The following is a 144,179-nucleotide window of genomic DNA, read 5'->3' on the forward strand; positions in this document are numbered from 1 at the left end:
CTCACTGATGACTAGATGCTCCTCGCTGGGTGCCTTTAGCTGGGTTGTCCCACAGCCTAGCCATAATGTTTGGGTGACCTTAGCAAAAACACTAAACCAGGATAACTTGTGCCTGTCCATGGGCAGCTTAGACAACCTACTCTCCACGTGTCTGGTAGGGATTCCCTTAGTAGCAGATGGCTGGCCCATCACTAACTCAGATCTCCTCCGCACCACAGGTATGAGGCCTAATCCAGTAGACACTTGAGATGAGTGGACAAAGATGCTGCCAAATCCTCCAGAGGAGCCCCAAGAATTGGACCTGCTGGGGTCCTCCAAAGAAACGTACTGTGTCAAATTTTACTTTAGATGACCTAGTCAACATTGGCCAGAAATTGACCAGGCAAAAAACATACAGAAAAGACACATCACCAATTAACAAAGTATATAATAATCTAAATTGGTGTAATTACACCAGCCCTGTGCTCTCTGTGTCCCCTCTCCACCCCAAAGTGTTGCCCCAGGGAATGTTTCTTATCTGTGGTGACCGAGTATGGGCTGGGATCCCCTCACGCCTCCAAGAGGGTCCCTGTAGCCGTAGCCTGGGCAAGGTTACTACCCTCACCCCAAACATAAATCTGCTTCAAAATTGGAAACAAAAAGGGGAATTGGCACGCCAAAAGAGATCATATACTGAATTTGATACAAATTGCAATAGCCAAGTTACTAATTGGAATAAAGGAAAGAGAGTCGCAGTCTCATTGTTTTTACCTTGGGTGGCTGCAGCTAAAGCCCTTGGTGAGCTAAGTCACCTGGAGTGTTGGCTTAGCAAGCAGGCCAACAGGACATCTGCTGCCCTGAGTGATCTTTTAAGGGATGTCTGACTACCAGACATACATCCCTACAAAATCAAGTGGTGGTAAACTTCCTACTGCTTGCCCACAGACATGGCTGCCAGGACTTTGAGGGGATGTGCCGTTTCAACCTTTCTTTGCACTCAAAATTCATCCACATAAACATCCAGAAACTGAAGGAACAAGTAAAGGACATAAAAGTGAAAAACAACCCAGACTGGGTCAACGGACTTTTCAGATGATGGGGATTAACAGGATGGGTTTCATCTTTAGTTAAGGGTATTTTGTGGATTTTTGTTATGATTCTTATTGTGTTACTTATGTTCTCATGCCTTTTGTGCTGCTTTAAAAGAGCTGTTGGGGATGCCTTTTTACTAAATACAGAAGGGGGAGTTCTGGACGCAGATAAGCTTGCCAAGCCTCTCCCATGGAAGGATGTCCCTTGAATGGGATGTGATAAGCTCATCTCAACCCTCCCCGGGAGAGATATTCCTTAGATGAGTCTGTCCTCCCTGGTCATGGTGAGATCCCATCATGCTCTGGATACCCATGTAGATACTTTCTAACCCATTGGTCTTTCCCCTTTGGCACCACCCTCACTTTCCCCCATAAAAACCCCAGCTTCTTTCCAGTCCAGGAGAGAGCTGACGTTCCTGGCCCCATTCACAGGGTGCTGGATAATAAAGGCTACTCCTGTGGAATTGCCATACGGCACTCCTGTCTCTTTGTCTCTGAGTCAGCCTGGGATACCCTCACAAGGCAGAGCTGAAATCACTACTAAGAGCTGATCACTAGCAGCCACAGGCTGCGCCCACCTTGCTGAGGTTACCCAGCAGCCAGAGGACTGTCCAAGACCCTTAGAAGGTTGTCTCTTGCGTGATCTCTCTCTCTGGGAAGGTTGCAGCATCCTGGGTCAGACCAACAGACCCCCAGCAGGCCGCCAACACATTAGGCTCAGTCCATACTAGTGGGTGGCGGGACTGCTGTTTGCACCAATTTATCAAGGGCCAGTGCACGCATAGTTTAGCACCATGCTCTGGTGTCCTCTGTGCTTTTTATGATCTCTGAGCTTGGATCTTCTCTCTCCCAAAACAGGGAGCTCAAGTATGTCTGTAAGAGTGCCTCCAAGTCTCTCCAAACACCTACATTATATCTACACAAAAATTTTAATTCTCAGACATGGGATAAACAATAGTAGGCATAATATATGGGGTTTCCTACACTGACATAATCCAGGCCTTGGCATTCCCAGCTGCCAGGTCACTTGAGTGAATCTACCATCCTCCTTACTATTCTTCTGCTTTTAACCCTTTTCTCCCAAAGGTGAACCTGAAGATTGACTTTGCTTCACTCTTATGAGAATATATATAAAAATAAATATATGCAATTGGAACGAACTCAGCTTTTTCTCTGGTACAGCTTTTACTACAATGCATCCCATGCCTTCCTTTCAGCAAAATACATAAGGTTGGTCAGTCAAGGGCAATTTTTTAAGCCATCTTGAGCAGGCCATAAATACAGACAAGCAGATTAATTGTTAAAATCTCCTAGCTTGCTAGGCTGAATAGCACAGCATTGAAATATTGGCTGGATAGACAGGGAAACAACCCTACAGATGATTTGAGTCTGAGCTGGTGCTAAGCCACTTTTAAGGAAAGCAGTTAAAAACACCTGAATCAACAGTGAGATGATTAAGTTATGCTTGAGCTCTGTGGGAAATTAGGGATAGGCGACCGGAAGATAACGAGCTGTAAGGATAAATAAAAGTTCCTCCCCCCTACCTAGTGATGTAAGCGGACGGAAATGACATCCTAAACCAAAGATATTTAACCCCATACAATCTGCCAATAAACGCCATTTGCCGTCCACCACAATGGTGTTTGCGAGCCGATGGCCCGAGCGGCCTGGGGGTGGCCGCTGTGCTGTTCCTGAGCCAGGTCGTCACGCCTCAGAGAAGGCAGCAGAGCTCCCTAGAGTGAGGTTCCGGGGAACATAATACATTTTTAACACATGCTAAAGGATTGTCCCTTCACTGGCTTTTTTCAGGAAAGAATTTTACTTTTCTCCGAAAAGACTGGCATTTTACATATGAAGACATTTTTGTAGAAAACCCTGTTTGTTTTTTTCCTTCAATCTTCTTGTGCCTTGCCATCAAATAAATAATGATGGAGACTAAATGGTTGATTTATCCTGTCAGAGAACCGTGAGTGCAACCAGACAGGCATGTGTGTGAGCTCTGTTGCAAATTCAGACTTCCCAGGTCTGCCATGACAAGCATGCATATGCTCAGGAACAGTCTTAGGCTGAGCCCTGCAGGAAGACCTGTGTGTATTCATTGCCATAGCACAAAGGCGAACTCTGGTTTGTATGAGTTCAGACAGTCTGGTCAAGGAAGGATTGAAGCCATGCTCACTTCCTTAAAATGTTGAATTTGGTTGACAAGCAGCAGTTTGGCATGTTTAAGCCTTCTTTTAAGATGTCTCCCTAACAGTGGAGACGTAGCCAAGTTTCTGGAGTAGGACTGGGTTTTAGCTTTGGAGAGTCCTTTAAAAGAACACTAATGTTAAAAAAATACTATTTTGGGTTGTACTTGTTTTCCAGTTAACTGTTTATAGAGCCTTTTTGCAGAAAGCCGGGGCCTTTCCCTATCCACTCTGTCCAGTAAAGGCATTAGTTACCTCAATGTTCTTGTAAACAGTGCAATGACACTTGAAACAAAGGACACTTCTCTTGCCAGGTAATTCTTCACACTGTGAATCAGGGGTGATGGTCTGTGCTGTTTCTCTCTGATTTTTAAATTCAGCAGTTTCAAACGTGATGTTTAGATCAGGAATCTTACTTGTCCAGGTTATTTTACACCCCTTGGGCAGCTTTGGAGGATACAAGAACTGAGCACAAAACTAACTCTAGATTATCTCAGCAAAGAAAGTCTGAAGCCAAGAAGTGTCTTGTGCAGGGTTAAATCCTTTATTTTTTGACCATGCTTTTGTGGTCAGTGCATGCAGGATGCTGTCATTTAGGCTGTTTGAAGTAGCACAAGCTAGAGCAGCATTCATACTGCTTAGGCAAGGACTGGGGAACTATAACTGGTCTTTGAGTCTCAGCTGCTCAGTCTTTGTCTAATCTGGCCTCAGTTAATTTTCTTAAAGGTTTCCTTTGCAACTTTAAACCATTTGGGAAATTGTTGCAGCCATGAGGCCAAGTAGGCCTCTCTGGCGGTTAGTCGCCTAAAGGCAAAGAAATGCCTAGTCGTGGTGACTAGGCCAAATAACCCCTCTCCCATGCTCGGACCCTCTCTTATCTCCCTGTAAGACAATAGGTCACTTTCTACCTCAACTCACACCATTGGACCATTTCTCAAAACCTTGGTACCCTATAAAAACCCCACTTTTCCCCAGCTCAGAAGAGCTGTCCCTGAAACCCTTCATGGAGGATGCCAATAAAGATTCATCTGTGGAACTTCATACAGCGCTTCTCCTCTCTCCCTGCGTCTGCCAAGGTACTTAGCAAGCTTATGAGCTGAAAATCACTGCGAAGAGCTGTCACTGCAAAGACCTGAAATCACTGTTAACTAAGCTTGCTAAGTATTGCCTGTGCCTGGGAGCTTTGCCTGGGTTGCTTTGGGCAGGAGGTACTTAACAGTACTCCCTATCCAGGAACACCTAAGGTAGCCGGGATCGGACTGAAGCTACCAGGAGAAAACAAAAGGAAATGAAGAGACTCAGATACTGCTGAGTATGTTTTGGGGACATGCATTTTCAGGGACTGAATACAGTTTCTCTCAAAGGCAATTTGACAAGTCAGGAGTGAAGCATCTGATGATTTCAAACTCAGTGGTTATATTCACTAGAATTTCAGGTCTTGTTCAGTTATTCCTTCTCAGATTGCTGGACCCTTTTCCCTTCCAGATGAAATCTTTGTTAGCTGAGGAAAGAAAATACCCTTAATGACTTATTTTATTTTCATCCTATCATAATATCAGAACAAAACCAAGTTATTTGTGTATAGTGTGGAGAAAATAATAATAATTCTGAGTTTCAGAAGAGCTGACTCCTGAGCATTCCCATGGAATCACTCTTCACCAGCTGCTTCTGTGTCATTGATGATATAACTTCGGAGCTGTATGTAACATAGTCAAAAACCAGAGACATGGAACTGAAAATTAGCAATATCTGGAAAGGACTAGCTGTGGTGTTGATGCTGGAAAAGCAGTTTGAGGAGTGAGTAATGGATGAGAAAAGGGAAAGATGTAAGTAATACTGCTGATCTCCGCAATGTGGAACGTTGGTTGTGATAACTAAGAGATAACTGAATTTTCAGGGTTTTGACATCTCTAATTCAAAATATTTTGAAGTATCTATGAAAAAAACATGTTAGGGACACATTAAGTAATCAAAAGAGATTTGGAGTACCATCAAACCCATTATTTTAAACAAACCCATTATTTTAAACAAACAAACAAAAAAAGGTCTACAAGTAGTTTTCAGAAATCATAGAATGGTTTGGGTTGGAAGAGACCTTAAAGACCATCTAGTTCCTACCCCTCTGCCATAGGGAGGGATACCTTCCACTAGACCACGTTACTCAGAGCCCCATCCAGACCAGCGTTGAACACCTCCAAGGATGGGGCATCCATCTTCTCTGGGAAACCTGTGCCAGTGCCTCAGCACCTTCACAGTCATGAATTTCTTCCTACTATCTAATCTAAACCTACTCTCTTTCAGCTTAAGGCCATTCCCTCATGTCCTACCACTATATGCCCTTGTGAAAAGTCCCTCTCCAGCTTTCTTGTAAGTCCCCTTTAGGTACTGGAAGGTGTTCTAAGGTCTCTCTGGATCCTTCTCTTCTCCAGGATGAACAACCCCAACTACTTCAACCTGTCTCCATACAAGAGGTGCTCCAGCCCTGTGATCAACTTGGTAGCCACTTCTGGATTCATTACAACAGGTTGTCTTTCTTGTGTTGGGGACCTCAGAGCTGGATGCAGCACCTCAGGTGGGGTTTCACAAGAGCAGAGTAGAAGGGGCTGAATCACCTCCCTTGACCTGCTGGTCAAGCTACTTTTGACACATCCCAGGATGCAGTTGGTTTTCTGGGCTGCAAGCACACACTGCGAGGTCATGTTGAGCTTCTTGTCCATGAACACCCTCAAGTCTTTCTCCCCAGGACTGCTCTCAATATATTCTCTGCCAAGCCTGTACTTGAGCTTGGAATTGCCCCAATCTAGGTGCAGAACCTTGTGCTTGGCTTTGTTGAATTTCATGAGGTTCACTCCATATGTACTGGCATCTTCCACCAGTTGCCTTGAGGCTGAAGGCAAACCTGATTTTCTTAACACATTTAGCATGGGGTCTGTAGTCAGAGTGAAAGAGCCAGGCAAAACAAAAACCATTCCCAGGTAAGAATTTCCTTTAACCAATGTGTGGGAGACTTACTACTACTAGTAGTACTACTACTACTAACATTGATATCAAGTTCATTCACTAGAGGATGTAATTCAGTGCTTTGCCAAATATAGCAGGATCAACCCCTGCACTCAATGAGGATTGGCCCACATGATCTCCACAGCTCCTTTCCAGTCTAATTATTTTCTGTTTTCTTTTTGTCTTTTAAAGTAGTAATTGCTGCACTACTTGTGGCAAAGATACTGGACCTGTGTGCTTTATGCAGGTTTGCCACAGCCCCTCTCTGCGATCTGAAGTTTAACTTGCATAAGAGGTCTCTAACTGAATTAGAGAATTATGCAGATGATTATTACTCTTTACTTTTATGCAGAAGCCTTTATCCTTAGCCTTTATTTCCCCCTAGCCTTTATTTCTCCTTAGCCTTTATTTTCTCTGACCTTTGGGACTCTAGATATAACAGCCCTAGATGTTTCCACTGGGAAATCTCACAGGGAAATGTAAGTTTTTCTCCATTTGTCTCTTCTTGTGTTGGTTGTATTACAGGGTTTGGCTAGAGCATAGATAATTAAGCAGTATTTTTATACTGTTATCTCTTTGAATGTAAACGTTTGAGGTTTTTTGTATTATTTTTAAGGGGTCTTAAAAAAACAGGGAAACTTCTGGAAGTAGAAAAGACCAAAGATGACAGCCAATCCCAAAACCTGAAGTTTCTGAAAGATTAATCTGAGGATTAAAAAAGTGGAATCAAGGCTGCTGAGGTAGGCAGAAGGAATTTTCTAATAGGATGTTACGACGGGATTTAAGTTTTGTTATTCCCTTCATGTTCTTAGCAAGAGTCATGCCTTTTTTCATCAGAATGCCTGTGCACTTACTCGAATGTTTCGTATTTCCAAAGATCAAGCAAAAGCAATCATAAATGCTTGCCCTGATTGTCAGCTTGTGCAATCTCCTGTGTCCACAGGAGCTGTCAATCCATGAGGATTGCAGAGTCTGCAGTTATGGCAAACAGGTTAAAAAAGAAAAGGGGGGGAGGCAGAGGCAACACCTCAAATGTGTTTTAACAAAGCCTTATATGTTTTAATTTTTTAAATAGCTCTTTTGCAGAACCAAATCCACCAATTATTAGACATTTTTCCAATAGCACACAGGCAAAATAAAAAGAGAATACTTTCATTTTGATCAGAAACCCAGAAACAGGAAAAACTGAAGGTCCATTTTCGCTAATAATCTGGGGCAAAGGGTATGCTTGTGTTTCCCCAGGTTCAGGACCAAAGTGGATTCCAGCAAATAATGTGAAGCCATATCAAGCACAGGAACATGCTGACAACTCCAAAAGCAGAGAAGCAAGCATGCAGACGTGTACTGCACAGAGACTACAGTTGATGATAGACGTCTTTTATCTCGCTGCAAGAACTGAGAACTTTGGGTTTTATGTCGGGAAATGTAAAAAGGAATTAGATTTGTAGAGTTGAATGCAAACAAAATAACTTAGTGCCTTATGTTGAGTTTGTTCTAGACCAAATTTGGGATAGAGGAAAAAAGTGCCTTAAATCAAAAAAGAAATAGCCAAAGAAAAAGCATGGAGTTAAATCAGAGATCATGTTTATATCTTCTTATTTTGTTTGCCTTCAGAAGCGCAACTTTGCCCGTTAATCAACCAAAGACCAATGTTTGGGTGACTTTAGCTAATGCATCAGGCTTAGATACCATATGCTTATTCACTGCAACTCCAGAAAATCCATTTTTCACCTTTAGTAGGATTGCCCACAGACACATGGCCAGTAAAGGAGAAAACCATTCTTACTGGGAGCATGAGCATTGGCCGCACATATGATTTGGATTATTGGAATTCTTGGGCATTCCACCTTCCTCAAGTATCTTTAGAGCCTCAGGAGATCGATCTCCTTGGTTCAGTAAGAATGAATGCTTGTGTTAAATTCACATATGCAGGAAAAGAACCATTACCGTCCACAGATGTTTCTCCCCATAACTAAGTGTATAAGAATCAGACATCTTGGTGCAATTATACTTCCCCAGTGCCTGCATGGTCCCTTGACACACCTTTACAGTTACCACAAGGGATATTTTTAATTTGTGGAGATAGAGCTTGATTCACTATTCCATCACATATCAAAGGTGGTCCATGTAGGAATTGAAGGCTTAGTTTGCTAACACCAAGTACAAAAATGATTAAAGACCATAGATGCAGAGGAAAAAGGTTTATCCATCAGTGCAATCAGACTGTAAAGATGATTTTGAAGCTTGGGGTTTTGGGAAAAGATTTGCAGCATCTTTACTTCTTCTCCCACTTGCCTCTGCAGTAGCCTTAAAGCAATTGGATAGATTAGGATGCTGGTTAAGTAAATAGACCAATGCTATTTCTCTCGCACTGAGTGGCTAGTTAGCAGATGTCAGACGTAAGACATGCATCTCTGCAAAACAGAGCAGCAATAGATTTTCTTTTGCTAGTGCATGGACATGGGTGTGAAGATTTTTATGGAATGTGTTGTATGAATCTGTCTGATCATTCAGAATCCATTCATAAGAGCATACAGCAATTGAGGGAAAGTGCATCTAAGATCAAGGTTGATGATGGGACACGGTTAGATAACATATCTGATAAATGGAGTTTTACATTGTGGTGGAAAGAACTTCTAAAAATAGGCATGTATATATTGATTTTCATCATAATTATACTGATAATAGTGCCTTGCCTGCTCCAATGTGTACAACAGATGATTGACAAAGCTATCAAGGGAGTATTCTTGGTTCAAAAGAAGGGGGAATTGTGGGAAATCCAGGCACAGAAAATTGTTAAAACCTTGTGCATGCAGGCCCAAACATAGAAATGAATACAGGGTTCGACCTGAGGCCTTGGAAAAGGCTTCCGGATTTAGAGACCATAAGCAAGAATGTGGATTTGTAGTTTAAGCAGAAACATGTTAAGCTAAGTAGTGGAAAGTTTTAAAGCTTTAAAGTGTAGATATAGAACTAATTACAGAAATAGTAAAAAAGTTTTAAGGTGTAGCAAGTAGGTTTGTGTGTCATTATATGATTGATTAAGAAGGTCCACATTGCAGCAAAAACATGTAAGACTAATTAGCTATTGGTGTGAAAGTAGAAACAATCTTTGTGGCAGTAGTTTATTGGCTAATAAACCTTTAAAAGACCTTGTAACCTGTGGTCTTGTGACCACTGACCATGGACTACTGACCTCTATCTCATGCTGTGAAGACCTTCTCACTCCTTCATGAGACTGTAGCAATAAATCATGCTTTGAAACATATCTCAGTGGTCCCGTCTCTCTTGCATAAGCTTGACAGTTTCTTAGCGATAGATGGGAAAAAATTCCATGAGAGAAAGAAGCAAAGGGAAAAATCCTGAACCACAACACAATGTTACTAGCCATAGATTTATAGGGGCCCCTCTGGAGCAGCAGAGGAGAGCTACAGGTCTATATAATTGATTAGAAAGGGAGGAAGAAGAAAAAGAAGCAGAAGAATCAGGTCAGAATCAGAGAATCAGAGGAGGGGTAATTTTTTTAAAAATGCCTCCAGCCTGCTAATTCCTTCAGTTGTCATTCTTTGCAAAAAAAGTGATAAATGGAAAAGAGCTCAAATCTGAGATGGATGCTCTCACCCTGACCTGTGTCACTATGCTTTTCTGTATGCCATCTAAAACTGCATTGCCTGTTCCTGACTGCTGTCTCCTAACACCTGTGCAACAGCATGCCATCCTCCAGGTGTCTTTCAGGAGTTGTGCCTCCAAAGCACATCCTCCCCTGTAAATGCAGATTCTGGATTTTTTTTTTCCCCCAGAAATAGCCAGCTGGGTTGTGGAGGTTGATGTTATTTGTTTGCAGTGCATAACTAAAGCTACCTAAGAAATCAGAGCAGCAGGGTTACAGCCACCAGCAGCCTTGTGCAGGGCAGGTTTTATCTTTTCTTAAGTGGAGATTTCATTAGCACCTTGAGTGTTCCTGCTTATGCTGATACTGCCAATATTGCTTGCACCACTGATGCTGATGCTCTTGCAATAGAAGTTTTTTACATGTTTGGTGAGAAGTATCTTGCAAAGTAGTTTTTAAAAAGAATCATGAATTCCTCACTATGTAGCTCTACTTCTACCTTAATCTCTTTTTTCTCCTAATATGATAAATTCTTCTGAGGTAGTATGTGATGTCTGTTTTCTATATGATTTGGATGGTGATGCAGGTAGGTGCATGCACATGTTTCTATACTACCAACCCTATGACTGCTTCTGTGCCAGAAGCAGTGGCTGTGGAGGATCAGGATCCTCCAAGGGTGCCTCTGTTGTATGATGCATGTTTAACACTTGAATTTTCCAGGCATTTGTATGTCCAGATCAAGAATTAGGAATTATACTGAACTGATTGCTGCCACATGTTTTCAAACTGCAGAGCACTACCTGCAATGTATCGTGCAGTTGTGCAGCATATATACCCCAGGGATGCAAAGCTAAATACCCTGATTAAGAAACATCAGAAGGATGTTGAATGTACGCATTATAATGTCGCCCTAATGGCACATCACCTTCCCCCACCCAGTCCCCAGGTCTCTGTTGTGGCAGGATCACCAGGATCAGTGTTGTAGGAAGAAGGAGCGTTGGACAAGAGACCAGGAAGAGCGTTTGCGGTGCCGGGATCCTGACGCCTTCACCTGCGTCTCCCCCGAGCTCAGCCCTCTTCGTCCCCCGGCCCCTGCGCCAGGGAAAGACGTTTTGTTCTTCTTGTTTCCTTCAGCTTCCTCCTCAGCTCTTTTCCTTTGGTGAGTCGCTCCGACCACTGTGCTTGCTTTACACACTCCACCACTGGCAAAACCCCACCCTCCGCTCCCCTTAGGACTTGAGGGTAGGGGAGGGAGGGGACGGGGCCTCGGCCGCTCTGCGCTGTGGGGTGGTGCTGACGGGCTCGGCAGCCGCTCTGCGCGGCGCTCAGTTGTTCCGGTTGTGGAGGAAAAAGGAAGTGACGCCGCATGCAGAGCCCTGTGGCCTCCTGTGACATTCTCTCTAGCGCTGGGGGTGCAGAGAGGCTTCCGCGCGGCTGAGACCCAGCTCCTTCCGGCCGCCCGTGCCCTAGTTGTTACTCCCCGGGTCGAGGCTAGGAGGGGCCTTGCGGTGTCCAGGTGAGTGGGGCTGGCGCGGCCGGGGCTCGCCCACTCCACGCTTCTGTAGGGCTGGGCCGCCTTGCCTCAGCCGCGAGGGCGCCGGAGCCGTTGCCGTTAGCTCGGTTGCGCGTGGGCGGGAGACAGCGAGGCGTTACGGGAAAGGCGGATACTGGCCTCGCATTCCCCCCACCCTCCCCCGGGGCTGGCGGGGGCGAGAGGGCACACTTCAGCGGCCTAGTTCTGTCGGGAAGGCCTGTGCCGTGTATCATCCGCGCCGGCCGAGGGCTTTTCAGGGAAACGTGGGAGCCTGTTGGGAGCTTTCAGTACTGACCACCTCGGTAATAGTGATCTCCATCATGGCCCGGCCCAGTACTGGGACCGCGGGATCCAGCCTAGCCGCCGCTTTTCAGCTCTAACCTTGCCTGGAGTCAGCGGATGAAAGCCTCACCACAGCTCCTGGAAGCAACTTGGGCCACTTAGTCTTTCCTTGGGCATCTGTAAAGTGCCGTGAGATCGTGTTAGCTGTTTGGAGAGAAACCCTTTGAAAAACAAGGGATGTAAACTGCTTCAGTTTTATGTTTCTCTAGTTTTTTTGCTTCTGTGTTTACCTTGTGGGAAGCTATATTTTATGTGGAAAAAAGTTCCAAATTGTTCGTTCCTTATCTAGCCTTAGTTCTCCTTGAGCTCCTAATATCTAGGTTGCAGTAGTGGCTTTGAGCAACACAGTCATCCGTGGACAATGTAAAATTTAACTGTGCTACTTTTTTCTTTTTAGAAGGAAAAAGGCAGTCTGAGGAGACTTGGAATAATTTAACTATTACCCCAATTCAAATATTGAAACTTTCTTTGCCTTTCTTTTTTATTGTATTTTTGTATTAGTTTGTTAATAGCAAAACAAGGCAAATTGTCTTAAAGTTTGTAGGTACCTTTGTGAAACCATAACTAATAATTTAGTTAAACAAGGTCTTGGTTGTAACTAGTTACACACTTTAAACCAGCACAAAGTACCTAACTGTTTCAAAGGCTGGAAAAAAATCTTGTCTATAGAGATTCTATGGCATAAATCAGTCCTGTTTGGTATTGTGGTTTGGTTTTTTTTTCACTGTCAGGTAATTCCAGTTTTTAAAAATGAATGAGTAGTAAATATTTGAAACTTTGAGCATCTCTTTAAAAATGTAAAATTTCTCTTAATTCCCACTCCCAAAGATTTTATTTGGTTTTAAGTCTCCTCTGGTACTTGTCAAGACCATAAGACCAAATTATAGTTTCACTTATAGGCAAGGGCTAGCCTATTGTCAGTTTTCAAGCTAAAGTTTTAAGTCCAAACAGTAATAGCTCTCCCCTTAGAACAGCAAACAAACATTGAATTTAAAATGTTTCTCTTAAAGTATCCTACGTTGCTAAAGTCTATTAAAAATGTAATGTTTGACCTTGAGATGGAAACTGAGTGTAGTACTGTTTTGAGGTCTTCATCTTGTGGTTGTTCTGCCTTAGTTAACACCTGTAATGACCATTTCTATGATATAAGAGCTGAAATTCATGCAGTCACAACAGCACAGCTTCTCCCGTTACCCTGGAAGAGGGTAACATCACTTTTGCAAAGCAAATAGGTTTGTAACAATCTCTAAGGAGTCATTAAGTTACTTGTTATGTGTTTTCTAAGCCCAAATATCTTGCCCCCCCACCCCTCACGTGTGATACCAAAACAGTGAGATGCAGTGTGGAGAGCTCAGCTGTCTGACAGCAATCATTTTTAAGCATAATTTTCTGAATATTTCTTACCTCTAGTCATCTAGCATAGTTTGATGCTGGCAAAAGAAGCTTCAAAGGTAGTGATTATGTGGCTGCTAAAGGCTAAGAAAATAGTGCTTTTTGTGGTTCATAAATACCAGTAACACTGGTATTCTGTGCAGGGAATTAGGAGGAGGGACTGTGGGGGTAATGGAAGATAGTATGTGAGTTTGGGCAGCTGGTATTTATGCCCAAGTATGAGGATAACAGTTCTGACTAATTTTTAAGCACTTCATTTTTTAATATAATGTGTCAACTATTTCTCTTTGCTCTTTAGCCTAGTTGTTGGTTGACATGAAGAGGTGCAATGAGATTCCTGAGAATATAGGAAGAGGAAAGTGACTGTAGTCTTACACATTCAAGCGTATTATGTGTATTGCAGTACAGCCTGGGCATTTATGCTTTTGCTCAATAAGCGCATGCAGTCTGCCTGCCTGGTAGAAATTTAAATGCACAAACAACCTGGGAAATGAGTGGATACATTAAACTGAGTACTGTGAAGGGAGGGAAAAAGGTAAGGAACCTGATGCCAACGACAAGGCAGTTAAGAAAGGTCGAAAGAGTGATCATAACACACAGAAACTAAGCCCTGCTCTAACTGATAAAAGAGAAATAGGAAGGATTTTGTGTGCATTTCACAAATTAGCAGATCACACTGACAGTGTGGAGGAGGTGAGGATTAATCAGGTAAAATAAGATTGAATTACCAAGAGTAAATAATGGAGAATCATGATGGGCTTTGAACAGTAAATGTTAGGGAGATAAGTGGATCCAACTTGATCTTATAACAAGACCAAGTTATATACTGAGATCTCATTGATATAACTTGGTCTTGTGAGTGAACTGGTGATTGGTGGCCATCTTGACCACAGTGACCACAAAGCAATCGAGTTTAAAATCTCTGTTGCCAGGAGGAAAAGTGCCAGCAAAACCTCAACCCTGGATGTGAGGAGAGCAGATTTCAGGCTGCTCAGGGAACTAGTGAGTAAGGTCCCCTGGGAAAACACTTTGGCAAGTGCTGGGGTCCATCAGTGCTGGTCACATTTTAAACATTACCTCCTAAGGGTACAGGAGAAGGCAAATCCTAAATTACAGAAGTTCAGCAGGCAAGGCAGAAAGCTAGCTTGGCTGAACAGGGACCTTCTGGAGCTAAGGCAAAAGAATAAATACTTGTATTTGAAGACTCAGGCTAGCATTTTTGTTTTGATGTATGTGGATTGTGGATTTGATGTTACAGTGAGACTTATGTAGCGTCCTGCACAATGCTCTTCTCCTTTAGTGCTTAAAATTTTCCTGGAAATGAGCAGAAAAAACCAGACCTAGAATGAATAAGTGGTTTTTCTGGCTATGTTTCTGCTCTAATGTCTTGTTTCATGGTGCTTGGTCATTAGCATTTCAAGACTTATTTAAGAGAAGGCAGATTTCACTTCTATTCATCCAAAATGGGTAGAGGCCAAGAGACTCTCAGTAGCAGAGCTGGAAATAACTGCCAGACTTTATAATATGAGCTGTCTGCATGATGAAGCAATTACCATTTCAGTAATTTGTTTTTCATTGGAAATAATTGCATTTCCATAATACCAGTTTGAGGTTGATGCTCTATGTATTGTACTGTATTACTGTGTAATAGTACTGTCAAACTTTCTGAAGTAAAAAGAAGCAACTTGTCATGATAGCCAGGTAAGGTTAAGACAGTGCTGTTCTTTTGTGTTGTGGCTTTCTTATCAGCTGGTAATTCTCCTGACTCTTCAGCACTCTCCTGATTCTTGCTCTCTTGGAATGCTAGCTCTGGCCAGAGGCAGTTTTAAGTAATCTGGCAAAAGAAAAATTTTAGGGGAAAAATGTTGGTAAAGAGTAGATCAGGGAGCTGTTTATGAATTCCATGTACTTGTGGCTGGAAATAAATGTAAGATAAGGGGAGTTTAGAGGCTGTCTCCTAATGAAGTTGAATAAAATGCTGGTAGCCTGAGGCCTCCTCATGTTTAATAAGATGTCTTTTGGAAATGAAGTTGTCATTGTGGGAAAGAATGGGCTTATGGGTAGCAGTGCCCATGAGCTGAATTACTGATAAATACAATTAGAGTTGTCAATAGATGCGGTTCCTCCAGAGCTGGTAACACCTTTTAATCAGCACTATGCAGAATCTGTGAGGAGTTATAAAAAATATTTATTTGAGTATTGTTTTTAGAAAGCCATAAAGGTGAAGTTTTATTTTCCATGTTTCCACTTACTGTTATTAATAAGTCATCTTAAAGGCAATTCACAGGCTTTGAATCCATTCACTGTAATAAAGAAAATCCAATAATTGTTGAATAGCATAAAACTCAAGTAGGGAAATATATTGAGTATCTTGCCAGAGTTAATTTCATAAGCCCTCAATTATTAGCTATAGACCTCACCTCAGTTTAAAGTTGGATTGATAACATACACTTGATTTCCTTTTTTTTTTTTTTTCAAGATTTAAATGTTTTTTCTGCTTTTTTAACACCTGTAGTGGATTACACTGTTTGTATGGAACTCATCAAGCTACAATATATAATACAATAATACAATAATAACTGTTGAATGAATGGAATGGGATTTAATCAATACTCCAGACTTGATGCTCTTTTTTCTTTTATCTCCCCTTTTGCTGAGGAAGTTGTATATATTGTTTATGTCTCCTGTTGCTAGTTATTACTTTTATTCTTAAGAAAGCTCTGCCAGCTGAGCCACTTTTCCCTAAATGAAGACAAATAATGCAAAAAGTAATTTTGGGGTAATTGGTGTGTTTATTTAAGGATAAGTAAGGGTTTTTTTGGTAGATCTTTTTGTCTTTGTTTGGGTTTTTTTCCTCCTATCAGTACTTGCATGGTACTGCTGAAAACTACCTTTTCATTTTGTTTTGCTCTTCTTGTAGCTAGTAGCTTGGTATCCTATTACATACTGTGATCTAATTTCTATAGTCAAATATATGCAAAATATATGTATGTCATGGGAAAGAAATGTCTGTTTCCTTGTCTGTTATCTTCTTGAAGCAGAAGTTGAATTTTTTCACCTCTGCCAACTGGGAGTAAATACTGTAGAAAGTATCTGATAGTAAAACCCATGTTAGAGGCATTATTCATAACACACATGCAACTGGCTTTTGGCCTAGTCAGTTCTGGTTTTTTTTTAAATACAAAAACTAGCTTTTGATCATTTGTTGAACCAACTTGTGTTTGCTTCATACTATTTTTTCACCTGTTTGTCAAAAGCTTATTCTAAATTAACCCTCTTCTGCACTGTCCTTTTTCTCTACCAGGCTTCCTTCTTCTTCCATGACAGACTGTGCCACAGTCCCTATTATTCTTCCAGTGCTCACAGACATTTGTCTATGGCTGTGGCATCCTACAAGAATTTTATCTTTTTTGTTTGTGCTGGTTTCAGCTGGGGTAGAGATAAATTTCTTCACAGTGGCTGGTATGGGGCTGTGTTTTGTGTTTGTGGTGAACACAGGGTTCATCATATAGAGATGTTTTATTATTGCTGAGCAGGGCTTACACAGAGCCAAAGCCTTTTCTACTTATTGTGCTGGCAAGGGGGCTGGGGGTGCATGGGAGACTGGGAGGAGACATCTGGGGCAGGTGACCCCAACTGACCAAAGGGATATTCCAGACCATATGACATCATGCTCAGTATATAAAGTGGGGGCAAGAAGGAGGAAGGGGGGGACATTTGGAGTGATGGTGTTTGTCTTCCCAAGTGACTTATGCGTGATGGGGCCCTGTTCTCCTGGAGATGGCTGAACACCTGCCTGCTCATGGGAAGCAGTGAATTAATTGCTTGTTTTGCTTTGCTTGTGTGCATGGCTTTTGGTTTCCCTGTTAAACTGTCTTTATCTCAACCCAGGAGTTGTCTAGCTTTTACCTTTCTGATCCTCTCCCCAGTCCCATGAGTGAGAGAGCAACTGTGTGGGACTTGGTTGATGGCTGAGGTGAAACCATGACATTGTTGCATTAGTTTCTTAGGAAAGCTCCACTAAGGAGAAGAATGTTAGGATTTGTAAAGATATAGACTGAAAGGTTAGGTATCTTGAGCTAGCTGTGCTCTTGAGTATGGTTCAGGGGTACCGGTGAGCTTTCTTGGTTAGCAGGTAGCATGTTGCTTCCAGTGAAGCTATACTTGCTTACTGAGTCCTGAAACCACTGTCACAAGTGCTTTCTTCTTTAGGAGCACTTTGGACATGTAAAGATTGTGGTATTGATTGTTAGTATTCTGGTGGATGCTGAAATCAATTGGTACCTCATTATTGGTCAGAAAAGATCAAGGGTTTAGTGGCAAGAGCAGCCCAACAGCACTTGGTATCTTGCTGTCAAATTTTCATAATTTGAATGTAACATGACTTTACCTTTAGTGTATTGATACCATTTATTTTTCAGTAGTATGCTACTGCAAATCCATGTTGCAATATTTAGATTTTATTCTATGAGCTTAATAATTAAAGAAACAAATAAATAATGTTAGTGGCTTGTGGATGAGAAAATGACTTGAGGTGAGGGTTTGGTTGGCTTACAGCTCCTTTCCAGCCTTTCTGTAGAATTTGGGCATGTCACCTGTTCTCTCAGTTGGCTAGACCATATGTTCTGGTTTCAGCAATGATAAAGGTAATTTCTTCTCAGTAGCTGTTACAGTGCTATGTTTTGGATTCAGTATGAGAATAATGTTGATAACACAATGATGTTTTGGTTGTTGCTGAGTAGTGCTTACCCAGGTCAAGGACTTTTCAGCATCTCATGCTCTGCCAGTGAGGAGGTGCACAAAAAGCTGGGAGGGAGCATAGCTGGGACAGGTGACCCGAACTGGCCAAAGAGAGATTCCACACCATAGAATGTTATGTCCAGTATATAAACTGGGGCAGTTACCTGGAAGGGGGGCTAATTGCAGTTTGGGGATGGGGTTTGGCATCAGTCAGTGGGTGGTAACTGTATTGTGCATCACTTGTTTTTCTTGGGTTTTCTCTTTTTTATTTACTATTATTATTCTTATATTTAACTTTGTTTCAATTATTAAACTCTTCTTATCTCAACCCTCAAGTTTTACTTTGGATTCTCCTTCCCATTCTACTGGAGTTGGGGGGGTGGTGAGCAAGTGGCTGCATGGTGCTTAGGTGCCAGCTGGACTTAAACTTGCCTTTTTCCCAACTTGGAAATGAAACTCAAGATAATTTTAGTAAGGAGGTGATATAAAAGTGGATCTTTATTTGAAGGCCTTCAGGGGCAGTTATAGAAAGATGTCCACAAAAGCCCACCCACACGGGGTGAATACAGTTTTTGTAAGTTCACCAAATCAGCATTACTGACAAAAAAGCACCAATTAGGGGGACAAGTGGTAATGCAATTCCCCCGTCACGTAAAGCCCCTTCTCTGGAGCCCCCCCTTCGGCACTAGCTGTACTTTGTCCACAAAAATCTATCTTGAAGAGTTGTTCTCAACTTTGGTAGCCAGGAAGAACTAAGATAGCATAGGAGTCTTGTGCCCCCCCAGGGCTTGAAGCTCTGGAATTTGTCTTTCTGCTTAAGGAAAGGCCATGGAAAAGTACTGGGAAAAGTAGTCACTAATACAATAGGCTACAGAGCTACAAATATATGTTCAAAGAATACTGAGAACATAGAAAAAAAAAAGGCAAACACCAAAATGGCATCAAAACCACACACTATAAAATGAGCAAGTTACTGCTACATGCCAGGAAGATACCGGCTTAAAGCTAAGACATTAATTGGAATTGAATGAAAGTATTTTAAGCTTTAAAATACCCGAGAGTTGGCTTTGTTTATTTCCTGTGTTTATATGCATAAAAAGGTCTGATCATAAAAAATTTACAAACTGTAGTGGCTTAATATCTTGTAACTCCTCTTCACCAAATGGCTGTCATAAGTCCATATCACTTCTAGTTCAGTGCCTTGAGCTCTTAGCTGTAAGAGGTGGAGAGATGCTGGTGAGTTGCTGTGTGAGCTACAGAAGTGCCCATAAGACAGCCGAGGTGGTTGTAGTGTCAGTTAAATAGGCAGCACTGTTACTGGAAAGGAACATTGCAGAGAACCTGACAAAACAGCTCTCTTATCTGCTGAGTGTCAGATATCAAGGGTTGTGCAATTTCAGTGCGCTGTTTTGCAAGATCAGGTGAATCTCCAATGCTCTCCCTTGCTGCAGGCCTTTGTCTGCTGTCTGTTGGGAAAAATGCTCACCTTGCTGTCCTTCTGGACCCTGACTGATCTCATGCTAAACAAGTAAAGCTAAGAAAACAACATGCTAAATCACACAGTATTATATAGCTCTATGTAAGTCATTCTTAAAACCTACTCATTTAAGCTAGACAATTAATATCTCTCAACAGCCTGAAATACTTAATAACAACCAAGGCAATTGTACATTGTCATTTTAAGTGTTACTGAACTGATTAATAATAAAGAATACCTAGCTTATATGATGCAAACCAGCTCTTTTTCTCAGAAGCTTATTACCAACATATTTCCTCATAACCAGAGTCCAACAGACCACTTCTTTTCCCTGCTTACAACTGTATCACCTTCTTAAGCCTGTTCTAGCAACTGTGCAAATGAAAAAGCACACTATCTGGGTAATGAAGAATTGATTGTAACACAGAAGTCCACTTCATAGAATCTTCTCGAATTGTCTTCCTTTCCATTAAAAGCCAACACAATTCAGTGAATTCACCAGTGACATTCTTGTACAAATAACCCATACGGATATTGTAGAATCACAGAATGGGTTGGGTTAGAAAGGACCTTAAAGTTCATCTTATTCCAACCCCTTTGCTATGTGCAGGGACACCTTCCACTACACCAGGTTACTCCAAGCCCCATCCAACCTTGCCCGGAACGCTTCCAGGGATGGGACCGCCATAACTTTACTGGGAAACCTGTTCCAGTGCTTCACCACCATTACAGTAAGGAATTTCTTCCTAATAACTTATCTAAAACTCTCCTCTTTCAGTTTAAAGCCATCATCCTATGCCAAACAGCAAAATGTCTAAATAACTAAAAACTAATTGATCCAAATAATTAGACCTTTATCAGAAAAAACTAATCGGCATCCAAACAAATGTAGAAATATAAACACTCTCTGGACCTCTCAAATGCTGTCTTTTGGACTTGTTCATACCCTCCCCAAGATTGCATACATTCTATTTTATTTTCTCATAAGTGTCACACATATCCATGCACTTAAAAAAACAGAAGTGTGACCAGCACTCATTTAAGTGAACTCAAGACAGCTGACTCAGCTCTGTGTGAATGTGTGAACACAATGCTCTAGAGCACTTTTTCATAACACTAATGAAACCAGGGTCCCTACATGGAAGCTGGAACAGAGCAACGCATGATATGACCAATATGGTTACAACATATGTTCTTCCCTTTATTCTCGAAATGGCTGCTTTTATACAGTGCAAAATAGTTTACAGTTCTAGGTGCTTTCTAATTGGCATTCAGCATGAGAAAGAATGCAAACAATCTTAGCTTAAGGCAGCTACTGTGAGTCTACACTAACTGTCCTATCTAAAGCATGCACACACCTTAACTTAAATTCTAACTGCGCCACAGGCTTATCTACTTTCACACAGGCGTAAGACTGAGGCCCAGCAGGTCCAAACCCTAGGCCCAGTTTGGGATAGCTCAAACTTCATTCCACGACACATCCTGCTCCTGCTACAAATTCCCTCTTCTTCTTTTTGAGCTATCCAAACTGGCTCTGTGGCATGGCTGGCTACTTTTTGCATACTCTGTTACAAGCAAAGCATAATTTGATTCACCCAGAGAAACCCCATTACCCCAGCCATTAAAAGCAAAAAGACAAAAGCACAGGACTTGGTTCCTGCCATTCACCTGTTCGCAGGTTCAAAATATCAACTGCCAAAATCGTCTGTGGTCTCTTCTTCTTCACTGCATGGTGATGTATCATGACTGCAGGCTTCTCTGTTGCTGCTGGGATGGTTGACGTTGCCTCCTGTCAACGCAGCTGCAATGATGTGTCCCTGTTTCTCTATCGCGTCTTGCATGGCTGTTGTGAATGCTGCTGTTTGGTCGTCTTGTTCAGCTCTGGCAGCTTTTACTAACATCTCATCGACCCGACAGCCTTGAGGAAGAAAAGTTAAAACAGTTCTGGTATGTGAGTTGGCATTCTCAAAGGCAAGGGAATGAAATAGATGTTCTTGCACTTCTGCAGGTAAATCCTGGGCATCTTTTAAAGCTGCAGACAAGCAATCGATGAAGTGACTGTACGGCTCTGTAGCTCCCTGCTTAATATTAGCATATGGTGCAGGCCTTTTCTTGTCTGGCACCAGTAGTAAAGCCTTGTTGGCCAATGCCTGAGACAGCTAGTGGATTTCAATTGGAAATGTCAGTTGTACATTAGTAGTTGCGTTAGGACCCTGTCCTATCAACATATCTGGCTGGATTCCATAAAATGGGTCTCCTACTATCTGATGTTTATTAGCCTATTTGGTGGCTAAGCATCTCCATTCCCTCTCAAAAACAAGAAATTGCGAGGGTGTCAATAGCAAAGATGCAATGCTGGAACAATCTGCTGGACAAAGGAGATCAGCAGTAAAAATATATTGTATGATATTTTTGGCTGCTTCAGACCTAATACCATGATTTGTGACAGTATTTGGCCGATTGTAAGACCTTCCATTTGTGTGGTTCCCATTTAGCGTGGTTTTGTTCTATTATGACTGGGCAGACAATGGAATTAGCAGCTTTAAAATCACCATCTAAAATAGCTTCTTTTAAAACACCAGCCCAGTGTTTTTGAATTGGGTCTGTTTGGGTGGCAGGCAGAGCCATCTGCTGGGCAGCAGGCGGCAATGCCTGCTTAGATTGCAGAGAAGGGAAAGCCGGTAAATTGTGCATTTTTTGTGGAGAAAATCTGGATGCTGCAATTGTTTGCTGCTCAAGTTGGCTCTGGCGATTAGAAAGCTCGGCGAGTCTAGTTATTATTTGTTGTAATTCATCTGAACGCCGTGCTTTTTCTTGTGGCTGGGGTGTGCAACGAACATCGGGCTCAGAACCCTCTCCTTCTGAGTCAGATTCTGGCAGGGGGCAATGGGTTGGCTGTGGGTGGGTGTCGGGCTGCGCTGGTGCTGGGTGCGGTGGCATGGGAAGGTCGGACCGGACCGGGTCCGAGTTTCCAGAAGTAGCAATGGGGGCCACCATGTTTGTTTTGGTCACATGTGCTGGTGACATCAGCTTGTCTTCCGGTGAAGGGAGAGCCGGCTCCGCCCCGCTCTCGGCACCGCCCCGAACTCTGCCTCCCTGCTGCGTCACTTGTGCCCGCCCTGCTCCACCTTTGGCCCCGCCTGCCTCCTCATCTTTCACCACACCCCCTGAGCCTGGCAACTGGGGCTTTTCCTGTTTGCTTTCATTCTCTCCAGGAGCCGATGAGAGCACTTCTGGTGATTGGCTCACATGGCTCATGGCTGTATCCATTACTTCACGCAAAGAGGAGCACACAGGAGGTGCATTCCCTTTCATGGGATGTGTGGAATTTATACCAAAAAACCTCGCAACTCTAGATGGTTTTTTAAGCTCTTTTGCCTCGGAAGGAGGCACTCCCTGATTGGATGGGGGGGGAACTGCTCCCTCTAGAGCTTGGATGGTGGCTTGGGCTGCTCGCCGTTCAGCGGCGAAAACTTGCAAGGCATTTATCAACTTTTTCCAAATCACGCCTAACTGTTGCCACCTTACTTTCTTTTCCTTGCAAAATAGCACAGTCCCATAATAATTCACCTATTTCCTTCCGTTCTGCTTCACTAAAAAGAAGCAATGGCTGGTTTAGCTTTCCTTTTTTCTTGGCCCATAGGGTTAATTGCTCTATATCAGTTTCTTTTATTTTCTCACCCCTTTTAGAGACAATGGTTGCGAGAAGCTGCATTGCCACGTGAAGTTCCTTCTCCATTTTTTACTTTCAGTTCCTTTCTTTCACGCACGGCCGCTTACCTCTCCTTTCCACTGCGTGCCGCTGTTCCCCTTCAGGTGAAGCAGACAGACGACGCTTCCAGCCCCAGCTCTGTGAGCTCGGCACCCCTCCGTGGCCAGTTCGGATATTCGGTACAAATTTTGCACACTGAGCAAACCCAAGCGCAGAGTTTTTCACCGCATTAAAGCGAAATTCATATTTAAATGAAAAATTAAAAATTCAAAATAAAATCAAAATAAAATCCACATTAAAACGTAATAAAATCAAATCTGCATTGAAGCAAAAATAAAAAATGGTCCCTGGTCCAGGCACCAGAATGAAACCAGGGTCCCTATATGGAAGCTGGAACAGAGCAATGCACGATACGACCAATATGGTTACAACATATGTTCTTCCCTTTATTCTCGAAATGGCTGCTTTTATACAGTGCAAAATAGTTTACAGTTCTAGGTGCTTTCTAATTGGCATTCAGCATGAGAAAGAATGCAAACAATCTTAGCTTAAGGCAGCTACCGTGATTCTATTCTAACTGTCCTATCTAAAGCATGCACACACCTTAACTTAAATTCTAACTGCGCCACAGGTTTATCTACTTCTACACGGGCCCAAATCTGAGGCCCAGTTTGGGATAGCTCAAACTTCATTCCATAACACATCATGCTCCTGCTACAGATGTTGACCAGATATAGTGTTTGAAATTTCTAGTCCCTGTCCTGCCATCTCACTGAAAATATAATTCACTGATCACTATGAGGGGCCAAACCAGCATGGTTTGAGTAAAGTTCCTACTTAATAATGAAAAAAAATCTTATAAAAACATTGTAATTAGACCGTTAGCAAGGTGACAACATGTAGATGAAACATTTTTTTTTCTGGCTGATAGACCAGAGAGATGGAAAAGCGAGTACAGGTGTTCTTATAGTCCCTTTGGAAGCTGCTATGTACATGATATTTCCAAGTAGGATATTTGTGAAAAGTCTCTAGTTCACTTTGACTGCCCTTTAGCTTCTTGTCAAGCTCTTTTTTTTGTTCTCTGGGCTAAAAGGCTGAATAGTGGAGAAGCTGTTCTGCAGTTATTAGTATGAATATTTAAATATATTTCTTTTGGCCAAACTAATACTCTTTTGATATGTGTTTGAACAACCAAATTTTTCCTTGCGTGTACATTTTAAAATTCTTAAAAAAGCTGGGAGTTGCTCTAGCAGGTACAATACAAATCTCACTGTATAACTCTTGGTTAGTCATTCAGTCATCAAATCTGTCTTTTACTTACCCATGTAATAGAAGAATTATTTGGTAATGAAGATTTTTTGGGTGAAATACATAGAAATAGTGATTTTATTACAGTATAAGGATGTATTTGTCTTAGAACATGTGTACTCATTTGGGTTTGTTGATGCTGTGCTGTGGCCTTGGAAATAAATTGGTTCCTACATTAAATTACTATATCTGAAAATTCTTCTTTTAGGTTGCTTTCAAGAGAGTTTTACTCAGTATTCAGAAACATTTTTTCTTGATATGTGTGTTCCTTTATTTTACAGTATGTATTTTATTCCTCTTTTTGTTTTTTTGGAAATAAAATGCTTTGCTGTGTGTTAGGGGGTTTTTTCCTTATTTAGCAGACCTGAACTTATCTTTCTTGTCTTGTCTGAGATTAACTAACCTTTCCTTCCTTAACACTAGTGTTTCTCTCCCATAAGTATTTTCATCATTCCCTTGCACCATACAGCATTTCATTCATTAGCCCAAAGGAAGCATGAACTCTATTTTAATATTCTTTAAAAATGAAGTTTCAAGGTGGGTTAGGGTGGGCAGGACAACACTGAGCTTTTCACAGCACCTTTTAGAATCAGGGAAGTAGCCTCATATTGTGCTGCAGATGGAGAAAAGGAAACAGCATTCAATTACATACGTACAGTTACAGGAAGCTTGGGATGGATTAGGAAACTGATGAAGGATTGTTAGGGTACTGAAAAATCTTTCTGAGCCATCTGTGCTTTCTCGGGCTTTTCAAGTACTAATTGCCCTTGTCTGCAGAAATGCATTTTTTAAAAGCAGTAGATTAAATATTACTACTGCTTTTTCTCATCTACACTTTTTTAAAGTGCTGTAAATTTATCATTTCTATACTTCTAAACCCATAAATGGTTTGTTCCATACCATTTGTCTGTTAGCAAATGTGTGGAATGAAAGACCTTTATTATATGTTGAATTACAAGTGAAAATTTAGGTGGAAGGCTGTCCAGTTTCTCTACCCCTGAGGTCCAACCTGGGCTAGCTGTAGACCTCAGAGAGGATAGCTGGACAAAGGATCGAAGGTAAAAGACAGAGGCGCACTTTCTCTTCTCGGGATACGTCCCACAGTTTATTATATGGAACCTTCTTATCCAAGTCTGGAGAAGGGAAAGAGGAAGTTCTTCTTGGGCAGGGTAACTTTATGCCCTTGGGAGAGAGGGAAGGGGGCGGGGGATAGGACCCTTAACCAGTGGGAATTTGACCCAGGGGGAGGGGGCACAGGGAAGATCAGGTTAAAGGGAACGCACAGATCCATGGGAAGGTACAATACATATTTAAATCACCCAGTGCAATATATATCAAAAATGAGCTAACCTACTTAGTGCAATACAACAGAAGGCAAAGTGTAACTAATGAAGGTAAGATGATAACTGGATAACTGTTGATCTCTATAAATTTTCCTGAAGATGCTTCAGGTACTCTTGGGTTGATAGCATACACGTTATCAATCAGATAAACAGCTTGTTTTTTATATTTGCACTGAAGCAATTACATTTATTAAATTATAACTTGATGTAAAATGTAGGATACTGGTGTGGGTGGATACTGTTTCTTGCTTGCAACTCATACTATTTGATGCTGTTTCCTGGCAGATTTGAGAAAAACGAGGTAGCCTGTAGGTTCTCATATAACCAGGACTTGTATGGGAGACACTCAAGGACCATTTGAATGGTGTATTGGATACTCCTAAAAAGTCTTTACATGACTCACTAGGATCCCTGGTTGTTCTCTGCTGAGAGCAAATCTGTGTTATACCTAGCTAATGCTTCTAAAGGCAATGACTATAGCTATTGTAAACTCTGTCTCTGACAATTTATTAGCACTTCATGGCATTTTTTATAAATATTTGGTACATAAAGTCTACTGGCAGACTGGTTCTACTGGGAAAGAAAGCTGTTTGTAGTCATGGTCTGTAATGTTCAGCAACTGCTCAGTTTCTTTGCAAAGTGACAGGATTTCTCCTATGTCTCGTTGGTACTGTAAGTTTTCAAATTGCCATTTAAACTTTGTAATATAATTTATAAGGTTGAGGTCCTGTTCATCTAAAAGTAGATTTCTCATAGATATGGAAACAACTATATTCTGGTCTTGATGGGTGGATGACTACCAAGTCTAGGAATTTCAGGCTGACATTGTTCATAAGGACTAAAATTCTGCATTAAAGTATATTTCCAGTTCTAGGTAAAAAAATTTAGCATATGTTGCTTAGGATATGTTAAATTTTATAAAGTAAGACTTCGGAAATATTTTTATTTTCTGATCTGTAGTGATTCACCTCACTAGAATAATCAAATTTAATGTGACTCCAGTACCATCTTTCATAGGTCTGTAAAAGGAAGAATAGTTTGGTGTAACACAATGAGTTCACTAGGAAAAAGTAAATGAAAAAAACAATGATACTTTCCTATAAAGACAGGCTGAGAGAGTTAGGGTTGTTCAGCCTGGAGAAGAGAAGGCTCTGGGGAGACCTTAGAGCACCTTCCAGTAGCTAAAGGGGCTACAAGAAAGCTGGAGAGGGACTTCGGCAAGGGGGAATGGCTTCAAACTGACAGAGGGCAGGTTTAGATTAGATATTGGGAAGAAAGTTTTGACTAAGGATGGTGAGGCACTTGGAACAGGTTGCCCAAGGAAGTAATGGATGTCCCATCTCTGGAAGTATTAAAGGCCAGGATGGGACTTTGAGCAACTTGGTCTAGTGGAAGGTGTCCTTGTCCATGGCAGGGGGTTTGGAATGAGATGACCTTGAAGGTCCCTTCCAACCCAAACCATTCTAGGATTCTATGAACATACTGTCTATAACTGAAAGCAATGTGTTGTTTAGGTAATACTGTGAAGAGCAGAACTGAGTTATTTGGGTAAATTATTCTTCCTCTTCTGTTCTTGTTAGGCTGCTGTATTGCTGAAGACCTTACCTAGTTCACCCTGTCTTTCAGACCATGTGCTCCACACTTTGAGACCAGGAGGACCTTGGTGTTCTGAAATGAAGATGGAGACAGTGGGAAAAGCAGAACTTGTTCATTCAGAAGTTCCACCAAAGACTTCTGAAAAGCAAGAAACTGCTCCTGATGAAGATGGACCTATAGAACTCGAGACACAAACTCAGAAAGACAACATGCACGCTGCAGCAGACTCAGCGGTGCTTTCTTCAATGCCTTGCTTACTGATGGAACTGAGGCGAGATTCTTCAGAGTCTCAATTGGCATCTACAGAGAGTGATAGGCCAATGGGTGGTCGAGTTTACGAGAGTGACTCTTCTAATCACTGCATGCTTTCCCCTTCCTCCAGCGGGCATTTGGCTGACTCAGACACATTGTCTTCTGCAGAAGAGAATGAGCCCTGTCAAGCTGAAGCTGCTGTAGAGGGAGACCCTTCTGCCATGTCTGGGGCTACAGTTAGGAGGAAATCCAGGAGATCCAGGTCTGAAAGTGAAACTTCAACAATGGCTGCCAAGAAAAACCGACAGTCTAGTGATAAGCAGAATGGTCGAGCTACCAAGGTAAAAGGTCATCGAAGTCAAAAGCACAAAGAAAGAATCCGGCTCTTGAGACAGAAGCGGGAGGCAGCTGCTCGCAAGAAGTACAACCTGCTGCAGGACAGCAGTACCAGTGACAGTGACCTGACGTGTGACTCAAGCACGAGCTCATCAGATGATGATGAAGAGGTTTCAGGGAGCAGCAAGACAATCACTGCAGAGATACCAGGTAGAGGATGTTTTTTAAACTGAACTGTAACACATCTGACATCGTTTTTCATCTGTCGTGCTAAATTAGATGAGTGACACTTGAGAAAAACCAGGAGAACTGCAGCTCTGTGTAAATTTGAAGACTGCAGTGTAATAAGACATGGGCAAGTTTTATAATCTGTGCTGAGGTTTCAGATCACTTTTGCACACCAACAAAGCATAGAAATGGTAAATTGGAGGAAGGACTATCTTTGAATTCTGGAATTTTCAGATCTTTTCATTTGTAAGCCTAGATAAGCTCTTATCAGTGCTGTCAAATCCCATTAGATGGTGAAAATCTAATAAATACATTCTGAAGATAAATAGCCAGCTTTGCTTTAATATCTTAAGACCACAGATTGGCAGCTGTGTTTGAAATACAGTATACCTCTTGCCTGTGTTACAGTAAGGCCCTGTTCATTATTGCACTGTGCTTTCAGCTCTATGTTTCAGTGCATGACAAACCTGCTTAGCCTTATTGTAAGTTCTTGCAGATTGCAGCTGGTCACCTATTTTAGGATATAAATATGAATTTATTTATGTGGGTGCCCAAGCTATATCCACACCTAAATTTTCAACATCCCTAGACAAAGCTGTTACCATTTTCCTATGTCATAAGGATCTATAATTTCTATATTTTTAATTTTCTGACACATCTGTGTTAAGATTATAGGCAGCAAATTATAGGGGCCTTCTCATCATTTTATTAGCAAAAGAAACATTAATTCTTCACGTTTTTTTGTCTAGTGAGTCTTTGGTATTTTATTAGCTCAAGTGCTGTGGACAGGATTTTGTGTGAAAAATTATTTCAGCATATTATACCACAGAACCATCATCATATGGCAATCAAAAATAAAATCACATAAAAATAAACTTTTTGGTTTGCCAGTTTTTACTAGATTACATGCCTTCTTGTATTAAAAGTTGTAGTGTTGGGTTTTTTTTGAGATAAATATCAGCTTACATAGGGCAAGAAGATTTAAAGGAAAACCGCAATAATTAATCTTAAGTTGCTGAACTAATGTTTGCTAGATAAATTAAAATATTTGCAGCAGATTTTAGAAATAACTGTTTTAACTGACTTGGTTATGGTGAATGATTCTGTCATCATGAGAACTGGGATTTTTCCCACATTGCTAGGAAGCAGGTTGCACAAAGTAAGTGTTTATTAGAAAGTCTGCGAATGGCATAGTCTATAATTATTCTGTAGTTAACTTTTAATAGGGATCTAAAAATATTTACTAATTTAATGGTTACTCAGACTTCTAGCTTTTATAGTTTTATGCCTTTTTCTTTGCTTTATTTATACTTTGCTGGGCAATTAAAGCCTCATTTAAAACCTGTTGAAGAAGACTATTTCATTGAGTTTTGAGACAGGTTTCTCCCCACCAAACTTACACAATAACTCCTCCAGTTCATATTCTTTTTTTTTAAGTCATAAAAGGATCTTGTGACCCAGGAAGGCACCACAGGGTATTTTCACATATGCTTAGATTTCTGACTTCCATTGCAGAGACCTGAAACCACTCTAGGGTACTTTGTGTCACTAGGCTCTTCTGTATTTGACTTCTTGGTCTTAACCACGAGATGCTTGCAGTGAAGAGGTCCCACTGTAGTACACAGAAGAACTTGATTATTTAGTGATGATTATACTAAGGCCCAGTGATGCCTGTGATGCAAGATATGGGAGTGCACAAACCATCCTGAGAAACAATGATGCTTATTCATAGCACATATCATTTGCTTTATGCTGCACTCCACTTATGACATTCAAATGTTTGAGCTGTCCTTTTGCTGCAATTAGGTGCAATGTGTATGTGGCACATTGTGGTTTTCCTTTAAATAGAAATGACTGGTTTGTGGGAAATGTTTTCCAAGTGCAAGAGAAAAACATTCTCTTTAGACATAAGGACAAGGTTGGCCAAAAATGCATCCTATGCAACTTGTGGTTAATAAAATATTGTGGTCTTAACAGATGCAGTGGAGCTGTGAGTGTGAGTAGGACTCCTAGCTCTCCATCACAGTGGTAGGTTCACATGCTATTTGCGATCCCTCTTGTTGGAACTGGCAAAGTACTTAAATTCTTTTTCTAAACTAGAAAGCTGCTTTAGTGCACTTGGCATTACACTCTAAATATCTTCAATATTTAGGGAACGAACATAGTTAGAAATTATTACAAGGTATCAAAAAACATTACTGGAAATTCAGTGCATGAATGTCCTCTGCACACAGTCAAAAGAAGTTTAACTCGATGCTTGAACTTGAGTATCAGGACATAAGCATGAAAAAGCTTTTGCAGTTACTTTTGAAAGTCTGTATGCATTGATGCAGAAGAGTCTTACAGGTAATCTGTGTTCCCCTCAGTCTTAATGTATTTGGACACTTCAGTTGTAGTGCTGGTTACTGTCTCAACATCGGTTATTATTGCGACTGATTTTCAGTCAGTCTGAAAAATAGCTTTGGCAACAGAGATGCTCTAAAATTTTTAGTGACAGTTAATGTGGTTTTCATGTAGGAAGGTTATGCATACTCTAGCTCTTAACCTCTCAGTGCATGTATTGTAACAGCCAACAGTTTGCTTGTGTGTGGTCTGAAAAGTGAAGTGCCACATTTGAGAATACAGTAGTCTTTCATGTTGTGTAACTAAACTTCGTCCATTTAAATAGCATGGGTTTGGCTAAACTAGCAAGGTAAGGAAAATGTTTAGTGAATACACAATGTCATGAAGTTACAAACAGAGCAGTTATGCTGTAGAGTCAGTTCTCTGCTGAACTCAAATGTCATGTGCATTAAAATACTGTCAGGCTTGGTTTTCTTCTCAAGAAAGATTGAAGAGTAAAGAGGTGAGATCTTACTGATGATACTTCAATACAAGTATTGCAAGCTCCATAGGACCTAAGCACAATATAAGTTATGTTATTCTGAATGCTTTCTGTGGTGTTAATTTACACCTGAAAATGTTCAATCAACTTCAAGGGTGCTACTGAGAATCTTCTCACTGACCTGAGCAGTCATGATCTCAGACTCTTTAATTCAAGGGAATGCCAGGATTTTTGAGTTGCTGCAGACAAAGAGCAATTTCTTATCTTTTAATGACTGAGCCTCTCTGTTGGCATTTAAGATTTTGCCATTCTTAAACACTGGATAGCATTCACAGCCCAAGAGGATAATCTTTGAATCCCTGAATACATTCTGCTCGATCTGCTGCTGTTTAAAGTTTTTCCTTTAAACAATTTCAAATTTGACCATGCAAATTAACTCTGAATGAAACTGGCATGAGACCAAGTCGGAGAATCAATATTCATTTCTATGTAAACACTCTTTTTGAAAGAAGAAAAGGGTTTTTAAAAATTCAAATATAATTAGAAAAATATTGGCATTTCACCATTATTGTGCTTTTTACAACTCAGAAAACTGAATTGAAATAAGGGTGACTCATGTTTTAGGCTTTCAGAAGAATCTGTTGAAAAATTTGAGTGTTGATGTTGAAAATGTGTTGCAGCTCACTTTATTAAAAAAAAAAGAAAAAAAAAGATTTTTTTTTCTAATATGAAGAAATCCAAAGGGGGAGGCACAGTGTGTATGTATGAGGGACTCTCAACCAGGTTACTTCCTCTCAAGAACTGTATATAGACCTTGGAAAAAGCATCTTGCAAGGGATAAATTTGGTTCAAGTAACTCAGGATGATGCTTATATAAGAACAGGGGAAAAAATAATCTGTTAAAAAGGATTTGCTGTAAGATACTCATTTTGAAATGTCAGTAAGTATAACATGGAGGAATACACCATTGCTAGTTAGAATGAAGATGCAACATATCTCCTTAAATTATCTTGTCAGACTTCCTAAACTAAATAACTGTAGATTTGGTTATTATGTAGATGATACTTAATAGATCACATAAAAAGACAGTGTTGAGGCATTTTTTAAGTGCTGTTTTGCAGGAGATAGTTTTGAAAATAAGATACGAATCTCAGCTTCAGACCCCTTTTGTAACTGCAAATTTCTTCTTGTTTGAACTTGACATAACTTCAAAAGAACTATAGAGTTGTAAGTTTACAGATAGGAAAGAGACCAGTTAGATACATGCTAATATTTTTAATATAAAAATACATTTTTATTAGACTTGATTTTTTTTAACCCTGAAAGCCACAAATAAAGAAAAGATTAAGGCATCTTATAAGAACTGCAAGGGAAGCATTTGAAACACTGATTTGCTGCTACTGTAAATTGTAGATGTACTATGAATGATGCCTTTTTAAAATAGTATTGCAGGGTACTATATATTTCAATACCTAGTTTCTTCAGTTTGCAAAACAATTTTATCAACTTTGACCATGCTTGTTCATTCTTAACTTTAAAAACCTGGCTGTTGTCTCACATACCATCATCAATAGTTTTTTTATTTAAATTGCAATTAAAACTTACTCAATGTTACTTAGAGGTGTCTGTTCATAACCCCGTGGAAATCAAAAAGACTGTCATTTAGTTACTTGATTTTAGGATAAGAACCCTGACTAAAGATGAACAGTATCATATTGGATGTTCAATATTCAGAGTATATGAATAGAAAGAATACTTCTTTCAGGGAGGAAAAAGACACTGAATATATAAAAGGAACCACATTTTAGGGAAAAGGTACCATTTTATGTAATTATTTTAGTTAAAATGCAGAAGGATGTTAATTAGTTACTATAAAGTATATATTTATTTTTGAGTCGAAAACATGAATGCTGAATTCCCAGCCTGTCTGATAGGTAAACAGATGGGGGTTTAATAGAATATTTTTGACCCCTGATGGGTAGTATTGCTGCTGCTCGGAAAAAAGATGATAACCCTGGGCTTTGTTTAGTGGTTACTGAAGGCCTTATATATACCTCATTTATATAGCTCCAAAAAAAGAATGTGTCGTTTAAGCAATACTGTAATTTAATCTACACAGTGAAATCCCCAAAAAGATTTAGTGCCTTATATTTTATTAGTAAATATTTGGTTAGGTTGTGCAATGATTTCTCTCATTCTTAGGATATTTTCTATTACTCTTAACCTAGTGGATCCCACAAGTTTCATATTTACGTATTAAATTATCAGGTTCTGTAGCTGCTTTGTGTAGTTTAATGTGATGCTTGTCTTGTTTCAGAATTACCTTAGGTAATGTTTGTGTGTTTGGATGGCCTGCACATATTGTTTATTATTCCTCAAACAGGTACAAAGCCTGGGTTTTTTTGGTTTTATTGCTTCCTAGATGATTCCTGAGTGAACTCTAAACATAAAAATATACTGCTGCCTTTTGTTATTGATATGCAGAGTAAGGTAATGAGGATGGCCTTTTCTTCTTGCTGCTAAAGTTCTTTCTTATAATCCCAAAGCCAGTCATCTTAACCATCATTTTGATGGATAGAAGGAAGGAGAACAATTTCCTTTCAACTATGCCCTGTTTTCTGCCTTGCCTGGGATTAATGCTAAAAATGCTGCACAGCTAATGGCTTGTGTGAGGAAGGGCACATTTCTAGTTGGTGTGAGGTTGATCACTCCTACATGTCATGTGTATTAACCCTGTGAGGGAGCTGTGTCCATCAGACCTAACAGAGGTTGCTTTTACCTCATATATTAGCATAGCATTCACATATCTTTTCATGCTTCTGTGTTTTTGTTGGTTTTCCTCATTGGCGTTTTTTGTGTTTTCCAAAATTAGACCAAGAGCTTTGGGCTTAGCTACTTTGGATGCTGCAGTCACTATATCAGCCTTTATCTCATGTAGAATTTTGTCCGTGTTTAACAGTCTGTTATAAAAGGGTTCAAGTATGTAAGTAAAATATGCATAATTATTCAGATTTACAGTTAATAGTATTTTGGATCGCAGCTTAACAGAACTAAACATGTTATTGTATGATGTTTTTTGACACCTTCAGTTGAATTAAAAACAGAAATTGCAAGGGAATTAGACTAATTTAGTTTATTTATAAAATAAAACCTTTGACAGAATTGTCTGAGAATTCTAGAATAAAAATAATTCTGAAGCCAAAATGTCTATTATAACCTCAGTGAGCGTAATTTTTTTTTACAGTAGTACTGTTGGCTGATATTTGCTAATTCCTCCCCAGTTGTCATATCTAAGGGACAGCATTAGAAAAGTTGTTTTCTTGAGTTAGCATGCCTTAATAAGCAGTAATATGTTTTTACTTAATGATATCTTATCAACTGGCCTCAATGTCTTTAAAGCTGGCTTCAGTCGTGCTGGGGGATCTGGAGGAGCGACCAGGGAAATTCCAGGATTGCTTGACAGGGGCACCATGTGGGATAGGAACTGCATAGGCAATGTCCTGGAAGAGGCCATGAACTGCTTTGCTGAGATGCAGAGGCAGACAGAGGAGAAATTCCGCATGTGGATAGAAAAGCTAACTCGTCTTGACATGGACGAAGAAAGCAAGCAACAACTGGAGCCCAGGGAACCTAAAATTCAACTAGTTGGCCAAAGAACCCCCCCTACCACACAGTCAGGGGCTTTCATACAGATGCCTGATAGCCAAGTACTTCCACAGCAGTTGTTCAATTTTTGCATGGGCTATCAAAATGTCAATGCTACGTTAGAGTTTCCAGCAACTTTTAATTACAGTTTTCTACCTATCTTTCCAGAAAATGGGAATATTGCAGAGCCTGATCTGAATCAATTATAAACTTTAAAAAAAGAAAAAAAATCTCATCTTTGCAATCTTGATGTTACATTGAATTATGCTAAAAGCAAGGTTTCCTTTTCTCTTCATATGTTTGTTATGTTTTCTCTTTTGGGTTTTAATACCATGGTGGGGTTTTTTTGGTTTTTCATTTTATAGAGAACATGTATGTTGTTTAAGAAAACCCTCAGTTTACTCGCATGTGTCAGCACACACATATAAACACCTTTAAAGATGTGTAGGGGGAACCACCCTAAGCTTTCATCACCAAACTTGAGAAAATATAACTTAAAATCCTTGTTTAGATATCGCAAAATCAGTAGAGCTATGTTTGCTACAGTAGAAGCATTCATCCAGATGCTCTTTTTGCATGTTAAAACATTTATATAAGTACCAGACTAGATACAAACTCATAACATTTCCTTAACTATGTTTACTTCTGAGTTTTTCAGCTTGAACATGTCATACATTAGTGGTTTTTTTCTTCATTTTAGGCAGAAATAATAAATAAGCTTACCTTTAAGATTTAGCTATATATAACAAATGTGCACACCTGATTTTTTTTTGTCTCCCATTTAGTGGTTCATTTTCTGTCCAGAGTTTTTATTAATGTCTCTGCTGTATTGCACATGGCATATTTATGGAAGCAGCTGTCTTGTATTGTATGCACAAATAGGCACATGTACACATATATATGTGTTTGGTTTGGGTGGAAGTAATCTCTTGTTTTAGGTGTTAAGTTTGCTGCTCCCTGAATCTCCTCCTGAGTCAATGGAAAGAGAGAAGCACCTACAGAGGATACCTTCTGGCAGTCGTTCTCTTGCATTAGTTGTCTAAGCCTTCCTTATCAACAGTTTAGAATAGATAACTTCTGGCTGAAATGAGGTGAGATGAATCACACCCAACTGCATGTGCATGCATGACCTATGCACACAAAGTACTTCTGCTTTCTTTCTGTTTGTACAATCAAACTGCATCCTTCATGCTAGAATAAAAATAGTCTTGTCAGTCCTAAAATAAGAAGCTGTCAGTGGATGGATTGAGCCTTGGCATAGGATGTTAGAGGAAGGCCTGACAGATAAATAAACTGCAGTGGTCTGGAGATTGCTGGTCTGGGTCACACAGCAAGAACTTCTGAACCACGTTTGAATGCCACTGAAATAATTATTTATTTGTGATGGGGAATGCCAGAACATTAGTTTCATGTAATTAATGCAAAAACTTGCTATTGTATCGTTCTTTTTATACCAATAGTTATCCTGAATAGACAGGCTTGAAACTGTGATGTTTAAAGTAGGATTAATTTAAATTCTGTATTAGAAATCTCTATTTAATTCTTACTATTATCACTATACACTGGGATTTTATTGGTTCTCTTTCCATCGAGACCTATCTTCATGTCAAATAACTTCTCTGTAGCTGCCAAAAATGTATATTTCTCATCAGTTAAACTTGCTAAAAGTTTCTAATGCAAATTAAATCAGAATTTTAGTAATGGAAATTGAAAGTCTTTAAAGGCATAGTTTAAGTAAAGAGAATGCTATGTGTCTCCATGAGCTCTGTTATTTTGCTTTTTAAAGCAGACACTTTTTTCCTAATTGTTTTAGTGTAATTCCTTTTCTTCCTGTTGGAAATATCCACTGTATCTTCTGTAGGTCTGATTTTTAATTTTTTTTTAAATCTCTCTGAAGTCAGTGGGAGTTTTTTCATCAATTTATATGGGGGTTTGTATCAAATATGTAACAGAAGCTCAAAAGATGCTTTTTTTTTAATCAGTATATTAACACTGATGTTTTTACATTATTCTTGGCCTAGACTTACTTTTATTTTAAGTATGTGATGCCTTCATTAAAAAATGATGTTAGAGAGCTATATTATTTTCGGAGTAACTGTTTGAAAGACTATGCAGGAGATAATTTTTAAGTACTGGAATTATTTCTTGACAGATTACCTTCATGTATAATTTTGATACAAAGATTTTGATATGAGCTTGTTAGAAAAATCTCTTGTCTAAAATTGTGTGCATTTCACGTAAAAGTTAAACAAGTTATTCTTTGATTACAATTTAATAAACTTGTCCTCATGTTTAAAATTTAAGATCCTTCAAGGTAGATTATTTGCTGATATATATGAAAAAAATAAATCCTTCTGGTCTTCAAAGATTTTATATATATATAAATACCTTTATGATGATGATAAGAGCAGCATATTTTAAAGCATGACAACTTTACAAGTGTTCCCATGCATGTAGAACCACCTTTTTGCTGTGACTGCTTTCTTTCAATGTGTAAGAGTCCCTGTCCTGGCTTAGGAATGGTATTCTCCAGTTTAGTGTTCATACTGAAACCACTCCAAACCACTTGCTGCCTGCTCACAGAGAACTGGAGGCACAAAAGGTACAGATCATGGATTGAGATAAGAACAATTTCCTGGAAACAGCAATGAGATAATAAAAGGAACAGTAACAGCTAAAATATTAATAGCAAAATGTTCAAGAGAGGTGAGTGATTCACATGCAGATGCTCACCACTGTACCACCAACAGAGCCTGAAAATACCACCTTTGCCCCTTCCCTTGGTCCTTGAAAATGACCCTGAGGTGGTATAGAGTTACCTATACATGTCCTAGCCACACCCTGTTTCGACTACTGCAAAAAATTGTTCTGGCTGGAACTAGGACAGCCACTTAACTCAGTTTGTGTATAAGCATGCCTTTAACCTTTTTTATAAAATAGTATATATGGAGCAATTAGGTATTTGTAAAAAAATTATGTAAGGAGATCAGTTTAACTTATTTATGTCTCAGACTGAAACACCTTTATATACAGATCTCATAAATGGATAAGAGCTTTGTTCGGAATTTAGTCAGTGAAATTTCTGCCAAGCTTGAATGACTCAATCAGGTAGTCTTAAAAAAAAAAAAAGAAAAATATTGTAATCATTCCATGTATTAATAGATAAAATTTGGATTTGGTTAGTAAGAGTCAAAATTTAAAACCTTTTAATTTCATCAAATTCTGTTAATTGTTTATTTCAGTGCGAGCAACTGTGAATGTGAAAGAACAAGCAGAGGATGACAGCAGTTGAGCATAGATTTTAAAGTTGTGCTCTTTCTAGGATAAAATTATCCCAAGGTACCCAGAAGACTGAGGGAATAGTTCATATTAGATATAATTTTAACTTAATTTCCCCATAAAACCTAGCTAGTGTTAAGAACACCTGTGCAAGATCAATGATTTTAAATAGTAAATATTAATTTCTTTGGTCACTCTTTTCACTTGCGTCAAAACTGGAGCCAGGTCTTCAGCTGTCATAAATCAGCTCATCTGAAATGAAAAGTTTGTGTTGATTTACACAGTTGAATATCTGGTCCATGAGCTTGTTTTCCATGTGAAGCAGTATGTTTCTCCCTCTGCGAACTGAGAGGGGAACCCCACCTTTCTGTTGTTCAGGTGTAGTATAATCTACCTGATGAAGGATTTGGCAAGCTGTGCCATTAAACAGGAACATCTCTTTTCTTGCTTTGTATTGTGAATTTGAGAGATCCAGAGCCCTAAAGAAACGAACCTTCAGATACCAATAGTAGCGATGAGTGTATTTTCAATAAGTGTGCGGCAGACTTTAGCATCTCTTCGAGAAAACAGATTCTCAATACATATTTTCAGATTGTAGTGTTTTTTCTTCTGGGAATTCTTTTGCTATATAAATGCAGCCATATGTTTGTCATGATTTCCATTATAAGGTCTTATTTTTAAAGGACTTTGACTATGAATTTTTGGGAAGTTAAAATTGCTTCAGCTGAAATTTTAATATAAATTTAACCTCATTCATTCTGTATTTCATTAAATCAGTCTGACTTATTTGAAGATTATCAGAAGGGAACTCTCCTACTTTCCAACTCAGTTACATTTGGAATGTATGTTTATGCTCACATCTCAAGAAATTACTTAAAAGACACCAAATGTAACAAGTAGAGGAGAAATCAGTAGTTTTTCACAGATGGGGAGAATCACAGACGATAATTTAAAGTTTCTCTAATTTCCCTAGGTTTTATTCTTCAGAATGCAGTAAAGAAACACTCTATTTTCTGTAAAGAATTTTACTTATGGTTTCAAAGATTAAATACATTCAGTTAGATCACCTGGTGTAAACTGGTGTAATTCCGGGAAGATGGTGCCAGTTTAAACCCAACTGGCCTATTCAGAGAGGTCAGAGAATCATAAAATGGTTTGGGTTGGAAGGGACCTTAAAGACCATCTAGTTCCAACTCCCTGCCATAGACAGGGACACTTTCCACTGGACCAGGTGACTCCAAGCCCCATCCAACCTGGTCTTGAACGCTTCCTGGGATGGGGATTCACAACTTCTCTGGGCAACATGTTCCTATATTGTAATTTTTAATATTGAATTACATGCTTTCTAATGTGGCAGCTGTTTCAGCATAGGAGTAACAGAACACCCATACCACTGTGGAGTTAGGATTTAGCAGCAGGTGAAACACAGCTTCCCGTGCAAAAGAAAAAAGCCTTTATAGAAAGGCTTCATTTAAATGTCTTTAAATGTCAAACTGACAGCTCAGTAAATGAAAAATTAAAATATTTTCTCCTAGAATTTGACTCTTTTTAGAAATTCTTGAAAGTCCGGGGGCTTTAATGTGCAGTGTTTTTGCAGGCTTGGCTGCATGTTCTTTCCCAGGCATTTGTGCTGCTTCCCTCTCTCAAGTGGGGTTTAGCAAGCAAAGTCTTTAGGAAGTTCCACCCTTCACCCTTGTTTTTAATCTGAATATTTGGGATTTTACTTCAAACATCTGAATTCTCAGGTTTTATTTAGAAAAAACATTGAAATAAAGGCAGTGACACTTTTTTCAGTTTTTCCATTGCAAAAAATAACTGAGCAAGAAAAAAAAAGAAAAAAATCTTAAACCTTTCATATATACTACACTTCAGTATCATTTTAACAGTATTATGATAAAATAATTCAGGCAGAAATATACATCTCTGTTTTTTTAAGTTCACAGTGTCTTTTGGTGTTTTTGCAGGATAGGTTATTTTATCTGAGCTGCCAGAGTTAAGACTGGAGGACCAATTTTAACTTCAATGAAACAGGATTATATTTGGTAGTTATTTTACAAATTGAAATATGTTTACTTTCACTGATTTCTCTTGTTAATATATTTTGTCTCTTCCTGTATCCACATACTGTAAATCTCTTTTTTTTAAAGTAATATTTCAAGTGTGTTAAGAAATAAAATTCTAGCCCTATTGATATTAGTAGGTTTTCTATTGGTTTTAATGAGACTAGCATTTCATCTCGTTAGATATTAAACTTATTCTGTAGTTTTTGGTCAGATCCTTCAGATGAATTTCAGTGGAGTCTTTGCCTGATGAGGATGTGTAAATCAGACCAGTTGAGTAGATGTTTCTAAAATAATTGGAGTCTGCACTGTGACCACTGCAGTACATTTGGAAGCACTGTGTAATTAGTACTGTAAAAGCTAAAATATTTGGGCTGATTGATAGAGATGGACAGTACCTTGAAAACATGAAGCTAGAAACCAGTCTTTCTCACAAATTTTGTTAGTCTCATAGTGTTAGATCATCAAAATGAAGGCACGTGGAAAATAGGTTTATTAAGTTAGAAGCAATTTCAAGCACTCTGTTAAATCTCACAGACTCATGGGAGCAATGGATTAGTCTGGAACATCAAAAGCTTTGCATCAAGGCTGTATCAGTCCTTCCATGGGAAAGTGCAGTTTGTATTTGCAAAAATGCAATGTTTTCTGGAGGGGTGTGTATGTGGTGTGTGCTTGCTGCCTTTTCCTAATGTAAGTTGTATTTACACAGGGAATTTTTTTAAACTGTCATTTCTGTGTAAGAGTGTAGGGTGTGATGGTTTCCAAAAGCCTCCTGATAGACTTTTGCAAGTAAAACTGGGGAAGAGATCTGTCTAATATATCTGTTTCCATAATTAATGAATCGTTAGATGGCATCAGGGTAAATAAATCCTGTAATGAGGAATAGAGGCCACTTCCCGATAATTTCAATGCACAGCCATATTCCATGTGCCTTTGCTTAACACACAATGAAAAAGACTATTATATCTTTATATATAATTTGATAAAACAAATCCAAGGTATTTTCCATCTAGTCATCAAAAAGCCTGAAAGAATGAATGTTGATCAGCAAGACTTGAATTTTTGAGATCTCTTTCAATGTGATATATTAAAAATTATCCAGTCTGAGAACAGATGCTCATTTGATAATGTTGTTTTGATTTTATTATTTTAATATGGTTAAAAAAAAACCAAACACAAAACCTTTGCTGTGTGAAATTAAGGAAAATGGGATGAAAGTGGGTTTACCAATAATGTTCACTTTATGATTTTGGAGGGAATGCTGTTACACTATTTTTTTAATGTATTTACAATGTATTCTTTGCCTAACTCTGTAAATTTTGAAATGTAACTACTGTAACTTCAAATAAATAAATAAATAAACATAGAAATGAAGTGTTTCATGTTGCTAAACAACATTTAAAAAAGCACAGCTCCTTCCCCCCATCCCTTCATGGGAGTTGTTTTAGGTTTCAGCTAGTTTATGCCATTTGAACTGCGCATACTTTATGAAACAGCAGCTTTAAGACACATTTTAAATAATAACAGGGTTGTATTGCTTATCTAAACAAAAAGGCTGTTAGCCTGTAGTCTTGTATATGAAGCCTTTCTGTTTGGATCAAAGTTACTGATGTGTCTACTCTAAAAATATTTTGGCAATTCATTTAAGATGAATCTTCTAGGTTTTGACACACAAAATAGTTCAGTTACTGTAATGATCATCTGATCTTAAAATTTATATAGGTCTTAGACTCCATTACATATTTTGTGTAATCTTGAAGTAAATGGAATTATCTCTTAAATTTAAATGTCAAGTGTAATTGAGGGCATTCTTAACTCCTATTTTAAAATGTTTCAGTACTTCCTTTTGTTATATAAAACTACATCCAATTTAGTTAAAGAGATTGAGACAAAGCAGTACGTATATTCACAGTAAAGATGAAGAGGTGAGGCTGGAAGAAGCTGTCTCTCCTTGGGCTTTCAATTACTTAGGTGCCTCTGTGTGTCTGTCACCTTTTTAGCTTTTGCACATTTCATGAAAGCATTCCTAAACACTGTTTTTAAACTCCTCAGTTGTTTGAGGGGAGTCTTGTTTTCACCAAAGCTGAGCTCTTCTACTTGTTAGCCTTGAGCAAGCTGCAAATCTCTGCTTGCCTCAGTTTCCCCCATAGGCAAAAGGAGGTTAATAAGCACCTCAGAGCTCTTTGAGATCCTCTAATGGAAAGCTTTCTGTGGGAGTCAAGTGTTGTAACTATTATTGATAATATTATTGTACCTGTTATGTGTGTTTTAAAGCTTAGTGTGATATTTACACCTAAATAAGGTGTCTTATTTAGGCCATGAATGTCTCCATTGTAAACACACTGATGACTCCAGAGGGCAATTCAGACCACCAAAATTAGACTTTTAATTTTGAAATTATTTTTGTTTGAATAGTCTTCTGGAGATATCAGTCTTTTTCCTCTACTTGTAGATAAAACATAGAGAAGTTTAAATCCCATCCTTAAAGCTGGAATTAATCTTGCTGAACTTCAGAGATGTAAAAGTTAGGTGCCTTGGCTAAGATGGCTGCCTAAGGTCTTTGTGTTTACTGGGGAAGGAGGGGAGATGGTGATGCTCCAGGCTGCAATTTCCAGACTGGGATTACCTTACTCTGAACAACTTGTCTCTGGCTACAGTGGGAGGGAGTTGAGGTGATGATGAGCTTGGCAGAACATGCTTAAATTTAAGAAAGCTAAGGTAATGAATTAATGTCAGTCTCATGGAATGGTTTGGGTTGGAAGGGACCTTAAAGACCATCTAGTTCCAACCCCTCTCTCATGGGCAGGGACACCTTCCACTAGAACAGGTTGTTCGAAGCCCCATCCAACCTGGCCTTGAACACTGCCAGGGATGGGGAACCCACAGCTTCCCTGGACAACCTCTGACAGTGCCTCACCACCCTCAAAGTCAATTCCTGTCCAATATCTAATCTAACCCTGCCCTGTGTCGTTTTTAAGCCATTCCTCCTTTTCGTATCTCTCCATGCCCCTGTCCAAAGTCCCTCTCCAGCTCTCTTGTAGTCCCTTTAGGTACTGGAAGGTGCTCCAAGGTCTCCCTGGAGCCTTCTCCAGGCTGAACAACCCCAACTCTCTCAGCCTGTCTACCTAGATTTAAAGGTCTAAATTCCCCATTCAGGTTCTGCTAGCTAATATCTTTTTGTTTCCTGTGCATTGATACACAGCTGTTGCAGTGCAAAAGTATGGTGCTTATAGAATCACTGCTTTGAACCTATAGCTGAGATTTTACTGTTGATTCTCCCTTTTTGCTTGTGCTGCCATTATAATGAAATAAGGGATAATAGGACCATGAATCTTACAGCACAGTTTAGATCATTGAATGTTGGGATGTGGCTCTATGAAAAACATGGGAGCAGATAGCAGATAAGAATTTATTGACTTTTCTATGTTGCAAGCTTAAAATGAAGGTTGATATGTGTAGACATGGATTTTTGTGCATGTGACTTCTGATTTAGTTGTCCTGAGTGGAGTTAGTTTTGATGTGTAAAGGGAGAATTGGACACTAGGGAGCATTGACCCCATGCTGACCTCTGCCTCTGAAATCTTTAATAATAAAAAATGCAGTCTTTCCCTCCCCCTATTAACATTAAATGTGAACAGCTGTATTTTGCTGCTGGTATTAACTAACTTTCATCTTTGCCTTTTTCAAGCATTTATTGCTTTAGAAGTGAATTATAGCTTATTACCAGGGATATGTACATCTTCCAGCTACCTTTGTTGCCTATTTCCCAACCTGGAAATGAAACTCAAGATAATTTTAGTAAGGAGGTAATATAAGAGCAGATCTTTATTTGAAGGCCTTCAGGGGCAGTTATAGAAAGATGTCCATGAAAGCCCACCGCCTCCAGGGATGAGTACATATTTATAGGTTTTAGGAAATTAGCATAATTGATAAAAAGCACCAATTAGGAGGACAAGTGGTGATGCAATTCTCCCCCAGGTCAGGCCCCTTCTCTGGAGTCCCCCCCTCAGCACTGGCTGTACTTTGTCCATGAAAATGTATCTCAAAGAGTTGTTCTCGGCCTTGGTTCCCAGGAAGAACCAAGATAGTATAGGGGCCTTGTACCCCTCAGGGCTTGGAACTCTGGATTTTGTTTTGTCTTTCTTCCTAGGCAAAGGGCATGGGAAAACTAATCACTAATACAATAGACTACAGAGCTACAAATATATGTGCGAAGAATATAGAAAACAAAAGAAAAAAATGCAAAACCCAAACCAGCATCACCTTGGCTTCTCAAAAGATACGATTTTTCTTAAATAGATAGTTTAAATTACTGATCAGGGAACCTCCTAATTGTGCTACATTAAGTTTTGATTCTGGCATGGGTTTTTTTGGTGTTTTTCGATCTGTTGAATTCCCGTTACAGTAAGTAATTGCAAGGAGTGGCTCTGTTGCAAAGAAAAGATTATAAAGTTCCCTTTTGCTTGTAGTTAATCCTTTTACCTTTTCAACCTGAAAGCATTTTTTCACTTTATTTCCTAGCTGAAGCCAATTGTCCTTATTTCTTGGTACCACACATAAACTTTGCATCACATCACCAGGTGATCACATAGTTGGCTAGGGAAGTATTATTTATTTCCAAATTTAACTGCTCCTGTCCCATCTTTATAGCACTGAAAAGGAAACAGGCTTTTGGGAACAGAGGATTTTTCTTAATATGCCTTTGCTGCAATTTTTATCTAGTTGTAGTTCTTTACAACTTATTGTTTGGGCATTTTTAAACACACATAGGCATTTATTACTTATTTCTTCTTTTATAAATGCTGAGAATCCAGGGATTTCTTGCAGCATCATGGCTATTATTTTGTCTTTGTTGGTTGTTTACTGGTGATAGATATGGTTAAAACTGGTGTCAGGTCCTTTTGCTTTCAAATCTGATTCTGTAAGGCAAGGTTGAGAAAAAAAATAGATCTCTGCTGTGATTGCTTTGTAAATAAGCAGCTTGGTTTTTTCCAGGTTGTAAATTAGTGACTCTTTCACTGATAAATGTAATTATGGTATGTAAATTATATTGAAAATATTTTTGTCTGTTTGATGTATACTAAATTGAAGCAAAGTTATACGGTGTTCTGTTTGGAAGTGTGGAAGATACAAGAGTGGAGCTACAGATAACAAGTTTATGCTTGTATTTCCTACTGATGAAGACTTTCACACAAGTTAATTATATGGGTAGGTGATGAGAATATCACTCTGCATGTATATACATTTAGTATACATTTTTGCATGATAATACATGTAGGAGTGGTACAATTTTGACTTCAGACTTTTGGTGCCTTTTGTCCCAATGCAATTTTATTTGTGTAGACATGTCTATCTAAAAATCAAATTTCACTTCTGCTTTTGGAGATCTGAATAAGAAGCGAGAGAAACAAAGACCTGAAGGAACAGTACATAGCTCCTGAAATTTTAGATAACCTACTAAAAAATGGGCAAATAGTCAATATTGTACTTGGCCCTCATATCTTCTCCACTTGACTGTTTATGTTTATAGCTCACGTTATATATGTTCGTGTTGAACTCTAATGATAATACTGAAAGACAACATGCCTCTCTATGATTCAGTAATTTAATCGACTGTCACAAATAATTAACTGAACATGAGCCAGCTTAATTTTGAACTTGGTCTTCTTTTATTTTGTAATTGTCTTTTTAAAAGGCAAAGATTGCCTTTCAGTTAATTATCATGACTTCTTTTCCAGTTATAATCATCAGCTTTTCATGTTGCAAACAGTTTGATCTTTAATATATTGGCATTTAACTACCCTTTTTTTTTTGTCAGGCCTGTTTTAAGTTTCTAATATAACAATATAACATCATTTTATGAAATTGTTGTTTTGGAGGCAGGTCTGATTGGAAATATTTTGTGAATTTCTTCATACCTTGTTGGAATACTGATCTTTAGTATGACTTAAGCAATATGGTCACTCTTCAACAAAGTGTGTTGCTGATCACAAAATAGGCACTTCTGAAAATAGTTGAATTATGTTTCAGGCACCAAGTTACAAAAAACCCCCCCCCCCAAAAAAAAAACAAACCCCACGCTAAAAACCTCAGGAGAAACAGCTTTCAAGAGAATTAAATTTGAAAATTTTTTCTATTTCATCCTTGATTTTGTTGATGAATTCTTGTCCCAAAGAGAGTTTTGATTCTCTTGTTTGGGGAGTGGGAACTCCAACCACTTTCATCCACTATGAGTCAATAAGCTGTAGCTGGGATGAACCATTTGAGTTAAACTGCACATCCTTTCAGAATTATTTTTTCATTCCCTCTGCTTCCATATTAATCTTTGTCTTGAATTTGACTTTTTTTCTGAGCCTCTTCTGTTTCTAGCATGCTTTTAATTATAAGTGATTTTCATTCATCACAAAAAATATAGTTGGTCCGAACAAAATAGAACAAAAATAGCTTTTTGTTATTCCTCAAGAACAGATTTCAGAATCACATAAGCTATTTTCTCTCCCCATTTCCTTCTTCACTTTGGTGGCCAAAAATGCATATGGTAATCATATTGAATTAAAAGCATATTTATCACTGCACATGATAGTTTTGTTTCTTGTTATCCTTGATTTTAAAAGAACAACACCAAAAAACATTGCCACTTTGAAAAATTTCCCTGCCCTTGACAGGTAAATGTTATGAAACGAAAGTTGCTTAATGTTAAATTTATTGTCACTGGATCAGTTATATCAGAAAGTTAGTTTTATTCAATCAACCATAATGTAATGTAAGCTCTCACTTGACTTTTGTAAAATTCTCTAGATAAATATTTTGTCTTGCCAAATTTAATGTCCTGTATCTTAATTTTTTTTATTATTTTAAACTGAAGGTTATCCTTTTAAGATTGTAAATATAATGTCGTCAGATATGGAGATGTTGATGTGTTAATGTAAAAGATAATACACAAATAAGTGATAATTTCATAAATGTGTTTTTCTTACATTTGTGTTTTCTGTGTATGCAAAGGTTAAAGTGTCTAAAGTGTCTCTATAATCTCAGACTATGTTGATTAACTGAAGTTTAATAATTCATATAATGTATCACTATAAACTATAACTATAAGCTTAATGTAGGAGATTGTATTAACCCTTAAATTATTGTACTTTGTACTTTTAGAGAGGGTTTTCACAGTATGCAGACTTCTAATCTGTGTTGCTTTTCTCTCCTGCAGATGGACCTCCAGTTATAGCTCACTGTAATATATCAGACACAAACTCAGACCCAGAAGTGGTAAATGTGGACAATCTGTTGGCAGCTGCAGTAGTTCAAGAGCACAATAATTCTTTAGTAAATCAAGACTCAGGATCTACCTGGAGAACCAGAGGGCTGCTAGATGAACTGAGTGCTGACACAGGTTTGGTTAAATTCTCTTCCTCTGACATTTGTTCCAGCATCTCTGTAGGTGTCTCTCCCTTTCTTGCTTTCAGTATTTTTATAGTTTATACAGCTTTAAAAGCTCCCTAAGTGAATTTTGCAAAAAAAAAACCCCAGTACCGGTGCTTATTAAAAAGGTCTGAAATTTATTCCAAAATATAACTGATAAAAATTGACAAAGATTCCTGCAGTGTATTTTTGACACTAGTTTTCTTATTTATTTTTTCTCCTTTGTTTCCTTCTAATTACTACTTGGAACTTAGGTCTGGGGTTTTGTTTTTGTTGTTGTTTTTTTTTAATGAAAATGAGCTAAGCTTGTTACTGAATGATTGATTATGACAACCCATGGCACCAGCTAGTAAGCTGGTCTGCTAAAGAAGAGGTTGGCACCTGGATTCTAAGGCAGAGTTAGTTTATTTCAGCTCGAGCTGGGTGCCTCCAGAGACAGACCCTGAACAAAGAAATTCCTGGACCTTTATACCCTTACAGTCTGTGCACCAGATCTTCACGCACCCTGCACGTATCTCTTGGTCCAATGGGGATTTATGGTCTGGGGTCTTCTAACACATCACTGGATTCTTTCCCCGTGTCCACATGGGCAGGCCATTAACTGCTCTAATCTTCCAGTTTGGGCCAGCCTTGGGGGCCTCCAGGGTCTCAACCCTTATGCAAATGTATTCAACCTTTCTCTGTTTCCTCCCCTGCTTAGCCATCCATGCTAACAGAGTTCACTTAAAGTTCACTGATCCTAAGCTTTGATCAGGGCGCACTCATGCCAAGCTGTAAGCAAGATACAATTAAACGTAAACCTATACAATTATTTTCTGATATTTCATATTTAAATGTAAACTTAATTTGATCCTCAACAGGTCATAATCTAAGTATTGGAATTGTCTGTATCTTTTTTCTTTCTCTATTTCTTTAAAATACAAACAGTAATTCTTCCCATATGCCATGTGCACCTTAGAAAATTGGACAGATCAGCATCAGATAAACAGGAAGGGTAAAAAGGTGCTTGTAAGTGAGCTTAGCATTTTATTGGGTTTGCATGGCCTGGTTTTGGTAGCTGGGGGGCTACAGGGGTGGCTTCTGTGAGGAGCTGCTAGAAGCTTTCTCCATGTCTGGCAGAGCCAATCCCTGGCAGCTCCAAAGACAGATGTGCCTCTGGTCAAGGCTGGGCCAATTAGCAATGGTGGTAATGCCTCTGTGATAACATATTTAAGAAGAAAGAAAAAAAAAGTTATTGTGCAGTTGTAATTGTGGCCAGAGAAGAGAAGAGTGAGAATACCTGAGAGGAGCAACTATGTAGACACCAGAGTCAGCGGAAAAGGAGAGGGAGGGGGTGCTACAGGCACCGGAGCTGAGATTGCCCTGCAGCCCATGGTGAAGACCATGGTGAAGTAGCTGTCCCCCTGCAGCCCATGGAGACCCATGCTGGAGCAGGTGGATGCCTGAGAGGAGGCTGTGACCCCATGGGAGGCCCATGGAGAGAGGAGACCCCTCTGGAGCAGTCTGTTCTTGATGGACTACACCCTGTGGAAGAGTGATCCATGCTGCACCAGTTTGAGGGGTACTGTTGCCTGTGAGATGGACTCATATTGCAGCAGTTCGCAAAGAACTGTTGTTTGTGAGATGGAGCCATGTCGCAGAAGTTCGCAAAGAGCTGTCTCCTGTGGGACGGACCCCACAGTGGAGCAGGGGAATGACTCCTCTCCCTGAGCAGCAGGAGAAGCCACGAGTGATGAACTTACCATAACCCCCATTCCCTGTCTTCCTGCACCACTGGGGTAGGAGGTAGAGCTGGGAAGGAGGAAGGGGTCAGAGGAAGGTGTTTTTAAGGTTTTATTTTACTTCTCGTTATCCTGCTCTGATTTTGTTAGTAATAAATTCAATTAATATCTTCAATTCTACCCTGCTTTGCCTGTTACATTATTTGGTAAATGATGTGTCCTGGTCCTTATCTCAACATATGAACCCTTTGTTCTCTTTTCTCCCCCCTGTCCAGCTGCAGCAGGGGAGTGATAGAGAGAAGCTTTGGTGGGTACCTGGAATCCAGCCAGCATCAACCCACTCTTCCACAGGGTGCAGTCCTTCAAGGACAGACTGCTCCAACGGGGGCTCCTCTCTCCACGGGCCTCCCATGGGGTCACAGCCTCCTCTCAGGCATCCACCTGCTCCAGCATGGGTCTCCTCCATGGGCTGCAGGTGGATCTCTGCATCCCCGTGGACCTCCATGGGCTGCAGGAGGACAGCTGCTTCACTGTGGTCTTCACCACAGGCTGCAAGGCAATCTCAGCTCTGGTGTCTGGAGCACCTCCACTCCCTCCTTCTTCACTGACCTTGGTGTCTGCATAGTTGTTCCTCTCATATATTCCACGTATTCTCACTGCTCTTCTCTGGCCACAATTACAACTGCACAATAACTTTTTTTCTTTCTTCTTAAATATGTTATCACAGAGGCATTACCACCATTGCTAATTGGCCCAGCCTTGACCAGAGGCACATCTGTCTTTGGAGCTGCCAGGGATTGGCTCTGCCAGACATGGAGGAAGCTTCTAGCAGCTTCTCACAGAAGCCACCCCTGTAGCCCCCCAGCTACCAAAGCTTGGCCATGCAAACCCAATAAATTCCACCCTTTGCCTCTGTGAATCACATATTTAAGAACTATCATTAAAATTTGGCCAGCTAGCTCAGTCAGTAGATCATAAGACTCTTAGAGTCATGGATTTGGGCTCCACACTGAGTGCTAAAAAGGACTGTATGGGATTGACCTTGACTGGACACCAGATGCCCACCAAGCCAATCTATCAGTCCCCTTCTCAGTGAGACAGAGGATAGAAAATAAGATGGAAAACAGCTAGTAGACTGAGGTAAGACAGTTTACTAAAGATAAAAAAATGCCCACGTATAAGCAATGGGGAAAAAATTATTCTCCACTTTTTATTGATTTATTAAAATATGAATATCGATCTAATATCAATATCCAATCGTGACGGACAAAAGACTAACAGTTAAAGTTAGAAAGTGTATGTTTATTGCGACACCGGGCAGCGTGTGGGATAGCTCCCTAATGTGCACTGCAAAGATCACAGGTAATTGCAAAGCCTTTTATTTACAAAAATGTTGAATACACAAAATACAAATGCATATTCATACCCCTGTCACTTCCTCTTCTCCGCTTCGTATGCTAATTGACACAAAGGCTATTAAGCATGCATAGTTTGTTCCCTGAAATGGGTCAGTGGTCCTTTTGTGAGGAGTGGTCACCAAAAGGAGGAAGTAAAACGAGTCTTCCTCGTTCTAAACTTTCAACCTTTTCAATGCAGATGTGATTGATGGATGGTAGAATTCTCTGTTTCCTGTTTTCCAGGACTATTTCAGTGGGTTTCTGGAAACAGGAGGTCTGGTGTTGTATTGATTAGTTTCTCTGTTTGACAAGCAATGAGTTATTAAATCCGGGGTAGCTTATCTTAAATCCGGTTTCTTCTAACCATCCTCTAACTTTTAACTGATTTCAGCAAAGCTTATCTATTCATTTCAGCTAAATCAGCGACATCTATTGTTAACTGTAACCTTAGCTTTTCTCAAAGCTTCAAAATTAGTGTCTCACTATTGGCAAGCATTGTTCAGCCACTTCCCAGGAAGCAGGATTTCAGCATGCACAGCAGTGGCTCTGGAAGGCAGACATTGTAAATAACAAATGCTCCCCCGTCCTTCCTCCCTCCCTTAGCTTTTCTATCTGAGCTGATATCATATGGTATGGAAAACCTCTGTTCAATTTAGGTCAGCTGGCCTAGTCATGTCCCCTCCCAGGATCCTGCCCATTCCTGACCCCTTGATGGAGGGCAAGGGGAGGTAATGTCGAGAGACAGCACTGATGCTGTGACAGCGCTGCTAAGCAGTAGCCAAAACACTGGTGTGTTATCAGCACCTTTCCAGCTGCCAATAGAAAGCACAGCACTGTGAGGGCTGCTATGGGAAAATGAACTCCATCTCAACCAGACCCAATACATCTTGGTATACTTCTGAGTGCACATTTGCCAGTACTGGCCTTTTCTTACAGTCTCTAGGAATGCACATTTGGAAAGCAAAATTTTCAAATCTTTCATCTTGTTCACAAATTTCATATCCAGCCAGTATCCAGTTTAACAGACATTAAAGGATGTGTACCCATGGGAGAATAACAACATAAACTTCATATAAGTGAAAAATCTTATTATGCTATCACATCTTCTTGCATAGGTTTCCTAGGGTAACTGTATGATCTGGTATCCCCATCGTCTGTCTTTTTGGTCCAGATATAAGTCTTGTGCCTTTAAGAGTGAAACGGGAGGGGGGGGGGAAGAAGCCGTGAAATGCTTTTTCGGCACACAGTTTTGTGTGCAGAAGCTTCACTTCCTCCTTCGGATTCCTTTTTCTCGGCATGTGTTTCTCGTGGGCTCGAGAAAGTGGGCCCGGCTAGCTCAGTTGGTAAAGCATGAGACTAAATCTCAGGGTTGTGGGCTCAAGAAAGTGGAAAGGAGCAGGTCAAAGCTCCCGTGGCGGTTAGCAGGGAGATCATGCCTTTTAGCCCTTTTTTTAATTCATAAAGCAGTTTAGGGAGGGGCTGCTGGAATCTGCCTTTTCAGAGGAGACACCTTTCGGACATTTCCTCCCAAATTTATCTCAAACTAGGACAATAGGCAAATATTTTAGACTGTTTTGCAAGCCCTGATGTTGTAGGGCAGACAAAACACATTTGGCATCATCCTAATGTTCATGCAAAGAAACTAACAGCATAGGCATGTTACTAGGCATGAAATTAATATGGCCAGAGGCTGTAAATCTATCTGTATGTTATAATCTTGATTGACACTTGTAATAAATAAGCAGATGGGACTCAGTTTTCTCATGCAGAAAAGCCCCTTCTTTATTCACAAAGTTCATATTTATAGGAAATATCAGAAAGCACTGTGTTAAACCTAATTGGTCAGCAATACAGTGAAACTCAATTCATTGGTTGGTAAGGGCTACTGTATATGTCTATCAAATTTTCTCTCTCTAGATATGTTTACATATTTTCTTCACTAATTCTCATGGGACAGATTCATTGTTTATGCAGGTGCAAACTCATTTTTCTCTCTAAGAACAGGTTGTTGTGTTCATTGTTATAATTTTTCTTTATGGGAACTTACAAGCTACTTCTAGCTTAGCTAGAGTAGCAGGGCCTAAACTATATTTTATAAGGCCTTTCTTTCATAATATCTCTACCTGTCTGCAACAGACACTCAGCTATGCTTACAGTTATTACTCTGCTAATCATGGTTTCTCTATTGCTATTTATATTTAATGTCTGAACGTAAAGCTATGGTAATATATGTCAGCTCTTTTGGAGTTCCCCTTTATACATTTGAGGATTAATTTGGGGGCTATTTAAGAGCCAGCTTGCTTTGCTCCTCTGCCAGGCATTGCCCTGTCAAGCAAAGGGTGCAGAATGGTGATGTGCCATCAATACATTGATATAACATAATAAAGTCAGTTTATATCCACACCAGTTTGTGTGAATCAATGGCCAAGGATTATGTTGCTCTTCTGCTGCCTGTATTACTAAAAATTCAGGAAAAAATCCCCAAGTCCTTAACACCAATGTAGCATTAAGAAGCAGGCATTCTTTATTTGGCCGAATGTACAAGGGGATATCTCCTCCAAAAATTGTGCATGCTGAATACAGGAAAGTTTCTGTATTTTACATACATATTCATTGATTGTTCCAGAATAAACATACATATGATAATCATTTCCCCAAAATTGGTAACATATTTTCTCTCCCCTTTACACATGCATTCTTAGTGGTCAGGGACCCCAATGTTATAGCTGACCTGGTAAAGTTGGCAGAACACTGGGGCTGGGAACTTCCAGTTCTTCTTACACAATGGGCACTGTGCAGTTCCATAGGCCAGTGGTTTTTGAAGAATGAGCATTGTGTTATCTCACCAGGTGTAGACAATTTATCATCTGGTAACATCCCTCCCCTTTGAGACTTGTGAAGCTTGTCTTCCCTTCAAGCCTTCATAAGCTTCACTTTGCTTTTTTATTAACATCATATAAGTTCCTCGCATTGCATTAGCAATCATGCTTTTTATGCAGCTTAAAGCAAGTAACATAATCACATTTATTACTATGATCACAATTATACTTTGCAAATTTTTTATATAAAAAACCTACACAGTGTTAGTCAGTCTTGTTTCTGCTGTGTTCGATGTGTGGTTGCTGGTTTTACCTGCGTGTGATGAACCCAGTGCTTGATTCCTTCTACCTTGAGTGCAATGTAGGTTACCAGGAAGACTTGTATGGTCCCTTCCACTTCTCCTGGACTGATCCAAAGTTCCAGGTTCTGATGCACACTATATCTTCTGTTTGGAAAGGATGTACATGCAAGTGTAACCCCAGTTATCTGTTGATAATGATGTACCTTGTAAGACTTGAAAGAGTTAGTCCCAATGCTATTAAATATTAATTTTAGCAAAATTTTTGACACTTCCCTTGCCTTGTTGGTGTGACATGGAAAAATTGTCCATACCAACATGGTTACAGCATTCTCTACCTCCTCTGGGATTTCTTCCAACTCTTTTGATTCCTGTGACATAAAATCTTTGCCTCAACAACTTTTTATTTGGGTATTTGAATTTATATTTCCCCATCCCAGAAAGTTATTTGAATAACCAATTTTACCAATAAATCTCTCCCCAACAAGGGGATGGGGCATTCAGGCATATACAAATTGATGTGTCCCCCTGCTCTTTTCTTAATTTAAATATTAATAGTTATAAAAAAAGGCCTGTACTCTTTCCTCCCTGTCACACCCACAGTGCTTACAGGTTCCAAGCTAAGTTCTCTGCACATATTCAGTACTGAATAAGTTGCTCCTGTATCAATTTTAAAAATTTCCTTTTCATTCCCCAGCAATAATGTAACCAAGGGCTCAGCTAAAGGTGATTCCCCTGGTTCCCTTTCAGGGTAATTCTTCATCTTCACTTAAGGTCTTGAGCTTGATGGCTTGAAGAGTCAGGTTTAGTTTTTATGTCTGAATTCCCCTGCCTTGGGGATGCTCCTTTTTCCAATGTCCCCTTTCTTTACAATTTGCCAAAATATACTTCAGCCACCAATCATTACAATACAAATTGCCAAATATACTTCAGCCACTAATTATCACAATAACCAAAGTATATTTCAGCCACCAATTATTACAATGCAAATTGCCAAAGTATACGTCACCCACCAACTATTAAAATATTCAACCAATTGTTTTCAAGTGAAGGGGTCCTGAGTCCTGATTAGGGTTTCAAATACTTTAGCAACTCTAACTGGATGTTCCTTATAAACTCCTGCCACTTTTCCCCATGACATTAAATCCACTATTAAAAATAGGTTTTTTTACTGTTACTGGACCATGATTCCTGACCATCTGCTGGAAGGGAGCCATCGGAACTTCCCCAGCATCTCCCCCAACATCTCCTTTCTGCCTTCTAGTGCATCCCACAATCTGACTAAAATCCTCCAATCCCCTAAAACGTTCTCTCCATTCCAGTCCGCTTTCCCACAACCTCCTCATATGTCTAAACGTATTCCTGGGTAATTGCTCATTCCCCCTCCCCATTCTTTGCCGAGGAGCAACCATCAGCTCTAAATCCTCCTCCTCTTCTCACTCACACTTTAAACACCTCTGTCCTATTCTGCACGCAGAACAATATCTCTTCAACCTTTTGCCTTTCTTTTAGTTTCAAGGGCTAAAATGAATGGATCTTATGGAGTTGTGCTTCATTCCTTTTGCTGTTCTGGATGATTTTTTAGGGTGAAAAAATAAGTCAACATAAAGAACTTCATCCCACTTATTCTCCCTTCTACAAAACAGCACTGATTACAAAATGATATACTGTAAGGTTCTATCCTTAGGCCACTTCCCTTGATCTTCCAGTATGTAAAGTGGCCACCACTGATTTTAAAATTTTATACATTTTTCTCATGTAAGGGGATCACCCCCAACTTGTTTTCAGTGTTTCAAGATACATTGCATTGGTGACACCTGTGAAACCCATTTTTGAGGTTTTGTTTCCCATTGCAACCAATTGCTATTTAGGAGCTCTTAGAAGGTACTCTAACCATTCCCTGTTCCCACCTTAGGTACCTTTAAACCCAACCCTGCAAAGGTTTTGCTGGGCCTAACAGGTAGGTTAACAGTTAACACCTTTAAAGTAAAGTAAAGAATGCCTTTATCTTACCAGGGATCTTGCTCCGATTTTCTTTGGACTGGGGCTTGAAGGTTCTCTCAAGAATCCCTTGATGCTGGCTGGAGGTCCTGCTATCCCTTGGATCTGTTGAAAATCAGGAGTATGTTCCACCTGGTTTGCCAAAACTGTTACCAAAAATTCAGTAAAATAAAAAAAACCTCCTTAACACCAATGTAGCATTAAAAAGCAGATATTCTTTACTTGGCTGAATGCACAAGGGGATATCTCCTCCAAAAATCATGCTGTAGCAGCTGTGACATTCAGAAGAGAGGTGATGAGAAACTCTGAGATGGTGATCACAAACTCATCAAATGGTTTAGGTTGAAAGGGATGTAAAAAACGTAAAGCCAAATCCAAATTAATAAATGATTTTATTAATTTTTTAAAAAATCAACAGAATTTCGGGTAAGCCAACAATCAAAGAATCAGTGTCAAGTCCCGGGATCGACACTGGGTGAACCTTAGCTGCTGCCTCTATTGCACCGTAGCTCCCCCTGTTCACACCTTCGGTTCTGTGAGTCCAGTTTTTATACAGTTTCTTTAGTGGGATGGGGTATTAATTCAGACTTTCTTTGTCCCTTCAGTTTTTCTTCATATTCATGGAGATTCATCCTCGCCGTCTGGTCAGTTGAATAGTTCTTCGGCGGGGAGATGAATATTAAATATAACTTCTGGGAACCGCATATTGAGATGCATGTCCCCGATGGCGGAGCAAGGCCCATTTCGGTGGTAATGGTTGGGTCGTTCACAATCCCATCTCTGGAGAGGACCCATCTTCCTCAGACCTTCTCTCCTTTCTCTTGTAAATTTGGTCGTTCGCCATTTCCCGGCAAAGTCATTTTTCGATTCCCAAATCTGTCTACCCCAGTCCCAAATGATTTTTACCATTTATTTTAAAGGGCACAACTTGATTTATATTATACATACATTATAAACATGAATTATCCCACATCATTTATCACAGGGACATTAAAGATCATCTCATTCCAACCCTCCTGCCATGGACAAGGGCCCCTTCCACTAGGCCAGGATGCCCAAATCCCCATCCAACCTGGCCTTGAACACTCCCAGGAACGTGGCAGCCACAGCTTCTTTGGGCAACCTGTTCCAGTGCCTCACCACCTTCACAAGAAAGAATTTCTTCCTAATATCCAATCTAAACCTGCCCTGTCAGTTTGAAGCCACCAGCACATGAATCAAAGCCTCTGAGCAATTCCATTTCATATTTCTCTATGTGCCCAGCCACTTCTATTAAATAAAGAAATATCTGTGACCCGTTTGAGGGCTTTCTGGCAGTCAGTGATATTTGCCAAGAAATGTTCAACTGAACTGAAATGTTAGGGAAAGTCTGCCTGGGCTATTAAATTAAGTTCGACTGACAAATCTTACTTTGCCTTGTGAGGTGGAAACTCTTCCTTTGGGTACCTAGCAGCACATGGGTTTCCTTCCCTTGCAAACCCTGATCAGGTGTTGCACCAAGGGTCTTGGCTTTTACAAAAACTGAACATATGGTCTCTGCCCCTCTATTTGCTTGCATCTTTTCCAAGTAGTGTAAGCAGCCAGTAGAAGATTTTCTGGGACTTATTTTAATTTCCTCTCTCTGTGGTCTTTTCATCTACCTGGGGATATAATCAGTTCTGTATGTTTGCACACCTTTGAAATTGGGTGTTATGTTACTGCTTCCTCCTCCTCTGTCCTGCGTACTTGGAGAAGGGGATGGAGCTTTCAGCACTGTTTATTCAATACCATTTTACGTCATAGTCATAGACATGCTTTTGGCAGGGAAAATGCCATGGCCAGAAATCAAAGGGGGGCCATTTTTGTTTGTCTTACTCCATCTAAAGGACCTGCAGACCCCAGCACCCCATGCCCTACCATTTTCCCCCATTTCCCATCCCTCCAGGATGTTTTTGCTGGACAAGGGGCTGAGGAGAGACATCAGTGCAGCTCCCGGAGGATGGTGCTGAAGTGACAGCACTGTAATGCAGCTGACACCAGCGGAGCCAGGGCTGCACAGCTTTCGGTTCAACATGGGACTGGTTCTTCTCCCCCCTTCAGGGTGGCAAAGTGACCTGGAGCAACAGCATTGATTTCAACTGAGTCCAGCCAAGCCAAGAGGGACTCCAGCTGAGCTGGAAAAGAGCCCAGTGAGGTGGTAGGAAGAGGCAGCTGAGGTGGCAGAACCAACCACCACACACCCCCAGAATGGCGGACCAGTGGTAGCAGCAGTGCAGGAACCTGGTATCGAACTGAACTCAGCAGAGAAAGACACTCACTGCCACCACCACCACCACTGTCGCAGAGACAGAGCAGGAAAACCTCTACCGCAGATCCAGAGCTGCTCCAGGCAGCACCAGCACCCCCCATCCCCCATTGGAATTGCTCTATAAGCCCCCGCCATCTTTTCTTTGTTCCAGGGAGGCCTCATGTCTTGGTTTGAAAGACAGGTGTCTGCTAGGGAGGGGGCAGGACCTCCCTGGAGATGGAGAATTCAAATCCCCTCCCTCCAAATTATTCTAATTTAGAAAATTAAAGGGGCTCTCAGGCAGAGGTATGGGGATAGGAATAACAGTTCTCTACTAGTATATATGACAAAACAAACAAACAACAACAACTATAGCATTAATAATAAACAGAACCAGGAACCTCAAGGGCTTTCTTTCACAAAAGCCCGAGGGCAGCTTGATCTCAGTGCCCCTGCGGGACTCCGAGAGACCAAGCTGGAAACGGTGGAAAGTCCCAGGCTGTTGGATGAGATCAGATGCTCTGTGCTGGTAGATGGAACGGCAGGGTTGTCCGGGCAGGGCAGGGCAGTGTAGGGCTACAGAGTAGCAGAAAAGCCTCAAAGCGTGGAGGAAGCAGCAGCCGGACCAGCAGGGCAGGAGGAGAGCTCAGGATTCCTGGCTACAGGAGCAGATGATGGTAGATTTCCCAGGATGAGACGGAGTGATGACCATGAACTCTTCCCGCAGCAAAACAGCCACCTGACCGTTCTCCCCGATGCCAAGAGCAAGAGAGCGAAACTGCCCCCAACCCCTCTTTTATTTCCCCCAAAACTCGCGTTATCACCCCTCTCTGAGGGAAACTCCCGGAGACCCAAAAAAAATAGGTGTAGCCTTGTGCTGCCATTTCCTTTGGCCACTTCTTTGTTTTAGTTAAGCACTCAGTCATTAAGTTTCCTAGCAACTTATGGGAAAAAATTCTGTAAGTGAAGAAGAAACAAATCTAACCCCCAACACCTCATGATACTGTTGCCTTTTTCCCAACCTGGAAATGAAACTTGAGATAATTTTAGTAAGGAGGTAATATAAGAGCAGATCTTTATTTGAAGGCTTTCAGGGGCAGTTATAGAAAGATGTCCATGAAAGCCCACCGCCTCCAGGGATGAGTACATATTTATAGGTTTTAGGAAATTAGCATAATTGATAAAAAGCACCAATTAGGAGGACAAGTGGTGATGCAATTCTCCCCCAGGTCAGGCCCCTTCTCTGGAGTCCCCCCCTCAGCACTGGCTGTACTTTGTCCATGAAAATGTATCTCAAAGAGTTGTTCTCGGCCTTGGTTCCCAGGAAGAACCAAGATAGTATAGGGGCCTTGTACCCCTCAGGGCTTGGAACTCTGGATTTTGTTTTGTCTTTCTTCCTAGGCAAAGGGCATGGAAAAGTACTGGGAAAACTAATCACTAATACAGTAGGCTACAAAGCTACAAATATATGTGTGAAGAATACAGAGAACATATAAAAGAAAAAAAGGCAAATCTCAAAATGGCATCAACACCTTGCTTTTGTTGGTTTAACCACATCCTCTTTTGTACAATTTTATTTTTTATTGTTGTGTTTATTGCTATTTTATTTTAGTAAAATTGTGCCTCTAACCTTTTTGAACCTCTTGTAGTTTCATTTTTGGTTTTTTTTCTTCCCTCCACTGTCATGAGGGAGGGATGGGGGAAGGGGCTCATTCAGTCTTAAACTTTTCCTCACTGTAAAACCCTTACATCCTCTCATCTTTGAAGAGATGTCTACTCAAACTAGATATATTACTTTAGGGGTTGTTGGCTGGGGACAGAAATGACACAAACTCACCAAGGTTCATCAACAAACAGCCAAGAGTTTATTACGGCAGCTCTTTTTACAGGGGGTTTGAATTTCCCGGGTTTAGACAGCTGATTGGTCTGAGTCTTAACACCACCCAGCTCCTTGACCAGTGATACATTAGCAATTAGGATCAATTGGTGTTGGCTGAGGTCCCTGCTTGGGTTTGAATCTAACCTATCGCCGCCTTATCTGGGGACTTGTTTTAACTTCTAGGCTGGTTGGGTTTGGGGGTCTGATATGACTATATTTATCTGGCAGCTGCATGCCAGCTACGACCATGACAAGATATACATAATATATTCACCTCCTCTCAAATTTCCTGTTTGACTACTGATTCTTCCCTTGTGTAATACAGATGAGTGAGTGGTTTCCAGGGAGTACATAGTGTCATCTGCTTCAGGGTTGCCCAGCATCCCCCAGATTACTGCTAAAGAGACAGTAGAAGTAATTGTCTTTTTTTATTCCTTAAAAAAAAATAGACGTTATGTTTTTCAATTGAAATTGTTATAAATGCCAATCAGATATTCCAATTTTTAATAATAATTTGGTTTATTAATAACAAATCAAATCACAGAATTTCGATAACCCACCAACAGCGGAAAAACTTGACAGAGCTTTCCCGGGAAATGCCAAGGGTGAACCGTGAGATACAGGGTCTGGCAGCCTGTTATCTCCCCCAACGGTTCACAAATCAGCCCGGTTCGGGGGCTTGGTTCTTATACACTTTATTCCGCCCCCGGCAATATTTCCCTACATTTCCCATTGTTTCCCCACCAACTATACAAATCCGGGAGTTGCCTCGACCAAGTAAAAAGAGTTCTTTTTCCCAGTTCAAATGTTAATGTCCAATTTCAATAGGTCCTTATAGTTGATGAGTGGTCGGGATATCGGAGATGTGGCTTGATGGTCCACGAAGCTGGCACCCAAGGTGTGAGTTGCTGGTGCCAGCTTATCTCCGGGGTCCCCTCCCTGGTGCTTGGGCAGCTGCAAGCTTTCCCGGAAAATCCCTTTGTTCTTTTATGAATGGAGGCGCCGGCTGTCTCAGGGCTGTCAGTTTCGCCGTCTGCTGCAAAATCTCTTAAAACATAAACTTCTACCTGACATCACTTTATATAACTTTATAAATTTCTAATTTATCATAAGAACATGAATTACCCATTCTTCATTTATAACAAAATCTTATTTTTAATTAATTTTTAACATGATTTATTTACTGTAAAAGTAACAATTTGGTCTGGTTTGTGTTTTCCATGCAAGTATTATTTAATATGTCCCAACACAGCTTCACTAATTGGGGTTAAGAACCTTCTTAGTATTTAGACAGAACAGACAGGAACTGGATATCATTGAGGAACTGTAATTCAAAAAACACTGCTGGATATGGGACTTGAGAAAAACAGGGTTTTTTTTACAAGTCTTTGTAATAATGTCAGAGCAGATGTGTGAGGCAGCACAGCCAGAAACTGATGAGATTATTGTTTTTTATTTCATTGCCTGCCTTCCCTTATAAAAAAATTTAAAATTTTCCTCGATTATTGGCGATTGATGAGAGACAGGAAGACTGATTCGGTGATCAGAATTCGATTTTACTCAGGTTTCCTAAAAGCTTATATACTATTTCAAACAGGTTAATAATTTCTACTACAATAATCAGGTTAAAAATCACAGAAAACTCATGCATTTTACAACAATTCTTTGCTTGCAGAAGTTGATTGAATCTTCTCTCTTCCCAGTAAGCAGGTGTAATCCCATCTCCTGTAATTTTCACAGTTCTGTTTGTTCCTGCCATGGCATCTTGGTTATCAAACAAGCTATGATAATCAAGTCTGTTTGACTCTCTGTCTTCGGTATTCCCAGATCTCCCCCTTCTGTATTAACCAAGAATACCCCCTTGATGGCTTTTTTAATTAATCTCTGTACACGTTGAAGCAAGCAAGGTATCATAACTAATACAATTATTATTAAAATCATTACATGCATTCCTAAGGATAAAGATAAAGGCTAAAAGAAAATCTTTTAGCTAAGGTGTCAAACCCCAGCCACTAAACAGGTTATCTAGCCAAGATCCAGATTCTACCTTTAGTTTAAACACACTGTAAAATATAAGGAATAATCATAACAATACATAAAATAATCTCTAATACATTTAAGCTTATTTTGACTAAATTTCTAATTTATTTATGGAGTCTTTAGCTTCTTAGGAATTTATTCAGCTATTCAAATCTATCATCTGTTAGCAGGTTTTTACACTTTTTTTTTTTTTTCAGGGCTGAGGCTTCAGCTCTCATCAGGATTCTTACAGCATAAACTGGATCTGTTACTAGATTAAAAGGAAGAGCAAATTTTGAAAAGCTCTGACAACAGTAGCAAGTTCAATAATTTGAGGGGATTTAAGTCTGTCATTGAACAATTCAAGAAATTAAAAACATACAGGGCTTTGCAAAATTTTTCAGCAGTTGTGTCCCCGGCTCCCCCCTTTTGTTGTAACAGAAGACATTTGAGAGAGCCATGGGAGCGTTCTATAATTGATTGTCCTGTGGGTGAGTAGGGTATGCCTCTTTTGTGGGTGATACCCCATAAGGAGAAGTTTGCAACTCTATGCGAAATGTATGTGGGTCCATTATCTGTCTTAATCTGTTGCAGAATTCCTAAGGTGGCAAAGGCAGCAGCAAAATGACAGCAGGAGTCTTTCCCTGTCTCTCCAGTGTGAGCTGAGGCAAACAGAGCACCTGAAAAGGCATCAATAGAAGCATACACAAACTTCAAGCGGCCGAATTCAGGAATGTGTGTCACATCTGTCTGCCAAATTTGCAGGTTCTGTAGACCTCTTGGGTTGACCCCTGTGTTCACATTAGGAAGGGAGCAACGCTGACAGTCAGGGCATATAGAAATGATATTAGAGGCTTGTGCTGGAGTTAATCCGAAAAGTCTTACCAAAGCCCCAGCATTTTGATGGAAAAAGGAGTGACTCAGTCTAGCTTGTTCTATTTTGTTAGGCAAAACATGCTGCACTGATAAGGTTAACAAGTCTGCCTGGGCATTACCTTCAGTGAGAAAGCCGGGTAGATTGGAATGTGACCTGATATGCATCACAAAGTAAGGAGCCGTCCTTTGGTCTAACAGGGAGACCAGCTGTTTTAACCAGGAAAAAAGAATGTCATTTTTAACATTTTTCAAAACAGAATTCTCTGCTCTCTGTACAATACCTGAAACATATGCGAAGTCAGTAATCAGATTAAAAGGTATGCTGAATTTCTGAAACACTCTGACCACGGCAGCTAATTCCACTATTTGTGGAGACCCTTCAACAACAGCAATATCAGATTGCCAAGTTCCAGCTTCAGGGTCCCTCCATACAATCACTGATTTATGGGTTTTCCCAGACCCATCTGTGAATATTGTCATAGCTTGCAAAGGAGTCTCACTTCTCTTTGGCTTGGGGATTAAATTAAAAGACGATGTTATAAATGCCAGGACAATTTATTTCCAAATTCAATAATTTGGTTTATTAAAAATTCAAATCACAAAATTTGGAATCAAATCGCAGAATTTTAAGCAACAAAAAAACCCCCCACAAACAGCGATACCTACTTGGCAGAGTTTCTCCCGGGAAAAGTAGCCAAGGGTGACCCTTAGACACAGAGCCTGGCAGTCTGGTCTCTAGCTGGGTACACGAATTCGCCCGCTTAGGGGCTCAGCTTAAATACGCTTTATTTCCCCTTCGGCAGCACTCTTCTCATTGTTTCTGTTAAGCACCGGCAATTAAGAGTGTTTACACTAAGCCCTGAAAAAGTCCCTCGATCCGTATTCAAATGCTAATGTCCAGAGTAAGTCCTTGCTTTGAGGTAATCTAACCGCAGCAGCGTGTGATGACTTGTCCAAGGTAGGCTAATGACCAGAGTAAGTCCTTGCTGCACGTAGTCAGGGTGTAGGTTGGCGATGTTAATTGTCTTCTTCTGACAGCGTTTGTGCCTTGTCTTTTTCACCTTCTATTTCTGGACCGGGAAGATCAGGAGAGGTGCTCCACGGGAATCTGTGAGGCACGCGGGTGGAGCACGTACAAATCTATCATACATTTATACAATATATTACAGTTTCCAGTTTATAATTATGTATAGAACATGAATTAAATAACCATATTTTTCACAGACGAACTTAATAATTTGTGTTTAGGCAGATAGATAGATATCTGCCCTGGGTAATTTGTTAAAGCAATTTGCAATTTTTCAGACATCTGTAGCAACCAATTCAAATAAAACATTGTGAGAGGTAGATATATACGATCAAAATCTTTCCCAGCCAAAGAGGTCAGTCTTTGACGAGCCTTGACAATCAACATGGCCATAAGTTCATCTTGCGTGGAAATAGTCTTGGACATTATTCTTAGGCAAAAAGACCTATTTGATAATTAGCAGAGGGTTTGGTTTTTCTGAGTCCCACTGAAATATTAAAGCACAAGGCTGTTTGTTAGGATTCAGAACGATTAGTGGCAGTTCTGGAGCCCACCTAGCTGATTGCCTCTGAGCGATAGCCTCAGCTACCTTTTGAAGCGCAATTTGTGCTTCTTTGTTTAAGCGTCTGGGTGATAAGAGGTTGGGCTCTCCTCCCAGAAGGGCAAACAATGGCTCTAAATCTGCATTTGAAATCCCAAGCAAGGGACGGACCAAATTTATTGTTCCCAGCAATTTTTGAGCATCATGTAAAGTTTTGATTTCAGTTGAAATTTGCAAGGGCTGTGCAGAAATAGAATGCATGCCTATTCACCAGCCCAAATATTTCCAGGGAGATATCTTTTGAACTAAAAATAAACTGGTTATCACAATCTTTGTCAAAAGGATGTAAGTTGTCAAAAGCATGTAAGTTTAACAGGCTATATCTGAGCACTAGAAACAATTCTCAGTAAATAAGATATTCAGGAAATCATCATATATCCTTATTCTCAGTGGCAGTAAGCCACTGTGCTCTAATTGTTCAGGTGGATCAAATTTACATACACACATTAATTGTTGAATTTGTGCATTATTTCTGATGCATCTTGATGGATCGCATTGACAGCAAATACCTCGTCCTTTAAGAGATGCACAGTACTACAGTATCTCACATATAACACATTTGCATTCAACCTAGGTTTGATGACAAACTGAACAAGAGGAGAGAAGCAGTTCTGCATTAAGTTCTCACTCAAAAGCTGTAACTATTTGTTTAGAGTTCATCAAGAACAAAAAGGACTGAAAACATAAAAGAGCTTTCTGCAGTCTTCTCAGCAGGGGTGCCATCCTTGGCTCCCCCTTTCCTGTTAAGAACTTAAGAGACAATAATTTACCAAACTTTTTTTTTTTTTTTTTAGGTTAGTTTTAAAGTCGCGCGCTTTAATGACCTTTATACAAAATTTGACTGCATAAAAATTCCCTATTGAGACAGAACATCTCTCCCCCACAAAACTAGCAGCACAGACAGCACAAAAGGACTGACAGTAGCTACTTTCCCCTCAGGCCCTGTGAGCTGTATCAAGTGTTGGCTTTGATAGCTTTGACTGTTTCCACCCACCCCTGAGAGGACCTGGGAAGAGTCCATAAATTTCCTGTAGGGAGACAAAAACTGAGCAATTAGACAATGTTATTTCACTTCTTGGGGTGGCTGCACGTAGGTTGGAGACGGTCCAGTGAATGGGGGCTGAGCTGGCTGGAAGCTGAAGGCTGCTCCTGGTTACTATGTCAGCTGCTGGGTTGGCTGTGGGACTTGTGTCTGCACTCGTTGCTGTCCTGTGCTGTGAGATGATTTTCTGTAAAAGCTGGCCATTTGGTGAAACTTGAAGAGGCACTGATTAGTGAAATAAAGGCAAAGTCTGTCTTTAAGGGCTTTCTTTTTTATCCATAACCAGTTGTTATGTATATTTGAAGCGAGTAAGTCCAGATCTTTTTCGGGGCTGGGGTCGAAAGACTCCCTGTCACTGCTAGAGTCAAAGTCCCCATAAGTGATTAGCGTTCGGCTGCTCTGGGGTCGCTGGTGGGATCCCGGTGGGGGTGCGTCTGGCGGCTGGGCTCTATCCCTGGCGTTCGTCGGGGAGGGGGTGTGGACAGGGGACGGGGAGCGGGACCTGGGCAGGTTTCTGTCTAGCACAGCCTCCGGGGCCGTCTCCACGATGGTATAGCAGGCTGCCTCGCTCCCCTCCTCTTTTTTAATCGCTTCCATGACCGCCCTCCATGCAGGAAGCAGGCGTAGCTCTGGCTCATGGCCAGGCAGCGTAGCCAGGTCGTAGAGCTTTATGCCGACCTTGTCCCAGTAGCGGAGAGTAAAAATAGAGGAAGGGGTGGTATCGGGGAACATGCGTGACACACATCGTAGGAACGACTTAAGGTCCTGCTTAAGGATGGGGGATCCATGCTTGCTCAGCAAGCATTGCATGGTCTTGTTAGCATCTCTCTCGTAGGACACGTCCTGTCCCATACCTTGAGTTCCCCTAACTCACCTGTCACGTCCGGCGTACAGATGATTGTGCGTCCAAACACGGTTCTTTCACCGTCACGATCAGTTCCAGGAGCGTTGCCAATTGCCAGAAGATACCCGGTTCTTCTCCTCACACGGGGCACCAATTATTGGCGATTGATGAGAGATGGGAAGACTGATTCGGTGATCAGTATTCCATTTTACTCAGGTTTCCCAAAAGCTTATATACTATTTCAAACAGGTTAATAATTTCTACTACAATAATCAGGTTAAAAATCACACAGAAAACTCATGCATTTTACAACAATTCTTTGCTTGCAGAAGTTGATTGAATCTTCTCTCTTCCCGTAAGCAGGTGTAATCCCATCTCCTGTAATTTTCACAGTTCTGTTTGTTCCTGCCATGGCATCTTGGTTATCAAACGAGCTAGGCTAATCAAGTCTGACTCTCTGTCTTCGGTATTCCCAGACTCGATGTGTGATATTTATGTCCAGCCTATAGGCTTTATTTGTCACAGTATCACTGAGTTTGATTTATTTGCATTAGATGGTCTTGTTTCTTTATTTCAAAGGGGATTAGGCACAGTCTAACTCAGCATTGTAATAAAATAATAGCTGGAAATCCTAATTACATTGGATGTTGTCGATGCAACAATCGGACTTGGTTTACATTTGTGTGATAACACCATCACTGGAGCTACTGAGACTGGATAAATCCAGTGGTCATCCTGTATCAGGTGATAAACAGAAAGTTGGATAACAATCTAAAAAGATTTTCCATTTGCAGTGTTTCAGTCTTTTTTTTTTTGTTGTTGTTCACTTGGGAAATTCCTTTTTCAGCTGATTTCTGAGTTATGTAAGTTGTTAAACATTGGCTGTATTTGCATTTTCCCCTCTATAGGTCATTTGGATCCAGGCTTCCTTGCAGGTGACAAAATATCTTTAAGTAATGCCCAGATCAATGAAGAAATTAATATCACCTCTTCTGATAGTGAAGTAGAGGTTGTTGGAGTTCAGGACCATGTCAGGTATGAATTCCTTTTTCTTGTTCTAGTATTTATTTCATTTTATCAGAATATCTATATTGCCAAAATTGATAAAGAAAAAAATGCTGACTTTCACTGCTGTAGTTATCTATCCATGACTGATGCCCAAAAGGTAGCAAATGTTGCAGTCGTTTTTTCTATTCCACTGGTCACAGTGATATCAGAATGTATTTTTCTTTAGAACTTTACCAACTTGATAAGTATTCTTATTAAGCTTGTGGTTCAATATCAAACATTACCAGGCTAGAGAAATGTAGTAATAAAGTACCAAATATTGAGATACCAAATGTATAGACATCAGGAATTCAGATTTTAAAGGCAGAGTGTGAATATGCAAATAATGAAGCTAAAATATTTATATAGGTTCTTGTTTCCTTTCAAAATATTAGCTTTAATATTAGCTTTAAGAATTTAATCAGCTTCCACTTTAATTAATCAGTAGTTGTAAAAATGCTATTAACTTTTCAATAGCTTATATCTTAAGATAACCCCTTTAGAATGAAAATCACATCTTTATGAATCTTGGTTTTATTTCAAGACACAAGAGAGTTCAAATCCCCAAAGTAGAGGAGGGTAAGGAAATCAGAGGTTTCTCTCAAGCTCAGATAGAAAGCTGTCTAGCTGTGCTTCAGGTGTTATTCTTACTAGGCATTTTTTTGAGGTTACTCTTAATCTTTAGTCTATGATCTTTCCTCGGCTTAAGATATTACGAAGCAGTTGAACAAGACTGGCATTTGCATATAGTATGGAGTGTTAATTTGATGGAATAAAAGCAAGTTAAAACAGTATACAAACAAGCTCCCTCTAAAACTAGTCTGCTGCCTGGTGTATGTGGTCGATGCTTGGAGTCAGAAAAGGCATGTGAGAGACAAAGCAGAGCTGTTCCTTGTTGTCCCTTCACCACAACTTTTTTGGTGAAAGGAAGAAGGAAGGTGTGTAGGACCCAGTTTCTCAGGCAGGAAACTGTACAGATAGTGTAGGCACAGTCTAGTGCTGTTGAATATGAAAAAAAGGAACTTTTAAGGTCTCGAAGGAAAAGATTTAATCTTTCCTTTTCGAATAATGAAAGTCCTTGCATGGCTAACTCTCTTGGAAGATACTAATTCCTTAGGAAGTAGCTCTCCTGGCTGTTTGTCCAGCAGACCCAGGACTTGGAGGATCTTTGTGCCAATAATAAGCAGTGTGGACTTGTCCTCCAATACTAGTTTGTGTATATCTATCTAGCACTATGTATGCACAACCTTTCTGTTTGAGGTTCCCTATTCAAAAACTTTCCATGCCACTTGCCTCAATAATATTTACTGTGTAAAAGAATGGAAATGTGAAGTAAATGCAGAATTGACATTTAAAATCAGTTTTAGTAGATATGGACTGAAATAATTTCAACAAAGACAGGCTTAAAGCACTCTTTTGTGCTTTCCTTTGTTCATGTAACCATCTATCATCTCCCATGGACTAGTTTTTACTGTCTCTGTTGACTACTCACATGTTTCAGTTGTTTAAATCCTATTTAGAATTGTATTTCTCTTGCAGGTCTAGGCTTGGAGTTATGAAGTATTGATGGGCTTCTTTCAGGGTTCTTTTTTGGAAAAGGTTTAGGTTTTGATCAGTATTTTTACATGCTTAGTTAGTATGGTGTTTGGATTCTGCTCTCTTGCTCACACTGTTTTTTATCATGCTCCATATTCCATGCCATTATTGGACTGGTGTGAGTTGTGATATCCTGGAGTTTGTCCATCATTTTTAGTTTTTCAGATTATTAATGTATTGATGCAGTTTTTCATCATTAGAATATTACTTGGCATCTACTTAAGACCCCAAGACATTTTTTTTAGTTTGTTTAATTTTTCCAGTTATGCTTAAAAATATTTCTTCTTAAAATAAAGAAATCAGATACATTTGTTAGAGTTCCAGTCTCTTATTGCTAATTCTTTGTAGATACGTATTTTAAGCATGTATTTTTAAGACAGAAAAAGTAATGAAAAAGTCATTCTAAACATCAAAACATCACATCCAAAATGAAATAGTGTTGGAAATAGGCAGAGACATTTATATTCAGAGAAGTTACAGCTTAGAGAATGAGATTTTTCATTCTATTTCATGAAACTCTAATGAGAACCAAGAGAGATGAGCATAACCTAAGTAGTTCTGGAGAAAATAAATTGCATGACCTCAAATTAAAATAAATTTTAAAATAAATAAAATGTAAATGTCAGGGATATTTGAACAATGCATAAAATTTGGGTTCCTGAAATACAGTACATGCACATTTACAAAGAAATGGGAAAAGTTTACCCCAGCCGCCAAAGCATCTACTTATGTGTGCAGCCACCATCAGTGCTTATAAGAGGCAAAGCAATTTTTGGAGGTATCAAGTTTTCCTAGTGTTTAAGACTTACAGGTGGAAATGATCATCTTAAAGACTCCAGTAAATTCTTGTCATCACTTCATCATATAACAAAATTGGTCTTTCATTGTGTTGAGGTTTTTTACTAATTATTATCAGCTTGTACTTCAATCATAACATATCTACTATGAATGTAATAGGTAAAAATACTGTGCAAATAAGTAGATATGTGCCTCACTTCAGTAAGGCACGAGTCTGTGTTAATGAGACTAAATAATGTAAAGATAGACTATAATCACTGAAAGAGTCATTGTTTTGCGGAAGTCGGGCTGTACTATTATCAGTGAGGATTTCTCAGCAGTATTGTAATTTTAGTTAAGAAGACCAAAAGAAATATCAAATATAATGGCTGTAATAATGTAATTAACAAGCTTTTTTAAAAAAAAATTATTGTAATGAAAGTATCATTACCTCCTTATTTTAACATGGGTTTGATTTCATATAGAAAGGTAGCTTCTCTTTGTCTGATCCAGCCTCACTTAAAATTTTTCTCTTTTTAAGTCCAGCGGGTAAAAGTGCTAGCAGGAAACTATACTTCTCAATAATGCATGGTATTACACATGATGGGGTAGACTTCTTCAAGATCCTTGGAATCCGTGCACATATTTTGTAAGGAATATCACTTTATACCTACTGGCAGAATTCAGTTCTTAAAAATAGTTTCATCACCACCACCAAGTTTAAATTTAGTCTCAGCTTTGTTTACTGGGTATTTAAGATGTCATGGACTCTACAAATGGAAGATCCATGAGGACATTTTAGAGACGGGCATGTTAATAAGATGCCTAAGTGATAAAACACTGCAGCTAAGAATCTTGCTCCTAAATTCAATAGTAGCTTTAATCCTTTGTGGTTTTTGCCTTGCTACAGGTATGTGCATCCCAGGGAAGGTGTGATTCAGAGTGTGTCTTCTTGGAAGCATGGCTCAGGCTCACAATACATTAACACTCAGCAAACACAATCATGGACAGCAGTGACTCCCCAGCAGAACTGGTCTTCACCCCCAGAAGTAGTAGACCTCACTTTGGATGAGGATACAAGACACAAATATCTACTGTAATGCAGTCTCCCTTTGTTTCTGTCTCCACCCCTTCTCCCATTTGTGGCATAGAAGTTCATTGTTAAAGCTTCAGCTTCAGAAGATCCCTTTTTGGCACTACGAAATTCAAACTCATGATCTTTTTCATTTCCATAAGAATGTAGTATGATTTCAATATAATTTAAAATGGTTTTGCCTTCTCAAAGAAGGATTCCTCCCAGAATTAAAACCTAATAGCACCAAATTTAAAACACATCTACAATTACTAAAAAATAACTGTGTGCAGGCTTATGTCCACCCATCCTTTCCCACCTCCAACTTCAGAACATTTTTAATTTATCAGTATATTGAGTTTGTTAGTAGAAGTTAGTGTTTTGGTATGTGAACATCAGTGATTTTGAGAAATGCTGTGTCTTCACTGATTTCAGTGGAACTGGAGGTATTCAATACTTCTGAAAATTGGGCCAAAAGTATTTTTACCCAAGCTGATTTGGTTTTTTTACCAGCAGGAGGGACTGTCTTTAATGCAAATGGCCCATAACATATGCACTGAACAGCTTTTATTTTAAGCATTTTTATTTTCAATATTGTTTATAGCTTACACTTCAGTTCAGAGTATTCTATTTGACTACTGTGTTTCACTGATCATTTCCCATGGCTTGTTATGGTTTAAAATAGTAATAGTAGTCACTTAGTAGCAGATGATTATGACAAAAGCACAGGAAAAAGAAAAGTAATAAAAAGGCCCAACATCCCTCTCTTTTTTAAATAGAGTTGAATTTTTTTTGCCTAAATCTTAGTCTTGCCTGGAGTAGGAGGAGAGAAACAGTCCTCATTTCTACTGTTGCCTATTTGTTTCATTCACCATCTCAAAAAAACCTCAACCCCAAACAAATTCCAAAACCCCAGTCTGGCAAAGCACTTTAGTAGCTGTGTAGCATTCAGCAGGGACAGTTTGCTGAAACTAGATGGATCATTCAAGTGCTTAAAACTCTGTCCTAAAAAGGTGTTGCAGGATCAGAACTTAAGGTTGTGATTTTTAAAATTATTATTATTTTTTTAAATAGATCTGTACTATTTTCCTGGCTTTAGGTCATGTCTCTCATACTAGTTTTGGAATTGTTTTTTCAGGTATGATTCAGGAAACACTTTCTACCAGAATATTTACTGAAATCAGTGGAACTACTTACTTTAGTAGTCTGTAGTTTCTGCAGTGTGTATGGAAATTCCAGCCACTCACCTGTCATTTTGAGCCTTTCTCAAGGCAAAAACCAAAGATTAGACTTTACAAGATTATATTCACTTTAAATGTTTATTGAGCAATTAAAACATTCCTTTTGTATTCCAGATGTTTCTAATAAATTGAACAATACCAAATGACAAAACTTCTTGCCACTCTGAAGAGATGACAAATTCAGAAAAGGTCTCTCCTGTAGGTGGTCGCTCTGTTCTCAGTCCTTCCGGTGCTGGGAAAAGCTGCTGGGCAGGATAGGCCCCAGTGGGTCCCAGGTGCAAGCCTCTGGTGCTCCCCCAGGTCCCCAGTCCAGAGCAGGTTCAAACAGTTCCAAGGAAAGGCAAAGAAAAACAGTCCAGCAAAGCTTTTCTACCTCAGCTAGCTAAACTAACTACCGAAAAGTCTCTCCGTCCCACCGTCTGTACATGTTGCAGACAACAACACTCCAGGCCAGAATGAGGAGTGAGTATAGTTTCTGAAAACAAACTGCGTGCTTCTCCCCCCCCCCCCCTTTGCTCTCAGACTTAATCTTAAAGGTACAGGATGTAATGTCCAGCATAAACCCAGCAGACAATTGGGGATACAAACATCATAACGTCACCCTAAGACACTATCATCAGATTTTCTGTCATTTGAGGCTGAACAAGCAGTAATGAGGACATGGGAAGTTCTGTTTTCTTTTTGTGTTGACTGGTTTTTAAATTTTATTTGGCTTCAAATAATTTTATCTGCAGGCAAAAAACAAAAAAAGCAAAACAGTTCAGATTGCACTTTAAAGAACAATTAAATAAGTGATTGATATTCCAATTTCAAGGTTTCTAAAACACTGAATATAAGTATATTGCATGGCCAGAAAAATGCATGTGGTGCTTCTAGTGACCGATTTCTTTCTCTGGGGGAGGGAAAGAGGGAGGAAAGGGAGTGTGGATGGAGTCCATTCACACTGCAGTAGGGAAAAGCCCCGTGCTATTTGGGCACTATAATCAGTAGTGGCTGTCAATCTTTTCTCTTTGTATTTTAATCATGCAACTTGGCCATTGTTTTAGTGGGCTAGCACACATTTTGTTACAGTAACTTTGAAACAGTGACATACTGTGGCTGCTTATTCCTGTTTCACAAAGTCTTTTGAACATCAGTTGTGAAGAAAGTTGCAGAGACTCATTTGTAGTCCTATGAAAAATGCAAACTAACTCTCTTGTTTTTCAGTTTGTATATGATGTGACTTCCATGTATATATAAAAGCAACTACGTCCTAACCAAGTTTACTCCAATTGTGCAGTGTGTTTGTTTAAACAATTCATATATTCTAGTCTGATGCAGGTTTTCTTTCATTTAAAACACTACATATTTTTTCTTATTCTTAACAAATTTGACAGGGTGATGACTAATCTGAAAACTGCAATCACTGGATAGCTAGGAAGAGGTTTAGTTTTAATTTTTTAATTTTTATTTTTTAATAAGAGCAAACAGTGCCCGTGTGATTTTGCTCTTCTCGGCAGGAAAGAGAAATGATAGCCATTGTATGGCTAAGAACCAATGCTCTTGGGCCTGATCCAGAACCCATTGGAGTTGATGTGGGGCTTTCCATGAAGTTTAGTATGCATTGGCTCAAGCCCTTCAGTGTTTAGCAGTTCCTGAATTACTGGAGTGTGAACTTGGAATCTTCTATAGTGAAAACAAATAATTGCTTAGAATATAAATGTTTAAAACCTGCAACTCTAGTTAAAAATTCTAGATTGATCTCAACAGTCATTATTTAGTTCTCATTTTCCATCTAGTATTTAATGGTCTTTGAAGAAAAAATAATAATAAACCAGAGTGGTTTTATATATATATAAATATATATATATTCTTGGTGCAAGATAAGACCTGTTTTTTGAAACAAGTCTGTAGCATAAAGTTTAAACTATTTTAAGACAAAATAAAATAGTGTATTATTTAAATAATATAAATTTGTGTGGGATTTCTTTCCACTTTCATCAATCTGCTTTGTCACATCTCCAAACTAAAGCCCTATGGTCTGGGTTACAGCTGTCCAAATTCAGAACTGTTCTCCACTGTAATGTGTTAAATTTTGTGCATTCAGAATGTAACAGTGATTTCTTGACCACAAAAGCTTGCTTTTATCTGTCAGACCCGGGCAGGACCATCACTTCTCCCTGTAACACTGGTGGAGGATGCCAGGGGATGTGCAGGTACTTGTAACAAGCAGCTGCTGCCCATTGTAGAACCATACAATGGTTTGGGTTGAAAGAGGCCTTAAAGACAGTTGGCAGGGACACTTTCCACTAGACCAAGTGGCTTCAAGCCCCATCCAATCTGGCCTTGAACACTGCCAGGGATGAGGCAGCCACAGCTTCACTGGGCAACCTGTGCCAGTGCCTCACCACACCACCCTCACAGTAAAGAATTTCTGTCTAATATATCTAATGTAAACCTGCTCTCTGTCAATTTGAAGCCATTTCCCCTTGTCCTATTCCTCCATGCTCTTGTCCAAAGTCTCTCTCCAGCTCTCTTGTAGCCCCTTTAGGTACTGGAAAGTGCTCTAAGGTCTTCCCAAATCCACCTTCTCCAGGCTGAACAACCACAACTCTCACAGCCTGTCTCCAAAGCAGAGGTGCTCCAGCCCTCTGAGAATCTTTGTGACCTCCTCTGGACTTGCACCAACAGGTCCACATCCTCCTTGTTAGGAGCCCATTGTGCTCTGCAGGATCTCTTCTAGGCATGTGGTTTCTGCACAGCCTCCATCTCCCCACACATGGCAGTCCTTCAGGTGTCTGAGCAACCTTCACACCAGTATTTCTCTGACTGTATTCCCATGTCCCATTCTCCCAGCTTTCAGTGAGCTCCCAGCTGGTCAATGAGACCAATGTCACACTCAGATTTTCTCACACAGCCAGATAGTGCTGACAAGCTCAGACCTACTGCCATTTGAAATGGATGTGTAGATTAGCTATGAACCTATGGGCAGGTCCTTGCAGACCACAAGACGTGGTGCCAGGCTGAACAGCATTTGGTAACCACTAAATTATACCAAGGAATTTACAGCCACAAGTAAAGAGAAGGATGGTAAGTATAACCGATGTGCTAAACTTAGGGTCCCACTGCCTTCCAGTGTTCTCATATGCAGTATGGAAATAGCAATAATAATAATAATAATAATAATAACTCATTACATTTCCAGCTACATAGGGAGTTTTTGTCCTGTGAAAAGGCTCTCAATGGTGAGAGGAGAGACATTTATCCAGGTATTTTAAATATCAACATGGGTAATGAGAGTGAATTGAGTTGGTTTTAAGCCCCACTGAGTTCTTGGCTTTTGTGAAGCTTGAAAATACAAATTCTGGGTCTGGTGGTGATTGTGGAGGTGGACACCAGACTCAGATATTATTTCATGTATATCACCAGCTGAGGGAAAACATTGCTGTGGAGTTTGATACAGAGGTGGGAAGAGGAGAGCTGACACATCTAATTTTTTTTTCCACCACCAAGACATACTCAGTGTCTTTCGACTTAAGGATAAATTGAATGGAAAGCTGTCTTGGTTTGAAAGACAGATATCTGCTAGGAAGGGGCAGGACCTCCCTAGAGATGGAGAATTCAAATCCCCTCCCTCCAAATTATTCCAATTAAAAGGAAAATTAAAGGAGCTTTCAGGCAGAGGTATGGGGGTAGGAATAACAGTTCTTTACTAGTATATATGACAAAACGACAAACAAACAACTACAGCATCAATAATAAACAGAACCAAGAACCTTGAGGGCTTTCTTTTACAAAAGCCCAGAGCAGTTTGATCTGGGTGCCCCTGCAGGACTCCGAGAGGCCGAACTGGAAGGAAGGAAAAGTCCCGGGCTGGTGGATGAGATGAGGTCTGCGCTGGCAGCTGGAACAGCAGGGGTGTCCCGGCAGGGCTGGGCAGTGCAGGGCTACAGAGTAGCAGGAGAGCCTCAAAGGTCCGAAGAAGCAGCGGCGGTGGGGGGAGAGGCTGGAGAAAGCGAGTTCAGGATTCCCGGGTACACAGCAGATGACGATAGATTTTCCCAGGACGAGGCAGAGGCAGAGGGCAGCCTGACCGTCCTCCTCGGTGCTGAGAGCAAGAGTGCTTCCCCCTCCCCCAGATCTGTCTTTTTGCCTTTCCCCAAAGCTAATCATCTCTCCCGTCTGAGGAACACTCCCAGGGACTCAAAAACAATAGGTGTAGCTTCGTGCTGCTATATCCCTCAAGCACTCTTTTTGTCCTGACTAAGTAGTCATTAAGGCTTCTTGGAAACTTATGGGAAAAAATTCTGTGAGAAGAGGAAAAAAAAAAAAACAAAACCAAATCTAACCCCCAACATCATCCACCCCGAATTTTTTTCCATACCAACCTATTACATTGAATTTAAACCTTCAAAATATATATATATATATACATGCATGTCCTAAATTATATACATCTATACATACAGATATGGGTACAGACACATGATGTGGGTAGTTCATCCTAAAACAAGGTCTCCTTGAGGTATGCATCGGGTCTCTCCATCCCTTTGCATCACCCACCAGGTGCATCCTGGTCCCTGAGCGAAGACAACCCCACAGGTGGGATTGTCTTTGCTGGAGGCAGAATTAATCCAAACAGTTTTTCCCAGCATACCTCTCATGTGTACTACTGGAACCTTATCTCCATCTGTTGTTCTCAGGGGCTCAGATTGGGCAGGGCCTGCTCGGTTGGTGGAACCTCGAGTGTTCACTAACCATGTGGCCTTTGCTAAATTAATCTCCCAGTTTTTGAAAGTCCCCCCACCCAATGCCTTCAAGGTGGTTTTAAGCAGGCCATTGCACCGTTCAACTTTCCCGGCTGCTGGTGCGTGATAAGGAATATGGTACACCCACTCAACGCCATGTTCCCTAGCCCAGGCTGCTATAAGGCTGTTCTTGAAATGGGTCCCATTGTCTGACTCGATTCTCTCAGGGGTGCCATGTCTCCACAGGACTTGCTTTTCCAGGCCCAGGATGGTGTTCCTGGCAGTAGCGTGAGGCACAGGGTAGGTTTCCAGCCATCCAGTGGTGGCTTCCACCATGGTCAGCACGTAGCGCTTGCCTTGGCGGGTTTGGGGAAGGGTGATGTAGTCAATCTGCCAGGCTTCCCCATACCTGTATTTGGACCACCGCCCGCCATACCATAGGGGCTTCACTCGCTTAGCCTGCTTGATTGCAGCACATGTCTCACAGTCATGGATAACCTGAGAAATGCTGTCCATGGTTAGATCCACCCCTCGGTCTCGTGCCCACTTATAGGTGGCATCTCTGCCCTGATGACCTGAGGCGTCGTGGGCCCATCGAGCTAGGAACAACTCTCCCTTGTGTTGCCAATCTAGGTCTATCTTTGACACTTCTATCTTGGCGGCTTGATCTACTTGCTCGTTGTTTCGGTGCTCCTCATTAGCCCGACTCTTGGGGACGTGGGCATCTACATGGCGGACTTTTACAGGTAGCTTGACTACCTGAGCAGCAATGTCTTTCCACTCATCAGCAGCCCAGATTGGTTTTCCCCCACGCTGCCAGTTGGCCTTTTTCCACCTTTCCAGCCAACCCCACAGAGCATTGGCTACCATCCATGAATCAGTGTAGAGGTAGAGCTTTGGCCACTTCTCTCTTTCAGCAATGTCCAGGGCCAACTGAACAGCCTTGAGTTCTGCAAGTTGACTTGATCCACCTTCTCCTTCAGTGGCTTGTGCAACTTGTCGTGTGGGGCTCCATACGGCTGCTTTCCACTTGCGGTTCATCCCTACGATGCGACAGGAACCGTCAGTGAAAAGAGCGTAGCACGTTTCTTCTGCTGGCAGCTGATTATACGGTGGAGCTTCTTCGGCACGTGTCACTTGCTCTTGTTCCTCTCCATCTGTGAGATCAAAGTTTTCACTTTCTGGCCAGTTTGTGATTATCTCCAAAATCCCAGGGCGATTTGGGTTTCCGATACGGGCGCGCTGAGTGATGAGGGCAGTCCATTTGCTCCATGTGGCATCGGTGGCATGGTGGGTAGAGGGAACCTTTCCTTTGAACATCCACCCCAGCACAGGTAGTCGGGGTGCCAGGAGGAGTTGGGCTTCTGTGCCAATCACTTCTGAGGCAGCCTGGACTCCTTCATAGGCAGCCAAGATTTCTTTCTCTGTTGGGGTGTAGTTGGCTTCAGACCCTCTGTAGCTCCGACTCCAGAATCCCAGTGGTCGACCCCGAGTCTCACCAGGCACCTTCTGCCAAAGGCTCCAGGACAGGCCATGGTTCCTGGCTGCAGAGTAGAGCACGTTCTTCACTTCTGGTCCTGTCCTGACTGGGCCAAGGGCCACTGCATGAGCGATCTCCTGCTTGATCTGGGCAAAGGCTTGTTGCTGTTCAGGGCCCCAATGGAAATCGTTCTTCTTGCGGGTTACCCGGTAGAGAGGGCTCACAATCTGGCTGTACTCAGGAATGTGCATTCTCCAAAAGCCTATGGCGCCTAGGAAAGCTTGCGTTTCCTTCTTGCTGGTCGGTGGAGACATCGCAGTGATCTTATTGATGACCTCAATGGGAATCTGACGCCGCCCATCTTCCCACTTTACTCCCAGGAACTGGATCTCCTTGGCAGGTCCCTTGACTTTGCTCTTTTACAAATACCTGATTCACACCTGAGTCTTGGGTCAAGGGTCCCATATTCCTTGCCTCACCACCATCCAGTTGCACACCTCTACCCATAAGGTCCCAGACCCTAAGTAACCAGGCTGTATAAGGCTCACGTCCCCGTCGTGCAACATCTTTTTGCAGAGTACGGAGATTTTCATATGACAGGGACTCGGTGATGATCTCAACTTCTGGCTCCCCTGTGGGTTGTGAGGGCCTTCCTTTTTTATCCTTATCACTTGGGTGCTCTGATTTCACCTTATATTTCTTCCTTTCCACAGGGGCAACTGCTGCTGGCTGTGACTGCCCCTGTGGTTCAGCTGGAACCTGGACAGTTGTAACGTCTGTGGGTTCCACTGCTGCACCTTCAGACTCTTCCTCTTCAGGGCAGGGGGAGGGTTTGCCAGCAGCTGGGGCTAATGAGGCCACCACTAGGGAAGTGTGCTCCTTCAGCATCTTGCCCATCTCCTTCACCAGAACTCCCACCCAATCTGGGTGGTTCATTCCTGAGGTGGGCTTTATGTCAGGGTCAGGTGGTGGGGCAGCATCCCCAGTCTCTAGGGCAGTGTCAGGCTCCATGGCAGCACTCTCAGTCTCTAGGGTAGTATCTTTATTCTCTGGGGTAGGTATCAGGGTGGTTATCCAGGCCAATCTCCCCTTATCTCGGAATATTAAATAGAATAGGCCTGTGAGCAATACTAGCCATTGTATGATATCATTAGCATTCAGAGAGGATTTAAACCCTTCAAAAACTGGTGGAATAGACCCAAAGAGCTGAGTAAAGGGTTGGGAAAAAATTTCCCCTGGTGTCATTTCCTCACAATAGGTACCATTTTTAAAGTAACCCCACAAACAAACACTTAGAGTGTGATAGCCATGTATCCATGTGCCTGCCTTCCAGAGGAAGTTAAAAATCCATGAATTCCTCGCCTTATTAACCCATAGTGCAAACTGGATAACAGCCACAGTAGCCTTAGTTATAGGGCCCATGTTTAAATAAGGGCCTGCAAATGGGAGAAACACAGCCACAACCACATGCCACCCAAACCAAGGTAAGCTAGACCACATGATGCTATTTAGGGAGGTTTCTATACCCAGTGCACAAGGTCACTTAAGAACTGTTATTCCTTTTCCTCTCAATGCCCTCAAGCCCCACAGTGGGCGCCAATAGTCTGTCTTGGTTTGAAAGACAGATATCTGCTAGGAAGGGGCAGGACCTCCCTAGAGATGGAGAATTCAAATCCCCTCCCTCCAAATTATTCCAATTAAAAGGAAAATTAAAGGAGCTTTCAGGCAGAGGTATGGGGGTAGGAATAACAGTTCTTTACTAGTATATATGACAAAACGACAAACAAACAACAACTACAGCATCAATAATAAACAGAACCAAGAACCTTGAGGGCTTTCTTTTACAAAAGCCCAGAGCAGTTTGATCTGGGTGCCCCTGCAGGACTCCGAGAGGCCGAACTGGAAGGAAGGAAAAAGTCCCGGGCTGGTGGATGAGATGAGGTCTGCGCTGGCAGCTGGAACAGCAGGGGTGTCCCGGCCGGGCTGGGCAGTGCAGGGCTACAGAGTAGCAGGAGAGCCTCAAAGGTCCGAAGAAGCAGCGGCGGTGGGGGGAGAGGCTGGAGAAAGCGAGTTCAGGATTCCCGGGTACACAGCAGATGACGATAGATTTTCCCAGGACGAGGCAGAGGCAGAGGGCAGCCTGACCGTCCTCCTCGGTGCTGAGAGCAAGAGTGCTTCCCCCTCCCCCAGATCTGTCTTTTTGCCTTTCCCCAAAGCTAATCATCTCTCCCGTCTGAGGAACACTCCCAGGGACTCAAAAACAATAGGTGTAGCTTCGTGCTGCTATATCCCTCAAGCACTCTTTTTGTCCTGACTAAGTAGTCATTAAGGCTTCTTGGAAACTTATGGGAAAAAGTTCTGTGAGAAGAGGAAAAAAAAAAAACAAAACCAAATCTAACCCCCAACAAAAGCTTAAAATTTCTCATGCGGTACATGGCACCTTGTGGCTTGGACCACTTTGCTTTTATGTGGGAACTCACATGGCTTTGCGGGAATGGTCATTTCAGGGGCAAAATAAGAACTGGTAAAAACTACCCAAAGAGGTTAGATTTTGTATTGTTTTCCCCAGTGAATTTGTTGCAATGCAGATTAATTTTGTGGCTGAAAATTTAGTTTGTCTGCCTTGAAATGGGGACTGAAAGCATTTTATTAAGTGGATTAGTTCCCCAGTTCCCTGAAGAATCTGTAAATGGTGTCCTTTGCTGAGTGCATCACCTCCATTTGCTGAAATACTTGGTTGTGCCTCTCCTTTTTCGGGTCTTAATCTATGAACGTCAGCTGCTGTGGCTTTCTCTCCAGAGCCATCCCAGGGATGCAGTTTCCCTTCTGTCTGTAAAGGAAAGGAGCAGCATGCCTGCAAAATGCAAACTTGTGACGGATAAACACTGCATTACTTTTTTCTTTGGTGCAAAGAAGGTGAATGACTTCCTTTTACTAAAGCTGAACAACAGATGAAGATCCAGCCCTCCTCAGTCTATATTTTGATACCAAGAACTTTATGAAAAGTAAATGAGTCCTTACGACTACTGATTCATAAATGCCCCTTGGAAGTTTTTTCTTGGAGCTGGTTAGTCTTCTGGATTTGTAATTCAGTTTAAAATTGAAACTGATTGACAGCTACTGGTAAGGAAGCATTTTTCAGACAGTAAGTCTCAGGGCAAAGCTGGAGTGGACAGGGGAAAACTGCAAGTTTAATTTCAAATAATTTTCTACATTTATTAGCTGCATTGGCAGCTTTGGGTGAATCCAGAGCAACCACATCAGAGCTGGGAAAAGAAACAAGTAAGAGTCTCCTATCAAATTAATTTTTCAGTGCTGCAGGCCATGCAAATTGAATGTAGAACTCATGGATCCTGACTGGTGACTGACTGCCTTTTCCAGGGAGTTTTCTACCCGAGTCTCTGACAAAATGCCATCTTGTACATCTGAGGATCGCATTTGCTTTATCCATGGCTTAATAGACTTGACAGCTTCTGGCTGTCCCACGATCAAGGATACCCAAATCTCCCATTTCCATTCTGCCAGGTCTTTGTGTCTACCTCAGACTTGGCATCGCTGAACTTGTGTTATGCCCATCACTCCAGTTCATGCAACCTCATCCACATCTTCCAGTATTGACAGTACTGCTACACTGCTCGGTGTGATCAGCAGTTTTTAGAAGAAATCTCCAACTCTATATGCCTAAATCACAGATCATAGAATATTCTGAGTTGAAAGGGACCCACAAGGATCATCAAGTCACTCATAAAAATAGTGACTTGCCATTGCTTCCTCGGAAATGCATCTTTTTGAATGTTACCACTGGCAAATTTAACTATTTGCATCCTAAAATACTCTTTATTCCCCTTCATCCTTACAACTATAGCCCTCTGGATGCACCACTGTTTGGCCACATGGACCTCCAAGAGAGGCTGCCACTTCAAAGCAGGGTACATTCAAATCCTCCCTCTGAGATTGTAGATACATAGGAAATATTTATCCATGATGTTATGAGCTGGCAGTGGTCCTATAAATCCCAAGAGGAGCTTTCATGTTCGAGGTGGTTGGGCTGGAGTGATGTTTTTAAGATCCTAATGGGAAATGTGTCACTTGTGTTATGTATTTTCACTCAAAGCTCATCTTACCTGGCACAGGATATGATAGATTCATGGCAGGGCAATTTTTTTGCATTTCCACATGATTACACTTCCCATTTAAGTCCATTTATTTACACTATCCCTGAACTGCATGTGACAAAACCACTGAGTAAAAATATCCCTTGCAGAAGCTCTGCCAGGTTGAAATCACTGGCTGAGTGCCTCAGATCTATATTCTGACATTTCACTAACACCTCCTTTCTGCTAAAATTTTACAGCTCTAATGGGATCTGTCATCTGTACAAAGAACCAAGGTGAAGATCTCCATGATGCACTGGAAACCACCTCCTTGGCTGGGCTTTCCTTCTTCTCTTGGTCAGCAGTATGTCTCCAGGAGGAGGATACCTCCTTCTCACCTCTGTATTGCTCAGAGCAGCAAGGGGGAAGGACACCTTCAGAAAGTTGTTTTGCATTTAAATAAAGCAGTGATATGGGTTAATGAATATATTTGGACAAAACAGTGGTTCTTCTGAGCATTCGAGGTTGGGTCTTGAACGTGGACTACACTTGCTCAGCTTCTTATCTTGGTTGCATGGTAGTAGGGAATAATGAAGGCATCCTCACAATGTGGGGTACCAACAAGGATGAGACTCACCAGAGTGGGATGTCATCAAGGGCTGCTGATGAGTGACTCCTTAACGGCTCCTCCAGTTTCGCCTCTTTCTTCTGGAGAAAATTCCCAATCCCTGGACAGAAAGATCATCTCCAGCACAATGGAAAGATTTGACCAAAACTTCAGCTTCTGAACACATCTCTGGTGGAGATGGTGTCTGAATTTCTCAGTGAATGTGGGAGACAGGCCCTACCTGTGTATGAGATGAATCCCGAGGAAAAAATGCAGGTTGGGGTAGTTTGTCAAATAATTTTTGTTTCTTATGGTTGTCACGGTCTAGGAATGGTATTTGCCAGTTTAGTGTTCCCACTGAAACCACTCCAAAACATGTGCCACTCGGTCACTCCCTCTTCCCACTCCCTCTCCCCGGCTGTTGGCTGAAGAGGAGAATTGGAGGCTGTACTAGTTTGAGCAAACCAGTGGGAGATTCCAAGTCAGAACTACAATTTAATAGGAAAATTAAAATAAAGGCAATAGTACAGAAACACTGGCTTAAACTGACAGAGTCAGAATACAACCTGACATCCTGCTGGTCAGGGTGCTGGAAGCAGTCCAGTTAAATTTTGGCTACAGTCCTGTTGTAGTAATGCATGTGGTTTTGTCTAAGCGGTGATCCTATAGAAAGATCTGGTCTTTCTCTGGTGGTCCAGTGGAGGGTATCAAGCTCTTGTTCTCTGAGAATCCAGTGGGTAGTGCCCCAGTTGTGTTCCAAACCTCATATTATATACATGTAGGAATGCTTGGTTCCTCCCCCTGGGTGGGGGATCTCACAATGGGGTGATGTAATTTTATGAGTCATGCTGTGAGACCTTGATGGCCCATTAGTGGAGATAGCCCCTGGAGGGAGTTATCAAGGCTAAGTCATGGAGAAGATAAAGAACACTGCCCCACAATTCTTAACAGCTTACATAGATGGTAGTAGAATACATACTTTTGATTACAACTTACATTGTAATCTAAGACAGAGGCATAAAAGGTAAAGATCACAGGTTGAGATAAAAAATATTTACTGGAAACAGCAATGAAATAAGAAAATGAACAGTAACAGCAACAATATTAATAACAGAAGTCTACAAGAAGAGAAACACTATTGCTCACCCCGCTGAGGAAACCCCTGACAATAGCCAACCGCTCACTTTACCATGCTATCCCAACCTGGAAGTGAGCCATTCTCCCCTTCCTGGAAAATGACATGAGGTGGTTTAGAATAACCTATGGGTCCTAGCCTTGCTCCCTCCTGGCTGCTGCAAAAAATCCTGTTCTGGATGAAACCAGGATATTATCCTCCTCTTATCCTATACCATCTACATCATGCCCAAATCCTACACCTTCCAACTATATATATGTGTATATATATATATATATACACAAGCACAGGTATCATTTCCATAGTCAGTGACCATCCCTCCAAGATGTCTGATGAGTTTATTTAGTCCATCACTGTGGATGCTATCCATCCTAGATGTCTTCCAGATCAGGAGGGCTGGTGTGCTGTTGGCTTTCAATGAGCTTTTTAACAGTTCATTGTACCATTCAATTTTCCCAGAGGCTGCTGCATAATAGGGAATATGATATACCCACTCAATACCATGCTCTCTGGCCCAGGTGTCTATGAGGCTATTTCTGACATAAGTCCTGTTGTCCAACTCTAATCTTTCTGGGGTGCCATGACACCACAGGAATTTTTCAAAGTTTGCAGGAGTGTGATGTAATCAATCTGACAGGCCTCCCCCTACTTATATTTGGACCATCATCCCCCATACCACAGAGGCTTTACCCACTTGGCCTGCTTGATTGCAGCACATTTCACAGTTATGGATAACCTGGGAGATAGTCTCCATGTTTAAGTCCACTCCTTGGTAACGAGCCCATCTGTATGTTACATCTCTTCCCTGATGACCTGAGGTGTCATGGGCCCACTGAGCCAGAAATAACTCACCTTTATGTTGCCGGTCCAGATCTACCTCAGACACTAATCTTGGAAGCTTGATCTATCTGTCTGTTGTGATGCTCCTTTTTAGCCCAACTCTTAGGTACATGTGCATCTACATGATATACTTTCACAGTCAACTTCTTTACCCAGGCAGCGATCTCTTGCTAAGGTTCAGAAGCCAAGATGGGTTTTCCTCTGTGCTGCCAATTGGCCTTCTTCCACTGGTCCACCCATCCCCATAAGGTGCTTGCTATTATCCAGGAGTCAGTGTAGAGGTAGACTGTTGGCCATCTCTCTCTTTCAGCCACATATAAACCCAACTGGATGTCTTCCAGCTCTGCAACCTGACTTGATAGACTTTGTTCCTCAATAGCTTCTGCTAATCATTATGTGGGACTGTGTAGGGCAGCTTTCCATTTTTGATGTATCCCTACAATACGTCAGGAACCATCAGTGAAGAGTGCCGGGTGATTGAAGAGGGGAGGTCTCCATGGTTTGCATCATGAAGCCAATTTTATTGAACATGCTGCTGGTTTATATACCTTTCAAGCACGAGCTAAAAATAACTACTTGCTTGAACAATAACAACCATAACAGCAATATCTGTTTCTTAGTAACATTGCTTAACTGTGCTTAACTACAGGCTAGCACAGACTTGTACAGGCCTGTACTGTCTTGCATACATACATTCACCTTTATCTCTTCCTCCTTCAGGATCCTGCCTCAACTTGCCAGGGCTTGTGGCCCTCTAGCACATCTACTTCTGTAATGAGTTCAGCAATACTTTGAGTCCTGCTTTTTAGCTGTTTTCCCACAGAAGAGAGCATATTGCTTTTCCTTTTCGGTAGACAGTTAAATGGTGGGGCCTCCTGTCACGAGCCAAAGGATGGTTGTGATGGTTCGTTTTGATTTCAGAGTGCAAAAAGAGGCAATGAGAACTTAGTTCAAGTAAAATCAATTGTATCTTTATTGATACACACAATTATGTGATAGTAGAGAAGGGAAAGAGAGAGAGAGAAAAGAGGAAAAGGGGGGTAATAGCTACCGACTGAACAGATGTGAGTCCTCGTGAAGCTGGAGCCCTAAGACCACCTTCGCAGTCCTCGTGGGGCAGGCCAATAGATTGTCATTCGCCGGGGAGATCTCAGAAGCCTGCACTTTGGGGGTGATTTTTATAGTTCTTTTCAAGGGGAAGGACAAGATGCCAGGAAGGGGGGGAGGTCTTGTGGGCACTGCAGGTGTTTTCTCACAATAGAGGGAGCGGTGCAGCCTGAACCTCACAGCAGGTACGGTCGGTACAGAAACACCCCTCTACAAACACGGCCCAGAATTGTTCATGCATGGATCCCTGAGGAGGGTGTCTTGGTCCAGTAACAGCAGCTGCAGGGAGAAACTTGGCCCAGGGTCCGTGGGGGTCTCGGCTTCTGGCAGTCATGAGGCAGATGAGGGACCTTTTTTGACCAACTCTTACACCTCCTTACCACATCTCACCTTCTCCTCCTGCTCTTGTAATGACAATTTGAAATTATCATCTTCGGGCCAGTTTGTGATGACTTCCAAAACTCCTCGGTGATTGGTGTTTCCTACTCAAACTTGCTGTGTGATCAGAGCTATCCACCAGTGGCATGATGTGTGGAAGGGACTTACCCTTTGCACATCCAGTCCAGCTCTGGCATTCTGGGTGCCAGGAGGAGCTGTGCTTTGGTGCCAATCACTTGCAAAGCAGCTTGAACCCCTTCGTAAACTGCCAGTATCTGTTTTTCAGTTGGAGTGTAGCTGGCCTCATATCCTTTCTATCCCCAATTCCAGAATTCCAGAGGTTGTCCTTGAGTCTCCCCAGGTACTTTGTGCCAGAGGCTCCAGGAAGGACCATTCTCCCCAGCTGTGGATTAGAGCATGTGCCTCACATCCTGTCCTGACTGGCTCAAGGGCTACTGTGTGAACAATTTCCTGTTTAGTTTGTTCAAAAGCTTGTTGCTGTTCAGGATCCTACTTGAAATCGGTCTTATTCTGGGTCACATGATAGAGAGGTCTTACAATATGACTGTACTGAAGTTCCAGGATGTCCAGCATAGCAGCATTCAGTGATGGTGTGACTTTGTTCAGGTCACAATAGTCCACTGTCAGCCTCCACTCTCCATTGTACTTATGCACTGGCCGTATAGGACCATTAAAGGGCGAATGAGTCTTGCTGACCACTCTCTGGCTCTCCAGTTCACAAATCACCTCATGGATGAGAGTCCAAGTTAGTGTGGTGTTGTCAATGGTGCATTGTTGCGATAGTGATTGGTACCTGTTCATGGAGCCTCAGCAGTCCCACAGCAGAAGGGTCCTCTGAGAGACCAGGCAAAGTATTCAGCTCTCTAATTTCCTCTGTCTCTACAGCAGCTATCCCAAAACCCCCACAATACCCTTTTGGGTCTTTGAAATACACTCTCCTGAGGTAATCTATGCCAAGGATGCAGAGGGCCTCTGGCCCAGTCACAATGGGGTGTTTTTGCCATTCATTCCTGTGGATGCTGACAGCCTGGTCAAAGAGAAATTTTTAGGCATCGGGCAGCAGCAGAGCCTGTGGGAAAGCAAGTCAGATAGACTTTCCCAGACATTTGCTCTGGAGGAGCTGGGAGAAGAGATTCCAAATATTTTTTAATCTTTGCACCTGCTATTTTCTCCAACTTGTTTACTTGCAAAGATGTTTATGAAAAGGTGTTGGTCTAAATGACCAATCGTCCAATTGTAACGAAACAGTGTATAAAAAAGGTGTGCCTTTTAATAAACCTTGCTATATGCCCTCCAAGAAGATTTGGAGTTATATTGTTATTTCAGCCATCCCAAATAGATAACGATATGTTCCCTGTAAGGCTTACTTCAGTTCCAGTAGAGTCAGCTGTTGGGATCCCCCTGTCACCTCAGAAATGGAGATGGATTCTGTCCCTACATATCTCGATGGTATCAGGGTACATTGTACACCAGTGTCAGCTGAAGCCTTATGCTCCTGTTGGTCTGATGTGCCAGACTATCAGATCCAAGCAGTCCAATAGATCTGACTGTCCCTTTTGTCCACCTGGCCAGAGGCAAGGTCCCGCTTGTTCTGGTCATAGTACTTGTTGCTCACTTCAGGTAAATACACACTGGAGGTCCCTTCAAGAGGATCTGAAGTAACATCAGACCTTATTTGTAGTCGTGCATTTCTGTACCTGAGCAGGTGTTTCTATATAAGGAAGTGAAGTTAGAATTTTTTATAGCTTGCTCGCTGTAATTGGCTCAGTACTAGGACAGACACAGTGATAGGACTGTAGAAGTGCACCTCAAAGTCTAGTGTCTATCTCATTAGGCCAAGAGCCAAAAAAGCCCACCTAGACCATCGAGTACTAAAGGGCCTACATAACGGTACACGAGGCTTTTTGGGAGTGCCTTAGCCTGTGTAGCTGTGCTTAGTACACTGTGCTCGGCTTATCTCTTTTCATTTTGTAACGTTTATTATTTTCCTGTTATTAAAACTTTATTTTACAAAGCATATCCTGGGAAGCCGTCTCGCTATTTTATTAAGCCATTTCTCCGCTAGCTGGACCCTCGGAGTTATCGGGAGAAATCTCGATAAATGGCGCCCGAACAGGGACCCTACATTAGGGTAACTGAATCGAAGTTTGCTAACAAGCCCTCACGTTCAGCTAAGCCATTTTGCTCTTAGTTTCGTTTTTTTAAAAGCGAGCTCGTGGTAGTTTTTTTAGTCGTGAAAATAAAACCACATTTTTGGGTCAAAAAGGCTGAGAAGGAGCCTTTTGACTGAACCCCTATACCAGTGAAAAGGAGTCTTTGCCAGACACCGATTCTAGTACAAAGTAGATTACTCTTTAGAAAGGAGAAGCTGCAGTCTAGCAGAGCTGGAAAACAGCTAATCACCAAGTGACCTGAGAGAGTCGAAGACAACCAAGAGCTGCCAAGAGATCACAAGAGCCATTCTGGTGAGTGACAATGAAGACCCAGCAATCTGTAAAACAGCGAGACACCTTTTGTTATTTTAATTATAAACTGACTATTCAAGACTATAAGTTTGAGAAGAAAGAACTTAAAAAACTTGTAAAATAGGTCTATAAGAAGTATCCAGACACTAATACAGCTGAAACAGTAACAGTAGAATTTTGAGACAAAATAAGATTGAAGTTGTATAATTCAAAGAAAAAATCTGTGTTAAAATTAAGACCCATCTTTAAAACTGTGTTAGACTTTGTAACAGAAGAAAGCAAAAAGCTCAGCAGTGAAAAAACACTTGAAACTGCAGAAAGAGAAACCTTAAGAAAAGCCTCTAAAAGCAACCTTAAAAAAGGAGCCCAGAAAGTAAAATGCAAAAAAGCTCCTGCTCACCTTAGACATGAAGATAAAAATCCAAGTTCTGATGCCCCAAGTCCCAGAAAAAACCAGTTTGATTTACTCCCGAAGAGAAAGCACGGGACGGCTCAAAGCCCTCCCCTGAGCCGTCCTCAGACCCCCAGAGTGAGACCTGTGCCAGCCGTGGCCAAGCAAGCAAGGGTTCCATTCCAACCGCCCTCCCCACCCCCTCAGTCACCCAGTACGAGATTCGGGCGATCCCAGTCCGTTAATTTTGAGCGCGCGAATTTTAAACAAAGCCCTGAAAGCGCGAGCTCACAGAACAATGAAAAACGTAGAATTCTCCTCATCTCTGAGGCAGAAACTGTAGCTCCACGTGGGCGGGCTCAGTACAGCCCGACGCTGCGACACGCCCCATCTGATGTGTCGCTCAGCTCCTCCCACTCCAGCACGGGAGGCTCCCCCTCCATGGGCGGTCCCAAGCCTCGGGCACCGCCCCGGGTTGTCACCCACAGCCTGGACAGACACGCCCTGGCTGTGACGAGCGTGGGAACCAGATGTGACATCCCAGAACTTGCCCTCCCCAAGATGGCGGCGCCCATGCCGGAGAAATGTAAACAAACTCCGATGAAAAATCAGACGGTTTCCCACACGTCCTGCAGTTTCTCTGATGATTCAGAGGATTCATCAGCCAGCATAGATCCCTGGCACAAGATAAGGAAAGAAACCAGCACCCCAGAGCCAGCCCGGCTCTGGCGACAGGAGACCAAAACAAAACAAAAACAAGGACAGAGCAAAACTGAAGCAGTGAAAGTTTATCATCGTCTAAAACCCTCCAAGAAAACAGAACAGAGACAGCTAACAGTTCAATTCCAGCAGCCAAGATACAAAGTAGACTTCGTCCAAAAGAAGACTGTCATGAAAACCACCACAAGAATCCACCAAAGCAGCAGGCTCAAAATACCTTAAAACCCTGACCTATTCTTTTATTTTGCAGTTTTAACAAGAAACCCAGAACTTTATAAGTAAATTTTTCATTAAGATCTCAAAAAGACTACCAAGTAATTCCAATACAAAAAGTTTTTCTTTTCTGTTTTGTCAATTAAGCAAGAAGATTGTAATAACTTGCCCAAAAAATTTATATTCCAAACTAATTATAAAAGCGAATTCCTAAATAATTTTTCCTTTACAGGAAAAGATTCTGCAAAAATATTTTGCTTACTCATATCTTTAATTGAAATAGTTAATTCAAAATTCAAAAGTTTTTAAAAATAGCCCGTATAAATATTACAAAAAAAATTATTAAATTCATCTCTATAATTAAATTGAAAACCTTTCAAAATTCATACTCCTCTAAAAACAATTCGTTTTATAAATAAGTCAAGAAAATCTAAAATCTCATAACCATGTAGTAGAATCCTAACACCAAAAAATAAAAATCAGATTTTAAGAAAGTCTAAAAACTATATCTCAAAACCAAAAAAGAACAACTGTCTACATGTTTTTCAAAGTTCATATTTTATGTTTACAAATTTTTATGTTGCAAGTTTGGTAGAGAGAGCGAAAATTCACATTAAAATACTAATCTTTTTCCTTTTTTCTCAACAGCAACTGTATTGTGTCACATGTTAAAGCAAACACTAAACTCCTAAGTTTTATAGCAAATAGCAAGGTAACAGCAAACTTTTAACCATACATCAAAATACATCAGCTCTTGTAAAAAGTGTCGCATATATCTCAAAGTCAAATTAAGACAATTGTGCAACCATGCCCAAACTACCAAACACTAACTACGCCATCAATAGCAGCAAAAATTAACCCCCAAAATTAAAAACAAGTATCATGCAATATCAACCATTTAAACAATTCAAACAAATTCACTTGTCTAACCACACACTTTTTAAAGTATGTTCTACCTCAACACATAAAGGAGAAAAAGACCAAAAAAGACAATTAAAACATCTCTTGTGAACATTTCTCATTCCTAAATGTACAGTTCTTAAAATTACAGAAGTTTTTCAACATATCAAGTCTACCACATATTATAACTAATTCATTCAAAAGCCAATCTATTGTTAAAAAACACACAAACAGCTAAAAATGCTCTTTAAAAGATAAAAATGGGAAAGAGTGTAGTGCTTTCTATTATAGAAAGGTTGAACAAAGTTATATATATGTTTTTTAATCTCTCATATTCATAAAAATTCTGAAAACAAGACAAATTTTAGAGCCTGTCCTTTATAGCAGGGAGAGAGGTTTTGTTTGTCTCCACAAGTACAGACTCTAAGAAAGTTCCTGCAAAAGAAGTTGAGTCACAACTACAAAAGAAGAAAGGAGAGTAGAACACACCTCAAGAAGAGCATGCAAAAAGACCCAGAGTGACCACAGACTGTGTCTTCAAAAAGACTTCTGCATTTTGACACAGCCCAGCACTATAGACACTGAAATACGTTTGAAGCAGAGACTTAAGTTTTATAAAAGTTGCACTGTTAAAATTTCTGAAGTTATTATTGTCATGTCAAAATTGTTCGTTGTTGTATGTTAAAAGTTATTATCAAATCTTTATGTAGAAGAAAAAGAAAATATAGTTCACTTGAAAAAATCTCCCCAAACAAAAAGTAAAATAAGATTCATATGTAATTTGAGACTAAATATTAAATTTAAAAGATTGGCTAATAAAAAGAAAGTACCAAATTTAAAATTTTGTAATCCATAAAACTACACCTTAACTATAAACCAAATTGTTAAATAACAATAAGTTATTGACACAATCACAATTATGAACAAAAGTGAGAATTTTTTCAAAGTAACTATTTCTCTTTTTTTTTCTTTTTTTAATATAATTTTACAGGGTGAGATGTAGTCGTGCATTTCTGTACCCGAGCAGGTGTTTCCATATAAGGAAGTGAAGCTAGAATTTTCTATAGCCTGCTCGCTGTAATTGGCTCAGTACCAGGACAGACACAGTGATAGGACTGTAGAAGTGCACCTCAAAGTCTAGTGTCCATCTCATTGGGCCAAGAGCCAAAAAAACCCACCTAGACCATCGAGTACTAAAGGGCCTACATAACGGTACACGAGGCTTTTTGGGAGTGCCTTAGCCTGTGTAGCTGTGCTTAGTACACTGTGCTCGGCTTATCTCTTTTCATTTTGTAACGTTTATTATTTTCCTGTTATTAAAACTTTATTTTACAAAGCATATCCTGGGAAGCCGTCTCGCTATTTTATTAAGCCATTTCTCCGCTAGCTAGACCCTCAGAGTTATCAGGAGAAATCTCGATACTTATTTCTGTCTGAGGACTTGCCCACTGGAAACTGAAGTGGCATTTATCCTTGAAGAATTTCCTGTGGTGGTTATTCTTCCTCTCATTTCACATCCTTGTGCTGCTAGGCCAGAGGTGGATTTCCATCCCAGTTCCTCATGTCCTCTTCATGGTCATGCAGGTAAAACCACAGGTTACCTGGTGGTATGTACCCTTTCTATCAGGGGAGTGCTTGCCCCCAGTAGCAGAGACTCTGGTCTGTACTGGCAGGGCATGGGACATTTCCTCTCTAACTTGCTTGAGTCTTTCAAGTCTGTCCGCAGTCTTGGATAGTTGTTACAGAGCTGAGGTGCAGGTCAGCAGGGAGGAAAAAAGATTATATTACTGGAATCAAGTAGTCAGCTAAAGCACTGATTGTTCTCCTTCATTCATTGACATCAATGCCAATGAGTTGGCGTACAATGATGACACGCTCCATACAAACTTCCACCACATGGATTGTGTCCACTAGACCTCATCTGGATCTAGAGGGGACTGCTCATTGCTTGAATTCTGTTACAAATGGAGACAAGCTTAGACAGGTCCTGACTGACTCAGAATTCTGGCAGTAGCTCTGTTTGAGGTGGCCTGCACCCCAAATGTCTCTCATTCACAAGTTCTTAATAATGGCCTATTAGGTCTATTACAAAATGAATTATTTATTGAATAGACACAAGATTAACAGACATGAGACCTTAAACAGACTACTAACTACACAGGAATAAAACAAAAAGAACTACTAGTAGATAAAATACAGTGCACGATAAAGGTACCTATGTTACAACTAGCAAACAAATAATATAAATTAGGATTCAATTAACTTACCACCAAATTGATGATGGAGTACACATAGAATTCTTTCACTCAATTCCCAGGAAAGTATCCAAGGAATTTACATCCAAACTCTGCAGAAGTCCTACATGTTTCCAAGGTGTGTGTAGGAGGCTTCTGCCTCCATGAAAGTTTGTGTAGCTTTTATAGTTTGTAGTGTGTCTCAGTCAGAAATTCCAGCTTATCTCCCTACATCCTGTTCTTAGGGCTAGTTGTTTATTGGGAATTCCACCCCTGGCGACAGAGAAAGAAATAACTCACTAGGCAGTGATGACTTACTAGTCAGAGAAGCTGGCCTGGGTTAATTCATCAATTCATGTGAGGAGGAGAATGTCTGGAGCTATCATACCAGCTGATGGACAGAGCAGATAAGCTTTTCTGTGGTAGGGGCAATGTCCTGCCACAGTAGGGGTAGCTTGGGGCATTTGCGTATTGTCAGGCTTTATTGGTGGTACAGAGGTGATCATTTGCATGTGAATCACTGGCCTCTCTTGAACACTTTTGTTATTAATGTTGTTGCCTTGCCGCTACTGTTCATTTTCTTATCTCATTGCTGTTTCCAGTAAATTGTTCTTATCTCAGCCTGTGATCTTTACCTTTTATGCCTCCAATTCTCCTCTGCAGACTGCAGCAGGGAAGGGGGAGGGGGGAGTGAGAGAGCATGTGGCTGGGAGTGATTTCAGTGAGGACACAAAACTGGAGAATACCATTCCTAAACCATGACAGCCTTATTTAGTGCCCAATGTGTGACACTAAGGGTTGAGAGAACAGATATGCCCAGAGTGGGCTGGAAACAAATTTGATCTAAGCATTTGTTGTAATAGGTATGGAGCCACTGGTCATAATGTTGCTTGGTTGTCGCGGTGCCTTTAAGAGAACTCAGTCTCTCTGCCGAGTCAGTGACTAAATTGAATGGTCCGGGGAACCTTTCGAAAGCTCTGACAACTGCGGCCAACTCAGCAATTTGAGGTGATCCCATCACCTCTTCGATATCTGTCTCCCACTGCTGAGTTTGGGGATCTTCCCAAGTCAAGACTGACTTGTGAGACCTCCCGGACACGTCTGTAAAAACTGTCAGAGCCTCTTAGAGGTTTTTTACTGCAGAAACTTTTCAAGGCCAATATAAACTCTACATTCGAATTAAACAATTTGTGGGCTGGCCGATGAATTGAAATTTGGCCCTTAAAGGAGTCCAGGGTGAATTGAAGCCCTTCATTCTCCTGAAGCAGGTGTTCCAACATTGGTTTCGTGATTTGGCCCGTTTGCAAGCCAATTGGCATGTGAATGCATGCGAAATCGCATCCCGCCAATTCTCTGATCCGTGTTCTCGCTTTGCAGATTAGCTCAGCCATCAATTCTTGTGGCCGTGTCATTCTCTTGGGGCGATTGTGACTGAGAAAGACCCACTCTATGATAAGAAGAGGGTCTCCTCTGCCTTGGCCCTTCCTACCTTGTTTCGGTGACTTGTGTGATGAGTCCCACTGGAAAATCACACCATGCAGGTGTGGCAGCTTTCCCATGATGATAAAATTGAATGGCAGACCAGGGTCACACCTGCTTGCCTGTCGTGTTGACATTGCCTCCTGTACCTTCATCAGGGCTGCCTTCGCCTCCGGGGTAAGTGTCCTAGGAGAACTAAGCTCCTCTCCCCCTTTCAATAAATTGAAAAGAGGGGCTAGGTCCTCTGTGGTCAGACCTAGCCAAGGTTGTACCCAGTTCAAAGCACCACACAATTGATGGACATCTGCAAGAGTCCTGACTTTGGTTTTGATGTCCAATTTTTGGAGTACAATGGACCACCTACCGATTTCCAGGCCCAGGTACTTCCAAGGTGGCATCTTCTGAATTTTGCTGTCCTGCAACTCAAAACCTGCAGCAACCAACGAATTCATTGAGAGGTCAAGCGCGTAGGCCAGCAGATCATCAGTTGGGGCGCAAACGAGTATGTCATCCATATAATGATGGATGATTACTCCCTCCGCGGCTGCTCGGACAGGGGACAGCAAAGAAGCGACGTATTGTTGACAAATCACTGGGGAATCTTTCATTCCCTGGGGTAGTACCTTCCAGTGATATTGCTTCCTTGGGGCCACTCGGTTGATGGAAGGTACCGAGAAAGCAAAACGAGGGGCATCATCAGGGTGCACAGGAATTTGAAAAAAGCAATCCTTAATGTCTATTACAGCCAATTGCCAATTTTGTGGGAGCATGATTGGGGAAGGCATCCCAGGCTGGAGAGACCCCATATCTTCGACGTTAATTTGGCAGAGGTCGTGGAGGAGCGGCCACCGAGTCTTGTCAGCCTTGCGGATGACGAAGACTGGGGAATTCCAAGGAGAGTTAGTCTCCTCTATGTGTCCTTTTTTCAATTGCTCCTGTAGGAGCTCCTGAAGCGCCTTTAATTTTTCAGTGGTGAGTGGCCACTGCTCTACCCAGACTGGTGTATCAGTCTTCCAATTCAGCCTTTGGGTAGGGCGCTTCTCAGTGGCAGCAGCCCAAAAATTTTGCGAGGGGTCGAGAATGTCAATTGTGACCCCCCACTGGGCCATGAGGTCTCTACCAAGCAAAGGTTCCTCATAATCTGAAACGAAAGGATGCAGACTTGCCAATTGTCCTTTCGGCCCCTTAATTTGCACCAAGCTCTTGGATTGTTTCGCCAATTGGAGTCCCCCTACACCTCTGACATGTCCAGCCACGTTTTCCAAGGCCCAATGTGACGGCCAGTCCTTGGTGGGAACAATCGTCACATCTGCCCCCATGTCCAAAAGTGTCTCTGCGTCAAAAGATTGATTTCCCACCGTAAATGTACATTTGATCTTTGGCTTGTGAACTGTTACCTTTTGAACTGTGTTGACTGATGGGGTGTTTTTCGGAGATGGATTCCCAAAAGGAATTGCCTGTGCAATAATTTGTCCTTTAGGTAGGAAAGTTGGCGGGTGGGAACATCGCAGCCAGAGAATGAGGCTCCTGGGATTGTTGGAAAGTCTCCCAGGGAGAACCTCAATCTCGTGCAGAGTAAATTTGCAATCCCCAACGATGAGATACTCACCTTCAATTAGAGGCCAGTTCTCTATCTCGTCGGGATTGATGACGACAAAATGCCAATCGCGGTCACTGAGGATCAAAGATTCTGTCAGCCGCAACCTGTAAGGTTCAAAAATAGAATGAGTTGTTAAAATCGGTTTTGCCAAATCATGTTCTAAAGATTGAGTCGTGCCAGGTAATTTTGTGTCACGGTCTAGTTGTTCTCCCCCTTTCTCCCCTGCCCGGTCCACCCCATTGGTGTCATGGTGCTGGGTGGACCCACGCTCCCCCTTTAGTTTTTTTGGAAATGGCGGTTGGGGCGTGGCATTCCTTGTGGTGCTACATGTTGTGAATTCCCCTCCTTGCCCTGAGTCTGCTGTCTGAATGCCTGGAATTGAGCTTTGAGTGGACATTCAGTTGCCCAATGACCACCCTCCTCGCACAGAAGACAAGGCTTTGTCGGGGTCTGGCGAAAGGACAGCTTGCGCTGCAAAGGCTTGCAATGTGAGGAGTCTGCAGCGGTCGCACCAACAACGTTGACTTCACGTGAAGTACGATGCGGTTGGGTCAGTCGTGTCGGATGCCTCAGGGTTGGGAATGGAACCTTTATCTGGCAGACTTGTAGCATACTTTGAAGAGTTCTAGGGGGGTCTAGAGGAAGACTTAAAATTGCTGCACGAAAAGACTCGTTAGCATTCACAAAGGCAATTTCTTCTAAGATCCCTTCTTTAACTTGCTCATTCTTAACTTGGAGCTCGATAGCTCATGTCAATTTTTCAACAAAGTCTACAAAAGGTTCTGCTGACCCTTGTTTAATCTGAGTATATGGGGGCAGGGGACCATGAGGCTGCAGACTAAAGAATGCCTTACACGCGAGCTCTTTGACAGCATCAAGGGCACGAGCAGGGATGGGGGAAGCCTGAGTGGTGGCAGAAATCCACTGTCCCTCACCACAGAGCAACTCAGGGGTGAGAGCATTGCCGTGCTCATCAACCGCTGTGTCTGGTTGCTGTAGGAGATGTGGAAGACAATCTCTAAGCAACTCTTTCCATGCCCCTTCCCAGAGTTTAAATTCTGTTGTATTCATGAGGCATGCAAACAGTTGTCGGAGGTCTGCTGGAACAGCAACAATTCCGGAAAGGTCAGCAGCAAGGAGACCTCTGAAGTATGGACTTTTTCTGCCATACTCCTTATGTGCCTTACACAGATCTCTAATGATGCATTGAGAAAAGGCATGCCAATTAGGATTGGTGTTATTACCTCCCCGAGATATTCTCTAAGTCACTGGAGCAGCAGTGAAAGAGGCATGGGGACTTCGGGGTTCCCGGCTGCAGACTTGCTGGTTCCAAGCGTGGGAACCGGAAGTGGGGGCGTGGGAACCAGAATTCCAAGATGGCTGACTTCTGGGGAGGGGTGAGGCTGAGGGAGGCGGGGATTCAGCGTCAGGGGTGTGTCTGTGGGCAGGGTGGGTGGGTGGGATCTTTGGGGAAGTGGGAGGAGTTGGGGACCAGAAGGGGTTGGAGGGACAGAAGGGATTGTGGGAAGAAGAAAGGGACAAAGAGAACGACGATCATGCCATGTGGTTGCTGCCATTTTGAGACAACGACTGTGCCACACGGTGGCCGCCATTTTGAGACGATTGTGGTGCAGCAAAAATAAAACCACAGGCGCCATTTTGAGTGGCTTGTGGTGCATCAAAATTAAAACGAACTTTAGGTTTTTCAACTCAGAAAGTCTGGGGAGGGCATGATCCTCGGACTGCCTGGCCAAGGCTTTCAGAGGAATCCTGGGCAGTCTGGCCTTGACTGCTCGGGCGGGGGGATCGAGGGACCTGTGGGGATCCTGAGCTGACAGACCTCGGGGTTGTCGCTCCCTTTAGAATCCCTTTTCTTTGGAAAGAGGGGTTGGGACTGGGGTGAGGAGAAACTGGGGAAGGTTGTCCTGAACCTGACTTTTCCTCCATTTCCCTGTTTTTCAGTGTGGCAGCCTTAAGCTGCAGGACCAGGAATGAGTAATTTTGAACTGTTTTGTCCCCTGCATTAGCCAATTCTAAAATTTTCTTCTCCACAGTGCACCAAAAACGGGCACTGTGGACGTGTGCTGAGGATACTTGAGGGAAATGTAGGAAAATCCATCGGGCCAACCTCTTCAAATAACTCTTAGAGAATTTAACTTTCTCTAAGTTCAAAACTTCAACTAAAACATAAAACACCCCCTTCTGAGCTGTGGAGACACCCGCACCCATTCTACTCTCGATGTTAAGTACAGCTCACACACGCAGGATCAAGACTAAATAAAGCTAGCAACTGAAATTAGAAACCACAGCGCGCTTCAAAATCCAGTATTCAAAAACCCATGCACTCACAAAAAGCCAGACTGGGGTGCTGTGCTTAACTTAAACTGGCTGACAGCAATCTGCTCCCGTTGGAGCTGACAGCCACTCGAGTCACTCTGTACAAACTAAAAGCACGAAAAAAGCACTAAAAGAACTAAAGCTGCCGGGGAGTCAAAACCAGGGAGAGGGGCCAAAACCCACACCCCTAGGGCTGCACAGCCAATGATTCAGGTGACACACCTCACAAATCGCCCCCGGAGGAAGAGAAACTCTATCCCTAACACACACACACCTGCGTCCTCACCGAGGAACGGAGGGTACTCACCACTACCCGGCTTGGGTGCAATGCTTGATCCTGGGGTCTCAGTTTGAGGAAGACCTCTCTCGAGTGCCTGGAGAGGCTGCCTTCCTCGTCCACCGGGACCGCACCCCGATTATAGAGACTGCTACGACCAGTGGTAGAGTGACGTCCAAGGACGATCTTTGCAAGCCCAGAGCTTCACACTGCGGCTTTCCAGTCCTCTCCGTGGGGTCCGTCGAGCTTCTCAGGCTCCCAAGTTGGACACCAGCGCTGTCGCGGTGCCTTTAAGAGAACTCAGTCTCTCTGCCTGTCCAGGCTAGCTCAGGCTCCGCGGCAAGCTAAAAGGTACAGCCAGGCAAGTCACACAAGCCGGCTGATCCCTGTGAGTTCTTGTCCTGAGAGGCTGTGTGAGGCGGTGGAGAATGCTGACAACGATGGAGAAGAAGAAGGGAGGAGCCAGTCCAGTAAAACAACAGATTTATTTGGGGGTCACACGGGACCTCCTTACCACCTGCTGGATCTCAAACTGCCCCCCCTAGACTCTTGTGACTTGCCGTTTTATACAGCAGTGTTGTGGGGTGTGGTAAGGAGGTTACAACCAATGGGCTTCAACCAAAGAGGTGGTACAAACATGGGGTGACATTACGGAAACCAATCAGGGACAACAGGGAGGGGTTTACACAAAAGATTAGAAAAGATTGACAAATAACTGAAGAGTTATATGACTTGGGGAATTCCAGGATAATACCAACAGGGGAAAATGGGGTACAAGGAACATTCCATTGTACAATCAACCTGCACAAACCCAATAAACCTACCATGAACTTAATTCCACACCACCACACTTGGTCTGTTTATATGGGTGTGGTATCTATCCCTGAATATGTTTCTGTATATGCACTATGTGCCCATCATGGTGGCCTTTTTCAGAGCAGGAAGAAGGGATGAGGATTGCTTTGTTGCTTTACTGAGGGATATCAGTTTATAACATAACATCAAGGGCAATGAGGGTCATTTGGGATGTGTATTCAGTGCTGCTCTCCTATCCCTGCCTCAGGTGCTACTTTTGGGAGTGCATCAATAACCATTTGTGGAGGGAAAAGGGAAGGATGATTTTCCCCTGTTTTTCACACATTTTTACTCCTTCAAGCCTGTTACAATAGGTTCTGAGAATTTTGCATTTCCTTTAGATATTATGGAAAGCACATTCTTCTTGCTATGTCTCCTTAGCATGGTCTGCATCATGTTAAGAGCCAGAACAGAGATTTCTAGGAAGGTCATTCAGAGCTCTGCCCTGAGGGTGGATAGTCATCAGTGGCATGGAATGTGTGAGGACATGGACCAGTATTTGGAGGATTTCTCTAGTCCGATAATATGGAAATTCACACCTGAACAACTACAAGATCCTGTTAAATGGATAAAAAATGCAAAAGAAAAATCAGTTTCCTTAGTGAGGGATGAAGAGTAATCAGAGCCCTCACAACAGGAGGAAGAGGTAGGGCCAGAGATAATCAAGAAAGCCTCTGGGGACCTGGTTGCTCCAATGCTGGGATATCGCAGCTCACAATATGAAACTAGATGGTAGTAAAGCTAAGCAACTGAGATCCCTGTCATGGGATGTGGGCATTGACAAGGGGATTGGGAAGAGAACAGATATTCTCAGCCTCTGGAGGCAACACCTGCCAAGGGTGAGGGAAAGGTATTCTCTCAAGGATGATGTAGTAGTGTGAGCAAGCAGGTGGAATGCCATGGAGCAAGGTGTCCAGTACCTGAGAGAATTAGCTGTGCTGGAGGTAATCTATAAGGATTTCTGGCTGGACATTCCCCCTACCACAGAAGAGCTTATCTGTTCTGTCCATCAGCTGGTGCAATAACTCCAGACATTCTCCCCCCTCACATGAATTGATGAGATAACCCAGGCCAGCCTGTCTGGCTAATGAGTTATCTCTTTCTAGGGAGTGTCTCAGTTTTGAGACAAATTTCAGGAGAAAACACCCTGGAATGAATGTTTCCTCTAAGGAAAAAGGGCTTCAATAACTCCTTTTTCTTCTGCCAATGAGAGAAATTCATACCAGGGGGTGTAAGTGAAAAAAAAACCCTGTTTGTTAACAACAAAAAGAATTGAATAAATGCTAGATACAGAAATTGTGGAACCTTACTCCCCCCCCTCCCCCCCCCGAAACCCAGTAACAGCCTTCTCTTGGCTGCAGGTACTTTCCCCTTTGGTGTAGTTACGGTCGCAGCTGCTGGGGGAGCTGCTGGCTTCCCAGCCAGGCAGGGAAGGTGCGATGATTCTTCCGCGGCTGCAGGGGCTGCTGTGGCGTGAGTTTGGCCATCTTCATGTAGACAATGGTGGATGCAGCTGGCGGAGATGGATGAAGAAGGGGCTTCCTTTACATTTCACAGGGGCAACCAATCCTGGTGCCCCCTCTGGACAGCGAAAGGGACTGGAGCAGCAAACCTCAGAAGCAGCAAGCCAGAACGGCAGGGTGGGCTCCCCTGGGGCAGCAAGCAAGAGGCAGCAGAAACTCTGCAGCTGTAGCTGCACTGCCCAGCAGGCAGGGACAAAATAGCTACAGTGTAGCAAAAAAACCTGGAGCAGCAGTAGAAGCACGGCAGGGGCTGGGCAGCAGCAGCCCTGAAAGGAACAGGGCATATGCCTTTATTAATATTCAGCTCTTTATTAAAGTTATCAGCTTTTTATTAAAGTCGTCAGCAGGATAGGAGAGTCTGACTGGAGTTCTTCACGCTGCTGTGGTAATCCGAAGGAGCAGGTGCTGTCCCAGTTCATCATTCTACTGCAAACAGTAGATGCCCAGTCCTTGTTCCCATAGGAACAGCTTGAAGTGCTCTCTGGTCAACCATCAGAAGGCAGAGCAGTGAGGGGTCTGCCACTGGAGTGCAGAGTCAGCTCTTTACCCTCAGGGAAAAACCTCAAGGGTTTCTAGTTCTCTGTCTCTGTCACTTAAGCTGGCTGGCTCCCATTCTATTCAGACTCCTCATAGGTTATGGTGAGTCTTCAAACCAGGTCAGGGGGTGCATCCACTTCGTGCTCGGCCAGGGCACTATCTAATTCTCCTCTGATGCATCTAGCTTCCCATCTTGGGGTGCAATTCTTCTCAAAAAAGCCCTCCCAGGATTCACAGGGTCGGTTTTATTTGCATATACAAATGCATATGCATTTGTCCTGGTGGCAGCAGAGGTATCCCTGCTGAAAAAAAGGTAGTTAGAGCTAACAATGACAGGGCCATTTAGACAGGACCCACTCCTTTTCACATTTTAATGAGGTAGGAGAATGGCACAGGGCAGCTCCCCTTCAGGGCAGCTTCCCTCCATCCTCAAACTTGCTGGGGTGTGGGGGTTACCTCTAGCCGGGAGGGGGGTCAGTGGCTTTCGAGGGACAGCAGCTTCACCCCAGCTATAGGGTTCTCTGCAAAAAGGAAAACCCCCCATTTTTCTAAAAGGCAGGGTGACGGCACAAATTGGGAGGGGGAGGGGTTGCATTCTGAGTGCTCAGAGCTCTTTTAATATGCTAATGGGTGCTCTGCATTTTCCTCTGGGGGGATGGTGGGCTGTCTCAGCTGTCTGCTATGGGGCTAGGACAGGGATAGCCCAGCCCCCTCCCAGGACCACAGCAGCAACCACAGGCAGTTTTTAATTCGTTCATAACAGCCCGGCTCCCAAACACAGCAGAGAGAGAGACCCCGGGATTTCTCACCGATGCTGGCTGGTCCCTGGGGCCGTACTGTGTGGAGGGTGGGGGCACAGCCACCGGGGTGAAACGAGGGTGGTCTCGGGTCTTGGTGGGGCACGCACTTGCTCTGGGCTTCCCGACAGCAGAGCAACAAAAGACGCCAAGCCATCAAGCTCAATCACAATGCCAAAGAAAAAAAGAAAGAAAAAAAAAGCGCCTTCAAAACCCATAGAAACAGCAAGATCCCTGGTCAGAGTCAGAGATAGCAGCTGCGTGTGACCAGTCGAGCAGCCCTCGCCAAAAAGAGGAAGGGCTGCCTCTCGCCCTGCCCCCGACTCCCTCCAGATACCCCAGCTTGGCTCCCATTCATCAATATAGCCCCTGGACCAGGGAAGATGGGGGGTGTGGGGGGTGGGGCAGGGACAGCAGCCATTCCGGACACAAACAAAACAAATCAAAACCCCCAAAAATGGTATGGGATAATAAGCCATCCCCAAGACAGTGAGTTATATCTCTCTCTGGTGCCAGAGGTGGAACTCCCAGTTGACAATAAACATTTTGCCTTGAGAACAAGATGTAGGGAGATAAGCTGCTGGAATTTCTGATTGACAAACACTTCACTTTACAAACTATAAAAGCTACACAAACTTTCTCAGATGCAGAAGTCTCCTACACACACCTTGGAAACATGTAAGGCTTCTCCCCAGAGTTTGGATGCAAATCCTGTGGATACTTTTCCAGAAATTGAGGGAAAGAATTCTATGTGTACTCCAACATCAATTTGGTGGTAAGTTACATTGAATCCTAATTTATACTATTTCGTTGCTAGCTGTAACATAGGTACCTTTATCGTGCACTGTATTTTATCTACTAGTAGTTCTTTCTGTTTTATTCCTGTGTAGTTAGTAGTCTGTTTGAGGTCTCATGTCTGTTAATCTTGTGTCTATTCAATAAATAATTCATTTTGTAATAGACCTAATAGGCCATTATTAAGAACTTGTGAATGAGAGACATTTGGGGTGCAGGCCACCTCAAACAGAGCTACTGCCAGAATTCTGAGTCAAAGTCAGGACTTGTCTAAACTCCCCTCTCTTATTTGTAACACCTACCCAGAAGTGACCCCTTCCCTCATTCCCAGAAAATGACCCTGAGGTAGTATAGCATAACCTCCTGGTCCTACCTGTGCCCCTCACGCACAACAGGGTTCTCCCACTTCATTAAACAGTTTTAAATGAACAGTGATGAGTTGGGGTTTTTTTAGAGGGAAATTGTCCTTCTTAAACCATGGGGGTTTGCTGCCCCAGGAGGAGGGCAGCTCTGAGCCCTGAGGGGTGTCCAGGAGCTCTCTGCATACCTCTGACCTCAGCTGGAGCCATTTTAGGTCAGTGATGTCCCAATGGATAAGTTCTTTTAGTAAGTGGGACATCAACACAATAGGCCACTGTGTCACCTACAGGGATGGGGATGGAGACAAGGTCCTTCCATCCTCTGCTTTGGGCCAAACTTCGTGTGTGCTTCCCACATGTGCCATGGCCAGGGGTGCAGAGGGATGCATGGCATGTTGTGCTCCATCTAATATACAGTCTCTCAATAAAGAAACTAGATTTTCTATATTAACTCTCATGGTTGTGCTGGTTTGGCACAGATAGCAAGAACCAGTTAGTGACTGGCTTTGAAGTTGACAGCTTGACTGACCAATTAGAAAGATGGCATGCCTCTGGGAACACACAGGCTTAAAAAATCAGAAGAACTCCGGGAAAAACTCTCTTTCTTCCAGGATTTGAGAGAGGGAACAGGAGCGGCGGACTGGCCCCATTCTGCCGTGGGCCCCCTCCTGGGCCTGGCGCAGCCCAGCCAGGCTCTGCTGCTGCTGTAGCCCTGGTGGGGCCAGGCCGGGGCCTTGGCTTCTGGCGGGGAAGGGGAAACCACGGCTGTTAACACCCAGCCGACCCTAAGGCCTGCCCCACGCCACCAACCGGGGCCCAGGGAGATGTCCCCCCCTGAGCCCCTGGGAGCAGCACCAAGTCCAGGCTGGGCTGGGCCCACCCCGTAAAACCAAGGAGTGGCAGGGAGGGGAAAAGCCCAGCTGTGCGAGAGATCCTGGCTGCCATTCCTGAGCTGTCCTCCATTGGCATGGCTTTTGAGACCCGACAGCCCTGCAACTTCGAGCGGCCGCTGCCCGGCAGAGATTACAAGACCACCACAGGCCCTGGGCAAGATATTAACTCTTTCCTTGCACAGATGAAGCTTCCAAAGCCCTAACCCTTCTCTAAGTGAGAGAGACTGGGAACATGTAAAGGGACAATGTGAGGCTATCAAAGTCAGTGAAGGAATGAGTTACCCCTTAGATGGATGTGATGAGGAGATGGAGAAGATTACCTTGGTATTTTAGGCTGAAAGTCTTCTGTGAGCCATGGTAACAGACTGTAATATGCTGGAATATTCCTTTAAACAATGGAAATATGAATTGGGGGGATGGATTGAGCAAAGGTATTTGTGGTTGACTGAGTGAATACTGAACTAGTAGCTGTGATTCTGTGATCCCATGAGATGTTTGGACAGAGAGAGATAAGAAGCCCTCTGCACCAGTGAAGTGAAAAGAGATCTCTGTTCCAAGAGATGAAGAAAATCCTTTGTGTTTGAACTGTCCATTTTAAAATGACATCCCAGTTATGTCCATGACCCATATGCAGCTCGGGAAAGCTACCAATGGGAGGGACTTCACAAAAGCAGGTTCCTGGGTGGCTGTTTTTGTGACAGTTAAGATCCACAAAAGAACTGTTCTAGGTTGTCAGTGGAGGAAATTCCATGGTAAACTAAAGAGACTTCTCTCTCCAAATGAACTGATGAAAGAGTATTTTATGGGTGGTAACTAAGTGTTCTAAGTTTTGTCTCTTTATGTTACTAGTGGGAAAGTGAACACTTGTGAGGGGAGGAGAAGTGTTTTGGAAGTTTCATTTTGATTTTTATTCTTTTTTGTGTGTGTTAATAAATCTATCTTTATACCTTTAAGTTTGAGCCTGCTTTACTTTTCTCTTAATCCTATCTCACAGCAGAAAAGACACTCAAATCACTACACAAATGGTGGGTTGGCTGGGAAACCAAATTGGTGAACGTGAAACCATTACACTGGTTTAGGACAAATTTAGGAAGAAAGATCCCAAAAGGGTGTCTCCTCTAATGAAGAGTAGGTTTTAGCAACCCCTTCCCCACAGGTTCCCACAGGTTCCCACAGGTTCGAAAGAATTCTTTTGGAGAAAGTGAAAAAGATGAAAAAACAGCAGGTGCAAAGATTTGAAATTGTTTGGAATGTCTTCTCCCAGCTCCTCCAGAGCAATGCCTGGGAAAGTCTGACTTGCTTTCCCACAGGCTCTGCTGCTGCCTGATACCTAAAAATCTCTTTGACCAGGCTGTCAGCATCCACAAGTAGTGGCATACCACTTCACTGCCTTGGACTCCAGCTCAGACTGGAGCTCCAACATGTCTGTCTTAGCAGCGCTCAACAGTGGAGTCACTTCATTCAAGGCACAATAGTCCACAGTCAGTCTCCATTCTCCTTCAGATTTGCGCAGAGGCCGAATGGGACTTTTCAAGGGTGAGTGGGTTTTGCTGACCACCCCTTGGCTCTCCAGCTCACGGATCATCTTGTGGATGGGAATCACAACATCTCGAGTTATCCAGTACTGCCAGTGGTGCACTGTCAAGGTGGCAATTGGTACTCATTGCTCTTCCCCTTTCAGAAGGCCTACTGCAGATGGGTTCTCTGATAGTCCAGGCAAAGTGTTCAGTTGCTCAATGCCCTCTGTCCCCACAGCAGCTTTCCCAAAAGCCCACCTGAGTCCCTTTGGGTCTTTGAAATACCTGCTTTGGAGGAAGTTTATGCCAAAAATGCACAGGACCTCTGGGCCAGTCACAATAGAGTGTTTCTTCCACTCATTTCCAGTCAGGCTCACCTCAGTTTCCAACAGGGTCAACTGCTGCGTTCCCCCTTTCACCTCCACAATAGAAATTGGTTCTGCCCCTACTTGTCACAATGGAATTAGTGTGCACTGCACACCAGTGTTTACCAAGGCCTCGTATTTTTGTGGTTCTGATGTTCCAAGCCAATGAATCCACACAGTCCAAAAGACGTGGTTTTCCCTAGCCTCTACCTGGCTAGAGGCAGGACTTCTCTAGTCCTGGTTATCCTTCCCTCCTTGGGCATACGTTCTAGAGGTTCCTTCAAGGGGATTGGACATGTCATCTTCTCTTCCATTATGCTTGGGAGTTTGACTACAGGCAACTGGAGCTACTTCCCTTCTGGTGGAAGTTCCTCTCTGAGTCTTGCCCTCCTTCAATTCACGCACCCATGCTACCAGGGCAGTGGTGTGTTTCCCATCCCACCTCCTCGTATTTTTCCCACAGTCACACAGGAAAAACCACAACTCAGACCATGAGGTATACCCTCTCTCCCTAGCTGGGGGATGTCTGCTTCTGGTAACAGGGTGTCCTGGGGTGACAGGACATTTTCATGCTTTGTATCCCAAATCGTGGGGTTTTTTTTTCTGTTCCCATGTTCTCAGTTTGTTTTGTCTATAGCTGAGCCCCTCCCCTGGCTGTTTGCTTTTGGCTTGCTTGCTGCTAGCTTTAGGCTGCTTTGCTGGCTTTGCTCTCTTTCTTTCTGCTTTTTTGCTTGCTTTTTGCCATTCTTCTGCTTTTGTCTTTCCCCTTCTTTCCTTCCTCCCTTCCCTGAAGACATCGGACCTGCTTTGGGCCCTGATTCGGGAAGGTCAAGGGAAAACCCCCCCGAGTCTGCACCTGAGAGAAGCTTTGGCACCCTCCCCAGCAGAGACTGCTCACCCTCTCTTGGACTGGTGAAAACACTTGTTGTCATCTCGGACTGTTTTTCTTGTGTTGGGGAGTGTTTTTTCGTTGTTTCTCAATAAACAAGTTTTTTCCACTTTTCCTCTGAGGAAATTCCTCCCGAACCCGGTGGTGGGGGAGGGAGTTGTGGAGATTTTCCCCTAATTTTGTCCTAAACCAGGACACAGGGCCTCTGGTCTGTACCAACAAGATTTAGAGGTTCTCTTCAATGTCCTTCCTGAGTTTCTGGTCAGTCTCCTCAATCCTATATTCCATTTTCTGCATGCGCTCTGACAGACTTGTTACTACTGCTGAGATTCTTGCATGTGTTGGTCCATGCAGGGTATCTGTATATGCCCGGAGCATTTTCACCATGGCAATCATGGTCTCATCCCCCTCATTCCACTTCATCATTGCTAAAGCAGAGGCATATTCTTGTGGCCCAAGTCATATGAGTTTTAGCCACATCACTGGTGTACATTTTACCATGTCTGGACTCTAAATTTTTTCATCATCTGAGAAAACGATCTCGACCACCACCAGTTCTCTCAAGCATTGAATCCCTTGTTCTATGGTCTTCCATGGGGTTTGCTGCAGCTGGAGATCTTCTGGGCACAGGTATCTTTCCTTTACACTTCTTAAGAGCCATGTCCAGAGACTGAGAGCTTCAGGCCCCCTTGCCATCCCTTGGTCAATGCCGGCATCATGTGACAGGGATCTCAAATGCCTTGCTTCAGTACTGTCCAGAATTGCATTATTGCCTGCAGCATCCCAGATGCAGACCAACCAACTTAATACAGATTCATCAGACTGTCAGGTGTGGGCCTGATATTTTTGGGCCTTAGAGATTTTAGCCTGCTGGTAGCTGCTAACTCCTTTCGCAAGGGAAAAGTTTCTTAGGAAAGCTTTTTCCCAAAACAATCTTGTCAAAACAAGTATCCTTCCCCAGTGGTGTAGTAGCTAAAGTCCTTGCCTACGACACAGGAGACCCAAGTTCCATTCCTCTGAGAACCAGAAAGGCAAAACACTACCTGAGAAAAGATATTTGTTTTGCCAAAAGTGTTTTGGGAAGAAGCTTTCCTAAGAAACTTTTCCTTTGGGAAAGGAGTTAGCAGCTACCAGCAGACTAAAATCTCTAAGGCCCAAAAATATCAGGCCCACAGTCAGGTTTAATTCTTTCTTAGGCCATGAAGGTTTTCTATAGACAGAGACTCAATAGTGATTTCTCATTATGATTCCTCTGCTGATTGTGAGGATCCTGGCTCCCCATCATCACCCACTGGGCAAATGGATTTGGATTTGTCTTTCCTTCTCTGGATAAGAGCAATTGCCAATGGCTTATGCTCCCTGTCTGGTTTAACTTCAGTCTGAGTGACTGGGGTGTCTGCTGATTTATCTTCCTGCTCCTCTGGCTGTATCTGCTGCCCTACAGTATCTAGCAGTGTGCGATAAGCATTAGCCAGGGCCCAGCATACTGAGTTGAGTTTTCTCATTAGAGTTGTCATTGCACTTCTCCTTCAGATATTTCCTCACCTCAGCTGGTGTAAGAGTCGGGGCCCGAAGGTCCCTGGTTTTGCCTCACGACCCTTTGTCAAGGGCCCCTGTTGAGGAAGGGACTGTGTGCAAGGGGCTCGGGCCTAAGCCAAGGTGCGTGTTTACCAAGCACTGAACTGCAGGTGTGTCCACTGGACCAGAGCTGGCTCCCATAGGAACTTGTACCAAGACAATAGACAGTTGGAAAGCCTGTGCTTACCAGCAACTAGGCCCAGACCTGCTTGTCCCAAACCTGCCTGATCTGAGTTTGAATGGTTGCACCTGGTTCCCAGAGTAACGGGCCTCATCATGTGGAAAATAGGGTTATTTAATTCATGTTCTATAAATAATTATAGACTGGAAACTGTAATATATTGTATAAAGGTATGTGTGTCTGCTCAACCCGCACGTTTCACGGACTTCTGTAAAGCACCTCTCCTGATCTCCCTGGTCCAAAAATAGAAGGTGAGAACACGAGGCACTGATGAGACAATGAGTACCGATCAACCTATCCTTGCATACGTGCAGCGAAAATTACCTCAACAGCCAGGACTTACACCAGTCGAATGCTACATGCAGAAGGGTCATCACACACTTCTACAGCTCAAAGCAGGGACTTACACTGATCGGGTGCTACGTGCAGAGGAATCATCACACACTTCTACGACGGTTAAATTACTCAAAGCAAGGACTAACTCTGGACATTAGCATTTGAATGGACCAGGGGGCTCTTTCAGGATTTAGTATAAACAAACTTAATGGCCAGTGCTTAGTGGAAACAATGGGAGAAGGGCTGCCGAGGGTGAAATTAAGGGTATTTAAGTTAAGCCTCTAGGCGGGCAAGGTGTGTACCCAGCTAGAGACTCAGACTGCCAGGGTCCATGTCTCTGGGTCACCCTTGGCTTATTTCTTCCCAGGAGAAACTCTGTCAAGTAAGTGTCGCTGTTTGTGGGGTTTTTTTTATTGCTTAAAATTCTGTACTCTGATTCCAAATTTTGTGATTTGAATTTTTAATAAACCAAATTATTGAATTTGGAAATAAATTGTCCTGGCATTTATAACAATCACAAGACCCTTGGGTGCTCCCCCTGCATTGGCCAGGTGCCCCCCACTTCTCCGCTTCTGCCTGCATTTGCCGGGTGCCCCCTGCTTCTGAAATTACTATAAAAGCTAACCTTCTGCGACTCACACTTTGAGATCCCCCCAAGGACAGAAGACAGATCCATTGGCCAGATGCCACGCCACAAGGACGTGGCTCTGCTGTTGGTAGCTATATCCCCCTGCCCCCCCCCCTTTCCTCGCTCTGTATCCTAATTTTCCTTTCTCATTCCCTCTATTGCAAGTGTTATTGGCACTCAATAAAGGTGCATTTGTTGTGTGATTAAACTATTGTCCCCTCGAGTACTTTTTGCACTCTGAGATCACACAAATCTATCACGATTCCTGCTTGTATCGTGACAGCTGGGTTCTGAATTTGTTCAGGGGGGAAGTTCCAAGCTATTGGGGCAGACAATTCCTTCAGGGTTTGGCCTATGTCCTCCTATACCCCACACCACTCAGGATTTTCCACGCCTGGGGCAGGTGTCTGGACAGCCCCTCTGGTAATCTCAGCCCTCATTCTAGAGAAGCTGCAAACCGTATAGAGAAAACCTACCAGATAAAACACCAGGAAGGTGGTATTTAACATCCAGGGGAAACTGAACATTCTCAAAAGGTGACGTACCAGATTTGAAGGGGAAGAAGGAGATGAAGGGCTGGGAAACATCATCCCCCATGTTTCCCCAAACAGACTGGGTGTAATTACTAATAAACCCCCAAAGCAAGCTACCAAGACTAGGACAAACAACAGACCATACACATTTTCAACAGCTCCCAGTATTTCTGTTAACTTTCTATAAATCATCACCACCAAGCACATCAGTATAGCAAGCCTGATTCGTACGCCTGCTCTGTAAAAGTTATATGCAAGGGACAAAATTGCCTCATCTGTGGATAGCCAAACATGCCTAGGGACCAGAGAGACATTATTACATCAAACAGCATGGTGACTACTGACTGCTGTGCACCAAAACAAAGTATTTAAAACCAGCATGTAATTATTACTGTTTTTTTCACTTTCTCGAGCCCCACATAAGTTGGTTGCCAAATTTTGTCTCAGTTTGAGACAAGTTAGGAGGAAACATCCTGAGAGGGACATCTCCTCTGAAGAAGGTAGGTTTCAGCGCTCCTTCCCCCCACCAACTACAACAGAATTTTCTTGGTGGAAAGTGAAAAAACTGTTTATTTAACAAGCAGAGTGCACGCAGGCATGGGAAAAAGAATACAAAGTGTTAGATATTAAAACCTTCTCGCTGTGGAGAAAACTGATGGATTCAGAGTTCTTTCTGTAGGTGTGGCTCGGCTCCTCCAGAGGTCTGGAGCCAGGCTGCAGCATCCCAGGGCCTTCCCTCCAGGCTGCCACCTGGGGCTTCCAGCAATGTTCTGGTGTTTTGGACTGGGGCAAAGCTGAACAGTTCCAGAAGAAGTCACAGTCCTGGGAAAACTTCTTGCCTCAGCTATCAAACAAGAAGCTAACTAAAAGCAAAGATGTACTACCTCTGTCTGTGCTGCACAACATAGCTGAGAGAATATGGAGGAGGATGCGTGTTTGAATACAGACTGCTGAAAGAATTCCACCGGCTTCCCCCCCTTCCCCCAGGCCTAGCTTAAAGCTGCAGTACCCATGTCTGGGCATAAAGATGATAGGGGATACAGTATCATACAGTCACTCCAGGACAGCTGCGATCAAACAGGCCAAGCGGGTAAAGCCCCTGTGGTATGGTGGGAGGTGGTCCAAATACAAGTATGGGGAGGCCTGGCAGACTGACTACATCACACTCCCTCAAACCCACAAGGGCAAGTGCTATCTGCTCACAATGATAGAAGCCACCACTGGATGGCTGGAGACCAACCCTCTGCCTCACACTACTGCCCAGAACACCATCCTGGGCCTTGAAAAGCAGGTCCTTTGGAGGCATGGTACCCCTGAGAGAACTGAGATCAACAATGGGACTCCTTTCAAGAATAACCTCATAAACACCTGGGCTAGGGAACATGATATTGAGTGAATGTACCATATTCCTTACCATGCCCCAGCAGCTGTGAAAGTTGAGCAATACAACAGCCTGCTGTTGGGGGTTAGATTTGGTTTTTGGGTTTTTTTTCTCTTCTCACAGAATTTTTTCCCATAAGTTTCCAAAAGCCTTGATGACTACTTAGTCAGAACAAAAAGAGTGCTTGAGGGATATAGCAGCACGAAGCTACACCTATTGTTTTTGAGTCCCTGGGAGTGTCCCTCAGACGGGAGAGATGATGAGCTTTGGGAAAGGCAAAAAAGACAGATCTGGGGGAGGGGGAGGCACTCTTGCTCTCAGCGCCGAGGAGGACGGTCAGGCTGCTCTCTGCCTCTGCCTCGTCCTGGGAAATCTACCGTCATCTGCTGTGTACCCGGGAATCCTGAACTCGCTTTCTCCAGCCTCCCCCCACCGCCGCTGCTTCTTCGGAGCTTTGAGGTTCCCCTGCTACTCTGTAGCCCTGCACTGCCCAGCCCTGCCGGGACACCCCTGCTGCTCCAGCTGCCAGCGTAGAGCTCCTCATCTCATCCACGGGTCTGGGACTTTCCTTCCTTCCAGCTCGGCCTCTCGGAGCCCTGCAGGGGCACCCAGATCAAACTGCTCTGGGCTTTTGTAAAAGAAAGCCCTCAAGGTTCTTGATTCTGTTTATTATTGATGCTGTAGTTGTTGTTTGTTTGTCGTTTTGTCATATATACTAGTAAAGAACTGTTATTCCTACCCCCATACCTCTGCCTGAAAGCTCCTTTAATTTTCCTTTTAATTGGAATAATTTGGAGGGAGGGGATTTGAATTCTCCATCTCTAGGGAGGTCCTGCCCCTTCCTAGCAGATATCTGTCTTTCAAACCAAGACACCTGCTTAAAAACACCTTGATGGCACTGGGAGGGGGGACTGTAAAAAACTGGGAAATGCCAAATGGCCACATGGTTAGTTAACACCCGTGGTTCCACCAACTGAGCAGGCCCTGCCCAATCTGAGCCCTTGGGAACAACAGATGGAGATAAGGTTCCAGTAGTGCATGTCAGGGGACAGTGCTTGGTATGGTACAGCACCTTCAGGAAGAGGAGAAAAACAAATCAATTGGCACTGATGCCTTAAGTTTTAGCTTTCATGTTTTCAGATTCTGTGCTGCTTAGGTGTAGTTCTGAGCCTCATATTAAATGTCAGTAAGCACAGAGCAGGCAGACAAAACAAATCCTTTTCCTGTTGAGGACCAAGGACAACTTTCAGGCCCAAAAAGCATAAACAATGGTGGACTGAAGGGAGAAACAAGAAGGATGAGACCTCACAACCTGAAGCTGTAATTGGACAATTAAACACCAATATGAAAATGCACCAAAACTTATAAAAATGTAAGATCTCATGACCAGTCAGCTATTTTGTGACCATTCACTTTTTGTGACCCTGAGTGCAGCCTTGGTCAGGCTCCTGTCCTGCCCAAGATGGATCCTGGAGGCCTTTTAATAAATACCTGCTTTATTCCCTATCTCTGTCCAGTCTCTGTTTCAGGTCAGCCTTCCAAGGCATCAGCACTGTGCCCACACAAACCATGGCTGAGCAAGAGAGAAAAGGAAACAAAGCAACAGACACCATATCCACACAAACTGTTGCTGAGCCAGGAGGACAGCCTAACCCAGTAGCAGTTGTCCCTGTTCAGAATAGGAAATCCAAGATGAAATCAGTTAGCATAGTGACTGATGAGGAGGAGGCAGGACCTTCATACCCAGCAGAAGAGACAAAGCCAGAAATCATCACTCAGTCTCAATCCCTGGGTGAGCTGCATGAACTGCATAGAGTTCACCTTCTAGGAGAACAAGTTTGTACTGACCTTGATGCCATGATGATTTTTTGCCTTTTATTTTTGTATACCTTTATGTATCCTCAGTATTCTTAGCATACATACTTGTAATTCTTTAAGCCTGATATCTTTGCATAGTCCTGGTATTCTGCTAGGCCAGAAGACCAAACAACCTAAAGGTCTCAGAGTTTGAGGCCAGAAAGCCTTATGCTATCTCCAGAAAAGAAGGCCCTCTCTAGAACATATTCTGTAAACTAGGATTGAAGCCTTTCTGGGGGAGAATACTCTAGGGGAATGTCACACCATTCATTTAAGCCTCTTATTGAAGAATCTTTGTTATATATGCTAATTTGCAAGATCTGTAAAATTGTATACACAATATACCGTGAATGTGCATTTTGGCATATTCCACCTTGACGGACTGTTGCACCATAAAGATCCTTATTTGAGACTGTGCCTTCTGATCATCCTGATGGGGGACCCCGGCTAGCAGGCACAGAGTCAGCTGGGGACACTCCTAAGTGTCCTGGGATACCGAGGGGTGCCTACAGGCATTACCCCATGCATGAGAAGGCTGCTGTCGGGAGAAAGCAAAGGCTGAAAGAGACTTCTCCACAGTGGTATCAGTCCAGGTCTTTATTGGGGTCTTTGGAGAGGTCCTAGACCCAGGGGGTACAGACTGTGTAGAGGCTGTGCAGAGAGGCTCTGACCCCAGGCTCGGAGCCAACAGCCTCTTTTACAGGGAGGAGAGTACAAAGGGGGGAACCATGCATCAGCCAATGGGGGAAGGCTGGGGAGGGAACTGGGTACATAACAGACAACGAGGATAACTACTGAGGGTAGATTAGGGAAGTGCTGGTGGTTAGATTTGCCTATTTTTCACTTACAGAATTTTTTCCCATAAGTTTCTAAGAAACCTTAATGACAGTACTTAGCCAGAACAAAGAGAGTAGTTGAAGGACATGGCAGCACAAGGCTATACCTATTGTTTTTAAGTCTCTGGGAGTGTCCCTCAGAGGGGAGAGATAATGGGAGCTTTGGGAAAGGTAAAAAGACAGAGCTGGGGGAGGAGGGCTCGCTCTTGCTCTCAGCATCGAGGAAGACAGTCATGCTGCCCCTTGCTGCAGGAAGAGTTCATGGCCATCACTGCCTCTGCCTCGTCCTGGGAAATCTACTGTCATCTGCTTGTGTACCCGGGAATCCTGAGCTCTTTTTCTCTAGCCCTCCCCCCACTGCAGCTGCTTCTTTGGAGCTTTTAGGCTCCCTGCTACTCTGTAGCCCAGCACTGCCCAGCCCTGCCGGGACACCCCCTGCCCCTCCAGCTACCAGCGCAGTGCATCTGATCTCATCCACCAGCCCGGGACTTTCCACCCTTCCAGCTCAGCCTCTCGGAGTCCTGCAGGGGCACCGAGATCAAACTGCCCTGGGCATTTTTTGTGAAAGCAAGCCCTCAGGGTTCTTGGTTCTGTTTATTACTAATGCTGCAGTTGTTGCTTGTTTGTTGTTTTGTCATATATACTAGTAAAGAACTGTTATTCCTATCCCCATACCTCTGCCTGAAAGCCCCTTTAATTTTCTAAATTAGAATAATTTGGAGGGAGGGGATTCGAGTTCTCCATCTCTAGGGAGGTCCTGCCCCCTTCCTAGCAGATACCTGTCTTTCATACCAAGACAGGAAGGGACCCTTTCTTTCCAGCCTATCACTCAACGACCTTCTTAGAGCCTTCTAGAATAAGGGAAGGGTACATCAAGTGATGGACAAGGGACCAGGGAGGGGGTATGAGGACTGACACATAAAGGTGATGGTACAAACTCCTAATGAATTCATCACAGAAAGGAAAAAACCTTAACAAACCAGAAAAAAGGCAAACAAACCACAACACATTAAATACCAAGGTAAAATTTCTTTATCCTTTAACTGTGTCTAGCTCTTAATTCTAAGACCAAGCTTTTGGTCCTACTTATCTGTTGGGGGTTAGATTTGGTTTTGTTTTTTTTTTCCTCTTCTCACAGAATTTTTTCCCATAAGTTTCCAAGAAGCCTTAATGACTACTTAGTCAGGACAAAAAGAGTGCTTGAGGGATATAGCAGCACGAAGCTACACCTATTGTTTTTGAGTCCCTGGGAGTGTTCCTCAGACGGGAGAGATGATTAGCTTTGGGGAAAGGCAAAAAGACAGATCTGGGGGAGGGGGAAGAACTCTTGCTCTCAGCGCCGAGGAGGACGGTCAGGCTGCCCTCTGCCTCTGCCTCGTCCTGGGAAAATCTATCGTCATCTGCTGTGTACCCGGGAATCCTGAACTCGCTTTCTCCAGCCTCTCCCCCCACCGCCGCTGCTTCTTCGGACCTTTGAGGCTCTCCTGCTACTCTGTAGCCCTGCACTGCCCAGCCCTGCCGGGACACCCCTGCTGTTCCAGCTGCCAGCGCAGACCTCATCTCATCCACCAGCCCGGGACTTTTTCCTTCCTTCCAGTTCGGCCTCTCGGAGTCCTGCAGGGGCACCCAGATCAAACTGCTCTGGGCTTTTGTAAAAGAAAGCCCTCAAGGTTCTTGGTTCTGTTTATTATTGATGCTGTAGTTGTTGTTTGTTTGTCGTTTTGTCATATATACTAGTAAAGAACTGTTATTCCTACCCCCATACCTCTGCCTGAAAACTCCTTTAATTTTCCTTTTAATTGGAATAATTTGGAGGGAGGGGATTTGAATTCTCCATCTCTAGGGAGGTCCTGCCCCTTCCTAGCAGATATCTGTCTTTCAAACCAAGACAAACTATTGGCGCCCACTGTGGGGCTTGAGGGCATTGAGAGGAAAAGGAATAACAGTTCTTAAGTGACCTTGTGCACTGGGTATAGAAACCTCCCTAAATAGCATCATGTGGTCTAGCTTACCTTGGTTTGGGTGGCATGTGGTTGTGGCTGTGTTTCTCCCATTTGCAGGCCCTTATTTAAACATGGGCCCTATAACTAAGGCTACTGTGGCTGTTATCCAGTTTGCACTATGGGTTAATAAGGTGAGGAATTCATGGATTTTTAACTTCCTCTGGAAGGCAGGCACATGGATACATGGCTATCACACTCTAAGTGTTTGTTTGTGGGGTTACTTTAAAAATGGTACCTATTGTGAGGAAATGACACCAGGGGAAATTTTTTCCCAACCCTTTACTCAGCTCTTTGGGTCTATTCCACCAGTTTTTGAAGGGTTTAAATCCTCTCTGAATGCTAATGATATCATACAATGGCTAGTATTGCTCACAGGCCTATTCTATTTAATATTCCGAGATAAGGGGAGATTGGCCTGGATAACCACCCTGATACCTACCCCAGAGAATAAAGATACTACCCTAGAGACTGAGAGTGCTGCCATGGAGCCTGACACTGCCCTAGAGACTGGGGATGCTGCCCCACCACCTGACCCTGACATAAAGCCCACCTCAGGAATGAACCACCCAGATTGGGTGGGAGTTCTGGTGAAGGAGATGGGCAAGATGCTGAAGGAGCACACTTCCCTAGTGGTGGCCTCATTAGCCCCAGCTGCTGGCAAACCCTCCCCCTGCCCTGAAGAGGAAGAGTCTGAAGGTGCAGCAGTGGAACCCACAGACGTTACAACTGTCCAGGTTCCAGCTGAACCACAGGGGCAGTCACAGCCAGCAGCAGTTGCCCCTGTGGAAAGGAAGAAATATAAGGTGAAATCAGAGCACCCAAGTGATAAGGATAAAAAAGGAAGGCCCTCACAACCCACAGGGGAGCCAGAAGTTGAGATCATCACCGAGTCCCTGTCATATGAAAATCTCCGTACTCTGCAAAAAGATGTTGCACGACGGGGACGTGAGCCTTATACAGCCTGGTTACTTAGGGTCTGGGACCTTATGGGTAGAGGTGTGCAACTGGATGGTGGTGAGGCAAGGAATATGGGACCCTTGACCCAAGACTCAGGTGTGAATCAGGTATTTGTAAAAGAGCAAGGACCCCTTCACCTTTGGGACCGGCTTTTAATGAGTGTAAGGGAGAGGTTTGTCCACAGAGACAGAATGCAGGAGCACCACCTTAGCATGCGCTGGAAGACTGTTGAGGAAGGGATCCAACAGCTGAGAGAAGTGGCAATACTGGAGGTGGTTTTTGGGAGGGATGGACAGCATAACAATGACCCCGACAACGTCAGGTGCACAGGGCAAATGTTGTGGAATCTAGCAACTAAAGGGCCATCTGAATATAAAACATTCATGTCAATGATTAATGCTGATACCAGCCGAGTGACTGTAGGTTCTGTAGCCAGCAAGCTTAGAAATTTTGACAGTATGATCAGTGGCCCAATACAGACTCAGGTCTCTGCCGTGGTTAAAGAACTCCAAGAGGAGATAAGGGAGGTGAGGGAGGAGATGAGGAGGAACAGTTCCCATGTGGCACCGGTGCGAGCCACAGGCCCCAGAGTCAGAACCCAACGTCCTTCAGCTACAGAGAGAGAGTACATCCCAAGAGCTGACCTGTGGTCCTTCCTGCGTGACCATGGGGAAGACATGGGAAGGTGGGATGGGAAACCCACTTCTGCCCTAGCAGCACGGGTGCGTGAGCTCAAAGAGAGAAACACTAACCGGGGGGGTTCCACTAGAATGAAGGTAGCCTCAGCCTCCCATGACCAGGCTGTCAGGTATTACAGAAATGAGGATGCTCTGTCAGACCCCCTTGAAGGAACCTCTACTATGTATACACAGGAAGAGAGTAGTAACCGGTGCTAGAGGGGCCCTGCCTCTAGCCAGGAAGAGGCATGGGAAAACCGAGTCTTTTGGACTGTGTGGGTTCTATGGCCTGGCACATCAGAGCCACAGAAATATAAATCTTTGGTTGACACCGGTTCTCAGTGTACCCTAATGCCGTCAGAACATGAGGGAGCAGAACCTATTTCCATTGCCGGGGTGACAGGGGGATCACAAGAATTGACTCAGTTAGAAGCCGAGGTGAGCCTGACCGGGAAGGAGTGGCAGAAACATCCGGTTGTGACTGGCCCAGAGGCTCCGTGTATTCTGGGCATAGACTATCTCAGGAATGGCTATTACAAAGACCCTAAGGGGTTCAGATGGGCTTTTGGAATAGCTGCTGTGGAGGCAGAGGGCATTAAGAAATTGAACACCTTGCCTGGATTATCAGAGAACCCATCTGCAGTAGGACTCCTGAAGGTAGAAGAGCAACGAGTACCTGTTGCCACCTCGACAGTGCATCGCCGGCAGTATCGGACGAATCGAGATGCTGTGATCCCCATTCACAAGATGATCCGAGAGCTGGAGAGCCAAGGGGTGGTCAGTAAAACCCACTCACCCTTCAACAGCCCCATTTGGCCTGTGCGCAAGTCTGACGGGGAATGGAGACTGACTGTGGACTATCGTGGCTTGAATGAAGTGACTCCACCGCTGAGCGCCGCTGTGCCGGACATGCTGGAACTTCAGTACGAGCTGGAGTCCAAAGCAGCTAAGTGGTACGCCACAATCGACATTGCTAATGCGTTTTTCTCCATTCCTCTGGCTGCAGAATGTAGGCCTCAGTTTGCTTTCACCTGGAGGGGCGTGCAGTACACCTGGAACCGACTGCCCCAGGGGTGGAAGCACAGTCCCACCATTTGCCATGGACTGATCCAGGCTGCACTGGAAAAGGGTGAAGCTCCAGAACACCTACAGTACATTCATGACATCATTGTGTGGGGGAACACGGCAAGGGAAGTGTTTGAGAAAGGAGAGAAGATCATCCAGATTCTCCTGGAAGCTGGTTTTGCCATCAAAAAGAGCAAAGTCAAGGGACCTGCCAAGGAGATCCAGTTCCTGGGAGTAAAGTGGGAAGATGGGCGGCGTCAGATTCCCATTGAGGTCATCAATAAGATCACTGCGATGTCTCCACCGACCAGCAAGAAGGAAACGCAAGCTTTCCTAGGCGCCATAGGCTTTTGGAGAATGCACATTCCCGAGTACAGCCAGATTGTGAGCCCTCTCTACCGGGTAACCCGCAAGAAGAACGATTTCCATTGGGGCCCTGAACAGCAACAAGCCTTTGCCCAGATCAAGCAGGAGATCGCTCATGCAGTGGCCCTTGACCCAGTCAGGACAGGACCAGAAGTGAAGAACGTGCTCTACTCTGCAGCCGGGAACCATGGCCTGTCCTGGAGCCTTTGGCAGAAGGTGCCTGGTGAGACTCGGGGTCGACCACTGGGATTCTGGAGTCGGAGCTACAGAGGGTCTGAAGCCAACTACACCCCAACAGAGAAAGAAATCTTGGCTGCCTATGAAGGAGTCCAGGCTGCCTCAGAAGTGATTGGCACAGAAGCCCAACTCCTCCTGGCACCCCGACTACCTGTGCTGGGGTGGATGTTCAAAGGAAAGGTTCCCTCTACCCACCATGCCACCGATGCCACATGGAGCAAATGGACTGCCCTCATCACTCAGCGCGCCCGTATCGGAAACCCAAATCGCCCTGGGATTTTGGAGATAATCACAAACTGGCCAGAAAGTGAAAACTTTGATCTCACAGATGGAGAGGAACAAGAGCAAGTGACACGTGCCGAAGAAGCTCCACCGTATAATCAGCTGCCAGCAGAAGAAACGTGCTACGCTCTTTTCACTGACGGTTCCTGTCGCATCGTAGGGATGAACCGCAAGTGGAAAGCAGCCGTATGGAGCCCCACACGACAAGTTGCACAAGCCACTGAAGGAGAAGGTGGATCAAGTCAACTTGCAGAACTCAAGGCTGTTCAGTTGGCCCTGGACATTGCTGAAAGAGAGAAGTGGCCAAAGCTCTACCTCTACACTGATTCATGGATGGTAGCCAATGCTCTGTGGGGTTGGCTGGAAAGGTGGAAAAAGGCCAACTGGTAGCGTGGGGGAAAACCAATCTGGGCTGCTGATGAGTGGAAAGACATTGCTGCTCGGGTAGTCAAGCTACCTGTAAAAGTCCGCCATGTAGACGCCCACGTCCCCAAGAGTCGGGCTAATGAGGAGCACCGAAACAACGAGCAAGTAGATCAAGCCGCCAAGATAGAAGTGTCAAAGATAGACCTAGATTGGCAACACAAGGGAGAGTTGTTCCTAGCTCGATGGGCCCACGACGCCTCAGGTCATCAGGGCAGAGATGCCACCTATAAGTGGGCACGAGACCGAGGGGTGGATCTAACCATGGACAGCATTTCTCAGGTTATCCATGACTGTGAGACATGTGCTGCAATCAAGCAGGCTAAGCGAGTGAAGCCCCTATGGTATGGCGGGCGGTGGTCCAAATACAGGTATGGGGAAGCCTGGCAGATTGACTACATCACCCTTCCCCAAACCCGCCAAGGCAAGCGCTACGTGCTGACCATGGTGGAAGCCACCACTGGATGGCTGGAAACCTACCCTGTGCCTCACGCTACTGCCAGGAACACCATCCTGGGCCTGGAAAAGCAAGTCCTGTGGAGACATGGCACCCCTGAGAGAATCGAGTCAGACAATGGGACCCATTTCAAGAACAGCCTTATAGCAGCCTGGGCTAGGGAACATGGCGTTGAGTGGGTGTACCATATTCCTTATCACGCACCAGCAGCCGGGAAAGTTGAACGGTGCAATGGCCTGCTTAAAACCACCTTGAAGGCATTGGGTGGGGGGACTTTCAAAAACTGGGAGATTAATTTAGCAAAGGCCACATGGTTAGTGAACACTCGAGGTTCCACCAACCGAGCAGGCCCTGCCCAATCTGAGCCCCTGAGAACAACAGATGGAGATAAGGTTCCAGTAGTACACATGAGAGGTATGCTGGGAAAAACTGTTTGGATTAATTCTGCCTCCAGCAAAGACAATCCCACCTGTGGGGTTGTCTTCGCTCAGGGACCAGGATGCACCTGGTGGGTGATGCAAAGGGATGGAGAGACCCGATGCATACCTCAAGGAGACCTTGTTTTAGGATGAACTACCCACATCATGTGTCTGCACCCATATCTGTATGTATAGATGTATATAATTTAGGACATGCATGTGTATATATATATATATATTTTGAAGGTTTAAATTCAATGTAATAGGTTGGTATGGAAAAAAATTCGGGGTGGATGATGTTGGGGGTTAGATTTGGTTTTGTTTTTTTTTTTTCCTCTTCTCACAGAATTTTTTCCCATAAGTTTCCAAGAAGCCTTAATGACTACTTAGTCAGGACAAAAAGAGTGCTTGAGGGATATAGCAGCACGAAGCTACACCTATTGTTTTTGAGTCCCTGGGAGTGTTCCTCAGACGGGAGAGATGATTAGCTTTGGGGAAAGGCAAAAAGACAGATCTGGGGGAGGGGGAAGAACTCTTGCTCTCAGCGCCGAGGAGGACGGTCAGGCTGCCCTCTGCCTCTGCCTCGTCCTGGGAAAATCTATCGTCATCTGCTGTGTACCCGGGAATCCTGAACTCGCTTTCTCCAGCCTCTCCCCCCACCGCCGCTGCTTCTTCGGACCTTTGAGGCTCTCCTGCTACTCTGTAGCCCTGCACTGCCCAGCCCTGCCGGGACACCCCTGCTGTTCCAGCTGCCAGCGCAGACCTCATCTCATCCACCAGCCCAGGACTTTTTCCTTCCTTCCAGTTCGGCCTCTCGGAGTCCTGCAGGGGCACCCAGATCAAACTGCTCTGGGCTTTTGTAAAAGAAAGCCCTCAAGGTTCTTGGTTCTGTTTATTATTGATGCTGTAGTTGTTGTTTGTTTGTCGTTTTGTCATATATACTAGTAAAGAACTGTTATTCCTACCCCCATACCTCTGCCTGAAAGCTCCTTTAATTTTCCTTTTAATTGGAATAATTTGGAGGGAGGGGATTTGAATTCTCCATCTCTAGGGAGGTCCTGCCCCTTCCTAGCAGATATCTGTCTTTCAAACCAAGACATTATCTTACAGATCCTTTCCAGGTGGAATGGGGTTTTTCTTTTTCAGGATTGTCAGTACAACAACCTGTTGTCCTGAGAGGCCCTTTTAAAGACATTAAATCTGTTATTCCATATTCAACCCCCCCACCTGACGGGGTGGCTGAAGGAGCCTCGGTCGGAGCTGTAAAAAATCTGACAATGAACTTGGATGACAGCCCAGACAAACCTGCCTCAGTCACTGAAACAGCCCCTCCCTTTTACCCTGAACAGCCAGCAACTGACCATGAGGTCAACAGAATTCCAGTGTGGAAAAAGGAAAAGTGACAAGAAATTAAACCATTACAAGAATGGTTTGGAACTTTTCTAAAACCACAGGAAATCCAGTCTGATAATGAATTTCACTTTACTGCAAGAATTGTCCAGAATTGGGCAAAAGGTGAAAAGATCAAATGGGCTTTTCATACCCCTTATGGATGGGAGGCTGACAGGTGTTCCAAAATAGCTGCTTTTTGCCTGACAGTTCCAAGCATAAATACCTGCTGGATAATTCCTTCATACTAACTTTTCTGCCTTTGGAGGCAGATTCTGTTGTGTTTACTTTTCACAGGAGAACTTTGAGGGACATAAAGACCACATAAAACCATGATAAAACTGGTGATATTTTAAACATTACTGGTGTTATAGGAACAAAATTAAGAATTTTAAATAGTACTGATTCAGAAATACTAATCAATAAATTGGTTGTTACAATTAAGAATTTGACAACACCTTTTACAGTCGTACTTATTGGCCTTGGGAACGACTCAGTGGCTATTATCAAATATATTATCAAATTGAGAACTGGTAAATGTGAATGATTATAAATTGATAATTGATTACAAAACTTTTAGCTCTTAGCTGCCTCCAGTTTCAGTTGTGGATGCAGTTAGTTGCTGCCTCAATTATAAAAGAAGGCAGTCTTTCTACTGAAATTCGGAAAGTAATTTGGGACAATGCCAATGATTTCGAAAGAGATTTTCAATTCTGGTGGAACTTAGTGCATTTTATTTATAACTCTATTATAAACACAGCCACCGCTTTTGTATTGATCATATGTAATGCTTTAGTATATTTGATATTTCCTATTATTGTGTTAAGATTGAATCATGATGGAGCTATTCTCTATCCTTTCGAGGACAGGGAATGGGCTCACCAAACTGATGAGAAATTGCAAACTGTTAATTTAGAATTTTGTATTGTTTGGGAACAACGAAAGTTTATTTGTGAAAGTAATAAAATTATATTTGTTTAGACATGAAACAAAATATTTGTTATTTTGAAGTTTATTCTAATAAGACTTTTGAGACAGTGCTTGTATGGGCATGGTTGTGTATGTTTAAGGGGCATGGTTGTGTATGTTTAAGAACTATTTGTGATTTTTTGTTTGTAGAAGGTGTAGAAATAGATGTTAAAAATTATTTAAATCTTAGTGTTTGTAATTTTACCAAGATTGTAGGATGTGACTTTTCTTATGTAGCTCCAGTACTTCTCTCTATGGATGCACACAATTTGGTCGGTAACTCAATTGTCATAGATATCCCCAAGGTTATTGACACAAGGTGAATTACGCCAACAGTAAAGTAAGGATCTTTTGATGCACATTTTAAATTGATTGTTGTATTTTTGATTTTTTGTAACTTGTTTTGATTGTTTGAAAGAAAATTGTTTTATTGTAATTATTACTGACTGAAATTGTTTAACTGAAATCATTTGATTTTTTAATGATTAATTGAATGTGAACTTAATGAGAAAAAATTATTAATAACAATTTGCTTTGTTTCCTTTTTCTTTTCCCTTTTTCCTCTTTCCTACTTTTCTTTATCCCTCTACTCTTTTTCCCTGTTTTCAGGGATATGCTACTGACTGCTTGATGGGTCCTGAAGACTTCACAACCACGCTGCTGAATCAACGGAGTTTTCTTGACGACGATCGTGAGTCACGGGGTGGTGTGAGAGTCAGGGCCCGAGGGTCCCTGGTTATGCCTCATCAAGGTCCCCTGTCAAGGAAGGGACTATGTACAAGGGGCTCGGGCCTAAGCCACAGTGTGTGTGTGTACCAAGCATTGAACTGCAGGTGTGTCCACCAGACAGGAGCTGGTTCCCATGGGAACTTGTATGAAGACAATGGACGGCTGGACAGCCTGTGCTTACCAGCGGCCAGGCCCAGACCTGCTTGCCCCAGACCTGCTTGTCCCAGGCCTGCCTGATCTGAACGGTTGCACCTGATTCCCAGAGCAACGGGGCTCCTCACAATGACTCTCGGGTGCTCCCCCCCGAGTTGACCAGGAGCCCCCCGCTTCTGAAATGACTATAAAAGCTTCCCCCTGCGACTCACACTTCGAGATCTCCCCACGGACAGAAGACGGATCCATTGGCCGGACGCCACATCACGAGGACGCCTCTGCCATTGGTAGCTATATCCCCTGCCCCCCCTTTCCTCGCTCTGTATCCTATTTTTCCTTTCTCATTCCCTCTATGGCAAGTGTTGTTGGCACTCAATAAAGGTGCATTTGTTGTATGATTAAACTATTGTCCCCTCAAGTACTTTTTGCACTCTGAGATCACACGAACCTATCACGATTCCTGCTTGAATCGTGACACAAGGAATAGGCATCAACCTGGCTGCTCTGTATCTGTGATGCCATGGCTAATGACACCATTCTGGACAGAAGTGAGGCCAGGCAACTGGGATTCCTTTCCTGGGATGTGTTCATTGACCAGGAGATCAGGAAAACACAGAAAACTCTCAGCCTCTGGCGGCAACTGCTAGCAAGTTGTAGTGGTTTCACTTTTACCAATTTCTGTCTCCCAACATTAGTGTAGTGGTCTGACTGCCTATCAGAATCATTTACTCTTTTTTCTGCTGTGAGATAGGATTAGGAGTAAAGCAAAGCAGGCTCAAACTTAAAAGATATAAATAGAGGTTTATTAAAACACTGAAAGAAAAAGATGAGAATCAAAGTGGAACCTTCAAAACACTTCCCCCTCCCCACAAACTGTAGCAAGAGCAGGATGTCTTATGGAATGAAGGTTGAGCTATCCCAAACTAGGCCTCAGATTTGGGCCTGCAAGGCCTCAGACTTGGGCCCATGTAGTAGTAGATAAACCTGTGGCACAGTTAGAATTTCAATTAAGGTGTGTGCATGCTTTAGCTAGGGCAGTTAGGATAGAAACACGGTCGCTGCCTTAAACTGAAATAGTTTACATATTTACTCAAGCTGAATACCAATAGAAATGCACCTGCAACTGTAAACTATTCTACACTGTATAAAACCAGCCATTTTGAGAATAAAGAGGAGAACGTATGCTATTAACCACACTGGTCGTATCTGTGTTTGTTCCGTCTCAAATCCCAATTAGAGTCCTTGATTTCAACAAACTGTTCACTTTCCCACTAACAATATAAAGAGACAAAACCTGGAACTCTTGGTCAGTTTACCATCCACAAAATAGTCTTTCATCAGTCCATTTAGAGAGAGAACTCTCTTTTGGTTTGCTATGGTAACTTGACACAAGAAAGAACAGTCTGCTTGTGACTTTTAACTCTCACAAAAACAGTCTCCCAGGAAAATCTACAATTATGACACCCCTCCCATATTATGCAGCCTTTCTGGCGGCTGCATATGGGCCATGAAATTCATTGGGGTATAATTTTTAAAGATGAATGATTCCAAATGCAAAGTTTTTTCTTCATCTATCTCTAAAATCATCTCCATCTCAAGAAACAGAGGGTTTTTTTCCCTGGGGGCAGAGGGCTTCTTTCTCTCTATCTTCCTCTGTTCAAAACTCTCCATTAGATCACAGCTATTTCAATATTTACTTAGTCCATCGCAGATACATTTGCTCAAATCTACAATCTGAATATTCTCATCATCTCCTCAATGCATATTTTTTCCAAGGTTTAAAATATATTCTAGCTGTCTTGGTTTGGAAAGAAAGGTATCTGTCAAGGAAAGTTGGAGCTCCCCTTGGAATGGAGAATGTAAACACCCTCCCTCCAAATTATTATAATTTTGAAATTAGGGGCTTTCAGGCTAAAATATGGGAATAGGAGCAACAGTTGTTTACTAGGAATATCAAAAATAAAAATGCAGTAGTACAAAAAACAAACAAGCAAATAAACAAAAGTCCTAGAAAACCCTGACAGAGTCAAAGATATGACCTGACACCCTGTTGGACAGGGTGTTGGAAGCAGTCATAATAAATTCTCCTGTAGTGACAGATGTTGTTCTGTGGAATAGAGATGATCCTGTAGAAAAGGGTCCAGTGATGGCAAAATGGGTGTGGTCTTCCTCTGGGAATCCAGTGGAAAACAGGCTGCTTGGTGTTCCTACATCTCAGTTTTCATCCTGGTAGAAATGGTTGGCTCCTCCCCCACTGGGTGGAGCATCTCACAATGGGATGATGTAATGTGTCATGTCATTGGTGAGCCTTAATGGCCCATTAACAAAAGCTATCCCCCCCAAAGGTTGGACAGTGGTGAAAGAGAAAAGAAACACTGCCCCACCTGGTTTGAACAGCTAGTGTATTATCAGAAGGCATCCGCCCCCCTCCCCCCTGGAGTTACAAGAGATAAAGAAAAACATCTCCCCAACTGCTTTCAACAGATGAAATAGAATACACTCTTTTTTTTTTTTTTTTGTTACATAACTCAAGACTCTAGCATATTACAGTCTGTTAACACAGCTCACAAAAGACTTTCAGCCCAAAATCCAAGGCATCTTCTGCATCTCCTCATCTAAGATATAACTTCTCTTTTCACCTGATATCTTCATATTGTCTCTTTACATGTTTCACTCTCTGGCTGTTCTCTCATTCAGAGAAAGGTTAGTGCCTTGTAAGCTTCATCTGTGTAAGGAAAGAGTTAACATTCACCCAGGTCCGCAGAGGGCATGATTGTTCTCCCCCTGGAAATGGCCGAAGGCAGGAGATTCAGGCCATGCCAGGGCTGGAGCCAGGATCTCTCACGTGGCTGGGCTTTTCTCCCCCTTCCCCTGCCCGGGAGTCACCTGGCCTGGGGGGCTTCCCAGGAAAGGCCTGGCCCGGGCAGGGCCCGGCCAGCCCAGCCTCCCCCTTGGGAAGGCAAGAGCTGGGACCAGCTTACCTCTCCCAAGGCAGGAAGAAAAAGGACTTTTCCCAGTATTCTCTGATTTTTAACCTGTGTAGCCCAGAGGCATATCTAACTCTCTAATTGTTTAATCAAGCTGTCAACTTCAAAGCCAGTCACTAACTGGTTTTTGCTATACCTCTTTTGGAAAAAATCACTTCTGTGCTAAACTAGCACACAAGTATGATGGAAAGAGACCTTTGTAAAGAGGACCTCCATGTGCAACAAGGACAATGGAACACGATGGAGCAAGGTATCAAATGCCTAAGGGAATTAGCTATGCTGGATGTAATTTTTTAGTAGGATGAGACATTCTCTAAAAGCCCAGAGAGTGTCCAGTGCACATCACAGATGTCATCGAAATTTACACGACTTGGACCAGAAATATATTCCCGTGACTTAGTGACACTGCAATTGAGGGAGGAAGAGGACAAGGTGGGTGCATCAGTTAGTAAATTAAGAATTTATGAAGACACTGTCACCACCCCGTTATGGGCCCACGTCTTGTCTGTGGAAACAAAGCTGGCTGAGCATGTCCAGAGCCTAGAAGAGAAAACTGAAGGGCCATCAGAAACTGAAAGAAGAGCTTAAGGAGGGAATTTTACACATCTCACCAGGAAAAAAAGTCTGCTAATAGAGAGGGTACACTCTGCGAGACAATCCATGGTTTTTCCTTCATGAGCATTGAGAAGACATGAGGAAGCGACATGGAAAACCCACCTCATCCTTAGCAGCCCAGGTACATGAATTGAAAAGTGGAACATCTACCACAAGAAGCTCATGTAATGTAAATGCTGCTCCAGTCTCTCATGGACAAGAATACAGGCAGTATAGGAGTGAGGATATGACCAATCCTCTTGAAGGTACCTCAAGGTCATATTCACAGGAAGACAGCAATGTGCACCATGACCATGACCAGAATTAGAGAGGCCCTGCATCTAGCCAGGTCAATGAAAGGAACAATCAGATCTATTGGACTGTGTCCATCCAATGGCCTGGCATGTAAGACCCACAAAGGTATACAGCTTTGGTCTACACTGGCACTCAATGTACCCTTATGCCATCAAGATATGTCGGAGCAGAATCCATTTTCATTTCTGGGGTGACAGTGTTAGCGTAGGAAAACATAACCACACGAAGGCGATCATATGCAGTTCTTTATTTGAGCACGCGGGACACAGGGGCATGCAATCCCCAAATCTTGTGCCCAAGAATACAGAGTTGATTTGTGATTTTTATAGTTTCAAATTATACATATGTTAACTAACCTCCACCCCTAGATACTGGTTATCCTATTTCTTAGTTACTATCTTAAATCATACCTACGCTTTACCCTGGGTTATACTTGATTTGGTTAAAACAATGCTTCTCAATTATCTCCTGGGCTGGAGTCACACTTGACTCAATTAAAACAATAGTATGAAGCTAGTTGCAGAAGCTGACGTTTGTTCCAAAGCCAGGCTACATCCAGTTCAGATTGTGCGTCTTCTACCTTCCCCCCCTCAACTACCCGCGGTTAACTTATACAATTTTTTAACCCTCCACTATCAACAGGGTGATCCCAACAGCTGACCACACTGGAAGCTGAAGTGAGCTTGACTGGGAAGGAGTAGCAGAAACACCCCATCGTGACTGGCCCAGAGGCCCTGTGTATCCTTGGCATAGATTATTGCAGGAGTGGGTATTTCAAAGATCCCAAAGGACATCACTGGGCTTTTGGGGTAGCTGCTCTGGAGACAGAGGAAATTAGACAACGGAATACCCTGCCTGGCCTCTCAGAGGACCCTTCTGCTGTGAGACTGCTGAGGCTCCAAGAACAACAGTTACCAATTGCCACAGCAACAGTGCACTGTCAGGCATACTGCACCTACTGAGACACTGTGATTCCCATGCATAAGACAATATGTGAATATGAGAGCCAAGGGGTGGTCAGCAAGACCCTTCCACCCTTCAATAGCCTTATATGGCCAGTGCGTAAGTCCAGTGGAGAATGAAGACTGACGGTGGATTACCATGGCCTGAATGAAGTCATGCTACCACTGAGTGCTGCTGTGCCAGACATGGTGGAGCTTCAGTACAAACTGGAGTTCAAGGCAGCAAAGTGGTATGCGACCATCAGTATTGCCAATGCATTTTTCTCCATTCCTTTGGCAGCAGAGTGCAGGCCACAGTTTGCCTTCACCTGGAGGGGTGTGCAGTACACCTGGAACCAACTGCCCCAGGGGTGGAAGCAAAGTCCCACTATCTGCCATGGACTGATCCAGACTGCACCGGAAAAGAGTGACGCTCCAGAACATCTGCAGTACATAGACGACATCATTGTGTGGGAAGAACACAGCAGGGGAAGTCTTCGAGAAAGGAGAGAAGATTATCCAGATTGTCCTGAAAGTTGGTGTTTTGGTTTAGGGTAAATTTGGGAGGAAACTTTTGAATAGGGTATTTCTGGAAAGCAAATTTAAAAGGCCCCTCCCCCCAGCCAGTTGGGGAAAAAGAACCATTTTGGAGAAAAGTGGAAAAAAATATTTATTTAACAAACAAAATATTTACAAGCATAAAGAATGAATAATATTAAATAATAAAACTTCTTGCTGTTCTGAAGACAGATTGCAAACTTGAGAAAATTTTTGTCATGGGTGTAGTTTAGTTCACTTAGTTTTTTTATTAGTTTTAGTTTTTCTGGAGGTCTAGGCCCCAGTGGGCTACAGGTGCGAGCCCTTGGTGTTTTGGGGGGGGGGTTTAGTTTGGAGTAGATTTAAAGAGTCTCAAGAAAAAGGGAAAAAAAAAACAGTCCAGGGAACTTCTCTGCCCTAGCTAGCTAAACTAACTAAAAAGCAAAAAAAATCTGTCACAGCTGCCAGTCTGTGCTTGAGACGAGCACAGTCCAGAGACAAATGTGCAGGAGTGAGAGCTGTTTTCAAAACAAATTTGGTGCTTCTTCTTTCCCTGCTTTGCTCTCAGAGCCAGTCTTAAAGGCACAGGACTCAATATACAGCACAGACAGAACAGATGATCGGGGATACAAGCATCATAAAGCATCACCCTAGGACAGCTGGTTTTGTCATTAAATGAATTAAGGTTAAGGGAGCTGCTCAAGAAATTAAATTTCTAGGAGCAAAGTGGAAAGATGATGACGCCATCCGGTCTAATCACAGAGGAGCAAAGAGAACTCTCTGTGAATAAAGCTGAATGTACTTAGGTTTGAATATTCCCAGAAAAAAAGATTAAAACCAAACAATATTAGATGTTGATACCAAAACACTGATATATTTTATTTAATAGTAAAAGAGGCAAAGAGAAAGAAAAAGTAGAAAAAAAATAGGAAAAGCTGAGGTTACTTTAAAAAGCATAGGATAGGTCACCACCACACCGATGTTACCTTTGTTGTGAAATGTGGCAGAGAGAAGCAGTTTGTGTCTTTTTTTTTCTGCCATTTGAAGTGTCTTATCTGCCTTCTCCGATCTGGGGAACAGTTTGTCTGGAATGTGGCAGTCGTCCTCCGAAATGCAGATGCAGTGCTTGATCCTCCCAGTCGAATCTCGTTTTACTGTTCTCACCATGGAACACAGGAGCAGGGTGTCATGGGTTGGCGCTGGCCAAATGCCAGTGCACCCATGAGTATATGTTTTTCCTAATGAACTACTTTGAGATGTGGTCAAGAACAGAGCAGAGCAGGCCCAAAACTTGAAATAGAAAGAAAACTTTATTAAACTACATACCAACAGAAAATAGAAAAGAAAAGAAAACCTAAACACCCAAAAAGCAGAAATGAAAACCTCCCAGGACATTTCTTCTCCTCCCCCAATTTCCACCCCTTACATGCTCAAACTGTTAACACTTACACATTACCCTCATCTTACTTGCTTAAACCTTCGACCCTGGGTTCCCATCAGTCATCATCACTCAAAAAAAACCAATCTTCAGTTCATCCAGGGAGAGAGGAGTCTCTCTCGCACCACAGACCCCCCCACAGGAAACACAGGTCCACCCTCCCGTGTTCCCATGTCACCCATGGCACCACCTGGAGAAGTCTTCCGGGGTGACACCCTCCTTTCCATGTCCAGTGCTCTCACCACCGTCCATGGACCAAAAGCGCATATAGGGCTTTTTTAAGGATGTTTGGCCAAGTACCAAAAACCAGCCATCTTCTCATATTGGGACTAGCAGTGCCCCCCACATTTACCCCTGGGGCCGAGGGTTTCCAAGAACAGCCTTCAAGACAGAGGGAGCCACCACACCCTCCTCTTCTCTGTTCTCCAGTCCTACAGTGGAAATCACTGCCACAAAGTCTTTGGTTTTGAGCCAAATGCATCCACCCAAATACAGTCTTATTTATGTTCAGGAGAATTCAGGGTCCGTCTATGGCTAACATTATGCAAGAAAATCCAGCCTAAAAGCCACTCCTCTTCGTCTCTGCCCATCTGGGGTTCTTTTCATTGTCCTTTATCATCTCGGTCCCAGGCTGTCTCTCTTCTGAAACCACCAGCCACGAGAATCAATGTCTGGGAATAGTTTTCTTCTGCCTCAGAAAGGGTTAAAAGCTCCCAGCAGGGCCACAGACTTGGGCACTTGCAGGCTCGGCAACTGCTCCATGCTGCTGGGCACCTTCTCCCTGGGGGGGAGGAGATGGGATGAGAGGGGGGACTAGGACGGGGACGGAAGGCACCTCCAAAGTTCTCCACCCCTCCATCCTCAATGGGGCTGGCTCCGCTCCAGTCCTGTTCGCTCTCTTCCAACCCTCTCCCCCCCCCCCCCCGGCAGTGGCCTACCTCAGCCCGGCCTCATGGTTCCCCTCCCCCACCCATCCTTGTAAGCTGGGCAGGGGAGGAGAAGATGTTTCTCTCCTGAAAGCAGAACCAGAAAGAGGAAGTCCCTCTGGGAGTCCTTGCTTTTAACCCCTTGTGTCCTCAGAGGCGTGTCTAAGAGAGGTGTGTCTAAGCCCTCAGTGGCCACTCTAGGTGCCAACATTCAAACCTGACCACTGATTGGTTTGACCACAGCTTCCTGAAAAACTCACTTCCCCTCAAACCAAGACACAGGGGTAGGGTTCAAAACTCACTCGTGACTTCGGTCCAAGGATGTAGGATTGGGCAGGGGGAGGGGAGGATGTGGAGTCAGATAAGCTTGCCAAGCCTCTCTACTGGAGGGATGTCCCTTGAATGGGATGTGTTAAGCTCATCTCAACCCTCCCTGGGAGAGACACCCCTTAGATGAGGCTGTCATGGCAAGATCCCATCATGCTTTGGATACCCATGTAGATTCTTTTCAACCCATTGGTCTTTCCCCTTTAGTACCACCCTTGCTTTCCTTCATAAAAACCCCAGCTTCTGCTCAGTCCAGAAGGGAGCTGTCCTCCCTGCCCCCATTTGCAGGGTCCTGTATAATAAAGGCTACTCCTGTGGAACTGCCACATGACACTCCTGTCTCTCTGTCTCTGAATCGGCCTGGGATAACCTTGCAAGGCAGAGCTGAAATCACTACTAAGAGCTGATCCCTTGCAGCTACAGGCTGCACCCACCTTGATGAGGTTACCCAGCAGCCGGAGGACTGCCCGAGACCCTTAGAAGGCTGTCTCTTGTGAAACCTCTCTCTGGGAAGGTTGCAGCATCCTGGGTCAGACCAACAGACCCCCTGCTTGCTGCCAACAGGGGTGTTTCCTCAAGCTGGCAGCATCAGCTCCAGGAAGACCCAGGGTGTCTCGCAGCAGGCAATGGTGATGGTGGGAAAGGCAAAGGTCAGCGATTCTGGCCCTTGCTTTCCCCTCCACATGTTGCACTGGTTTTGCCTTCCTTTTTATGGGGCTCCTCACAGTCCATCCCACACGTAGTTTTCAGGTGTTCAAGAGTGATTACTATAAGCAGACATAATGACAAAGCACTTTTTGAAGCCTTTCTCTAATTATCATATTCCTATATATGGACGTTACCAGATCCCAATGGAAGTGATTAAAAAAATAGCAGCTATGTCCCTACTGACCAAGAAGAAGGAAACACAGGCTTTCCTAGGCACCGTGGGCTTTTGGACAATGGATATCCTAGAGTACAGTAGGATTATAAGCCCTCTCTACCTCATGACATGAAAGAGAAACAATTTCCAGTGGGTATCCAAACAACAACAAGCTTTTAACAAATTAAACAGGAGATTGCCCATGCAGTAGCCCTTGGGCCAGTCAGGACAGGGCAGGATGTGAAGAATGTGCTCTACTCTGAAGCTGGGGAGAATGATCCTTCCTGGAGCCTCTGGCAAAAAGGACTTGGGGAGACTCAAGGACCACCATTCAGGTTCTGGATTTGAAGATACAAAGGATTTGAGGCCAGCTATATCCCAACCGAGAAAGAGATACTGGCAGCTTCTGAAGGGGTTCAAGCTGCCTCAGAAGTGATTGGTACTGAAGCACAGCTGCTTCTAGCACCCCGACTACGAATGCTGGGCTGGATGTTCAAAGGGAAATTTCCTTCTACACATCATACCACCGATGCCACGTGGAGCAAGTGGATTGCTTTGATCACATGGGGAGCCCAGATAGAAAATCCTAATAGCCCTGGGATTTGGGAAATCATAAGAAACTGGTGAGAGTTTTGGACTATCTTCCAAAGAACAAAAGGAGCAGGTGACACATGCTGAGGAAGCCCCACCATATAACCAACTACCAGAGAATGAAAAACGATATGCCCTCTTCATTGATGGTTCCTGCCAAATTGTAGGGACAAATCAAAAATGGAAAGCTGCTTTATGGAGCTGTCTTGAGTTGAAAAAAATGTAACCAAAAACATGTATTCTATTTTCATCTGTTGAAACTGTTTGGGAGATATTGTTCTTTATCTCTTGTAACTCTAGGGGGGGAAGAGGGCGGATGCCTTCTGTTAATGGGACAACTGATAACACCAGAGAAGGCAGTGCCTTCTTATCTCCTGGTCCACCCATCCTCCTTTGAGGGATATCACCTGTGAATGGGCCATTTAAGGCCTCTCACATGACTGATAACATTACTTCATTCCATTGTGCGATGCTCCACCAAGTGGGAGGAGCCAAAGCCTTTCCACCAGGATAAAATCAGTAATCCCAAACAGCAAGTTAGTCTGTTTTTCCACTGAATTCTCGGAGGAAGACTGGACCCATCTCACCAGCACTTAACCCTTTTTTTCTACAGGATCATCTCTATTTCACAGAACAACATCTGTTACTCCAGGAAGACTCATTTGGACTGCTTCCAACACCCTGACAACAGGGTGTCAGGTCGTATCTTTGACTCTGTCAGGACTTTCTAGGACTTTTGTTTGTTTGCTTGTGTGTGGGGTTTTTTGTACTACTGCATTTGTATTTTTTTAATATTCCTAGTAAACAACTGTTATTCCCATTCCAATATTTTTGCCTGAAAGCTCCTAATTGCAAAATTCTAATAATTTGGAGGGAGGGGGTTTTTACAGTCTCCATTCCAAGGGAAAACTCCAGTTTTCCCTGACAGATACCTGTCTTTCCAAACCAAGACAGGACCCCTACACATTGAGTTGCAGAAGCTGCTGAGGGACAAAGTGAATCAAGTCAGTGTTACATTTGTCACAGTTTTGGAGACAGGCACAAGACTAAAGACACCAAAGCTCATGTGACAACAGCCAATGTTTATTGATGGATGCCCCCTTTTACAGGGGGTTCCAAATTCCCATGTTTGAACACTCGATTGGTCGAGGTCTTAACACTGCCTAGCTCACTGGTCAGTTAGATGTCTGCATTCAGAATTGAATGGGATTGGCTGGGGTCCCCTGTTTGAGTTTGAATCCAACTTATCATTGCCTCATCCAGGGACTTGTTTACTTCTACTCTTTAATGAACTAGGCTAGTCCTGTTTGGGGGTCTGTTATGGCCAGTTTTTATCTGTGCAGCTTCAGACGAGCTGTAGGTGTCACAAGTCAGGTTGCAGAGCTTAAAGCCCTCCAGCTGGCTTTGGATATAGCTGAACGAGAGGAGTGGCCAAGACTATCTCTACACTGACTTGATGCTCTGTGGGGATGGCTGGATCATTAAAGAAAGGCCAACTGGCAGTGGATAGGGAAACCCATCTGGGCTGCTGAGATATGGGAGGACGTTGTTACTCAGGTAGAAAAGCTGACCGTTGTAGTGGTTTGACACTGGCCAAACACCAGGCACACACAAAAATAGCTCACTCACCCTCCCCTGCTACAGCTGGGCAGAGGAGATAAAAAAAATCAATGAAGGCTTCATAAGTTGAGATAAGGACTGGGAGAAAACACTCTTAAGGCAAAACAGGCTCAACTTAGAAGTACAAAGTGAATTTTATTACTAACAAAGTCAGAAGAGAATAATGGGAAGTAAAATAAACCCTTAAAAACACTTTTTCTTCCTCCCACCCCTCTTTTCTTCCCATCGAGAGAGCAGGGAGACAGCATTGGGATTTGGTCAGTTTGTCACCCGAGACCACCTTTAGCTCCACAGGGAGAGGAGTCCTTCCCCTTTGAGACCATGGAGTCCCTTCACACAGGAGACAGTTCTCTGTGAACTTCTCCAGCGTGGGTCCCCTCTCATGAGCAGCAGTCATCCCAAAACTGCTGCAACATGAGTCCCTCCCACAAGCAAACAGTTCTCCCCAAACTGCTGCAGCATGGGTCACTCTTCCATGGGGTGCTGTGCTCCAAGGACAAGCTGCTCCAGCCTGGAAGCAGGGGTGCCCTCTCTGCTGGGTCTCCCACTGGATCACAGCCTCCTCCAGGCATCCACCCACTCTGGTGTGAGCACCTCCCCCACAGACTACGAGTGGATCTCTGCATCCCCTGTGGATCTCCATGGGCTGCAGGGGGATAACATGCTTCACCATGGTTGATAGCATAGGGTTAAAATGTTTCTAAAATCATGGGAATTGTATACAATAGATTCAGGGAGGTAGAAAGAGAGGTTGGGCCTGGTAGGCCCTGGGAAAAGGAGCCAGGGCTGGGTGGGCCCTGGGAACGAATGTTGGCTTTGTTTTTACTAGATCATGTGAAACTGCACCTGCATAATCATTATATGATAAATGATATGGTTGTTAAATGTGATGATTGTTTGGTAATTGAATATAATTATTGTTTAATCATAACAAGAATCATGAGAAATGATGTTTGGGGGGCCTGATGAAAATTACAAGAATTCATGCTTGGATAAGATCAATGTATACAATAGAACAATTTAAGTTTAATAATTAATATGTAGTTATGTAAAGAAAAGGGTATAAAAACATGTCCTTCTCAAATCCATGTCAGAGTCAGATTTGGGTCTGCACCCTTGATTCCCAGAGCTGTTCAATAAAAGCACCTGCATACAATCATATTCTGTGATTATGTGTTTCTGAACGCTAACATGGTCATCACCATGGTCTGCAGAGGAATCTCAGCTCTGGAGCCTGGAGTACCTCTTCCTCCTCCTTCTTCAATGACTTTGGTGTCTCTGTGTTGTTTTCCCTCACATGTCCTGGTCGCTGTGGAGTCTGAGATCATGCAGCAACAGCCTCTGATTATTGTCCGGCAGCTCCTTTTATAGAGCTTTCAAATTTCCTGCCCTTACAGACATGATTGGTCAAAGATCTCAACTCCGTCTAGCTCACTGGCCAATGATATGGGTGTATCTCTGCTTCAAAGGGGTTGGCTGAGGTCCTCTGTCTGGGTTTCAATCTGACCTATTGTTGTCGTGTCCAGGGACTTGTTTACTTTGAGCTAGGCTGGTCAAGCTGGTGTCTGTTAAGCCAAATTATCTGTGCAGCTATAAACCAGCTATATCTGTCACATGTTCTTGCCTCCTCCTCTTCTTTAACTGGAATTAACAGCGACCCACTTTGTTTTGTGTTGCCATGAGGCTCTGTCCCTGGCTAGCTGACGTGCAGTTTCTCCCGCTTGCTAATGTAAACATTGGCATGTTTTCCTAACTGTCTCCCATTGTTTACATATTTCTAGTTGGGAGGAGAAAAGGTAATTGACAGTTAGCTTGACCAGTGTGAAGTAGGAGGTGGGGATTCCATCCCCCAATCGATGGTCATTATATGAAATGTATATAAGTGACTTTGTAAATAAACGTCAGGTCTTCCTGCCCTGCCCTGCGGAACCTAGAACGTCTCCAGAGTCTCTCAATCCCGGTCAGGCCCCGCGGAGACAGTTTTGATTTTCTTCTTAAATATGTTATCACAGAGGCATTACCATCATCTCTAATTGGCCCAGGCTTGGCCAGGGGCATGTCCATCTTCAGAGTCATCAGGGATTGGCTCTGTCGGACATGGGGGAAGCTTCTAGCAGCTTCTCACAGAAGACACCTCTGTGGCCCTCCAGCTACCAAGAACCAGGCTATGCAAAAAAACACACCATGAGGGTCTGTTACATAGATGCACATGTACCCATGAGTCAGGCCAATGAAGAACATCAGAACAACCAGCAGGTGGATCAAGCTGACAAGGTTAAAATATCTCAGGTGGATTTGGATTTGCACCACAAAGGAGAATTATTTCTAGCTTATTTGGCCCACAGTGTCTCTGACCATCAAGGAAGAGATGTGACATAGCTATGGGCTTGTGACTGAGAGGTGGACTTAACCATGGGCAGTCTCTCACAGGTTATCCATGACTGCAAGACGTGTGCTGCAATCAAGCAGGCCAAGCAGGTGAAGCCTCTATGGTACGGTGGACAGTGGTCAAAACATAGGTATGGGGAAGCAGGGCAAATTGATTACATCACCCTTCCCCAAACCCACCAAGGCAAGCACTATGTGCTGACCATGGTAGAAGCAATCACTAGATGGCTGAAGATACACCCCGGGTCCCATGCCACTGCCTGGAACACTATCCTGGGCCTTGAAAAGCAAGTCCTGTGTAGACATGGTACTACCGAGAGAATTGAGTCTGACAGTGGGACTCATTTCAAAAACAGCCTCATAAACAGCTGGGACAGACAACATGGTATTGAGTGGGTGTACCATATTATCTATCGTGTCAGCTGCCAGAAAGGTTGAACAGTGCAATGGAATGCTAAAAGCCACCTTGAAGGCACTGGGTGGGGGGAACCTTCAAGCACTGGGAGCTGCATTTAGCGAAGGCCACCTGGTTGATCAACATCCAAGGCTCCATCAATCGAGCTGGTCTTGCCCAGTCAGAACCCCTGTATGCTGTAGATGAAGTCCCTGTGGTACATGAAAGAGGTATTTTAGGAAAGATTGTTTGGATTAGTCCCACCTCAGGCAAAGGTAAACCCATCCATGGGACTGTTTTTTGCTCAAGGACCTGGTTACACTTATGCAGAAAGATGGGGAAACGTGTATCTCAAGGGGACATAATTTTGAGTGAGAATTGTCTGTAATGTTTCATTGTGTATATATAGGTACATAGTTAAAGAAGGGTATTCATTTGGGCATGAAGTAGATGATGTAGAATAAGGTGTGGATAATGTCCTGGGTTACAAAAGGAGAGTGCTAATGTGGGATGTAACCAAACTATGTATTCTACTCCCCTCTACCTCATTTTCTGATGAACTGTTAATGGTGGGTTGTTTGCAGTAGCAACCCATCAGGCTACAAGCTGGGTGTTAAATGAAATAAAGAGAGGCAGCCCTGCAAGGCAAGGTAATGTTTCCTTTTCTTCACACAAACGACAGCCATGATAACTCCCTCTGGGGAAGCACCAGAACCACCCCTCCAGAGGGGGTCATCTGCTAATGGGCCATCATGAACTGAATGGCACCAACAGAACAGGCAGAATGAGTGACCATAAAGGACTCAAAAAATATCCTGTGACTCACAGGATTACATCAGTCCATTGTGAAACTCCCTGCCCTGAGGGAGTTACTGAGCATTCCCCCCATACTTGACTGTATATAATGGGGGACTCAGGACACCACCAGGACCACCACTGCTTGATGAACTCAGAGGAGGACCAGACCTTCCACAGGACCACTGCTTTCAACAAGACCAACCATCACTTCAACAGGACTGCAACCACCTCTTGATAGGACTGCAACCACCACCCTGACTAACAGGATGTCAGGTCATACTCTGACTTTCTGGGTTTAAGCCAGTTTTTCTGTATCATTGCATTTATTGTAATCTTTCTATTAAATTGTAACTCTGACCTGAAATCTCTCTCAAGGTATTTGTGTGGGGTTCATTTTTCCCACTGGTTTACTTTCAAGGCAGCACAGAAGCTTTTGCAAATTCAGAAACCAGAAAACAGGTTAAAAATGTCCTGCTGGGCAAAAATCTCAGTTGCTCACTGATATCTTGCTGATGTCCTTGTAAAGGGTAATGGCACTAAGAGAGTTGCTTGAGATGACAATCGGTTTTCCTTCAAAGCTGTCGAAGCCACCCACAATCTGATAACAGCCCTGCTGAGCACAGCTAGCAGTAACTGGCAGTTGTGCTGGGGAGGGAGAGGTGTTGTGCCCATTTAGGTATAAGAGCACAGACCAAGATGCAATGTCTTTTTTCACTGCAAGCATCTGCTCTTGCAGCAGTTGCCTGAGGTCAGGAAGTTTATCCCTTATTTGTGTGTCATAGTATCTAAATCCTCAGCTGGCTCACAGGTTGCAACTCAGAGCTGCACAATCCCATTGGTAAATATAAGGGAGGGTTGTTATTTTAAATAGGGCTTTTTTGTATTTCAAAATGGACCTCTTCACATAACGATGAGGCAGGGGAGATGATAAGATGGTCTATACATACAGAATATAAGATATTTCATAGTCCTCAAAGCAAGGTCTTTGACACTGTTTCCCACAGCATACTCCTGAAAAAGCTGGCAGCCCGCAGCTTATACAAGAACACTCTTTGCTAAGTTAAGAACTGGCTAGATAGCGGGGCCCAGAGAGTAGTAAAGAGTGCTGCATCCAGCCGGCAACCAGCCACCAGTGGTGTCCCTCAGAAGTCTGTGCTGAAGCCGGTTCTATTTAATATATTTATTGACGACATAGATGAGAGTATTGAGTCCTTCATTAGTAAATTTACAGACAACACTAAGCTGAGAGCATGTGTCCATCAGTTAGAGAGTAAGAGGGCTCTGCAGAGAGACCTAGAATGATTAGATAGATAGGCAAAATCCAGTAAGATGATGTTTAATAAGTCCAAATGCCAGGTGTTGCATTTTAGCCACAATAACCCCTTGCAACGTTACAAGCTAAAGATAGTGTAGCTAGACAGTACCCAAGCAGAAAGAGACCTGAAAGTGCTAGTTGATAAATGACTGAATATGAGCCAGCAGTATGCCCTAATGGCCAAGGCCAACAGTATCCTGGTCTTTATTGAAAATAGTGTGGCCAGCAGGAGCAGAGAGGTCATTCTTCCCTTGCGCATAGCATTGGTGAGGCCACGCCTTGAGTATTGTGCCCAATTCTGAGCCCCTCAGTTTAAGAAAGACATTAGGATGCTTGAGCATGTCAAAAGAAAGCAACAAAGCTAGTGAGAAACTTAGACCACTAGCCCTATGAAGAATAGCTGAAAGAGCTGAGGTTGTTTGGCCTAGAGAAAAAGAGACTCAGAAGTGACCTTATCACTCTCTACAACTCCCTGAAAGGTAGTTGTAGTAAGGTGAGAGTTAGTCTCTTCAAGCAGCAACTGATAGAACAAGAAGATACAGTCTTAAGCGGCAACAAAGGAGATATAAACTAAATGTTAAGAAAAAGTCTTTTTTACAGAAAGAGTGATTAAGTATTAGAATTGTCTGCCTAGAGAAGTAGTAAAGTCATCATCCCTAGATGTGTGTAAGAAAAGACTAGATGTGGCACTTAGGGCCATAGTTTAGTTAGAGTTAGAGCTGAGTTAGACTTGATCCTAGAGGTCTCTTCCAACCTAATGATTCTGTGATTCTGTAATTCTGTAATTCTAAAACCTTAAACACTAGAAAGTCTCAGAAAGAAAGAGTCTGAATTTCCCTTCTGGATACCAGTACCCACAATATCAGTCCCAGAGACTGAGTATTAATTAAGTAATCCCAAATATGAAAGTCCCTGCCAGGTGTTGCTCACCACACATACTGTGCTGCGAACTCCAGAAAGAAGCCAGACCCATGTTACCAGAATTAAAGGACTAGTACCACTCCCTGATGCCAGACCAGACCCAACAATACCACCCGCCTCCTCTTCTACATAGACAGCAATTAAGAGACCAAGAGACCTAACATTAACTCAAGAAAAGGCCGAAGTGAGCAAAGGCCTGCTAGAGACTGATACACAGTAAAGTAGTAATAACTGTTTGCGAGTTGAAATGCCATTTTAAGAGTTCAAGTACTTTATAATTGTTTAATAAGCATAAAGTTCTTCATTCAAAAATGTTAACTGAAGAATTCCTAGTTAGAATGTTATCAAGAGTTTCTTAGTTTCCAAAAAGTTAAAAGAAAACAGAGTTAAAAATACCCTCGCCAACCTCTATTAAATCTCCTATGGAGCATTCCCCTAGAGAACACCTAAATTAATAAATAAAAGAGAGGGTAGAAAATCAGTACTAGAAAAAGACTCTATCCTAGAACCCTGAGTCATCATTTAAAGTCCATATTAATCTAAATCCTGGCTGTATCAACCCCTCACAGTTAATAATCTGTCAAGAAGACAGAAAGATCTATTAAATGACTCAAAATTGCCTTCTTTAGGCAGCGTCTACTAAGAGAATGCCCAGTAAGAAACTGCAAATTGATGCGAGCTTCAGCCCAATCAAAGAAATAGAGGAGGGAATTGTTATGAACGAATTCTCAGTGGGTGTGAGTGCTCCAAAGGCTCCCCCTGTGTGGCTGCCATGGCCCGAGATGTGGCGGGGTTATGTCCCCAGAGCTCCTGGGACTGCTGCCACTGCCACCAGCCCTGACGGATCTGCTGCCGTACCCCTGCTGCCACAGGAGGGGCCTTGCACTGGGGGGGATGCCTTGGCAGCAACCGGAGCTGGTGTAGCAGCCCCCGCCTCCGGGCAGCTACAACCCTGCCGCCCAGCCCTGTTGTTGCCTTAAGGGCTGAAACAGAGGCTAGACAGAGTTATAAGAATAAAGTGAATATTTATTAAAGGCCTTCAAGGCCACACCCTGGCAGCACCAGAGCTACAGCAGTGGCTATGTATGCCCAGATGGCTCCAAGATGGAAGCGAAAGAGGACAAGTCATGAGATCTCCCCCTTTTATAAGTTTCAGTCCATTTGCATACAAGGGTCCACTGTCCAGTCAACAACTCCAAATCATGACGTTTCATCCTTCCTGCTTGCCTTCTTTCTTCCATGTTGTTTATTCTCTGGGCCTGGAGCTCGAAGAGAGTGTCCTTGAGGAGAGTGAGTTCCCTGCTAGGACCAAACTGCCCTGCCCCCATCATCCTGTGACAAGATCCCAGCACCACTTAATACAAAGGCAAAAGCCACCCACCAAAACAAGACAGAAAAAGCCAAAACCTAAGGCATCACTGTCACTGTTGGCAGGAGCAGTGGCTGGGCAGGGGGAGTGCCGAGCATGGTTCTGCAGGGCTCTGGAGGGGACAGTGGGAGGCGCCGGTGCCCCGGTGCCTCAGGGACAGGTGACCCTCGTCCATGGCGGGACTAAGCCGCCATCCTCACAGAGGCTGTGGTGCCCTGCTGGGCAGCTATCTTGCCAGTCCTGCATTTCTGAATTAGCATGTTAAAAGCTAGTTGATTGTCCTGATTGTATCTACTGTAATCGGAGTTCACCGAGACCCCCCCCACACTGCCTACTCGAGGAAGGCATATGCAAATAAGATGAACACACAGCATGCTGGGAGAGTTCTTTGGAGATGAAGGGCATCCCAAGATGGAAGACTGGACACAGTGAAGGAGCCAGGCCATGCTCTCACCGAGGAAGAGGTGGACACACCCCCTGACCTGGTTTGAGAACTCGCCACAGTCTGTAAAGAGCCAGACTGACATGAGGCTGGGCCAACTCGAGTGGCAGAGAAGGAAAAAAGCCTCGGGTTTATCCCATGAGGGTAAAGAGCTGATGTCTGCTGTTGTGCACTTCAGTAACAGACCTGCACCACTCTGCCTTCTCAAGGTGACCAGAGAGAGCTTCTAGGAGTTCCCATGGGAACAAAGACTCGGCACTAGCTGTCTGCAGCTGAATGGTGAACTGGGACACTTCCTGCTCCTCCAGATTGCTACAGCAGCGTGGGAAAGCTCCGTCGGGCTCTACCACTCAGCTGATCACTTTAATAAAGAGCTGAATATTAATAAAGGCATTAGCCCTGTTCATTTCAGGGGCAGCCTCTGGGGCACTCACACCCACTGAGAATTCGTTCATAACATACTGACCAATGAACTGAGTGTATTGCTAATCAATTAAATTCAGCATGGTGCCTTCTGATAATCCTATAAAATATGACCTGTACAAT

General features: G+C 42.9%; 1 protein-coding gene across 7 annotated transcripts; it reads left to right on the forward strand.

Annotated features, from left to right (window-relative positions):
• Positions 1 to 10,466: 10,466 nt before the first annotated feature.
• On the forward strand, positions 10,467 to 82,770 carry LOC134565139 (protein ARK2N-like). Of its 7 annotated transcripts, none has more exons than XM_063424583.1 (5): positions 10,474 to 11,382; positions 27,295 to 28,108; positions 47,142 to 47,324; positions 67,053 to 67,179; positions 70,475 to 71,988. In XM_063424583.1, exons 2-5 carry the CDS (start codon positions 27,388 to 27,390, stop codon positions 70,662 to 70,664), a joined length of 1,221 nt encoding a protein of 406 aa, XP_063280653.1. In that variant the 5' UTR covers positions 10,474 to 11,382; positions 27,295 to 27,387; the 3' UTR covers positions 70,665 to 71,988. The 7 variants fall into 7 exon arrangements, with proteins under 7 accessions (XP_063280657.1, XP_063280654.1, XP_063280653.1 ...); XM_063424586.1 differs by having other exon boundaries at positions 10,484 to 11,382; positions 27,341 to 28,108; positions 71,775 to 71,988; XM_063424585.1 differs by lacking the exon at positions 70,475 to 71,988 and adding an exon at positions 82,439 to 82,614 and having other exon boundaries at positions 10,486 to 11,382; positions 27,341 to 28,108.
• Positions 82,771 to 144,179: the final 61,409 nt, after the last annotated feature.

Source organism: Prinia subflava, assembly GCF_021018805.1.
Source record: "Prinia subflava isolate CZ2003 ecotype Zambia chromosome W unlocalized genomic scaffold, Cam_Psub_1.2 scaffold_33_NEW, whole genome shotgun sequence".
Classification (NCBI taxonomy): Eukaryota; Metazoa; Chordata; class Aves; order Passeriformes; family Cisticolidae; genus Prinia; species Prinia subflava.

Bases quoted from the DNA above. Each gene is read 5' to 3' on its own strand.
- LOC134565139 (XM_063424583.1), top strand. From the start codon at position 27,388: ATGAAGATGGAGACAGTGGGAAAAGCAGAACTTGTTCATTCAGAAGTT. The intron at 28,109-47,141 runs GTAGAGGATGTT...TCTCTCCTGCAG, and splicing joins AATCACTGCAGAGATACCAG to ATGGACCTCCAGTTATAGCT. The intron at 47,325-67,052 runs GTTTGGTTAAAT...TCCCCTCTATAG, and splicing joins TGAACTGAGTGCTGACACAG to GTCATTTGGATCCAGGCTTC.